Source organism: Episyrphus balteatus, chromosome 4 (genome assembly GCF_945859705.1).
Source record: "Episyrphus balteatus chromosome 4, idEpiBalt1.1, whole genome shotgun sequence".
NCBI lineage: Eukaryota > Metazoa > Arthropoda > Insecta > Diptera > Syrphidae > Episyrphus > Episyrphus balteatus.
Genome location: NC_079137.1, coordinates 28216093 through 28337789, shown reverse-complemented (window position 1 = coordinate 28337789; position 121697 = coordinate 28216093). Strand labels below are relative to the sequence as shown.

The 121697-nt window shown below is 32.0% G+C and overlaps 4 protein-coding genes and 1 long non-coding RNA gene across 11 annotated transcripts; 1 reads left to right on the top strand and 4 right to left on the bottom strand.

Annotated features, from left to right (window-relative positions):
• Positions 1-682: 682 nt before the first annotated feature.
• LOC129920140 (centrosomal protein of 131 kDa) lies at positions 683-26635 on the bottom strand. Of its 2 annotated transcripts, none has more exons than XM_056001353.1 (14): positions 26486-26635; positions 26216-26419; positions 25944-26152; positions 24784-25892; positions 24599-24719; positions 19127-19264; positions 18830-19067; positions 18574-18756; positions 18291-18508; positions 18009-18234; positions 1600-1811; positions 1352-1523; positions 1152-1273; positions 683-1041 (listed from the first exon to the last, which is right to left on the bottom strand). In XM_056001353.1, the coding sequence occupies exons 1-14, from the start codon at positions 26510-26512 to the stop codon at positions 909-911; spliced, it is 3312 nt and encodes a 1103-aa protein (XP_055857328.1). In that variant the 5' UTR covers positions 26513-26635; the 3' UTR covers positions 683-908. The 2 variants fall into 2 exon arrangements, with proteins under 2 accessions (XP_055857328.1, XP_055857329.1); XM_056001354.1 differs by having other exon boundaries at positions 24784-25883.
• An 11109-nt stretch (positions 26636-37744) lies between these two features.
• On the bottom strand, positions 37745-47545 carry LOC129920141 (uncharacterized). Of its 3 annotated transcripts, none has more exons than XM_056001356.1 (2): positions 47036-47545; positions 37745-39126 (listed from the first exon to the last, which is right to left on the bottom strand). In XM_056001356.1, exon 2 carries the CDS (start codon positions 39117-39119, stop codon positions 37908-37910), a length of 1212 nt encoding a protein of 403 aa, XP_055857331.1. In that variant the 5' UTR covers positions 39120-39126; positions 47036-47545; the 3' UTR covers positions 37745-37907. The 3 variants fall into 3 exon arrangements, with proteins under 3 accessions (XP_055857331.1, XP_055857330.1, XP_055857332.1); XM_056001355.1 differs by lacking the exon at positions 47036-47545 and adding an exon at positions 46842-46947; XM_056001357.1 differs by lacking the exon at positions 47036-47545 and adding an exon at positions 39251-39376.
• Positions 47546-52178: 4633 nt separating this feature from the next.
• On the bottom strand, positions 52179-53797 carry LOC129919484 (uncharacterized). Its single transcript, XR_008773078.1, has 3 exons — positions 53613-53797; positions 53321-53507; positions 52179-53149 (listed from the first exon to the last, which is right to left on the bottom strand). It is a non-coding gene; the product is annotated as an uncharacterized LOC129919484 (long non-coding RNA).
• A 13786-nt stretch (positions 53798-67583) lies between these two features.
• LOC129918572 (NADH dehydrogenase [ubiquinone] 1 alpha subcomplex subunit 6) lies at positions 67584-68269 on the bottom strand. Its single transcript, XM_055999181.1, has 3 exons — positions 68052-68269; positions 67834-67949; positions 67584-67773 (listed from the first exon to the last, which is right to left on the bottom strand). The coding sequence occupies exons 1-3, from the start codon at positions 68179-68181 to the stop codon at positions 67645-67647; spliced, it is 375 nt and encodes a 124-aa protein (XP_055855156.1). The 5' UTR covers positions 68182-68269; the 3' UTR covers positions 67584-67644.
• Positions 68270-74681: 6412 nt separating this feature from the next.
• LOC129919935 (WAS/WASL-interacting protein family member 2) lies at positions 74682-121443 on the top strand. 4 transcript variants are annotated; one of them, XM_056001048.1, is made up of 9 exons: positions 74682-75423; positions 103278-103475; positions 103549-103947; positions 106326-106522; positions 106592-106963; positions 109243-109376; positions 109445-109803; positions 113135-113390; positions 121083-121442. In XM_056001048.1, the coding sequence occupies exons 2-9, from the start codon at positions 103278-103280 to the stop codon at positions 121205-121207; spliced, it is 2040 nt and encodes a 679-aa protein (XP_055857023.1). In that variant the 5' UTR covers positions 74682-75423; the 3' UTR covers positions 121208-121442. The 4 variants fall into 4 exon arrangements, with proteins under 4 accessions (XP_055857023.1, XP_055857024.1, XP_055857022.1 ...); XM_056001049.1 differs by lacking the exon at positions 74682-75423 and adding an exon at positions 81031-81054 and having other exon boundaries at positions 121083-121443; XM_056001047.1 differs by lacking the exon at positions 74682-75423 and adding an exon at positions 100682-101291 and having other exon boundaries at positions 121083-121443.
• Positions 121444-121697: the final 254 nt, after the last annotated feature.

Sequence of the window (121697 nt, the reverse complement as noted above, 5' to 3'; positions counted from 1 at the left end):
AAAGTTTTAAACGCAAAAGCTATATCAAAATTTTGCTTTGTTGACGGGATATATTGAAAAAAACCAAAAAGGACGCTTTTACACCCCTACCTATCTTAAATTTGCACCCTCTCATTTAATAACTGCGCGGTTTTATTTCTTATTATAACCCATTGAACGATTCCTGCAATAAAAACCCTTGAACGTCTTAGTTCCTTACTGTCCTGTTATTTCGACATATTAATCAATAACCTATATAAGATTTGTATAAGCATTGAATAGTTATATTATTCAGCCCTGATTTTACAATTAGGGTCAGTTAGACTATCAGAAGCATATAAATGTCAATATTAAAAAAATTTTAATTCGTAAGAATAAACCTTAACTGGGGTTTATCTGGTTCTTGAAAAATTGGTTCTCAATGGTATAAGTATAACTTCTTTTTAAATATGAATTTATTTTAAAACTTCAAATGTTAGTAAAGCGTTTGAAGTCTTGATCCATTTCACTGCCTAACTTGGAGCTGGTTCTTTGGCTTCTTTGCCACTTACCTGATCCATTCATTTAAGTCATCACTGATTAGGCTATCAGTTCTCCGATATATTCTACACTACTCCACTTCTTATGATCTATTTAAAAGACTTCCCGCTTAACCACCCGCATCAACCGAAACAGAATGTGTATCTTAAATTAAAGCCCATCGTCAACTCTTTTTCTCAAAAAGATAAAGTTTTAATTTTTAATTATTTTTATTTGCAATTATTTTTTAATAAAAATCCGTGATTTTTTTAGCAGCAAAGTAAAACAAAGAAAAACAGAAAAATAAAATGAAAAATACTTAAATTAAAAATCTCTGACATTCGTGGAGGTCATAGTAACAATCCATTCTGCCAACACCAAGACCACCAGCAAGGGGAAAAGGAAATTTTTCATTTAACACAATAGTCCTTCCTTTGCTGGCGTATAATTGCCTCCAGCTTGATGCATCTTTCTCGCAGCGCACCGTTTTCCTTTTGTAGTAATTCAATTGTTGTGTCCTTCTTTTCGATGGCTTGTTGAACTCTGTTGAGAAAAAAAAAAAAAAACAAACCCAAGAATTATTTAATTCCAATTAATTAACGCAAATCCTTCTCGTTAACAAGCTTTAACGATGCCCTACACCAAAAGGTTACCTTTTGTGTATCTTTTGAATCTCATTATCTCGCTCCGATTTGATGCTGGCCACTTCAGTTGCAATTTCGGAACGAATATTGTCCCGTAGCTGTTCTCGTTCTGTAAGGAACTCATTACACATCTAGAAATGAACAACAGACCAGTCAAAATTGATTGAAATTTAAATCGTACAATTCGTATCCCCTACAAAAATACTAACCTTCTTGCTATGGTCTAGTTCAATGTGCAGTTGTTTTAGCTCTGCTTGGCTATTTCGAAGTTGAGCATCGGATTCCGCCAGGCGGGTTCTTGTCTCATTGAATTTTTCTCGTAAGGTCCTTTCTACTGATTCCGCTTGATGAATGTCCTTTTCGTACTTCTCCTTCAGACGACTGGAAAATTAAGTATTCAAATTATTGATAAATTGGGTTTAGTTTCCCTAAATTAATGCTTTTTTGTTATTCGTACTCCATTTTGGCTTCAAATTCTTCCTGGTTCTTGAGGGCTTCATTATCCATTCGTGTGACAATGGCGTCAATTTGGCGATCCCTTTCATTTCGATAATGCTGACGAATAGCGTTTTCACTCTCAACTTGACGCATTTTGGCATCATTTTCGTATTCCTTTTTCCAAATTTCAAAATCCGTCTCGTATTGCTTTTCAATGGAGTTGACTCGATTCTTTAAGTAATTTGGTAGAATGGGTAAGGGTTAAAATAATTTGCATTAATTTAAAATAACCTCTAATATGAAATTATTGGAAAATTTGATTCCTACATATTTATTATACAATGATGTGAAAACTAAAAATACTGGAAACAATATAAATAGTGGATTCCGACTTAGATTATTGTTAGGTATATTTCAATTGATATGAAGACCAAAATTTCAGAATTTTCGAATGTAGTGGGCTTAGAGCAAGCTACGATCTACAATCAGAGGCTCATCATAAGTGCATGTGTTAGTAAATCACTCATGCACAAAAAAAATATACTGCGATACAATACTAACAATAAAGATTACATTAAAAATAACATTAAAAATTACAAAAAATGAATCGAAAAACAATCACAACAGTGGTGCACTGGTCCGAAAACTAGTTTTCAATTCCATCTTACTTATGTTAAAGTCGATATAAGACGTGTTAAAGCTAAAAAGTTTACACATACGATTAAAGAGGTTCATGTATGCCATAAACTAATTTGTTCATTGAAAGTCAACGTGTAAAAGTTCAAATCTTTGGAAGTTGTGAGACCCTCCGCGATAATTAATCCCGGTACAGGCTAACAAGATTGGAGCATCAATGTGTCCATTAAAAACTTGATAGATAAATATTAGATCATTATTAACTCGCCTTTGATATAGAGTTTGAATCTGAAGAAGTTGGATCCTTTGTTCCTATGGAGGCAGGATATAAGGATCAGACCAAGGAAGTCCCTTTAGTGCGAATCGTATGAAATTATGTCGAATTGATTCAATACGACTTTTATGAATTTCATAAAATGGAGTCCATACTTGGGAAGCATATTCGAGATGGGGTCGAACGAAAAAATTATATAAGGAAACTGTAACATAGGCATAGGCGGATTTAGGGGGGGGCACGGGGGCACGTGCCCCCCCCAGAACTTAAAGTTCATACTTAAAGGAAATCAAACTATAAGAGTTTTAAAAATATATGAATAATAACAGAAAGAACTTGAGTAAAATTCTTGTCTATTTCTGGCTGAAAATGCGAATTTTGTTGATTGTTTCATCCCTTTCCCATGAAAAGCTCCACCTCACAAATAAATAAACGATTTTTCGATTTAAAAAAAAGTGAATTTTCAAAGTGATTTTGGTGAAAAATTTTGATATGGACATCGAATGACATTGAATGATATAAAAAAAATAATTGTACCTATATGCAACTCTATTTTTTCATACAGAGGGGTTAAAAAATTTGCACTTTTTTCGTTGTTTTTTTTCAACATTAGTGTTTTTAAAATAGCGGAACACGTCACAAAATTGCATAAACTATACATTATAGAACTGCAATATATGTAGAACAAACTTTGCATTTCAGAAGTTTGCCCAAGTTTGCACCCCGAAAATAAAGACCCCTTGAAAAAAAAACTCCTCAAAAGCGACCCTTACTTATAGATTTTTATAAATATTATTTTATTGAGAAAATTTCTCCAGGGATACCTCTAAAAATATGTAAAAATAATAGTGTTCCAAATTTCAAAAGAATCGGTGCAGTAGTTTTGAAGTTATGAGGAGCACCGGCGTTGAAAACATTAGTTGTGGGGATAACGATTTAAAGTTTTGAACTCTGGACTAAAAGACTAAAACGTTCCTAAGAGAAGTATTAAAATACTCAGAACTTGGTCAATTTGGCTCCAAGAGACCTACGATTTGAACACAATATTCTTGAGGTATAAAACAATTTAACCCCTTGTAGCCCCATGTGATATTTCTGTAACAAACCGAAAAAGATTGCATAAAAGCTCTACAAACTATTTTTTTTTCTTTTGAAGCTTCTAATATTATAATCTTTAAGTATTGCTTTATCGAAATAGTACTTCAAATTTCTAATAAATAGCACCAATAGTTTTTAATTGACAGTTAATGTTGAAAGTTGGGCTTTTTTTGAAAATAAGCAAATTTGTATAAAAACTACGAAATTCAGAAAAAAAATAGTTTTTGTTAGTAAACCCCACGGGGTTTTATTTTTGGATTTTAGGAAAGTGCCTAAAAATTAATATTAGATAGTTTTTTGCTTGAATTTTTGAATTTTTATATAAAAATAAATTATTTAAACTTTTTTTTACTCCCAAAATATCGAAATAACTAAGTAAATAATGACTTTATTGAATTTTTAAAAAAATACGTGTTTTATTAAAGATAAAGGCCAATCGATTGACTTATTAATTTTTAAATTTACGACCTTGGGTTACAAAAGGTTAATGCAAATAAAAAAAAAAACTGGGTTTCCCGGATTCAGTTTTTTTGTTATTCTTAGGAACTTTAATATTTATTAGAATGAAGTCTTTAGTATTTGACTAAAAACTACTAGGTCATTAACTAATGGTATAATTATGTCCATAATATTGCAAAATTTTATACAAAATCAATTAAAAAACGTAAACATTTTTTTTTTTCAAAATTTCATCTTTAAAACTTAATTTCTCAAAATCTATTTGGTGAAACAACTTAAGTCAAAAAATTAAACAAAGAATAGATTACTAACTTTAATATAGCACAGAATTGTACGTGCATTTTCTGATTTTTTATATTTTTTTTCTTCCGGCTAATCCAGGAGTAAGAGGGTTAGCACTTAAGTGGCTTTTACTGTAACAAGAAAATGAAAATTTTTCCTTCCGAATAACTTTTTGGTCATTTGGTACCTATTTGATGTGGGAAATGTGCCTAAATATTTTTGGCCAGGTTTTAGGCCACTGTGGGTCGTTAAAATTTTCTGCTTGTTAGTCAGTCGTATGGTACTTCACTTTATTTCTAACTGTTATTGCTGTTTTTTTTTGCCAATCCGTCCCTTGTGCCCCCCCCCCAGAAAAAAATCCTGGATCCGCCCCTGAACATAGGGGTCGTTAAATTCCTTTGCCCAACGTTTTATAAAACCGAGCATAGAGTTTGCATTATTTATAATGTAGTTGATGTGTTCAGTGAATTCTAAATTTGAGCTTAAGTGAACACCCAAGTCCCTGAAACGGTCAACCCGACAAAGTTGCAGTTGCAAAATGTAATAATCAAAAACACTCGGTATTCGTTTCCTAGAAAAAGTAATTGTCTGGCATTTAACTGGGTTAAGTGATAGACCAGTTTTTCCACACCAAACACTAAAACTATTAATATCGTTCTGTAAAAGAACGTGATCATGGTTAGATTTAATTATTTTGAATATCATCATGTCGTCAGCAAATATTAAAATTTACATCATTTATAGCGAGAATGAATAGAAAAGGGCCCAGGTGGCTTCCTTGAGGAACACCTGAGTGAGCATTGAAAGAATCTGAAGGACAGTTTCTAAATTTTACCTGATAGGATAAATTTAGAAACTTGTACAATTTTTCAAAATTTAAATTTATTGAAAACTTTAAATTTTCCTTTGTTTTATCTCAAATTTAAACTATATTTATTAAAAAAATGTTTAAATAAACTCAAAAGAATTTGATTTTACTCATAAAAAAAGTGATTAGAAATTAGTCCGTTTTAGCTGCAAAAATTTGAACAAAGCCGTATATTCAAAGTTCTTATTCGTATACATATGGTGAAAATTCACAAACGCATCACTGCAGAGATTATTTGCGATCATTCCTGTAGCACGTTCATAAACGCAAATAATAATAATAATAATAATAAGCATCACTTAAAATGTCAATTGTTCATTATTGCAAGGTTTGATAAACTGATGCGCAATTATAAAAAAAAAGCATCAAGAATTTTCTTGATAAGTTGTTCATGCCGACGCGATTTGGAGTAAAAATGGAGGAAAAGGACAGTGAAAAGTATTTAATCAAGTTCTAAATTAAATAATTTGATGAATTTCAGGGAATATTTTACCAGCCCACAAATTAAACCACTAATAGAAACCAGATTAAATTATGAAGGTGAGTTTATGGCAGGCAGAAAATCAAAGTCAGTATTATGGAGGAAAGTTCTTTGAGAGATAAAATGTGTGGCTCCAGATTTTATTCACAACAAAGAGTTATTATTAGTACATTTCCATCATTAATCAAAAATTGTTTTTAAACGTAAAACTTTTTGTCAATCAGCATCGCATCGTTATCAGCTGAGCAACGATCAGCATCGCAAAAAAGCAGTGATGCGTAATCACTACCAAAAAAAGTTTGTTTATTTACCCATGTATAACAGTTTAAGCAAATAAACGAGGTAGTTTTAACTCCATATTGAAATACAATAAAATAATGTGTCATATGGCCAGATTATATGAACTTGATAAACTTGATCCTTACATTCTCTTGCATGTTCGGTTTTAAAAAATCCAATTAAAAAATAGCAAGTATACGCCACAGTGCACGTTGACAACATTCAAATAATGTGAACTACAACTTTGGCCTAGATGTTATAACAAAATACACCCTATTCAAAATTAAATAAACACTTGCACTCTATAACTGAAGAAAATTATAAGATTATTTAATATACAAAAATAAATTCAATTGAAAGTATTACCAAAATCAAAAATAAATTCAATTTAAATATTACAGAAACAAAAATAAACAACACAAACAAAACTAATACAAATACAAATAAATATAAAAAGCATTATAGTTTTGGTTAGTAACCAAAAGTCCTTTTCAGGGATTTTTCGGCTATCGAATACACAATCTTAAAGCGACTGTGGCGCCTAGTCTCCAACATAGCGGATGTTTTTCCCGGTGTTACTTTTATACATAATTTATTCAATGGTTGTGTTTCGGGTGTGCCAAAAATAAAAAAACAAATTCGAAATACAAAATTTTCACATTTAGCCAGATTTTTTCTGAAGTCAAAAAGTACACACATTTAATTTGGCACTAAAAACGATTTTCCAAAAATTCATCAAAAATTCACATGTGCATGAAAAAAGTTTTTCAAGATCTCTTAAACGATGGCATCTATTTAAAAGGAGATTTTGTTCTCCTCTACAAAACTAATGTTCAAACTAGTGATGTATGTAAAAAATCATAGTAGATTTGTTTAAAACATAAAATCTTCCATGCCACTCAAAAGAATTTAAAACATTCAAACCCGCTTAAGAGAAACGGCAAAATGTCATAGTTGCTTTTTCCTTTAAGCGGGTTTTTTACTTTAACGAACCCCGTTTAAGTGAAAAAAGATTTTTGGGGATGACCAAAATGTTCGAGTTTTTATTTCGATCAGATTTCTCTTAAGCGGGTTTTACTGTAATCGGTACATAAAAACAAAGTTTCAAAAAATTCATCGACCATATAATGTCAATAAAAATTATTACTTATATGTTATAACTTATGAATTCTTCCCCAGTGCTTTTATTAAACTGGCATTATAAAAACTATACTACATATAGATCAATATTAGAACCGATAGAAAAGCTCGTTTTTCTCAAAAACGGTTCTTGCGTTTTTGACTAAAACAAAACTTTCTCCTCAACGACTATAAACTTATTTCAACGATGATTTTTACACTTCGCGTCACTTGAATAGAAACAACATTTTTTCTTTAGAAAATAGCGATTGGTGCTTTGGTGAGGTAACTTAGTAGATTTTTGGTTTTGCATTTTCAAAGAGGAACTTTTAACAAACAATGTTGTAAAAACAAAAAACCCAAAACAGAAACCGTATGGCTTCTAGTTGCGTTTTTTCGCATTACCTCACAAAAAACAGTGTTTTTTTTGCGTCACTTGAATAGAAACAAGCTCTTAAATTAGATAAAAATGATGAAAAATCATGGAAAACACTAATTATAGTAAAGCAATATTAAGCTTTGACATTATTTGCACATTATAACCAATTATGGGCTACGAGCTACCAATAGGCACCACAGAAAATGCATAAATAGAATTTAACATTGAAAATGCACTTCTACTGTACACAATCGTGGACCTAATTGGAGAAAGTGATAAAAGTGTTTAGTAACTTCTTACAAATTAAGAAAATGACATTTTCTACAATTTAAGGATTGAATAAGTGAAATAAACTTTCGTTTTTATCCGGAATGCATCTGTTTTGTTTTTATTGCGTTGTTTTTTCTTGAACTATCCTTGTGCAATCTCTAAGACGGTTGTTCTTCCACGTTCCTAAACTTGCCAAGAGCTTCTACCATTATTTCTTTGTAAAAGTTAGCATCTGTTTTTGAAGCGTGAAGCTTCAATTTTGCTATTGCACATCATTAAAACAAAGCGTATTACTATAACACATTTTAGTGCAATGTATTGGCGATGCGATTAAGGTTATTCTTTTATAAACCAATGAAATAGGGCTAATATTAACGTGGTCCATCTGAGTTGGTATGTTTTCCTTTAAAAAACCACTCTTTACCCCACTACTTTTCAGTTCGAATGCAACTATAAAATAGTTAACTTTTTTGTAATCTTAGTAGAACTTAAAATGTTGTTATTTTGCATTTTGAGGCTTTTTTAATGTTGTGCACCTTTTATAACTTCCAGGATGGAACACACCAACACGTTTCCATCGCACTATCACCACGTTTTTGACCGATTTTAGCGGCAAAGTGAAGAAAATTGCAGCTAGTTTTTAAGTTATTTTTTTCTCTGCTCGTGACTTGGGTCTCAAATGTCTTATTTTTTGATTTGATCACTAGTTTCCGATACTTAAAAAATTATCTCATCCAAATTTGGCAAATTTTCCAATATCTTTCTCGATTTTGCATAGTGCAGGTGCATTTCCAATGTTAGCTGCTATTTATGCATTTTCTGTGGTGCCTATTGGTAGCTCGTAGCCCATAATTGGTTATAATGTGCAAATAATGTCAAAGCTTAATATTGCTTTACTATAATTAGCGTTTTCCATGATTTTTCATCATTTTTATCTAATTTAAGAGCTTGTTTCTATTCAAGTGACGCAAAAAAAACACTGTTTTTTGTGAGGTAATGCGAAAAAACGCAACTAGAAGCCATACGGTTTCTGTTTTGGGTTTTTTGTTTTTACAACATTGTTTGTTAAAGGTTCCTCTTTGAAAATGCAAAACCAAAAATCTACTAAGTTACCTCACCAAAGCGCCAATCGCTATTTTCTAAAGAAAAAATGTTGTTTCTATTCAAGTGACGCGAAGTGTATACAGAAGCGCTTGAGTAGCTGTTATATTATTTTTTTTTTTATTCAATTGTATTTTTTTATATGCTTGTATTTCCCTCTTTTAGGAAAAATCTAGTTTTGGAAAACAGGCCAGTGATTTTTTTTTTTTGAAATTTAGTTGTAATATGTCAAATAATACCTGATTTCTTAAGAATGATATTCCATATTTTCTTATTATTATTTGTTTTTTGAAAAATATATTTTAAAATTGTTATTATTTAACGATTCAAAACAAAAAAAAATGTCTTAAATTCTTTCGTATAAAATGGCATACTTCTTTTGAACGTCTTAAACAGTTCAAAATGATTTTTATTTATTTACTTACCAATTTCTATCCCACCCATTGCAACTCAGTTTTTATATATGTGCCCATGATTATGAAAGTGGACTAGTCACTTTTTGCATTGCTTAAAGAAAAACTTAAATAATTATTTTCATATAACGATTTAATTATATTTCTTTTATGAAATCACTAGAGGAGCAATAAAGAAGTTTATTTACTGCAATTTCGCTTTCAAATAAACTTTACCCCTTAAATAATAATAATTTTTTGGCTAGATATTTGATGGCATTTTTAGGAGTGACTTAGTCCACTTTCATAATTAAGGGCATGTTGGCAATGCTGTACAAATTGTACCAGAAGAATCCTCCCGTTGAGCTTACAGCTCCAAAAAGTAAAAATGGCGGATTTGAACTTCCGCCTTTTACAACTTGATTTACTACCAGCCGCCATTGTGAAAAAATCACTTAAAATTAAATCTTAGCTTAAATCTTAAAAACTAACTTAAATATACTAAGATACCGATTAAACATAAAGAAAATAAAAAGAAGAAAAAACTATTGTAAGTAGTATAAAATAATACCTTTCTATGTAAATATATTAAATAATTTATTTTAATAAAAGGTTAAAACTTCTGCTTGAAGATTCAAACAAGTTTTTTCAGTCGGAACCAATACGTTCCAACATTTTTTAACAATAGTGCACCCCGATCAAAAAGGCCAAAACCACAGCAACTAAAGTATGCCGCCAAAAAAGACCCAAGATGCCTTCTTCAAATCCAACAAGACACGCAGATCACCAATACAAGATGAATTCAATTGCTGCTCATGCGACCAACCGGATTCCTTTGAAGACATGGTCCAATGCGACAGATGCAAATCGTGGAGCCATTTTACATGCGCCGGAGTCGATAGTTCGATACAAAATCAACCTTGGACATGCGCCACGTGCACGACAGGTAAGTCTACTCATTTACCTATTAGTACAAAAGTAGTTTTCGCGTCTGCTGGTCAGGATATTATCCCAATAGAAAATATTAGCCAAACCCCTGTCGTCAATATTGCTTTAAATACTACGTCTTCATCAAATATAAACGCCTTAACCTCCGATGACATAATTTCATTGGTGCGTGCTACGACAATCGATTCGAATCAAAACGTCACATCAAGCCTAATGCATGAAACGAATTCTGCAGTTTACACTACATCTGGGGTGGAACCTACAGCGAATGCAATTGGTCCTGCCTCTACATACGATGCGTTGACGTATACTGTAGATTCCGTCAATGCCTGTTTGCCCCATGCTTCTTTAAATGCCCCATATGATCAGTCTATATTCACTTCAGCCAATAGGGTATTTGTATCTTCTGCCTTTGGTGGAAAAACAACATATACTACAGACGTTAACCCATATCCTAACGAAACCCTTCCAATAAACAGTCGTCTAAGCTACGCAGCGTTTCCGTCATCGAATGTTGCTTTGAGTCTCGCAAGTACCATCAACCCAATATCATCATCAGTCCAAATTACATCTTCCTCTGCTATGAGTAGTACCCAACTTCCACAAAACCATATGCCTGCTTCCCATGCGACCATCAAAAAATCCAATGTTCACGGTAATACCTCAAAGAGTTTGTGGTCCGTTAGCACCAGAGGTTCTGCAAAGCTAAAAATTGAGTTGCAGATGTTGGAGGAGGAGAATCTTTTGAGGGCGAAGCGTGACCAAGAAGAACTGAAACTGAAAGAAACACGGGATAAGGAATACTTGCAGAGAAAATATAAACTCCTTCGTCAGCTAGCGGATAATACATCAGAATCTGAGGAGGATGACGCCTCTTCATCAATAACGAAAGTTAAAAGCTGGCTGAACAAAAATCCGAACGACAATCTCGCATCAACAACGATCAGCTATCCCCCAGCGAGCAATGCACAGATTCCACACATGCCAAAACATGTGCCTCCACCGCAACTTAAGAAGTCAACATTGCACCATCAATGCGCGTGGCAACCTGAGCAGCCCTCTCGACCACTAAATCAACCACACAACCATGCCTTTCCACCACCGCAGCAACAGCACTCGTTTGCCATTCTACCTTCGCAGCAACAGCAGTCATTTGCTCTTCCACCACCGCAGCAACAGCAGTCGTTTGCTCTTCCACCACCGCAGCAACAGCAGTCATTTGGCATTCACAACACCCATGCTCCTCTACCACCCCAACAACAGCATTCATTTGACATCTACAACTCATATCGCGGCAACTCTTCAACTCAACAGATGTCTGGCCTACCTCCGTTTGGACTGTCCAACCCTCATGGACTTTCCAAAGCCAATATAGCGTCTCGACACCTGATATCACGAGATCTACAAAGCTTCGCAGGAAGCCCAGACGAATGGCCATTGTTTATTTCGAATTTTTGTAGAAGTACCGAAATATGTGCCTTCACAGATGAAGAGAACCTTGTAAGACTACAAAAATCGTTGAAAGGAAAAGCTTTGGAAGCAGTTCGAAGTCTTCTTATTCAGCCGAGCTGCGTGCCTCGCGTTATATCTACACTCAAAATGCTATACAGAGACCCAGAACTGGTTGTTCATGCACTGACACAAAAAATACAATCAACACCAGCTCCCAAAAGTGAAAAATTGGAGACTCTTGTGAACTTTGCGCTTATTGTCCAAAATCTATGTGCAACCATTGAGGCTTCGGGTTTAGTAGCCCACCTTAACAACGCAACAATTCTGAATCACCTAGTACACAAACTGCCTCCGACTATCCGCCTTGATTGGGCGAGACATAAACGAGGAATACCAGATTGCAACCTGTCCCATTTTAGTATGTGGATATATGAGCTTGCTGAAGCTGCGAACAGCGTTCTTTTACCTGACATTCCGTCATTCACATCCGAATATAAACAACAAGGAAAAAAAGACGCTAAAAAAGGTTTTCTCAATGTCCACGATGATTATGCAAGCCCTGATGTCCTACAAGTAATAAAATCCAGATGTTGTATATGCCAAGGAGATTGCGAGTCGGTCGTCGACTGCAAAGAATTTTTGAAACTCAACCGTACATCTAAATGGGCAGCAGTAAGAGAGCACCAGTTATGTCGCCGGTGCTTACAAAAGCACAGTAATAAATATTGCGCTTCCACCACTGTATGTGGCAAAAACGGTTGTACATATAAGCACAATAAGCTTTTGCATAATGATGAACAACTGACATCTAAGGCTGGACAGATTCTACTCCATAGGCAAATGTACTGCAGCGCTCACAGCAACAACTCGGATCTCATCCTATTCCGTGTTGTGCCCGTAGTGCTTTACAGTAGAAGCAACAAAATTTACACCTTCGCCTTCCTAGACGATGGCTCCTCTCTATCTTTAATAGACGAAGATATTGCTAGAGAGCTGAAGTTGAAAGGAACTCCACGGCCTCTTTGCTTGCAATGGACTGGGAATACCCACAGGTACGAAGATAACTCAGAAATAATTTCTCTTCAAATATCTGGCACAGCACCAAAAGCAGAAAGATTTACCATTGCAGATGTACACACGGTCAAGAAGCTACAGCTGCCTGAACAATCTGTAGACTTTGTTCGTCTTCAGCAACAATATAAACATTTGAGTGGATTACCAATAGAATCATATGAGCGCGCGACACCACGATTGCTTATCGGCCTGAATAATTCCAAGTTGAGCCTTCCCTTGAGGTATAGAGAGGGAAATTCGAATCAACCAGTTGCGACTAAAACACGTCTTGGTTGGATGGTGCATGGCTGTTTTGGTGCAAAACCTGCCGACATGACATGCCCTTACGAATTTAATGGCTTTCATTGTTGTGAATGCGACGATTCTGAATTACAGCGTTTGGTGAAAGGGTTTATTTCAAGTGACACCTTTGGAGCTACGAACCTTGAAAAGACAATTCTATCAACTGAGGATCAACGTGCATTACAATTGCTAAATACTTACACCATTCGAAGAAAAGGGCGCTTCGAAACATGTCTTCTGTGGAAGACCGATGAAATACATATGCCCGATAGCCTTCCAATGGCCAAAAAGAGATTGTCCTGTCTTCACAAACGCATGAAAAGAGAACCACATTTAGCTGAAACACTTGACAATAAAATTAAAGAATACGTGTCCAAGGGCTATGCAAGAAAATTGTCTGCTACCGAATTATCTGTTGAAAACCAAAAAGCTTGGTATCTTCCGATCTTCCCGGTTTACAACCCAAACAAACCAGGAAAGGTGAGGATTGTGTGGGATGCGGCAGCTAAAGTTCAAGGCGTATCCTTAAATTCAATGCTACTCAAGGGTCCAGATCAACTAACCTCACTAACCTCGGTTATATATAAATTCAGAGAAAATCCCATTGCAATTTGCGCAGATATTATGGAAATGTTCCATCAGGTACAGATAAGGAACGAAGACCGCAGTTTTCAAAGATTTTTATGGAGCAAAAGCGATAAACAAGAGCCAGATGTATATGTGATGAACGTAATGACCTTTGGGGCGACATGCTCCCCTTGTTCTGCCCAGTTTATAAAAAATAAAAATGCTGACGAGTTCAGTCAAGCATTTCCTAGAGCTGCCCGTGCCATTAGGGAAAACCATTATGTCGATGACCTAATGGACAGCGTAGCTACCGAAGAAGAGGCAATTCAACTGGCCAAAGAGGTTCGATTTGTGCATAGTCAGGGTGGGTTTAAAATAAGGAATTGGATTTCCAATTCGACGTCGGTCCTCAAAGCACTGAACGCAGAACCCACAGATAGTAAAGATTTAAACATCGATGTGGAACTGACCACAGAAAAAGTTCTGGGAATGTGGTGGTGCACGTCAGTAGACTGCTTTACATATAAACTTAGTAAAAGCATAAATAATTCCGAACTGCTTTTCGGTGTCCGGCGTCCCACGAAACGTGATGTTCTTAGGATTCTTATGATGATTTTTGACCCTTTAGGCTTGATAGCCCATTTTCTTATGTACGTCAAGGTTCTATTACAAGATATTTGGCGCTCAAAAGTGGACTGGGACGAAGAAATCAAAGATTCTGAGTACACGAATTGGCTGAAGTGGGTCAAATTCTTGCCTTCAATGGAAACGCTCCAAATTCCTCGATGCTACATCACTCATAACCCAAAAAGCGACTTTGAAAGACAGCTACATGTTTTCGTAGACGCTAGTGAAAACGGATTTGCTGCAGTAGCATACCTGAGAAATGAGACCGTTGATGGAATTGAGTGTTCTCTTATCGGCGCTAAAACAAGAGTTGCTCCTCTGAAAAATCTTTCAATACCCAGACTTGAGTTGCAGGCTGCTGTTTTGGGTGCCCGATTTGCCCAGAGTATAGAGCAGTCGCATAATATGAGCTTTTCGAAAATTGTTTTTTGGTCAGATTCAAAAACTGTACTCAGTTGGATTCGATCGGATCACCGAAGGTATAAACAATTTGTGGCCGTCAGAGTAAGCGAATTATTAGATCTCACTGACATATCAAAATGGCGATGGGTCCCCACGAAGATGAATGTAGCTGATGAGGCAACAAAGTGGCAGAAGATCCCAGAATTCAAAACCACGAGTCGGTGGTTTACTGGACCCCAATTCCTTAAGCTACATCAGGAACATTGGCCACAGGAAACTCCCATTAATGAAAACGATACAGAAGAAGAACTTAAAACATGCTTCCTCAATATCCACACATCTAGAGAAAATATATTTCGTTATAATGAAAACTCTAACTGGATACGGTTGCTGAGAAGTACAGCTTTCGCACTCCGCTTTACTTATAATGCGCGTAGTAAGAAATTTAAATATGAGAGATCGGTCGGACCCCTTTCCCGAAAAGAACTTCAGTCTGCCGAGGTTGCACTTCTTAAAGAAGCTCAGTATAGTGTGTATGCTGAGGAAATCGCAGATTTACAAGCTAACCAACTGATAGAACGATCTAGCATATTATACAGTCTTTGTCCAGGTTTGGATGAAAATGGCGTCATGAGGGCAGTCGGAAGGATTCAGTATGCAGAAGGGGTCGATGAGAATATGAAACGCCCAATTATCCTTCCAAGAGATCATCGAGTGACCTTTCTAATTATTATGCAGGTACACTGTAAGTACCACCATCAACACCATGAGACGGTAGTCAACGAAGTTCGGCAAAAATTCCACATATTACAACTGAGAGCTGCTCTAGCCGCAGTAAGACGGGCCTGTCAGGTATGCAAGAACAATAGAGTTAAGCCACTTCATCCTATTATGGCCCAACTTCCACCAGCCCGGCTTGCTTCCTTTTGCCGTCCGTTTTCTTTCGTCGGAGTAGACTACTTTGGACCAATGAACGTAACCATTCACCGAAGAACAGAAAAAAGATGGGGTGTGCTTCTGACATGCCTCACAACTAGAGCGGTACATCTTGAGGTAGCACACTCACTGTCATCGGACTCGTGTATTTTGGCGATCCGAAACTTCATAGGCCGTCGTGGAACCCCAATCGAAATGTACAGCGATAACGGGACAAATTTCGTTGGGGCTGAGAGAGAGCTTCGGGAAGCACTTCAAAATATAAACCAAAACAAGCTCATAGAAACCTTTACTTCAACATCAACTAAGTGGAAGTTCATCCCTCCAGGATCGCCGCATATGGGAAGAAGTTGGGAAAGGCTAGTAAGATCTGTAAAAACTACACTTTACCAAGTTATGCCAGACCGGAATCCTTCCGACGAACTTCTCCGTAGTATGCTCATCGAGGTAGAAAATATCGTTAATTCACGACCATTAACATACATCCCTATCGATAGTGAAAACGAAGAGGCACTTACTCCTAATCATTTTCTGCTAGGCTCTTCGAGTGGTTCTAAACCACTAGCAATATTTGATGACGACATAAGGGTGCTAAAAAATAATTGGTTAATATCTCAGCAGTTCGCGGAACACTTTTGGAAACGATGGGTACGGGAGTATCTTCCCACAATAACTCGTCGTGCAAAATGGTTCGAGCCAGTAAAACAAATAGAAGTCGGTGACATAGTAGTCATCACAGATCCAAACAGCCCCAGGAATTGCTGGCCAAAAGGTCGAGTGGTACTGACCAAAACTTCCAAAGATAACCAAGTCCGCAGCGCCTTTGTCAAAACACAGTCGGGTGTGTACGAAAGACCTGTGATTAAACTAGCGGTCCTAGACCTTACGAATTCTCAAGATGTAAGTCCACGGAAGGATCTACCTGGGGGAAGTGTTGGCAATGCTGTACAAATTGTACCAGAAGAATCCTCCCGTTGAGCTTACAGCTCCAAAAAGTAAAAATGGCGGATTTGAACTTCCGCCTTTTACAACTTGATTTACTACCAGCCGCCATTGTGAAAAAATCACTTAAAATTAAATCTTAGCTTAAATCTTAAAAACTAACTTAAATATACTAAGATACCGATTAAACATAAAGAAAATAAAAAGAAGAAAAAACTATTGTAAGTAGTATAAAATAATACCTTTCTATGTAAATATATTAAATAATTTATTTTAATAAAAGGTTAAAACTTCTGCTTGAAGATTCAAACAAGTTTTTTCAGTCGGAACCAATACGTTCCAACAGGGCACATATATTTGTCCACTTACGAGACTGACAATCTCCCATGTATTTCAATATACAATTCAATTTTGATTTTGAGAATTATTTTTTTCAAAAACTGTGCCATAAAAAGGCTTTATTTAAATTTTTAATAAAAGACGAGGTTTTTGGCATTACAAAAAGGTATAGCATGTTATTGTACGTCTAACCATTGGTTTTTAATAATTTTTTTTCGAAATTAAGTTAATTTTTTTTTTAAATGCCCCTTCCGCCAAAACGAGGAATAAACAACCCCCCCCCCCCCCCTCCCATACGATTATTTTCTTGCCTTGACTACACGCTTTTGCTTTTTGGCACATTCCTCTTGAATTACCCTGTATATTATGGCTTGTCATACAGTTCGTGGAAATGTCAGGTCACTAACATACACCGAAAAAAAAAACAATATCAATTTAACATTTTTTAAATATCAAATTAACATTTTTTAAATATCAGCCAAAAATGCTCTATAAAATGTGTTTTATTTAAAAAATAATGTTAAAACAACATTTTTATTATCAGGATGATATTTAAATGTCACATTTTGGAAATTTTTTTTGATATTTTATAATCATCTTTTCATATCAATTTTTCATTCCCAATTATTGAAAAATATTAAATAAAAAATTCTTAATGTGTACTAATTTAAAGGCGCTTTGTGTTTTTTCGAAGTAAAATGTATGATTTACTGAGAAAATTTGATCGGCACTAAAATTTTACTTCACATAGTTTGGGAGAAAATAACAAAACAATTATATCAAATATAATAGAAAAAATAATATCACCATTATTTTGTAAAGAATATTCCCTTTCAGTAATGTTTTGAAAAAAGAAAGAAAATTCTTAAAATAATAAAAATGAAAAGGAAAGAAATAGGTTTCACTTCCACTTAAACTTAAAAAAATGTCAAAATGATATTTTAATTGTCAAAGTGAAATTTTCACTATCCCACCTGAAATTAAAAAATGTCAAAATGATATGATAAAATATCAAAATTGATATTTTAATTGTTGGACGACTTTTGTCACTGAAAAATGTTAATTTGATAGCTGTTATTATCAAATTTTTTTTCGGTGTAGGGATAAAACTTAAGAGATAAATATGGCAATGATAGTTCAGAAGAGTTACTCTCACTAAGATGAAGGTGCCAACTGCCAATTTTTTTAATAAGCTTAGTCCTACTTGATAATTTATCTTACCTGATATTTTTCTTCAATTTTGGACATTTTTTCAATCAATTCACTTGTGGCATTTTCTACTGCATCTTCCTTCTCACGCTGCATTTCAAGTTTTTTTCGTTGCATCTCATTTTCTTTATCCTTTAAATCAGCTTCATACCGTTCACGTTCAGATGCAAACTCTTCACATAGCTTTGCCTTTTGTTCATCAAAGTTTGTTCGTTCTTCTTGAAGCTGTCTCTCATATCTCAAAAAAATCACAAATTCAATACTCCGAATAGTATATTCTCAAACCTCTCTTACCTATCTCTTATTGCGGCACGTTCTTTCTCAATAATTGCTTCACGGTCTTGAGCACAAGTCTCTCGAATGGTATTTTCAATATGATCATGTTTGATTCGAGCTTCATCTACCGCATCTAATAGTTGCTGCTGATGTGCTCTCTTCAATTCCGTAATTTCTCGCTGATGGTCGCAAGTCATTTTGTTAATTTCCATTTCCAAGCCCTTGACTGTGAGTTCCTGCAATATCGCACAAAAAATCTCTATGAATCCCTCAAGCACAACCAATTCCCTTTGAAATGTACCTTAATCTTCTTTGTATTGTCCCGTACCCATCGCTCACGGCGAATTTTTTCCCCAGCAAGAGTTGTCTCTTTGACGCGAGCCACTTCAGTTTCCAATTTATGTTCCCATGCTTGATTTTGGCTCTCAAGTCGTCGAGTAAGTGCAGCAACTTTCTCACATAATGAACCTTTATCTTTGAGTAGCTGTTCGGGGAGAAGATGTTTTCATGTTATTGTTTTTTATTGATCAGTTTTCTTATCTAGAAAGTGTTTATACCTGTTCAATAAAACCCTGGTGACGTGCAACTATTCCTTCAAAATGTTTCTTTTGTTCACGCAAACGATTTGCTGTGTTCTGCTTCTCACTACGAATTCCCTTTTGTTTTTCGTTTCGAATTTTTATAATATGTTCCTTTGAAAGGAGCATAGCATTGGCAAGTTCATTGGCACGTAGACTTAGACCAATAACACGACGGGCTAATTGGTGATTTGGAAGCATCAAAAGATCTGAAAGCCTTTGTGGCAGAAATGTCGGTTAAATCTGAACAAATTATTATTTTTATTTCATGATTACTTGGGTACATCTTCAGCTATGTCTGGTTCTACAACGAATTCGATTTCCGAGCGATTTGATTCGGGGATGGACCTTCGGGTCTCTAGGAGAGTTTTGTCACAGCTGTTTTCCACATCATCAAGGTAACTTAAAATGTCTCTGTATTGAAATATTAATATTATGTATATTAAAATCACCATTTTTTTTTTTTTTGAGTTTTGTTTTTAATTGTAATTTAAAAAAATTTAGTTTGAAAAACTAAAAACGAAAATACTTTTGTCGCGCATCAAAAATAATAAAATAATTTAATTGAAATGTTTCACCCCGTTTCTGGCTTTTTTAATTAACCATTTTTATTAATACAAGATTAATTTATAATTTTTAATCAATGATTTAAGTTTATGTTAAGGTTTTTAAATCACATATTCAGTACTGTAATAATTTTAACGTATTTATTACTGGCACAGATATCAAAGTATTGTATTTTTAAAAGAAAATGGATCGTCATATCTTGTATAGAAAAATAAAGCTGGGAAGCGGGTTCGCAACTGCTTATATACAGGTACATGGTACACCTATATACAGGGTGTCCAAAACTAATTGTTCAAACAGATTATGGAGAAAGACCATCTTATGGACTCTCACAAAGCAGTTTTTTTACTGAATGCAGTTCTTGTGGTATTTTTAAAAACTCCAACTTTGAAACAGTAGGTATTTTACTTCGCTTGTACTTACTTGATTTTCGTTTCTTTATAATTCCTTCTCTTAAACAATGGTTATTTAAATAAATAATAAAAATGTACATTTGAAGCACGACAACCCATGAAGAAGAAAAATCCATTCTTGTTAGCTTGTAGTTCATTTGCAAGAATGGAAGTGACCTATAACTAACGCCGAGTACGAACACCTAAGCAGAGATGCAGGATGCAATTAGTACCCCTAAATAATGTTTTGGTGTTAAAGGCTAGAATTCGAACATTGATCTCTGACATTATAGTCACACTCAACATTGTGCACTAAACGGGGTGCATTGATAAAGAACTGAGGCAAATTAATATAAAAAAGCACTATTTATTATGTGGTTCCAATAAATGTGTATTATCTTTTTTTTGTTCTTAGTCAACCATGTGCTTTTGGCCCAAAACTAAGCAACCCACATAATTTAAAAAAAAAAATTGAAAAACTACACTTCAGATATTTGTGTCAGATCAACATGAATAAGGTGCATTACTTTTCAGGGATGGTCAGGTTGACTTGTTTGTGAGTTTTGTTGGAATAAGTGTTAAAAAATACCTTTAAATCATGTCGCTTATGTTGGTATACATATAAAAATTTAAACTTTTCTTATTAATTTTTTAAAATCTGCACCTTATTTTCAAACCAAGAAAATTAGGACTTGCGGACATGAGATTTTTTTAGATTTTTGAGGGTAGTTAAAGAATATTCAAACAAAGATTAAAATGAAAAAATTAGCCTATTAGCACTTATTCCTAAGATGAACAAGAATCTTCTTTAGTGCATATCCTAAATTTGCCCCTCCATCAAAAAATACCATTATTTCGTAGGTATATATATTTTTTGTAATGTATTGTTTTGATTTTTAATAATAATGGATTCTAAAATCTTCATGCAAAATTTGGTTCATCTACCATAACTTTTAAGGGTTTTTCGGCAGTAAGTTTGCAACTGTTATAATAATATGAGTTGACAGATGAAAAAAACAGGTATAACTTTTTCCAGAGACGTCAGATTGTCTTGATTTTAGATTTTTTGGAATCACCTTAAAAAATTCCTTGAAATCATGTATCATATGTGTATATAATACCATAGCCTATTTTTGCTAATTTTGAAAATCTCCATTTCGCGATTTGACCTTGAAATCGCGACAAGCGGACATGAGATTTTTCTAGACTTTTGAGATATGTTATAGAATGGCAAAAGGAAGATATTGAGCAAAAAAAAATTTCTACTAACATTCATTCCGAGGTTAAACCCTTATTTTACTGGATTATTAGTGAAATATAAATTTTCTCACAAAAAGTTAAATTTAGACTTCAAAGGTCCTCACTAAGGAATCGTTCATGTTCCGCGAATGTTTTTTTTTGTTTTTTTAATAAAATTTACATTTGTGTTGCTTTATTGGACCCCATGCATCTTATTTTCGCTTATGCTGTTTTATTGCCAAATATTTTAAGACTTTAATAAAAGAGATTGCCATAATTGAATAGTTTCTCTCAAAATGACGTTCAAAACCAAAAAAACACTATTCTTCGGCATGGGGTCATTAAAATGCTAATTTCCCAATATATAATGAAATAATCTTAAAATGTGTACTTTGAGTTGCCGGGGCCCCGGGGCAAGACTAAATTTTGAAGCTCCTTTGATATAAAAATAAGAACAAATAAAAAATGAAGTCTATGCCCCAAGATTATTCAAGTAATATTTTTCGAGGCCTAAAGATAATATGTAGGTATGTATGGATATAATTTTACTTTCAAAAAAAAACAAATATTTTTTGGGGCCCCTGAGGTTACTATTATATTGTCTGCAGTCGGGGCCTGGCGTGTGGGGGGCCCCAGGACACCCAGCACCCCGCTTACCCCAATGATGTGTACGCCCCTGAGATAAAGGTTCTATATGAATTCTTTAAGAAGTAATAAGCTAATATAAATCTTAGATTACCAAAATTGTGCCGAAATATTTCATGGCAGAAGTTCCATGTTTGACTTAAAAAAAACAATCGAATAAAAATTCCATTTAGGTATATCGGTGCAACTTCAAAATTTTATGTTATTTTTTTTTTTTTTATTAAAAGCTCCGCTCAGTGTTTCCAGAGATGGCTTTCTATTGCCAATCAGGCTCCTTGAACATTAGACACGCTCTTTAAAATTGTGATTTCCGATTTATCTCCGATTTATTTTGACTTGGCGATTTAAGGCTCCTTTAAAATTAAAGCATTTTACCAAAAAAAATGTCTACCAAAGATATGAAACGAGACAAGCAATTTTCCTACATTTTTCAATGAGCATGAAAACAAAAAGAATTAAACTCACAAAAATCAATAATCTCATACAAAATTAAAATTGTATACGTTTTTGGCAATTTTGGCTACTTGTCTCTAAAATATTCTGGCAACATTGGCTCGGCTACAAGTTTGTAGAACACAGTTTTTATTTAAAACATAGGAACCATTTTTACTTGCGATATAGGTACTATCAGGGTTCGGACTTTACTTCGATCGAAGTAGATTTACTTCGATTTTGGGAAAAAAATAAAATCTACTTCCCTACTTCTCTTTTTCAGGAACTACTTCTATTTCTTGATTGAAAAAATATGTTTCAAACAATAAATTTAGAGAAATTAGAGAATGGGATTTAACTTGAATTTTGAATCTGCTTGAGGCATTGAGAAATAAAGCTGCAATAAAATCTTAAAAGACGAATGGAGGTCAATTTATTATTCGAATTCAAGATATAAATAAAATGTATCAAAGTAATTTTGTCTGATTTTGAAGAATTCCTGATCAAAAATTTGTTAGATTATAGTGTTTTAACTCACAGCACCGTTGCAACCACTGATGAGAGAGGTTTTTTGGAAAAGAACATATTAAAAAAAGTTAAGAAAAATAATTTTGTTTAAAAATAATTTTTTTAAAATAAATTTTTGTAAATAAATGTTCTAAAAGCTTAATTTTGAAATCTACTTCCGAAATTTTGGACCTGCTTCACTTTTTTTTTTTTCAAAGTTGCTTCGAAATTTTGAAATAGAAGACCGAACCCTGGGTACTATATATCAAGTTATGCATTCGTACAAAAAAAAAAGTTGAGATAGCATTTTTCCATGACATTACGATGGTAGAGAATGCCAAAAAAGTGGGTCCCGGAAGTCCGTCTGTCTGTCCGTCTGTCATTATGTTGCTCATACACCACAGTGATCAATTTCAATATCTATTTATGTATCTCATATTTTTTGATCTTTAACACCCAATGAACTATGGATTGAAAGGCAAAAATAATTTTTAAATTCTCTTTTTTCATAAATTTTATTTATAAGTAAATAAATGATTGTTTCAAACACTCCTCAGATTTGCAGCAGTATTAAATAAAATTGCTTGAACATCTTAATTTAGCCATTTTTACTTGGTATAGGTACTTTATATCAAGTTATGCATTCGTACAAAAAAAAAAGTTGAGATAGCATTTTTCCATGACATTACGATGGTAGAGAATGCCAAAAAAGTGGGTCCCGGAAGTCCGTCTGTCTTTCCGTCTGTCATTATGTCAGTCTGTCAGTCTGTATGTCTGTAAACGAAGCTACAGCCTAAACGGATGGACCGATTGATGTCAATCTTGGTATGTAGCATTATTTGACGACTCTACAGAGGGGTTTTTGGAATTATTTTTTTTTTTTGACAAAAATAAGTCTACTTGTCATATAATGATTTTAGTAAAATTGAAATTGCTCAAAAACGGCTGCAACGATTTTTTTTTAAAAATTCAAATGTTATTTTAAAGACAAGGTCTATCTTCTAATAAAAAAAGTTTTTTTTCGAAAACCATTATTAACGGTAACTGCCATAGAACCGTTTTTTTTTTTTCAAATCCGATTATCTAGGAAAGCGCTTATTCGATTTCAACGATTTGTAAAGAAACATTTATATGATTTTAGTATAAGCCAAAAATAAAATTTTCAAAAAAATTATTTTTGGATTTTTAAAAAAATTTTAAAAATTTTTTTTTGAAAAATCAAATTTTTGAAAATATTACATTAATTTTTTTTGAAATTTTGTTTTTAGATGTTGGTGATTTCAAAAAAATGGAATACCAATTTTACTTTAAAACTTTTTTTCCAAAATATTAGATATTTATAAAAAAATTAGTTTTTTAAAAAACGGCTCTAACGATTTTGAAAATTTTTTTTCTAAAAAAGCATCTTAAAATATCAATCAAAACTTGTTTTGGAGGGCAATTTGATTTCAGATTTTATTTTATTTTTTTTTTTAAAACTAATTATATTTTTTTTTTACTTTTTTTTGTACCCATACATAGGTAGTAGGTACCTACATTTTCCAAATTTCTATATAAAAAGTCTTAAAAATTAAAACAACTTGAACTCTAAGAGCAAGTTCGTGCATCCCAGTCGTGCATTTTTTTTTTTGGTAAAATTGTGTGACCTTTGACCCCTTACAACAGACCCATCGGACGGAGGAAACTTGAAGACTTTTCACAGATTGAAAACCATCGCAATACCAACCTATATACACCAAAAATCAGCGTGTTACAATTTTTTTCAAAGGATCTATTTTTACTGGACTATACACCTTAACACATGGCAACCCTCACTTATTTTCATATATGTACGCATATTAAGCGGCAACCTTAGCATTTTTTTTTTTTTTGCAATCTGTAGCACACCTCAAAACTTTAACGTGTAACTCAAACATACCTATAAAATTGTATCTGAAGATTTGATTTATTTTCAGTAAGTATGTACCTGTATTTATCTGGAGACTTTGCATTATTGGATGATGTTGATTGTTCAGCTTCTTCATGGTCATGTTGAGAAATAGCATTTAATTTCAGATCGCTGTCAACTGACTTTTCCGCAAGGTTATCTGAACAAAATTAAACACGTAATAGTCAACTCGATAGTTGTTAAGAAAGAATCCTTAAAATTACCCTTTTTCTTGTCCTCTTCAATTTCCTTGATTACCGAAACAATTTCTTCATAAGTCGAATCATCTTGTGAGTTTTCATCTGATTTTGAACTCTGTGAACTGTCCTGCATTGAGGACTCTTCATCTCCATCAATACTATCTTTGGAAAACTTCTCAAGATCACTTCTGACCACCCGGTCTTCAGACACTTGCGCCGACATCCAGCTATCGACTTTATCCAATTGGAACTCATCTAGATTTGAATCTTCCCGATATGGTCCCACAACTCTTTTATTCTTCACGATTTGACTTGAAAGTCTCTTTTCGGTTCCTGGTGCAGATTTGGATCTCCGCTCCTTTGAAGCTGAGGATGGTCTATTATTTGAGCGTTTTTTTGTTGTCACAATCGGGCTGGCAGTAACTTTCAAGTAGTTGTTGATAACTGACTCACTTGAGGGTGCATCTGGAGTAGTAGTACTTGGTAGAACAAGATTGCGTTTTGTCTGCCTGTACATCTCAACCGTTGAGTTCTTACTATTTACATCTGAAAAATTATTCTGCTTCTCGAGACGAACATAATGACCAATTGACGGCAATGGTTCCATGTTATTAAGCTGACAGCGCTTTGGTTCTAGATCTTGAAGAATATTCTTAACTATAGAAGAACATTCAGAAGATTGTTCCCCAATGACGTGTTTATACTGACGAATCACATCGCTTTCACTTTCCTGATTTTGGGACTTTTCGGCAGATGTCGAACACGATGACTGGTCTGGATATTCACATTTTTTAGGTGAATCATGAATGCTGGCAGTGGACGAGCTTCTAGTGCTGCAGGAACAGTTATCCGAAGGACACTTTGGATATTCAAATGTTTCCGCTTGAACTTCGCTGCTTGCTCCAAAATGTACCGACTTTTTGGAACCGTAAAAGGATTGCTTATCGTTTTCACAATCACTGAAAAAGTCAACGTTTAATGCGTTATCAGAAGCTTTACTGAATGAAACTCTTCCAGGAAGATCGGGCTTCTTTGTGTGCCAAAAATCAGCTGCCTGACCCGGTTTCTCCTTACAAATATTGGTAAGCGAGGAAGAAGGGTTCATTCTCTGTTGAAGCTGTTGGCTGGAAGACCTTTATTTGGAATTTAGAACAAAAATGGACGTTGCCGCAAACTGAGTTTACCTTGTCGAAATCGTATCCCCTTCCTGGCTACTAATATCGAGTGAGTCCTTACGCGACCTGTTTAAATTGTTAATGCTGCAACTCTTTCTTGAAGTGCTGGCTTCCGAATGCTGGTCATCTGATTGGTCTCGGCACAACCAGGAACGTTTTATTGGCTCATCCAAGAGTATTTTTAAAAGATTCGATGAAGAAACTGATAAATAACGTTTCTAAGAGAATATAAAAATCAAATATTTGTCAAATCATTACGCAACTTCTATCCTTTTGCTTACATTTCGAACTAATTTTCCACTGCACTCCCCTTCAATGTAGTTCCCACCGAAGCACCTTGAATATTTTGCATCGGCCGATTGTGGTCGCTTCAAAAATGGAGACGTACGTCCTCGCCGAAATACCGAGGCCGAACCGGGACGTTGCAGAGCTGGCGTATATTTAACATTCAATGCTTTAGGCTTATGCCTTGAGACTAAATTTATCTACCAAATGGTCAGTATGGTTAGCAGGGAACTATATAATTTTTCACTAATGCTCTCTTGTCTCACCTGTGATCCTTTTAAACTCAAATCCATTCTAAAGAGCCGTTGAAGGGGTAAAAATGAAAAGCTTTTGTGTCATTAAGTTTGACAATTTTTGTTTTTTTTTTTTTTTTCTTTTACTTCCTAAGTTTTTGACTGACACGGATACTAGCAAATGGACTACTGAGGTGGCAAACATTTGGGAGGATTATGGAGGTGGTTCTTTTTCTCGAACTGGGACTTACTCAAATGTAACCATATTGATTCTATTTCGCTGTGCTGGTGTAAACAAGGGTTTTCACCTTGCCTACAGGTTGGCCACAACAGAGTGAATTTTAAGGGAGGACAGGTGTTTTCTTGTTGTTTGTGTCTTGCTTCAGCCCTTGACAATAAAGGTGTGCTGACTCAATAAAGAGATACTAAAAATGTATTCATGCGTGCTGTGCAAATGATTGTTGTTACTATTTTTTTTTTAGGGTTTGTTTTGATTGTGGTGTTAGGTCGAGAAATTCAAAAATGAATGAATTTGTTATTCCTTCGATTGTGCATTTAAAAGGGATAGTTCAGACAGTGAAATAAGGGGAAGATTTCATTTCAATGCTTCAACCCTGGGTTCCACATGTGGTATTTGACGGTTTGACCTCATGAAACATTAACATAAACCCCTCCGTTGTTAAATATTGCCTGTTTGAAGCCAACTGAATGAACTGTCGTTGCATTTGTTTTTTTTTTTTCTGGAGTTTTTAGGCCTGTTCCTTAATTAACAAAACAAAACTTATAAAAGAAATAAAAGTTCTTGAGTATGCTTTGATTTCAATGTAGCAATAAAACATACCTACATCTAACTTCTTAACTTAGAATTGGCATACAAGCAGTTCACCTATAACTAAGTAGATTTTAAAATCGTAGCAATTTCTTAATGATGAATTTTGATCCCATTACTCAAAATTAGTTTTATTCTTTTTTTTCAATTTCTCGAAAACGAAGCGTAGCCATCGCAAGCTGAGTTACCACTGGCATCACATTTTTACTTGCGATATAGGTACTATATATCAAGTTATGCATTCGTACAAAAAAAAAAAGTTGAGATAACATTTTTCCATGACATTACGATGGTAGACAATGCCAAAAAAGTGGGTCCCGGAAGTCCGTCTGTCTGTCTGTCTGTCTGTCAGTCTGTCAGTCTGTCAGTCTGTCTGTCTGTCTGTATAAGGAGCTACAGCCTAAACGGATGGACCGATTAATGTCAAACTTGGTATGTAGCGTTATTTGGCGACTCTCCAGAGGGGTTTTTGGAATTAATTTTTTTGGACCAAAAATAACGGTACTTGTCATATACCGATTTTAGTAAAATTGAAATATCTCAAAAACGGCTCCAACGATTTTGTTTAAAAAATTCAAATATTAGTTTTAAGCTGAGGTCTATATTTCAATGAAATTTTTTTTTTTCGAAAATCGTTATTAACGGTACCTGCCATAGAACCGTTTTTTTCAAATTCGAATATCTCCGAAACTTCTTATTCGATTTCAACGAAACTTTTTGTGAAGAAGCATTTATATAATTTAAATATAAACCAGAAATTAAATTTCCAAAAAAATTATTTTTGGATTTTAAAAAAAAATTTGAAAATTTTTTTTTGAAAAATCAAATTTTCGAAAACGGGACATTGAATTTTTTTGAAATTTTGTTTTTAGATGTTGATTAGTGATGTCTAGAAAATGGCATTACAATTTTATTTTAAAACTTTTTTTCCAAAAAATTATTTATAAAAAATTGTTTTTTTAAAAAACGGCTCTAACGATTTTGAAAATTTTTTTTCTAAAAATGCACGTTAATATATCAATCAAAACTGCATACTTGTTTTGGAGGGCAATTTAATTTCAGATTTTATTTTATTTTTTTTTTAAACGAATTTTATTTTTTTTTTTCCAAATTTCTATATAAAAAGTCTTAAAAATGTAAGCAACTTTAACTCCAAGAGCAAGTTCGTGCGACCCAGTCGTGCATTTTATTTTATTTCGACTCAGGGACCTATCTTTTTAAGATCGGACTCATCTTTTAAAGACCACAAATATACACTCAATGCAGGTTAAATTAAGTACCGAAAATACCTCGTTTTTTTATGACAATTGTAAATGAGTTTAAACCCAATTTGGCAAATTTTCAAAAAACAAAAGTTTTATAAACAATTAACAATCTCCAAGAAATCAAAAGGACTCAATTTTTGTCCAGACTGTTAGACTTAAATTCAGCAAAAGAGTAGGAACAGGTGAACTAAAAACATCATTTAATCAAGTGTTTTGTATGAACATCTCAAGGTTTACGGAAGATCTTACTAGACATTACCAGTGTGGCTTCAGAGCTTGAAAATCGAATATTGACCCGTTACTAGCACTACACCAAACTCTGGAGAAAACCTGAGAATACAAGAATACACACAATATTGGTATGGATTTCAAAGCCGCATATGACAGTATAAATGGAGGGGAGTGTATGAGTGTTACCGCATCCAAAATTATTTTTGAGTCCCCCAGGGCAAAAAAGAGTCCTTTTGAAAATAAATGTGGCCTTTTCAAAAAGTCAGCTTGTTTAAGTTAAGTCTTATTTGCCTTAACAAGATTGGCCACTGTTTGCAAAAGTACAAAAGTATTTTTTCCGTTAGCCTAACTGTTGCAAAAAAGCCACTTTTTGCAAAAAGTCAAAAAGTGAAAATTTTCCGACCACAAAATTAAAAATAATGATGCAGAAAGCTTATTTTTTATGACCCTGAAAGTAGCAGACAACGGACAAAAAAAAAAAAAAAATCATGTGTGCAATTCACACGTGGTAGAAGTGAAACCTTAAAAAATCATTTTTCTTGCTAAAAAAAAAAAAAAAAATAGAAAAAATCTACCTATTTTTATTCTATCACCTTCAAATCCATGTTTTTTATATGACAACCTAGATAAATTTTATATCATCTGAAAGCTTATTGTCTTAGCTGAAAATATATATATCGATCAGGTGTATGAGACATCTACATAAAGAGCTAGAATTTTTTGAACTCGATCAATTTCCATCAAAAAAAGCGAAAAAACACGTATTTTTATCTTCTCACACTATTAAATCCATTTTATTTCCTAACAACCTACACAAATGTTTACACCATCTGAAAGCTTATTGTCTTAGCTCAAAATATATATATTGATCAGGTGTATGAGACATCTACAAAAAGAGCTAGAATTTTTTAAACTCGATGAAATTTCATCCAAAAAGCAAAAAAAACATTTATTTTTATGTTCTCATGCTATTAAATCAATTTTTTTGTTTGACAACCTATAAAAAATTTTATACCATGTGAAAGCTTATTGTTTCACTTTGTATAATAATGTATAAACCTTATTTCAAAGATGTCTACAAGAGAAGTTAGAATTTTTTAAAGTCAACCATGTCGAATTTCCAGACTGAGATTACGGTACTTCCTACACTGGTAGCTGGTCATCGCCAACAGATCTCCACAGGTGTTTTTAGGTATTTTTCAATTTTTTCAATTTAAGATTGTGTAACTTGTAGAGCTTGTACCGTTATGTGTGATATATCAAATAAAAGGTTATGTTATCAGCATGCGTATTAAAGTTAAATCAAATTTGTATGTGCACTAGATCAAAAGATATAACGTGTGTTGGAAAAGAACATTTTTTTACCGTTATCTCCAAATTTTGAATATGAAATTAATTGAAATTTTGTACAATTATAATTTATTTAATTACCTATCTACAGTACAAATTTCATTAATCTATCTATTAAAACAAAAAAGTTATAACAAGTTGAAGTCGTGTCGCGTTTTCGTTTCATCTTGTTTCAAATCACTACGATACTAAAGAAGTTTTCACTTCAAATTCTTTGGCAGCGGATATCTAAGAAACAAGAATAAAAAATGGATTTCTGTAAATGGCGATTTGTTGTAATTTTGATTTTGAATATGTGCCATTTTTTTTTTTTTATTTCGGTAATGTGTAAAATTTTACAGTAAAAATAAAATTTTAGCAAGCTCTCCTGGGCTAACGAATTGACATTATTTAATGAAATTGAAACAGTATACTTACTTTTCAAAACTCTAATGTGCTATTTTTTAGTTTTTCGATTTTTTGCTTAGATCATTTGGCAGCTCATAACTTCCTCAAAAATGACTATTTTTGAGTAAATAAAAAATATACATAAAGTATTTTGAATAATCTACATGTGCTTTTTTTTAGATTTTCAAATTTTGAATTTTTTAATTTTAATTTAAAAAAAAAACTAATTTTTAAAAGTTTGGCCGCGGATATAAAAGACAATATTACTTAAAAAATTTTTTTTAAATTTGCATGTATTTGTTTTTTCAAAACCTACATGTGCTATTTTTTAGATTTTCAAATTTTGAATTTTTTAATTTTAAATTAAAAAAAAAACTTAATTTAAAAAATATTATAATATATATATAAAAATATACTAATCCAGTCAAATAAGGGTTTAACCTCGGAATGAATGCTAATAGAAACTTATTTTTTTCAATACCTTTGGTTTGGCATTAAATAACATACCTCAAAAGTCTAGAAAAATCTAATGTCCTCAAGTCGCGATTTTGAAGGTCATTAAGGTAATATTGGCTTTTATATCCGCGGCCAAACTTTTAAAAATTATTTTTTTTTTATTTAAAATTAAAAAATTCAAAATTTGAAAATCTAAAAATAGCACATGTAGGTTTTGAAAAAACAAATACATGCAAATTTAAAAAAAAAAAAATTAAGTAATATTGGCTTTTATATCCGCGGCCAAACTTTTAAGAATTAGTTGTTTTTTAATTTAAAATTAAAAAATTCAAAATTTGAAAATCTTAAAAATAGCACATGTAGGTTTTGAAAAAACAAATACATGCAAATTTTTAAAAAAAAATTTTAAGTAATATTGGCTTTTATATCCGCGGCTAAACTTTTAAAAATTAGTTTTTTTAAAATTTAAAATTCAAAAATTCTAAATTTGAAAATCTAAAAAATAGCACATGTAGATTATTCAAAATACTTTATGTATATTTTTTTATTTACTCAAAAATAGTCATTTTTGAGGAAGTTAGATATGAGCTGCCAAATGATCTAAGCAAAAAATCGAAAAACTAAAAAATAGCACATTTAGTTTTGAAAAGTAAGTATACTGTTTCAATTTCATTAAATAATGTCCATTCGTTAGCCCAGGAGAGCTTGCCAAAGTTTTATTTTTACTGTAAAATTTTACACATTACCGAAATAAAAAAAAAAATTGCACATATTCAAAATCAAAATTACAACAAATCGCCATTTACAGTAATCCATTTTTTATTCTTGTTTCTTAGATATCCGCTGCCAAAGATTTTTTTTGTCTGTTGTCTGCTACTTTCAGGGTCATTATTTTTTTGGTTTAAAAAAACAATTTTAGTAATTTTTTCCAAAAACAAATAGCGCTAGAAAGAAATAAAAAAAAATAATGAAAAAAAATTATATGATAAAAAATGTTTACTTTTGTAAATTTCCCACTTTTTCGCTTTTTAGGTCATTGTAGTTAAGGCTTTTATTTAATTTCATAAAACAAGAACTTAACAAAAACATTAGTAGTTCACACGATATTATGTCCGACTAAGGCCCAATTTATTCACTCTCCATTATTTTTAAAGGCTCCATTAAAAATTATAAAACTGTCAAATCGCATACAAATTTTAAAATTTCCCTTTTTTAATGGCGACTTTAAATTTAATGGAGTGTGAATAAATTGGACCTAAATACAGTAGTCCCTCGATAATGTGAATTACCGATAATGAGAATTTCTCTAAAATGTGAATCGCCAAAAATTATCATTGTCATCTCTATAATGTGAACTTCAAAAATTTGTATACTCTGTAATGTGAATTTCTTTTGTAAAAGCTTGCGTGTTTTTCTAGTTCGGGCACGCAATTGTCTTTACAGGCCTGGTTAATGGATAACAGTTGTTTGTCTAGACATATCTTAAGAAATATTGAATGCAGCTGCTTTTATGAAGAATTGATTCTACCGATTTTAATGATTTTTTGTTGATGTTTTGAAATGCATACCTACTTGTATTTTACTTATATTTATTTTTTCTGATATTTTTTTCAATAAATGCTTCAAAACATTATTTTGGGTTATATCTTATATTTATATTGGTTATAAAGATTGTTTTCATCAGTTTAATGAGAATTGGAAAGCGTTCCAGTAATGTGAATCCCCCTAAAATCCGGAAAACGCCTTGTTTTAATTAGTTCACATTATCAAGGTATTATTGTATGTACTTGTTTATTTGAACCAAATAATATTTCAAGACATTTTTTAGTGAGTATAATAATTATACGAAATCAAATTCAATTACATATGTATGTATGCATTTCATTTTCGTTTATTGTTATTTTAATAAACTCAGCATTCTTTGAGTTAAAATGATTGTGGAAAAAATGTATCCCTTTTCAAAAATATGTATCCCCGAATCCCATTGGGAAAAAAGAATCCCCGGAGACACTATTGTGTCCTTGCGCTATCGTACTATGTAGGGGGAAGTGGTCACCCTTCGTACAGTTTTTACTTATTTTTTTTTAGTTTTTTATTTACTCACTCCAGCTTCGAGAAAATGGACTTTATTTGTAATATGTATATTATTACACTTTACAAAAAAATTTGACACTTCTAAGCCAAAGGCTTAAATAGTTATAGCCATTTTACTGGGATTAGATTTTTGTACGAATCCTCCCCACCCGTGGGGTACCTTCGTACAGCACATGGGGTACATTCGTACAGGATATATAAAACGTTAATTTGACTATCTTTTGATTTGTCAAATGCCAAATATGAGTTTTAAAACATTTAATTACTTATTAATTTATTAATTAATTGAACTTGACTCAGAAAAAAACAAAAACAAATAAAAAACTTAATTTTTCGCGATTCGACGATTCTGAAACAAATTATTATTTACATATATAAAAATACCAACCTTAATTTACTATAGAATGCGAAAAACTTATTATAGAGGTTTAAATTTCATTTCAATAAAACTGTAACTCCGTGTTTTGATTGTTATCTGCTCAAGAAAATTTACTGGCAGGCATACGTATGCGTACGAATGTGCCCCATGTTTGACTGTACGAATGCTCCCCAAGCTGTACATAATGCAGAAAAATCGATTTTTGAAAAAATGTACTGAGATTTTGCAATATTTATAATTAAAACACAAATTTAACACTTTAATCAACAATTCTTCATTACTGTTTAGCCAAAAACATACTTAACTTAAACACAACATGACATCAAATGTACATAAAAAAATTACTCAGAGCACTAAAAAACACTAAAAGTCTTGTGGCGACCGAATCCGTTTTACTTAGGATTCAAAATTTATCTAGCAACTCGGCGCCTACTATGTCTATGCACACTACCCAACTAACAATTTTACTTCCACAAGGTTAGGATCTTTAATTTCTTGCAGCTTATATCTCTACAGGGCTTGTATTTAGTTTGTGAATCGAAAATTCAAACTTCCGAGGCTTAACTTACTTTAACCGCTTCATAGAAACCTAGTGCAAGTGGAATTTAAAAATTTCTACAAGCATTAATGAAAACATTTCATTTAAATTTCAATATGGCCACATAAAATTCTATTGTAGAAGCACAAGAAATAAAAGCCAATAACTGACTTCTTTTAAATGGCTTTGCAAAAGAAATTGTATTAGAACTGCTTACAAAATCTTTATGAATGCTATGTATTTTTTTATCCAATTCGAAAATTATTAGACTCAAAAATTACTTAGGTAGGTTTTTTAGTATGGTAGAAGTACCTACAACTTATACAATTGCCTTAAATGCATTTATTATTATAGTTCTATATTACCAAAATTATGTCAATAGTATATGAGTCGTGATATTCATTTAAAAAAAAATTACGTTGAATTTCAAATAAACCGCAGTTAAACGGTTTTGCCTTTTTAAACAAATATTCCACAAAATAAATGTGTTATAGTTACTCCATTCTAATATTTGAATAAAAAATTGTTGAATCATTGTTTTTGATTGAAAATTATGTTTAATATCACTTTCAAATATAACAACTTACATAATTGTATGTTTTGCATCTCTGTGTGAGAAAAAAAGAAGTTCAATTTCCGGCGCATGCGCGAAAAGCTTTTAGTTTTATATGTTTGCCTTAGCGAAGTTAGGGGATATTTATTTATATTTGTAGAAGTCCTTTAAGTACAAGCAAAACATTGTAAAAAGCATTTAATTTTATAAGTTTGCCTAAGCGAAGTTAGGCTCCCTAGTTTTATTTCTAGAAGTCCTGTGAAAGTGAGTACAAGCTAAATTTTTTAAACTGTCAGGCAAACTCATGAGAATAAGAAATATTTGGATAAGTGCCGTTATGGTGACCATTTTTGGTTTTTTTATTCATTGTTATAAAGAAATAAATGAAAAAGTGAATCTTTTCATATCGGTAATTGGTTTAAAATAGTGATATTAAAAATGTTTTAATGACCGATTTGAAGTTCATATTCAAGTAAGTGGAGAAGAAAGGAAAACAAGATTTTAATCTTCTCCACTTATTTAAATATAAAATAGTGATGGACATTTTAGATTTTTTATTTAAGTTCAAAACAAAGTTAATTCTCTAATTTTTAAGAAAAAGCCAAAAGCCCAAAAAAATTAAAGATTTTTTTTCTGCTTCGGAAAAAATGGGGCTTGACGGCATCCGGGTGAAACCTCTAAAGTCTAAAAAAACCGAATTTTTCAGATATTCCAGAAAAAATTGTTCTTGAGTAACAAGTTATTCTCTTTCATTTTCTCAATAATGACATGGTTTGACAATCAGTATATAATATTATTTAGTCTTTATTAAATAATTTTTTACAAGATAAAAAAAAAACAGAAAATAACCAAAAATAATAACTTTGAAAAAAAAAAAAACACAAATGGTCACCATATTCTTTAAGATAGTGCAACTCATCAGGAAGTTAAATCGAAGCCCTTAGGAAGCTCTGGTTTCAACTAGTCCAAATTTGAAACTCTTTTATTATATACCTGAGTAGCTCGATGGGTAAGGTACCGGACTATCAATCAGGATGTACGTGGTTCAAATCCAGCAAAATGCGTCAAGTAAGTAAGAAGTTTTTTTTAATATAATTGTGTTTGCAAATTTAATTTCAGAAGCAAAACTTGTCTAAATCGAAAACAAAGAAGAAAATATAATAGGTACAAAAAAAAAATAAATAAAATGAAAAAAATATTTTTTTTTCTTTATTCTATTTGGGATATACCTCGTTTAGACTTTCACAATCCTTCGACAAATCTACTCAGAGCTTCTAAATAAAAATAAAAGCCTGCAACAATAATACACATTTTCAAATTTCAAATGTTGGTTGTTTCTATAAGGCATTAAAGACATGTTATGAGTCTCTCCAATCAACTTGCATATGACTCTTCTAAGGCCTATCAAGCTTCTCGGGTGGGCCAGATGGGCTTCTCTATGGTCGTATACAAGCAATATTTCTAAAATCGAAACAGCTTCGTTAGACCCTTGTGGAAGTAAAATTGTTAGTTGGGTATTAAGCACGTGTTTGAATACCGTTTAGTTTTTGTTTTATGCTCACTGTACAAAGGGTGACCGTGTACGAAGGGTGACCACTTCCCCCTACGCTTTTGATATGTCTGTCAAATTGATACGCCTTATCAAGACAACGCTAGAGAATGATCGCTGGAAGATTGAAAGAACCGGAGTTATTAAAACATTTTTTTCGACATTTTGCGTTCACAATAAGATTATAAATTTTTTGAAAGAAAAGGTGCGGTAGATATGAAAATTATTGTATAATGATAATGACTCAAATAATGCAGAAAAAAAAATCCTTAAATTCGTTTATTTGTGAACGAAAGTGTAAAATAATGAAGTTAAAAATACCCTGAACGAAAAAAAAAACTAATATTTTATGAACAAGGGCCTATTTCCCGTCAAGTTTCATCAGCTACATCAACGACGTTAAACTTTAATATAATATGCGGTCTATATAAATATTTCTGAAATATTCCTGCCACAAACAATATTTCCCAACATTCAATTGATTGTTACTATTGGTTTTTACTTTTTTACGGTCATCGATTAAGTAATATAGCTGATGTAGTTGATGTAGCTCGACAAGAAACAGGCCCCAGATTGGAATAGAATTTTTTTTTTTTTAATTTCGAGTTTACAAAACAGCTTTATTTACAAACAAATAAAAAAAAATATTGGCTTTATACAAAAAGGTATAGCACGTCATTGTAAGTGTAGCTAACTGTTGATTTTTTTTTTGCTAGGTACCTATGCAAACGAAACACAATAGCCAACTGTTCATTATTGCATTCATCTTTTTGCCAAAGTCTATTCTATCGTTCCAAATAAAAAGAAAACCCACTCTAATTTAGTGAGCCTCACTGTCCCGTTCTCCGCTTTATAGATCATAGCGTCTACTCATTTTCAAACCTTAAACCTGAATTCAAAAATACATAAGTACCTAATTATTTACAAAGCAATGACAGTTGACGGTTCTTTAATTTCAAATGATGTTGCTATTTAATTTCATGCACCTATTCAAACAATCTATTGATAATCTCAACAAGAAACTTAATTAACCAAAACAATAAAACTTCATTAAATTATTATATCAGCTACGTCTAAAATGTAGGTACACATGAAATTGTTTATCTTTAATATTGACTTGTTCCATTAAGAAATTAAAAATAAATCACACAAATTAATAATAATATGCTTTAGACTCTACTCTTTTACTCTCACGATAATTGTTTCAATCACTTCTTTTGTGCTTTAAAATTCACCGCACTCTTCCATTTAATATTGTAATCTCATAATTAGCTTTTTTTGGCGGAAGTTTTAGGAAATGGGTGGCCCATGTTTTGATATGATACAAAAAATAAAACTTATCTATTCATCAATGAAAATAAAATTCTAATTCACTAATTCATTAAACAGAAATCATTGTCATGACATTTCTTCTTCTTCATAGTCATAACGCCATTAATAAATCAACTATGATTCGAAAATAAGCCAACTTTCAATGACCGAGACTGTTCCCGTCTAAATTCAAAATCAAAAATAGCCAAAAATAATATGTACTTCAGTGTTTGGCATTTATAATACATATGTCAAATAAGCTCATAAACATTTCAAAATACCTACCAATTTAAATAGCTATGCTTCAAATTTTGTTGATAACGCTCATATAATTTAATCTCAAACAAAACTATGCAAATAAAACATTTTTATTTACAATAACAACAACAAAAACTCTTGATACTGTATAACAAATGAAAAATACATTTTCAACAATAATACAAATAACAGTACATTTAAAATAAAAATAGGAATTATGTATGTTAGCAAATTAAATAATTGGCCTTTTTCTCGTTATTCAGTTGCTCTAACCGTTGGTATCACTTTGATATCTTCACTGTCAGCATGAATGTCAAACTTCATTTTATACATATCTTTCAATAACTCATCCTGCTCTGTTGGCTGAACTTCTTTGATGACCTTGACTGTATCTGGATATTTATTGGGTTCACTTGACAACTCTTTGGCGAATGAGGTGATTGGTTTCGGTTCAAAGTTGACATCGCTTTGAGAAGCAGCATTATTTTCTTGTGAGTTAGTTTCACCGTTGAATTCACCGTTGACATCGCCATTTGAGTGACCGTTAGTAACAACATTTTCATTTCCGTTGTGAACGCCATTTTCGGCGTTATTTTCAACTCCATTTTCTACACCATTTTGAACAGGTTTTGAAACTTCTACTGCACTTTCTGGAACCTCCTTAGCAACATTTTGGACCAATTCTTCTATCATCGCTTTGGCAGCTTCAACAACTTCTGTCGGTTTTTCTTCTTCAGCTGATCCATTCAATTGACTAGCTTCAACCTTTTCATGGTCATTTTCAGTTGGTTTTTCGTAATCAGCTTCGTTCTCTGTAACAGTTTCATTGTGTTTCAAATCTTCTTCAGTTTTCACTTCAGCTTCCTCTTTGACTTCAATTGGTTCGGTAAGTGTTTCAATAAGCTTCTTAGGCTCTTCTACAGGTGCAACACTTTTACTAACAACTTCCACAACTGAAGCCTTTTCAGTTTTATGATCGGCAACTACGGGAAGTTCCATTTGCTTTGTGGGTGATGTTGGTGATATCATGACATGTGTAAAGTAACCGCTCTTGCGACTTTCAAAGTCCAAATTATTCTGATTAGCCAATCGTTCGGCAATCTTTCGCTGTGCTTTGACGAATTCCGGTTCGTCATCTTGTGGCACGGGCTTGCCGTTTTCTTCTGGCAGTTTTGTTCGCCTCAAAACAACTTTGCTAACCTCATTTTCAGCACTAAGAGGGATTTTCATCAGTGTTGGCCTGACATATCCATTAGATGTGCTGTTAGGTGTACTCTTCAAAACTACCGAAGCTGCTTCTGGATTAGAAGGTGAGAAGGGGCATTGTGAATCAGTCTTTGTCTTTAACCGATTAATGGTAAAATTTGGCTTGCCATGGTTAAGCATAAGTTTTGTTGAAGGTGATGGTGACTTCTCGGCAGTATTAACACCAGCACGTAGTGACAATTTAGGCTTGATGTCAGACATTGTGTTTCTGCAATTAAAAAAAAGAGAAAAATTGGAATAAGTCTTTTCTCAAATCTGGGGTGTAAAAAGTTATAAATTCAAAAAAAAAAAAAAAAAATTTAACAAATTCAGTTGTTACTTAAAATTATTACCTATTGATTTAAGTTTTTGCAAGCCAAGTGAAAATACATTAATAATTAAACTAATTTGAAATTTAATATTGAAATAACACGAAGTGCGTAAAAACGCGGTTAATTAGTCTTACTTCACTATCGCAGAGCGGTACAATGAGCATGTGAATCAAACAGTTCGTTAGTCTTTTATTTTAAGCTTTTTTTTATCAGTTGAAGAAAGTTTTCCAACAGATAAAAAAAACCACAAATCATCAAATCGATTGATAGCAGAATTCTTTTCTTTGTAGGTTGCTAAAGTTTATTGATTGATAGTCAGACATTAAAATTGATGATTAATCAAATATGCAACTTTCTGATATAATCCTTCGCTATACGAGTTCAACATCAGTCATTTGACCAATCTACGTTTCAAAAACAATTGTACTTCAGGCTTGACCTCCAATTAAGAACTATTCACATTGGCATGGCGATCCCCGCGCATGAACTTGGCCTTATAAACCTCTAGGTAAAAAGATATAAAGTATCAAAAAAAAAAAGATCATCTGTTTACCGTTATCTCCAAATGCTTGCAATTTTGTACAAATTTAGTTCTGCTATCTATCTACCGTAAAGATTTCATTGATATACAATGTATCAAAATTAAGAAGTTATTAATAAAAAAAATATTGAAAACAGTAAAGAAAATTTGGGTAAAAAAAATTGTTTTCTCGTTTTTCAGTCAAATATCTTTTAGAAATTCAATTTTTCTTTTACGCTTGCTCATCAATTCCTATAAGCTCTGGATTGGATATTTAAAAATAAAAAACGCCCAAAAGAGCGCTAAAAAAGGAGGTTGTTTTTCAAGAATTCATATGTATTTCAAAATCTGTTGCTTTAAAAAAACCCGTATAAGATGTCTAATTTTTTCTTTTTATACCTTTCTAGTGGCATCTTTCAAATTGTCGAATTCCCTGTCTATAAGGTCTTTTTCATTTTTTGTTTAAGAAAACCGTTCATAACTTAGTTTTGAAATAATTTTCACTCGTACGTGGGATTGAGGTCACATAGGAGTTAAACTTATTTATAAAAAAGGTCACGAAGATAGAAATAATTTATTTTTTAAGTTTTATAGAATTTTTTCACTGCCTTGTATCAAATTTACCTATCGATTAAAAAAAAACTCTTCCACTCTCTCCCCGACTTGCCGTTAAGAAAATATTTTTTTTAATGTTGCTCATACATCACAGTGTTGCGATTTCAATGAAACTTTTTGTGAGGAAGCAATTATACAATTTAAATATAAACCAAAAAACAAATTTCCAAAAAAATAATTTGTGGATTTTTAAAAAAATTATTTATAAAAAATTAGTTTTTTTTTTAAACGGCTCCAACGATTTTAAAATTTTTTTTCTAAAAATGCATCTTAACATATCAATCAAAACTGCATATTTGTTTTGGGGGGCAATTTGATTTCAGATTTTATTTTATTTTTTTAGAAAAAGAATTTTTTTTTCAAAATTTCTATATAAAAAGTCTTAGAAATTTAAGCAACTTTAACTCTAAGAGCAAGTTCGTGCGACCCAGTCGTGCATTTTATTTTTTATTGTTTTGTGTTTTTTTTTATACATAATATGCATGCCATTCATTTAAAAATGACTTTGAATTTTCATCATCTTACCTGACATGAATTTATAATAAAATATACTTAAAACAATCCAAAATGGCAAAGATGCATTCCATTCCAACTATGTATTAAGTAAAACAATCTACAAAATTTTATTTAAATTATTCCAAACAAAACAAAATGAATTGCGAATGTGTCGCATTTCATTTTAAAAACAAAGCCATCTTGAACCGGTATTTAAACCCAAATTAAATGATTTATCTAGAATGTTTAAAATATAAATTTGCAATTCAAATTGCCTTTTTTAAGTAAGGAAGTAGAAAAAACGAAAGATCTTCATGCGGAATTATAGTCATGTTGGACTAGAAATAGAGATCTAGGTGAATGGGACACAAAAAACCATTGATTCACTGATACTACAAATTTTGATGAAACATAATACTATGGCAGTAGAGAGCACGAAAAAGTGGCACTGCTTTTATGGTGGCACTGTTAAGCAAAGTGCTTCAAGGCAGCAAAGTGGAGCTCTATACTTTTTCAGTGTAATTGAAAGTCGATTTTTTTAGGTAATATACTCGTAAAAATGAAAATACAACAAAATTTACAAAATCAAATCTAACAATGGGCGCCAGTAAATAAATGGTATTTACAGCTCTGATTATATCCTTGTTCCTTCTGAGTAAGTCAGAATAAATGAAACATTTATTCACCTTCTAAATGCACCCATCTGATAGGATATGTTGTCTTTTAATGCCATTTAACTGAGAAAAAGTCTTGTCATTAGCTAATTCAAGGTTTTTTAATTTAAAATAATAACAAGATTTATAGTTCAAAAAATAAATATCCCAATGCTGAGTTTGTCGAAGACAAATTCAACTATTTTATTTAAATAATGTCATCCACAATTATTGCTCATATTGTTAATTGGATTATGATGTAATTTACATTTATTTTTTATATTTTGTGTTAATATTTTTTTTGCGGATTCATATTTTTAATCTAATTATTAAACAATAAGTGCGTAAGGCCGTGTGTGAATTGCGTTAAATAGTTAACACCGTGTAAAATTTTTGACACTATTGAGGTGAATAAAAAATTTTCAGTTGTTAAAAATTTATTGGGCTCTGGGACCTGGTTAAATTTGAGTACAATTTTTTTTGCAGATGGTTTTGTTTTTTTTTTTTATTAAAAAGGAGTTTCATGGCAGAAAAAAGGCAGAAAAAATTTTAAACAATAAAGTAATTTTTTTTTTTATTTTTTTTGTTCACCTCAATAGTGTCAAAAATTAAACACGGCCTTAAGGCCGTGTGTGAATTGCGTTAAATAGTAAACAACGTGTAAAATTTTTGACACTATTGAGGTGAACAAAAAAATTTCAGTTGTATGGCTTATTGTTTAATATTTTTAATATTTGTCTTTGCCTCTTTTCTGCCATGAAACTCTTTATTAATAAAAAAAAAAAATAAACGTAATCACCTACAAAAAAAATTTAACTCAAATTTAACCAGGTCCCAGAGCCCAATAAATTTTTAACAGCTGAAAATTTTTTATTCACCTCAATAGTGTCAAAAATTTTACACGGTGTTAACTATTTAACGCAATTCACACACGGCCTTACGCACTTATTGTTTAATAATTAGATTAAAAATATGAATCCGCAAAAAAAATATTAACACAAAATATAAAAAATAAATGTAAATTACATCATAATCCAATTAACAATATGAGCAATAATTGTGGATGACATTATTTAAATAAAAAAGTTGGATTTGTCTTCGACAAACTCAGCATTGGGATATTTATTTTTTGAAATAGTGTCAAAAACTTTACACGGTGTTAACTATTTAACGCAATTCACACACGGCCTAAGAACAATATTTGTATGAGCAATTTTAATACAATTGCACCTTTAACAAAATCATATACGTGCATGTCATTCATAAAAACGAAAACAAAGACCTTGAAAGGCTAGAACAAGACCTTTAGGCAATGGAGAACCGAAGATTGGGAACGTAAAATGCGTGCTCTTAGTTGGGGGAGGTAAACTTTGCAATTTCTTAAAAAAAATTAAATGCACAGCTCGGTCGTATGAACTTATTTCTGAAATCCATTTAAAATAGCTATAAACAAAAGTGAAAACTTGGGCAAAATTCGCACCAGGCTGCAAATAAGTTCAGACCTTTTATTCATTATCAAAAATGGATTGCCAAAAATCCCCAACAATCAGATGTAATTGAAAAAAGTTATTCAAACTTAAATGTCGAACATATTAAATTACCATACTTAACCTGATACATTTAAACTTTTACAATTTTATGTACCTACTTAAAAATGATGTTATTAGTTTCTGAGACACCCTTTGTACTGTAGGATTCAAATAATTTCTGCTCTTTTTAATATGTTATAATAACATTTTGAATTTCAATTGACCAATTCTAAAAGTGAATTTATAATATTATGCACATTTCTAAAACTCATCAATGACTAGTGCTAATTCTAAAAGTATCATTTGAACATAAAATAATAAAGATTTTAATTATTCCTAAACATGCTTGAACAGAATAGAGTAGTGTACGCGCGATTGCATACGAATTAAGGATATTTGTATACACATATTCTGATTTGATTTACTCATCAAACGTTCTGGAACGATAAATACAAATAAAATGAAATTAATAATGTGGAAATTATTTTAATGCTAAATTCTAAAATGACTTTTACTGTGTTGCCGCTGTCATATGCATTTATTTCTCCAAAACTATATGAAGCATGATGATAGTGTTTTTGCTAATTAAATTATCTATTTGTTTTAACTTCTTGCAAATAAAGTCCTCTGGCTTTTAAGTTCAACGAATACAAAATACACAGAATTACATATATGAATTTTTGTATAAGCTTAAAAAAAAAACAATCAATTTTAATTAATTTTTCTTCAAAGTACAGCTAGCAAAGTACTTTCAAGCAAATTTTCTAATTTATTGTTTTAAGGGCCAATTTTTCAATAGTCAGTTATACAGTCAGTTAGTACTTATTTCTAAGGATAGAGAAAAAATCAATTTTTCAACAAGCAGATATAGCTTATTCCTAAGAATAAAACTATCTGCTTCTTTCAGAGACGAATAAAAATTATTCTAAGGAATAATCCAAACAAAAATATTGTGTCAGTTGTCAAAGCTGTTTTGAAAAATTTTTGAAAAAGTGCAGTGGAACACAAGAAAACAAAAACAATCATGAATAAAAATGACGTTTAATTTTAAATATTTTTGAATTTGACAATTTTTTTTGTTATTCTGTAGAATAAATTATTCTTGATTGAAAAATTTAATGTTTTTATCTGATTGTTTATGAGCCTAATAACTTTGTTCGTCGAACAGTTAACTGACTGTTTATTAGAAGATTGAAAAATTGGCTCTAAAAAAGAAATCCACTGGGCCCCGCTTTCCCCTAAAAACGATTTGGGGTAACGCAAAGTTAAGCATACCTACATATTTTGGGGTGAAATCACACTAATCATTGTGTTGAATATCTTCCTCAAGGCCTGAAGAAAATTCAAAAAGAGTGTAAAAATAAAACACCGTAATGTTGGCGTTGCTGAAAAAAATTAGTTTTCACAGTTTTCTCGAAATCTAAAAGAGAATTTAGCTTTTAGTTGTCTGTGTTCGGCTAAAAATAGGTATTATATAATAAAATCAAAAATATAAACGCAAATATTTTGAAAAAATTACCTTTATTAGTTTTTTTTTCAAAATTTAGGTTTGAAAATTTTTTTTAAAAGCTGTTCATTAAATTAAATTAAGAAGATTTATTTAAAAATCAGATAGCTTTATAAATTATATGCTTTAAAAAAGCTGTCGTTTAGTTTTGGAAGTGTTGTCGTTGTTCTTTTTATTAATTTTTGTTTTTTTTTTTTTGCAGGTGATTTGTCTAAGAAATTGTATAATTGGAATAAATATGGATCTTCAAGCCTGCTGTTTTTATCTTTTTAAACAATTTTCTTTTAACAAGTGTCATCTTGAAATCAGGGTTCTTTTTAATTTTATATTTTTTTTTTTTAATTTTGAGTGTGAAATAAAACTTGAAAAAACTATTTATTGAAATAACAGTTTTAAATAAAAAAAACTAAAGTTAAAATTTATTTATCTGACTGTTGAATTGCAAAAAGAAACTTTGTAAATGAAACTTTGCTTTTTGAATTTGTTTCTACATAAATACAAATTTTTTTAATTATTTCTCATAGCATAACTAAACTTTAAAATTTAATTTAAAAACAAAGCGAAATAACATATAATACGAACAAATTGCAATTCAATACTAAAAATGCCGAAATGGAATAAGATAAAGAATTATTTGACAAAGTTCTAATACTTTCTGAGAAAAAAATTTAGAACAAATCTATGCACATTGATCAAACTTCAAAACTAAGACATATAAATAAAAAAAAAAAAAAAAAAAACAGAATTGAGTGGAAGCGATTTGACCTGTTCCATTCGATTTCCTGAGTGAAACGAATCGAAAACGACATAAAAATAATAAAATAATTTTTCCAAACAAAAATTGCCAAAATTATTCGAGAATTTTAATGAAAAAAACACTGCCTTTCATAGAACTCCATACTTGTTTTGAAGGCCTTTTACGGAATTCCTTAATATTAAAAATAAGTATATACATATATTTTTGTTTGTTTTAAATACATTTCTTTAATTTCTGGGAGTCCTACATAATGTAGATAGCCGAGTTTTCGTGCAAATTAATAAAATTAAAGCTTGTTACTATAACGATTCACAGATTAAAAAGCTCTTTATGTATATGTGTACGATTATCTTCCATAATTTCAAATTGGCCCGAAGAATTTATCGCAGCTCACTTTTGCTGGAAGACAAAAGCCGAAATTATTCCAGGTACATTTTTGTTGTTGTGTTTTGGGTTTGTATTTTTATTGAATTTTTTTTGACTGAACTTCAAAGTCTTAACGCAAACCGACTTAAATTGGAAAGACTTCAGGTTTTACAGTTGAATGGTCCTTTAGTGGAATCACAATAAAAACTGATGAAAAACATAAAAGGATTTTGTTCTAAGAATATTGTCGATAGAGTGAAGAACTGAGGAGAATTTTGGAACTTGTTTTCAAAATTTTCCAATAAGTTGATTATTTGAAATTCCAATTTAAATTCGGTTGAAACTTAATACTAAACACGATTCACTTCAATAAAATTACCTATGTTTGATTTGTTTTGCTTGTAGGTACTGGTACCTATCTGACACATGACAGAACTCATATTTCTGCCTAAAGAAATTCTTTATTCGGAAATTTTTTTTTGCTGTATCATGAACAATTTCTCTTATCTTTATCAGCCTAAATTTTCAAGTGTACGTAATAAAATCAAACTAAAAAAATACAGTGTTGAATATTTACTTTAAACCTGCGGAGTTAAGTAATCCAATCAATATGAAAGACATTTCACATCTTAATTTTTTAAAAGACATTATGTCTATAGGAATCAAACCTTATACACGAAAAGGTTTGTTTGATAACGATTTGCGTAAGTTTAACAGTTTACTGTGTCAAGTATCTACATTGTTATTTATATCGGCTTTCGACCTGAATTTGTTACAAACTTGAACCACTTTTTTCCGCACAGAAATCTCAAGTGTTTAACATTTTTTTTTTCTTTTGAAAAAAAAAAAATGGCTTAAAGTTTCAATTTATAAACCAACAGTAACATACTAATCATTTTGTGATTACGATAATATTTCATGTTCATTCAATCCACGTCAACGAACAACCGGCAGTAAAAAAAGAAAACACTTGATGTAAAAAATCAATCACATGATTTAGAAATGAATAGCTGATTTGGTATTCTTCTCAGACTTTCTACGGATAAATAACCCTTAAACTTTTATAAATAAAAGCTTCTTGATGCTTCTCTACTTATCATATACAATTTTGCAATAATTAAAGTCAAAACCGCATAACTTAACCACAATGCGATAGAAGATACTTCGTACTTTGTTAACGGATACATTGCACTATAAATCTGCGGTCACGCGGTCACTTATTGCTGCACACGGTCGTCGCCGTCGATTCGTGACACTTATTTCCACATACTCTATTCAATACCAGACATCATTATGTAGGTATATAACAATTAATTAGGAAAACCTACTATTAAGGGTTAATTTTTATTACCAAGATTACTTACATTTAAGTGTTTTGTTTTATTTTTTTGTTAAGAGTTGTTCTGGATAAAATGTGAATTGCGCGCTACCCTCGTTCGTCGTGGTGACTTGGTGATTACTGCGAACGCACGTTCACGCCGACTACTATCGACTTGTTATAAAATTGCGAAAATCCCAAAAAAAAGAAAAAAAAAAATTACCGAATCGATTTGTTTATCTTTTCTTACCCCCCAAAGGCAGGGAGTGGTAGTGGGGGTGAATTGAGGGTGGTAGACTTTGTGATAAGGAAATAAATAAAAATATATCTTATCGATAAAGTGTGGAAAACAATACACAAATTATACCCGACCGATTGAAAACATACAAAAATGAACTATATCTAGTATATATTTGTTTAACACTTCACGATGTTTTAAAGACTATTGTACGTAGATAAATATGAGAGCTTTTTGTCTTTCCGAAGATTTTTGAGCACTCTTGCTATAAGAACCACATGCTAAGGCGGTCAGACCAAGAATGAGACACTGATGTCAGTTGAATTTGTTAGAAATCGACACCCACATTATACGAAACGAAGTGTATAGTGTACAAGTATAAGCGACTGGAATGGCTTAAAAGCTTGTTTTTATGAGTCTTCTCTTTAAGATGACGTCAAGTAAAGGAGGGAAGGGCATTTGCCTATGGCAAGTATAGAACTCACAGATGATTCATAAAAATCCCTCTGTTTTTCTATTAAGTGATCATATTGTTTTGCTGAGATTAGTCACACTGGCATTAAGCCACGACGCAATCTAAGGCAAGATGAATTTTAATTAATTAAATTCACACTAGAGGTCGTGTATTATAGAACTTTAAACGTACATAATGTACAAACGTGTGTATGTTTAGTATTTATTTTTGATTTTGTTTTTACAGGCATACCTTTGAATTCGAATTGATGATTTTTATTTCACCTGTTCTGTTATCGCTCACAACTACTAATATAGAGGAAGTTAAAGTAGGTTTAAGAATATTGTTCAATAGCTGGTATAAGTGTACGTGTTATCGACATATGGGAATTGAAATATGATCACGTATACTTTAGTGGCCTAATCAGAATGATAGATGTCATTGGTAGGAAGTTAATAATTTGTTTGTGAGACGGTACAGGTTTTCCTTTTATTTTCTAAGACTTGTTTTGTTTACTTCACATGGGACATGAACATTTTATAAGCTTAAGTGTTGGTAATGTAACGTAATTGGTCATGCGGTTAAGTTTTCACTTAGAAAATTCGAAAATTTTACTTGTTATTTTATAGGTTTTGGCTTTGAACTTGAAATAAAAAAACTATTGAAGTGTTCGTTTGAAAGAGAAAATTATGATTAGAAATATGGGAAGTTTATGGCTTAAATTTTTTGTATAAATAAACATGTTAAATAGAGCTAAGGTATAAATTTAGCATCTTACTGAAAGTCTGGTATTTAATTTGAGTAACTTAATCTTAAAAAAATGGGGTCATCTTGAAATCTGGCCGAACAGTTCTGATTGGAAGATATTTTTTTTTAATTTTAAGAGACTTTAAAATAAAGAAACATCTATTGAAATCGAAAGAGAGAGAGCCAACAATAACATTGTCAAGACATAAGTACATTATTATCTATCTTAAAAAACATTTTATTATTCAGAAAAATATTCGGAACTTATAACATAAAGCGAATAAATATTTAAATAAAATTAATGTATGTATATAAAAAAATGAGTTATTATAATGTCACGGGTGGGACAACTTTTTGTCACGGATGGGACACATGCACATGCCAATTTAATAGGAAGAGAAGAAGAGTTAAAACCTATGAGTTGAATCATTACAATACCAAAATTTTAAATCACTTTTCTTTGTGTTCGAATATTTGTCAGTGTACCTAAGGATTCCGATCTCAGACATCATATCACCATATTAATAATATTTAAAAACTCTATACTATGACGATCAACTTACTGTTTAAATAAATTAATGGCCCATAGTTTTTTTATAATATGTTTGCGGTTTAACTTTATAGGGTCACTGTGGTGTATGCGGAACTTTTTTTTATTGCGAATCATAATGTTTAATTTGAATAGTTCTACTCTTGACTAAAATTAGACAAGTTGACATTTTATGAGAATTCTCTGACCCTACGTTTAAAATTGTTTGATTAGTCTTGCGAAGTTTTGAGATTCAGCACCAAAGTGTTACCAAGTTTGGAGAATAAAAAGTTTTTGAGTAGGAAATAAAAAAAAATCATAAAATATCCTCGAGTTCATAAAAGTAAATATACAGCAGAACTACAAGATACAACTTCCATTTATTCAGCCAAGTATTGTCTGGTAGAAAATTTATCCGACTCTTATAAGAATTTTTATTGGTGTTAGTTTAAAAAACAATCATAAAATTTTGTGATTTGCATTGACGACGGACGCAGAATGTTACCTCCACAATTTCCCTATTGACCTTTTTAAGACGGAGAGAGGCAATGAGGATGAATTTATTAAAATTAGCGAAAATCTATTTTAAATAATGCTACACAAATAAAACTTGGAACGAAGTTTTCAGAATTCAGGTTTAGAAGGTTTAGAAGAAAATATTTTCAATAAAAGGATGTTTTTTTAGGGAAAGATGTTAAAAAATTTCTTTAAAAAGGGGTGAAAAAATAACATAACTACTTTGTAGTGTGTGCACCTGTAATTGCTGCTACAAAATAACTTACCAACCATTGGTAAATTTACAACAACAGTATACTTTCTTTGGGTGTGAAGAAAAGTATTTAAAGCAAAGTATAAGAAATGAATATTAACAAAAAAAAATATTCACTCTATTCAAATTTATCTTTTGGAAAGCTATAAATAAAATAATGTTGCTTATCTTCTTTTTATTTTGGTGACGGTTCCTTTCTAGATAAACATTGTTAAAGAGCATTTAAAATAAGATGAATAGCTAAGCCGAACGATTGTTTTGCTTTTTTTTTGTTTCCTGTTATGTATACATTTGAGTTTATTTTTGTTGGAGATGACTATACTAATAAAACTGTTTGAAATCTTTTAGTCCAGCAGTTTTAGTTTTTATATAGAACATTGAATTAAAAATGCATAAAAGTGTATTTCACCAAATAACTGGTTCACTATAGTCGATTGTAGGAAATTTGTGGCAAGGGCGCAAAATTTTAAACGATAAAGTAAATTTCTAAAGCCATTTTCGCAAGTTACTAAGCCGAAAAGCATACGAATTTTTAACTTAGTTACTTCCTAAATGGCTTTAGCAATTTACGTAATCGTTAAAAATTTTGGGCTTAAGGATTTTTAGAGTACCTTAAAATGCACAGCGGTGCCATATTGGTCGTTTTTGGCGTCAAAATTCATTTGCACGGCCATTTCTGGACGAAAAGTTATGAAATTTATTACACTGAATGATAATAGTATGGAGAATACGAATAAGCTGCCAACTTTTTACTATTCAAAATGGCGGCTCAAAAATGGCGGAAAGAATGGGCGTTTAAAATAGAATTTTAATTTTCAAAACAGTATATAAGCTAGAAATTGGACTAAATTTATGACAAAAAGGTATCAGCTCTTTAGATTTAGGATTCAAAGATTCATATTCTTAAAAAAAAATCAAAAATTTTAAAAACAAAGTCCAAAAAATGCCAAATTAGTAAAACACATTTTAAGACCCCTTATTACGCTATTTAATGGATTTTTTTTTTTAAATTAGCACAAATTTGAGATCTCTTCTGTTTATGTTTCATAAGAGAATTGAAAATATTGCGGTTATATGGTTGCCAACTATGTTTTTAAGTAAATATTAGAAAACATGATATAATGAAAAGTTTCAATGTTCAATAAAACTAAAAATTTATTTTTTCCGTAGACCAAAGTATACTTTTCTAATACATTTTAATGTTCTTAATTCAAATCTGAAGTCGAAAAAAATCTATGACGTCATGTTTTTGAGACATAAGTACTTTTTTGTTTGACACTCAAGCCTGGTACGCAGCTCGCGCTAAATTTTAGCTGAGATAAAATTCCCATACAAATTATCGATAACTTGTATGGGATCCATTTTATCTCGGCTAAAAATTTTCGATAATTTGTATGGGAGCTAAAATTTAGCGCGAGCAGCGTACCAGGCTTCAAGAAGTGTTGTGTCTTGTTTGTTTAATGGGTTATGGATATAAATATTCAAGCAATGGCCAAAGAATTGTATAAATTTACGACAATATTCAATCACTGTCATATGTAAACAGTAGAGTTTTGAAAGTAGTGTCAAGAAATATGCTGTTTCTTAAGAGTCAAAATAATGGAATTTATGAGACTGTCGTTATTTTGTTTAAATCATAAAAGAAAAGTATGCGCTTTTTAAATTAAATCTTAAATATAATTCTGGCAGGTGGGTTTTTTTAATTACAAATACCTACTTTTAGCCTGAAATTGTCAATTCAAAACGATAGCCCCATTGCACAGTGGTTCCGTAGTAGGCCATAGGCCGAAATATCGATGTCAATATAATGACGTCATTTTTCGTTATATTTGTTATAAAAAGCCTATTCTTTAAGATAGCATAACAGACATTTTGAGAAAATAACGGAACTTTTCATATCGACCATGAAAAGTTGTCGAAAAAAGTCTGATTTCTTTATTTTTGGTCCCGAATCAACTTAAACTTTTAAGTGTATTTTTCGGTTAAAATTATTTTTAAAGTTTTTTTTTTTGTTATGGAACTTAAAGTTAAAGGTATGTACTATATTTAAAGAGTTTACAATTCTATTTTATTTAAAATTTTCAATACAAAACAGACTAGAAAAGGACAGGTTCAAATTCCATACTTTTGTTTTTCTTCTCACTTTACCGAAACTTTTAACTATGTTGTCATCAATATAAATACATGATTCATATACATAAATTTTCTCTAGCACGTGTAGTTTCTTAAACAATTGATTCTGTCTGCGAATAAGTGCGACGGGCTACGACTGACTCTTTCACACTCATTGTTTCAATTTTACCCATATTTCTCATATTTAAAACTTTTTCAAAAAAATTTTTTTTTTTTAAGTTTTTATGTTTTCCTTAAGTTTTTGCACATATTTTTATAAAAATATATGATATTAAGCAAGCTTTAAATCTGAAATGTAACATAAAAGTTATGACCAGAGATAGGATGTTGTGGAATTTGCCTTTTTTTCTTGCTCAATCGTACGACACTATAAATTAAAAACAAACACGTTTCACGTCCCCCTCGTGCCAAAAATATGTATTTTATTTTGCCTTTTTTTTGCCTTTTCTTACATTTTTGCCTTTTTTTGCCTTTTCTCTTGTTATTGCCTTTTTTTGCCTTTTTATATGTTTTTTTTTTCAATCTTTTTAGCGTCTTTAAAGTAATACCTACACACAAAACACTCAAATACAAACAAAAAGACAACTTACTCAATATATCTATATTAAGGATCTACCAATGCAACTTGTTTGTCTGCTATTGCTACCATTTAATGCCTTCTATGTTCTATTGCGCGGCCGGCAACCGACACGTATCAGGGTTCAAAAGCTAACTTACTCAATTTACAATATTCGATTGGAGAAGTTCTCCAGATTTTGAAAATCAAGAGAGATTTGGAAGCCGAGAAAAGGGCAGTCGCAAAAGATGTTGTTGAGAAGTACAAATCAGTTTTTTTTTGCAATAAGGGACTCGAGAGAGTTGAACAAGTAGATTGAGTAATAAATGGGAACACAAATCAAGAGCTCCCGGCAAATGTTGAAGTGGGTGATGTCGAGTGCTTTAATTAATTAATTAATTTAATCTTTAGCTCCTTTAAAGCACTTATGACGACTTTTCACGAGTCGATTTTAGCCGCGCGATATGTCGCACGATTTGCAGCTTACGTTCACACGAGTTAAAAAAGCTTGGCCGCACGGCAAAAATCAAACCGTGAAAAGTCTCCAATAAGGGACAATCGCAGGCGCTTGTTACCTGAAAATTTAAAAAAAACTCATGATTGTTCAAAATTACTACAATTAATTTTTATATTACATGCTTTCAATCAATAAATGCCTTTTTATGCCTTTTTTAGAGTTTTATTTTGCCTTTTTTTAAGTTTTTAGGTCCACAACATCCTATCCCTAGTTATGACTGAAATTGAAAAAAAAAACCAAATAAATAATTTTAAAAAATAACTTATCATTTGTTTGTATGTAGATTCAAGGCTTCTTTTTACATTTTGTTATTAAATATATACATACAATATTTCTTTATAAAACAATTGTTTTTAAATTAATTCATTCATTCAAAATATATTCTTACACGTATTCAAGTATATTTTGTTGCTATCCTAACCATAATCCCCTATGGCCGCCCTTCTTAGAAACCGGTACCACTGTGCATTGTTGTTAGTTTACATGAATACAATCTCTCAAGCATTATTTAGTGTGAAAAAACAGCGTACCAGGCTTAATCGTTGATGGTTTTCAATAATAATTTCCGGGAAAACCTTTATACGTACATAGGTACAGAAAAAAGTTGAAATTGTCAATCAAAAAGTTCAAAATCATATTAACCTATACCCAATTTCTTAAAAAAAAAAAAAATTACTCACTTTTATGATAACCAAAACTATTTGAAGGCTAAAGTTAATGTTTTAGATAAGAAGCAATAATTAAATCATGTGTTTTATCGAACAGTAGTCAATCACAAACAGGTACTTACTTATTGTTCTTCAATGTGTTTTTAATATAAGCAAGTTAGGTACTTATACTTACACAGAATACACCAACAATCTTATCAGCATATTATATTTAATTGCATTAAATAAGGTTATCTCCACATAATTAATTACTTATACACGTATTCGACCATTTTGATTACCCATGTATTATAATGATAGGTATATAATAAAAATAATATAACCTACATACAATTTGAAATTCAATAAAATTAATTTGTAAGTAGGGATAGCGGATAGGTATGAAGTCCTTCAACGAGGAACTGTATTCAAATTGGCAAAGTTTATCAAAACGGGTTCAAATTTCAATTCTCTTCTCCTGTCACCAATTGGTCAGTAATTGACAATTGCTCAATTTTGTCATGTACCTATACCTACCTACTTATAAATTTTTGACGTGATAACGTCTTATAAATTGAGGAACATTGGCTGTATGCTCGAAAAAGGGTGGAACGTCAGCATGAGTTGCACTTCCCGTTATCAGTGAGGCATAGAACGCACCTTAATATTAAAGGCCAAGTCAAACTTTGGACAACTTAACATATCTAGATACATACATAGTCAGCAGCCCAGAGTTTTAAACTGTTTTAAGATTTGTCTTTTGCACAATAGATCCAAGGATTGATTTCCAACATTGCGGTCGCTTAACCATTTAAAACCCAAACTATGAATAACAACACTTTAACAGTAATAATTTTTTTCAGTGTTATCGTGTCAAACACATTACAACTAAGAAAAAAGTTATTTGCCAACATAATAAATAGCCAACATAATAAATAGCCAAACTAATGTGTTACTCTCATGTTACATTTAAGTCGTATACACTGTCTATGACCACAAAAAAAAAAACTGAGAAAATAATTTTTTTTATAATAATAAATGTACATATTACTACTTCTTTTAAGCTAAAAAACAAAACACTTTATGGATTTACGTTTTTTATATCTTTTTCAAAATGTTGACCATATAAATTAACGAATTTTTAAATGTATGTTACATGAGAGTAACTCTGGGTTCGAAAGGGTTAAATGTTTTTTACAAAAATCTTGGTAAAAATCATTTTAAATATTAATGAGAGGAATCGAGAAAACGGTTCTATGGCAGGTACCCTTAATATGTTTTAGTAAAATAGGTTTTTAATTTTAAAAGTACGATGATATTTGTCAATAAAGTTGGTACACGACAAAAATTTTAATCAAAATCCTTAGAGCCATTTCTGAGAAAATTAAGTTGTTTTTTTTTTTTTTGGTTGGCAGGTAGGTACAGTTGAATTTGGTCCTCCTTAAAATAAAATTTCAATTTCGTTTTAGGGAATGTCACAAAACTCATAACCACCAAGTTTGGAGAAAATCGTTCAGTATTTTAGACTGTTGTTCAAAATAGATAAAGATTGACAGATAGATAAAAGGACAAACAGGCAAAAAAGAATTGCGGAACCCACTTTTTTCGTATTCTCTATCATATCGCAATGTCATGTCTGATTGTTATCTAGAGTTCGATTTTGTTTACGAATACTAAACTTGCGCCGCATAGTAAATATAGTTATATCGCAAGTAAAAATGCACGAATGGGTCCCACTTGAGGGGTTGCTTAGATTATAGGATGATTTTTTTTTATTGTTATCTCAAGTTCTATTGTTTTAAGAATCCTAGTTTCCGAACAGTAGGTACTCACAGTTGTTTGTAAAAAAAAATTGTGATATGATTCAAAACCTTTAACACCTCTATTACGATTGTCAACTATCAATTGATGGTTGATAAATACTGAAATTTGGTGTTTTAAAATCTAATTTGGAGGAAAATTGATCGTTTTTTTAATTGGAATTTTTCAATTGCCTACATTTCAAATAATAACAGTTGGCATCATTCTTTGTTTTAAAATTTTTTGGAAATTAGATAATAAAAGAGATCGAAATTTATTTTGTATCAACTATCAATTGATAGTTGACAATCTTAATCCAACAAAGGATATCCTATATAACATAATTAGCAGTTCCCTATCTGCAAACAAGTTTCCTGATTCTTGACCATGCCACGGTGACCATATTTTTAAATTTCAAATAATGAACTAAAACAAAAAGTTAATCGAGTTTCTAACTATTGTTTTTTTATTTCAAAAAGTAACTCAATAGAAGAAAAAAAGAAGAAAATGCAACACAAGGATTTAGCCTTTGCTTTAGGCTATTTCCATTGTAGCGGGTTAAAGATGCAGGTACTTCAAATCTCAAATTCTTATGTAATTAGGTACCATTTACACAATAAATAATTAATTGGGTTCAGAATCTGAGTAAAGTAGGTATGGTATAAGTGGCTAACCTCTGTGGTATTATCCTAAATTAGTTAATAAAATCCATATTACAGAAGGAACACCCTCTTCTATTGAGTATTTTTCATTTGCTAAAACATTATTTTAAAGTAAAACAATCTTTCTGAAAATCCATTTTTTTAAATGTTGAAAGTTTTGTTTGAAACTTCCCGTCTAACTAGCTACTGTTATCTTCTAACTTTTTTCCCATAGTGCAATTTACATTTCATTTCATTGCCATTTCTTAACATTAAACTCATATGTTTATAAATGTTGGCTTCCTGTTTTTGAACTTATTTAATGAAGAACTTGTCAGAATTGCTTCATATCTCACCAGGAAAAAGATTTAAACCTGAAAATTACCATAAAAGCTCTGTATAAATCCTTTTTTAAGTAAAAGAACACATCGTAAGTTGAGACGAATAGTGTCACCACTCAAAAAGCACTATTTTTCAGGAAAAGCAAAATTAAAAAATCATTAGCATTGAAACAGAAAAATTTAGTAACAAAAGAGAATGGGCAAAGTTGTATGGAACGTGGACGTTACGCGGCCATTAATGAATTTGTTATTTTATGATGTTATTAAGTCTTACATATGTTTTGCAAAAGTTTTATCCTTGTGACGTACTTCAGAAACGGATAAAATGCATTTTTGCATTCAACACTTTATGCAGATTGTCTCTTTGTTGTAACTTTAATATGTATTTTAAGTGTCATTTTCCCTGACTCTGAGGACCTAAATCTTGAATATCCAACCACTAGAACGCAAACTATTAGCTTTTTTAAACAACAGTTTCAAGCCTATTTTTAGAGTTTTGTTGTTCAATTTTTTGTTAGTTTGAATCGTTTGAAAAACTGTCGAACAAAAACAAAAGTTGTTGGCTTAAAAATCTTGTAAAATAAAATAAAATAAAAAATAAAAATATAATTCATTTTTTCCTTCACACATTAAACGATGCATTAACAATACTGTAACGATGAATTACCGAACTACTTTTAAGATAAAAGTCTGAACACACTACCTGCTACAGTAAAGGTAGAAATGTGAACGGACCTTTAGTAATTAAGAAACTACCCTCTGAACGCATCCAAAGAAATTCCCTCGACTGCTGAATATCCCAAAATATCCCACTGGACTGGAAGTATGAAGCGCCCCCTCTTGGAAAGGAAGCTTCGAGAAGCAAAGACGAGAACCTTCGAAGACATTCTCGAATTCCGAATTTCAGGTATAAAAGGGCAGCGTGGACACCGACCGGACACAGTTTAATCTTGAATGTGAAAGAGTACAGTACAAAGTGAAATAAAGTGTTGGAAATTGTTAGTAGTAAATAAAGTGATTGAAAAGTGTGTTTGTTTGAGCGAATAATAAAAGTAAATTGATTTGAAATAAAGTGTGTTCTTATTTGAACGGAAAGATAAGTGGAAGTTAAAATAAACGAAATAAGTTTTATTGTGAACCCGGAATAAAACATTACATTGGTGTCAGAAAAGTGGAATAAAACTTATTTATTTGTGCGAATCAGATAATTTCGCGAATAAAATAAAAAGTGCGCGTGTGTTTTAACAATAAACAAAGTGTAAAACATTTTGAAATAAGTAAAAGTGCTCGCGTTTTGAAAAGTTAAAATGGGTAAGACATTGAATCAGTTAAGTTTGACTGAGCTGAAGGCGGAATTAACTAAACGAGGTCTTCCTACTGCTGGATCGAAAAATGACCTCATTATTCGCCTGCAGGATTATTTAACCCAGAAAAACGAAGATTTGGATACATTTCAATTCGAAGTTGAAATGGTAGAAGAACGAGTAAGTACTAGTTCCGATATGTCATCCATGATGGCTGTTCTCCTTGCAAAATTTGAAGAACAGAAAGATCAAATGGAACAGCAACGTAAAGAACAAAAGGATGAACAGAAAAATCTTCTTGAACAAATTGAGACACAACGCAATGAACAAAGAGAACAAATGGAACAACAACGAACAGAGCAAAAGAGTGAACAACAGAATCTTCTCGAAAAAATTGAGAAACAACGTACCGAGCAAAAGAGTGAACAACAGAATCTTCTCGTAAAAATGGAGAAACATCTAGAAGAACATCGCGATGAGCAAAAGAATCTTCTAGAAGAACAGAAAAATCTTTTAGAGGGAAAGCTTGGTGATTTCGAGAAGAAGTTCACTGCTCTTGACGAGCGTGTTGAAGAAAACAAAGAAAAGCTGTTGGCAATGGACACAAAGTTCGAAGAGAAATTCCAAGACATTACTAAAGAGTTGGACAAGGTTCGAAAAATTAAGGCCCGAGAAAGTTCTGGTGAGTATTCAAAGAAGAAGGAAATGCATCCACCAACCTTTGATGGACAAAGTTCTTGGTCGATCTACAAGAAACAGTTTGAGGCAGCTGCCACAACAAATGGCTGGGATGACGAAGACAAATGTATAGCGCTGACTCTTGCTCTTAGAGGTCCTGCTGCTGAGTTGTTACAAACTTTACCACCAGAAAAGAATGGTAACTTTAACGCTCTTGTCCAGGTCATTGAAAAACGCTTTGGAGATGGCCATATGCAGGAAGTCTTCCGCGTCCAACTCAATACAAGAGTCCAGAAAAGAGGAGAAACTCTGCAACAACTCCAAGCAGATATTGAAAGGTTAGCTCATCTGGCATATCCGACAGCAGGAGATGACATTATCAATCAGTTTGCGACAGAAGCCTTTGTACGTGCTGTATCTGATATAAATCTTCAGCGAGCAATTCGAACAGCTGGAAAACGTTCCCTTCCTGAAGCATTAGCGTTTGCACTCACTATGGAAGCAGCAGAACAGGCTTCTCAAGGCGTTCATCGGGTAAGAGAAGTTACAGTGGAGGAATGCTCTTGTCAAAAACTCGCATTCCAAAGAAACCAGCGAGACGGAGCTGCTCGATGCTGGAACTGTAACAAGACCGGACATCTCCAGCGGCAGTGCAGATTGCCACCAAGAAGAACTGCTTGCCAACACTGTGGAAAAAGGAATATTGCCCAACAACAGGTAAGCGATACAACTAACACTCATGCTCATCTTGAATTCCCATTCGGGAAACGAGTAAGAACCACCTTCGAGGGGCAGAAGCTGGTTTCTGGTATCGATGGCCCCAGAACCACAATTCAAGTCTCACAAACTAAACGAGACAACAAAAGTCTGACAGTAGAGGCAACCATAAACAATAACCAACACGTGGCTACAATTGACACCGGTGCCACCGCCTCTATTGTACGAAGAGACTTGGTAAAGATGACGTGGCTACATAACATCAACAGCTATCGTCTGAAGACCGCCACAGGAGAAGCAGCAAGAGTGTACGGAGAAGTTCGTCTTGAGATCCGTATAGCAGAACTAAAGTTTTTACATGTGTTTTTGGTGGCAGATATATGTGACGAGTGCATCATTGGAATCGACTTTATGAAGGAGCATGGAATCATTTTGGATATCGGTAATCAAGTCCTGAAATACAGAAATGTAGAGATTCCAATGGTCTATGGCAGCGAAAACTCAACAACAATTAGAACTGTCATCAAAGAAGACATGTGCCTGCCTCCTTCTTCAGAAGTTTTTGTGTGGACGAAGTTAAAGGGGAACTGTGGAAACCATCGATACCTCATGGTCGAACCAGAAGTTGAGCAGAGTTCCGAAAACATCATCATCGGGAAGACTCTTGTGGCACCAAAGAACAACATGGTACCTGTACGGATACTTAACATCAAACCGTACCCAATCAAGCTTAAGAAAGGAGAAGTTGTTGGGCAATGTGAATCTGTGTCCGCAATAACTAAGATCAACGAGATGGACACACAGATGACTATGAACTCTGAGAAACTAAAGACTCAAATTCTCAAATCAGACAACTTGAGTCAACATCAGCTTAATGTTGCTGGAAGGCTTCTTCATGAATATGCTGATATCTTCTCTTCACCCAGCGGGCAATACGGCCGAACACAACTGGTGCAGCATCGAATCGATACAGGAGACGCTAGGCCGATTCGTCAACCAGCAAGACGTCTCCCCTTGGCCAAACAAAGTGAAGTTGAAGAAATGATATCGACAATGAAGAAAGACGGGCTGATCGAAAATTCCAAAAGCCCTTGGGCATCACCGGTAGTTCTCGTCAAAAAGAAGGATGGAAGCACTCGATTTTGTGTCGACTACCGCAGGCTGAATGATGTGACGAAGAAAGACAGCTACCCACTGCCAAGAATCAGCGATACTCTAGATGCAATGGAAGGAGCACAATGGTTTTCGACTTTGGATTTGAAGAGTGGCTACTGGCAGGTAGAAATCCATCCAGAAGATCGAGAAAAGACGGCTTTCTCCACAGGAAATGGTCTGTGGCAGTTCAATGTCATGCCGTTTGGGCTATGTAATGCCCCAGCTACTTTTGAGCGCTTAATGGAGTGCGTTTTAAATGGATTAACCTGGAAATCTTGCCTAGTCTATTTGGATGATGTCATCGTTTACGGGAAAACATTTGATGACCATTGTGAAAACCTAAAGGCTGTATTCCAGAGGCTACGAGAAGCACATCTTAAGTTAAATCCAAAGAAATGTGCACTTTTCAAGACCGAGGTTAAATATTTGGGGCATATCATCTCATCCCAAGGAGTAATGACTGATCCAGAAAAAGTTGACACTGTGAAGAATTGGCCAACCCCTCAGGACAAGCATCAACTTCGGAGTTTCCTCGGTCTGGCAACGTACTATCGACGGTTCGTGAAGGATTTTGCGAGAATCGCCAAAAGCTTGCACCAGCTTACGGAGAAGGGTAAACCCTTTAAATGGTCAGGTGAGTGTGAGAAAAGCTTTCAGGAACTGAAGCTACGGTTATGTGAAGCTCCTGTGTTGGCCTATCCGACTCCAGGCAAACAATTCATCATTGACGCAGATGCAAGTAATGTTGGAGTTGGTGCTGTTTTATCGCAAATTCATGACGGAGAAGAAAAGGTCGTTGCCTATTTCAGCAAGGTACTCTCGAAACAAGAAAGAAACTATTGCGTGACCAGAAGGGAACTTCTAGCTCTGGTATTGGCAACAAAGCACTTCCATAAGTACATCTATGGACAGAAGTTCCTTCTTCGCACAGATCATGGTGCACTAAATTGGCTTTTGAACTTCAAAAATCCAGAGGGTCAAGTAGCAAGATGGATCGAGATACTCCAGACGTATCAATGTCAGATTCAACATCGAAGAGGAAAGCTACATTCAAATGCAGACGCATTATCTCGGCGCCCGTGCAAGCAAGACTGCAAGCATTGCACACGGCTAGAGGAAAAGGAAGTTGTCGCTGTAAGAAGAACGAGAGCTGATCCCATTTGCGGCTGGAGTAATGAAGAACTCAGGATGGCCCAACAGGAAGATTCGGACATCGAACCCATCCTTGCATGGAAGGAACATGAAGAGAAACCAGAATGGGCCGACATCTCCGACCGAAGCCCCAATCTCAAAGCATATTGGGCACAATGGGACTCACTTCATGTGCAAGAAGGGTTACTCAGGCGTAAGTGGGAATCCGCAGATGGTAAATCTTATGTAATGCAACTAATCGTACCTCAGTCAAAGGTTAATGATGTTCTCCGAGAGATGCACGAGGGAACTTCTGGAGGCCATTTAGGCATCAACAAGACGCTGGAAAAGGTACGCCAGCAATTCTACTGGTTACGTATGAGAGAAGACGTTGAAAAGTGGTGCCGAAAATGTGATACTTGTGCCGCTAGCAAAGGACCAGCTAGAAAAATGCAAAGCAAGATGCATCAGTACAATGTGGGCACACCTTTTGAGAGGATTGCAATAGACGTGGCAGGTCCTTTTCCCGAAACCAACAAAGGAAACCGGTATATCCTCGTAGTGATGGATTACTTCAGCAAGTGGCCTGAGGCATTTGCCATCCCAAACCAGGAAACCAAAACAGTTGTGGATAAGATTGTCTTTCATTGGGTGAGCAGGTTCGGAGTACCCATGGAACTTCATTCCGACCAAGGAAGGAACTTCGAATCTAAGATTTTTCAAGAGGTTTGCTCACTCCTTGGCATCAAGAAGACGCGAACAACACCGCTTCATCCACAATCTGATGGGATGGTTGAGCGATTTAACAGGACACTTAAAGAACACCTGTCAAAAGTAGTCAACGATAATCAACGAGACTGGGATCGACATATTCCATTATTCTTGATGGCTTATAGAAGTGCAACACATAGTTCCACTGGACATACACCATCGGAAGTCCTTTTTGGTTCTACAATACGGCTGCCAAGTGAGATAAAATTCGGATGTGTTCCAAATGAGCCACAGGAAATAGATGAGTATGTTGATAACCTGAAAGAAACACTGGCTGACATTCACCAACGGACAAGGACAAATATAAAAGCGTCTAGTGACAGGATGAAAACAAGATATGACGCGCGAGCGACAGCAACAGGGTTTCAAGAAGGAGAACTTGTGTGGTTTTACAATCCCCACCGACAAAAGGGACTATCACCGAAGCTACAACAAAACTGGGAAGGCCCTTACACAGTAACAACCAGAATCAACGACGTGGTTTACCGTATACAGAGAGGGGTAAGAGGCAAATTAAAGGTAGTTCATTGTGACCGTTTACATCGTTATAATGGTGAAAGAAGCAATGGAGTTGTTCGGGACGAACAATCCTAAGAGGGGGGCAATGTAACGATGAATTACCGAACTACTTTTAAGATAAAAGTCTGAACACACTACCTGCTACAGTAAAGGTAGAAATGTGAACGGACCTTTAGTAATTAAGAAACTACCCTCTGAACGCATCCAAAGAAATTCCCTCGACTGCTGAATATCCCAAAATATCCCACTGGACTGGAAGTATGAAGCGCCCCCTCTTGGAAAGGAAGCTTCGAGAAGCAAAGACGAGAACCTTCGAAGACATTCTCGAATTCCGAATTTCAGGTATAAAAGGGCAGCGTGGACACCGACCGGACACAGTTTAATCTTGAATGTGAAAGAGTACAGTACAAAGTGAAATAAAGTGTTGGAAATTGTTAGTAGTAAATAAAGTGATTGAAAAGTGTGTTTGTTTGAGCGAATAATAAAAGTAAATTGATTTGAAATAAAGTGTGTTCTTATTTGAACGGAAAGATAAGTGGAAGTTAAAATAAACGAAATAAGTTTTATTGTGAACCCGGAATAAAACATTACAATACTAATATTGCAATATCTTGCATTCTTAAAGCAATACAGCGAAACTTCCTATGTAAAAGTTTTTCCTAAGCTATATCTCTTTCATTTGATACCAATTTCATTAATGGCCGCTCAACGTCCAAAATGCCCATTCTCCTTTTCTACCCTCTAGCAGTGAGTTTTGAAGGTCATGTCATTTGGGACGAATGTACATAGATCTTGGCTTTGCCAACTGGAAAATCGATCTGATTCAAAATCGACACTTTTTGAATTGTCCATTTCCACAAAATCATTTATTAGAGATTTGTGGCTCTGTTATCGATACCCCACGCCGATATCATATCAATATCATTAATAGGACAAGACTTCATTATAAATTGTTTCCAACTTATGTAAAAGTTACAACCGCAAGTTATGTAAACTCATGTAGTAAAAGTGACCACGGTCGACAGGTCGGCAAAATATTTTTGATCGATTAATTCGTTTAAAAAACTAAATTATATTGTGGTCAGTCTGACAAATCAAAATGGGTTGGGGTCAAAATTCTGCCGGGGTCAAAATTCTTTTGTCAAAATTCTGCTTTCAAAATTCTGCTTTACAAAATTCTGCTTTCAAAATTCTGCTTTTCAAAATTCTGTTTTTCAAAATTCTGTTTTTCAAAATTCTGCTTTTCATAATTCTGCTTTTCAAAATTCTGCAAAAATTAAAAAAGGGTTTGGAAAATGTTAAAAAGCGCGCGCTTTTAAACATTTTCCAAACCCTTTTTTAATTTTTTGCAGAATTCTGTAAAATCATCTTTTTGAAAAATTATCTGCTTATTTGATTACTTACCTACATAATTTGTCATTTTTTAAATGCGAATTAATTTTTGTTTTATAAATGAATAAATTTGAAAATATTAAGAAAAGGTTTTTAATATTAAACATTTCCGAAAATAACTAAAAATTTATTAATTTATCAAATAAAGATGAATATTCAAAAATTTGAATAAGAAAAGGAATATACAACATCGGTTCCAATTAGTATACATATTTTATTTGAAAAAAAGTCAGTATATGCATTTCAAAAAATATTTGCGACACTTAAATAAAAAAACTTAGGAACCATAAAAATTTAGTACCAATGTTGAATTACATTAAAGAGGTGTATTTTTCTTTAGTCAGTGCATATGCTATAAAAAAAACAGAATTAGCAGAATTTTTTTTGTTCAAATATAATGCTGGCAGAATTTTGAAAAGCGGAATTTTAAAAAGCAGAATTTTGAAAAACAGAATAGAAAAAAAGCAGAATTTTGAAAAACAGAATTTTCGCTGAAAAAGCAGAATTTTGAAAAGCAGAATTTTGAAGCCAGAATTTTGACCCGATCCCATCAAAATTCTTAATAAATGAATGTTAGAAAAACGGAATTTAATGATCCTAAACTTGGTAAACGATTTTTATGAGCTTGTATTTTTATGCGGCAGAAGCAGTGGCGTATCCAGAAAAAAATTTGGAGGGGGCTAGAAAATGTTTCAAACATTTTTTAGAGGGGTACGAATAATATATTCACCTTTGATCGAGAGTGAAGCTCTGTGCTGCGGTACTGAAAGTGGTATAGTAGCATTTAACTGTTTTCAAAGTTCTTGTGTGACAAACACCATTTTCGATATAAACGCCCATGTTCCGTAATTCAACCGAAAGTGAATTGAAATCACTTTTAAATTTCACGTGAAATAAAATATCATATTCTTCATTTGGATCAATTTCAAAAACTTCGAAATTGCTTCGAACTGTCATAGCTGAAGGATCATCCTTTTTAATTTTGTTTCTGAAGTTAAATTATTACTGCTGGATGCCATTTTATCGGCAATTTTAATGGAAAAAAAGAAGAATTCAAAAGAAATAAAATGCACGACTGGGTCGCACGAACTTGCTCTTAGAGTTAAAGTTGCTTAAATTTTTAAGACTTTATATAGAAATTTGAAAAAAAAAAATAAAATTCGTTTTTTAAAAAAATAAAATAAAATCTAAAATTGAATTGCCCTCCAAAAAAAGTATGCAGTTTTGATTGATATATTAACATGCATTTTTAGAAAAAAAATTTTCAAAATCGTTAGAGCCGTTTTTAAAAAAAATAATTTTTTAGAAAAAAAGTTTTAAAATAAAATTGGTATGCCATTTTGTAGAAATCACTAATCAACATCTAAAAACAAAATTTCAAAAAAATTCAATGTCCCGTTTTCGAAAATTTGATTTTTCAAAAAAAAATTTTCAAATTTTTTTTAAAAATCCAAAAATTATTTTTTTGGAAATTTTATTTTTGGTTTATACTTAAATTATATACATGCTTCTTCACAAAAAGATTTCGGAGATAATCGGATTTGAAAAAAACCGTTCTATGGCAGGTACCGTTAATAATGATTTTCAAAAAAAAATTTTTTCATTGGAAGATAAACCTTAGCTTAAAACTAACATTTGAATTTTTTAAACAAAATCGTTGGAGCCGTTTTCGAGATATTTCAATTTTACTTAAATCGGTATATGACATGTACCGTTATTTTTGGTCCAAAAAAATTAATTCCAAAAACCCCTCTGGAGAGTCGCCAAATAACGCTACATACCAAGTTTGACATTAATCGGTCCATCCGTTTAGGCTGTAGCTCCTTATACAGACAGACAGACAGACAGACTGACAGACAGACAGACAGACAGACGGACTTCCGGGACCCACTTTTTTGGCATTGTCTACCATCGTAATGTCATGGAAAAATGTTATCTCAACTTTTTTTTTTTGTACGAATGCATAACTTGATATATAGTACCCATATCGCAAGTAAAAATTAGGAGACACAAATAAGTTATGATAATATTTTGTCCAAAAATTATAGATTCATTGAAAAAGGCACCAAATTTACAAACCGAAATAATGTGAATTGAATTCGATCAGAAAATTTAAATGAGTGAAAAATGCAGAAAGTGAAAGTCTAGAAACTAATTTTTCATTAAATTATTTTAGATGTTTAATTCGAAATATATATTTTTTCATAATATGTTGCTTTTTTAATCCGAATTCGAAGTCCAAAGTGGCATTTGCTGAAAGAAACCATTAGTTACATATGATGACCACTAAGATTTTGAGATATCAAATATTTCTATTTCCAATAGCTTTGAGAAGTATATAATTTTTGAAAGAAGTGTTTATTGAGATTGCATAAGAACTTTTGCAAAACTAAACGGTGATGTTATTCGACGTACGTATTATACTAAAAAGTGATCTGAAGAATTTCGAATTGGACTTAAACCCGAAAAAAAACCACCCAACCCCCAGCTACAGCTAAGGCTCTTACTCAAACAAACACAAATAGCCGTTTCAGAATTTGGAGGGGGCTCGAGCATCTGAGCTGCCTCTAAATCTATAAGATTTACGAACAAGTTTCAGTCAAGCATATATATTACAATGAAATTAGGTAAAAAATAACATGATCTGGAAGGCTTGGGGGGGGCTTGAGCCCCCTGAGCCCCCCCCTCAATACGCCACTGGGCAGAAGGTTAAGTAATTTTTACTAATACATCGTTTGAAAATGTCAAACCAAAACTTCTGTTTTTCGTGGAATGCATCAGCAGGGATGAGCAACTTTAAAAGGAATCAATTGATTTTGAGAAGCGATAATATAGCCATAATATACAATTGAGTTTTAATAAAAGATAAATCGTCACCATATTGAGAGAAGAGTCTAGGATCTACATTATAAGAATATTAACAATACGACTGGTACTAACATTAGAATTTTTGAAGACATCAGTAACAATTGCGTTCCTTTGGGTGGGAACATTAATCTACTAATTAGTACTTAAAGCTGCTTTTAACTACTTTTTCAATAGAGCAAAAGTAGTTCAACGTAGCTTTAAGTACTAAACAGTAGATAAATGTTCCCAAAGGAACCCAGCTAATATTTTGCTATTATGCCAAGTTGTTGTTTGAACAACGCAACTAACTAAACAAGGTTATATTCATAAACAAAAAATACCAAGACTGGAAATTTTCGTACGTCTTTCCCCCCGAAACCCTTTTGTGTACAGTGCTGTCTGTGAATATATGTGAAAGCCACCACGTTGGTAAATGACGTTAACACGCACACATTTATAGATTCACGACATTCACCACACATTTGACACGAACACAACGATAGGTTCACGACATTCACCACATCTCGCAGCTTGTAGGCAAACGTCAGTTGACCGCCGAGTTTCCAGTCTTGGTATTTTTTGTTTATGGTTATATTATTGACTGTGAATTAGCTTCCCTGGTCAGAAAAATGGTAACCATTTAAGCTTGGAAATCGCTAAAAGCAAATATACGAATTCATGATGAAAATAAATAAAACTATGTGCATGTTACTCTTTGATTATTCTAATTTCGTTACTCTCTGACATTAGCATTCATACAGAGAAAATCTTAATTATGTCCTGAAATGAATTTCGACAGAAAGTCTGTTGGTTTTGGTTCCTCGGATTCTTTCCAGTACCGCATGATGTGTCCCTTTTGTTTCCAAATGTTGATGGATTCTTTCAGTTCCATTTGACCCTGAACAAAAAATATAAACAATTAAAAACAAAAATCTAACAAAATTGTTTGCTCTTTTACTTTAATCACGAGCATATCAATAACACGAATGTCTGTAACACTGCGATGCTTGATGAATTGCTCTCGAAGCTTAGCACGGCATTCCTCAACAGATTTGGGAATGTCATAGTCCATAACTGGAAGCAAAAGCAGAATTGAAGGATCAATCGAATTGGATTTATATAACAATTTTGTTGGCAAGAGTACATAACCTATGAACAGCTGAGAAGAATACTTACCGATGTAGGGAATTTGGCGATACCATGCCTTGTACAAGTTGAGGGCACGTTTTCTTGCTTCCTCCCGATCAACGGATAGAATTGGGCGAACTTGTTGTACGGCTCGTTTTACAGCTTCGCGTCCAGCCATTGCAGAAAATTTAGTCGTCCTTTAAAATTGCAAAACAAAAAATCCACAAATTAAAGATATAAATTCACTGACAGCTGGTTGTCAGAAAAAATGACATTACGGAACTTAACGAAAAATTGAGTGAGTGCATCCAAAGACAGACTTGGTAGAAATAAGTAGGTTCATGTTCCTGAGATCCATGGTATAAAAAGACAAGGTATGATCATTAGAGCCGCCATCTTACAAAATGGGGTAATAAGGTTTTGACGTTTGGCATTTGGGAAAGTCAAAAGCAACAACAATTTCCAAGACAAATTTGTTTACAACAACAATTTCAATGGGCTGGGCTGTCAAAACCTTAAGTAGCCATCATTGTATATATATTTCCATAGTACTATCATGAAGTAAAACGATCTTAGGAACTCTAGTGGTGACTTGAAAAATCAGAATTTGTATGAAAAAAACACACTGAGCGCCACCTCAAAAAAGTGGCGACATGAACTAATACTAAATTCGACTTCATGATAGTACTATAGAAATATATATACAATGGTAGCCATAAGTTTTGACAGTTCTCGATACTGAGATTTTTCTAATGATCATACCTTCTCTTTTTATACCATGCCTGAGATCCATGATAGGCCGTAGGTGCGTTCTTTTTCTAACAATAGTTAACTATTGTTAACTATCGTTAACTTTTGTCGTTCCTAAAGCCTGGTACGCTGCTCGCGCTAAATTTTAGCTGAGATAAAATTCCCATACAAGTTATCGATAACTTGTATGGGATCCATTTTATCTCGGCTAAAAATTTTCGATAATTTGTATGGGAGCTAAAATTTAGCGCGAGCAGCGTACCAGGCTTAAACTACAAAATAGTTACGATTTGTAACTATTTGAAAGATGAACATCGTTCCTAAACTCATTTTGAAGTGTCTAATAGTTACAAATCGTAACTATTTCCAACTCACCTCCATGATATGAGTTGAACATTCATGAGATTGTTGATGTGTCAAAGTGGATGTTTTGTTTACAAAACGAACTCAAAGATTTTTTTTCTTTTGAAATAAGCGGAAAAAATGAAAATAAAAAGATATTTTTGTAATTTAATAATGCGATAAAATTTATTTTGATTAAAAAAAACATGATTTTTTGTTACAATTATGCAAAAAATTGTATTCTGAAAACAATTTTTTTTATGGTTTGACAGTTCAACAATTTCTTACAATAAATCGTTCCTAAATGATTTGTAAAAAACCCAACAATTTCTAACAATGACAAATCAACAATATTTTTTGACATAACAACCATAGTTGACTATTGTTAGAAAAAGAACGTAGCTCGTGGCTACACAGTAGCTGGGTTCCTTTGTGCCGGGCTAGTGCCTGGCTACACGGTGATTTTTCAATCTCCTAAAGGGTTAACTACATTGGCTCAAAAAGTGAAAAAGTACAAAAGTGAAAATTTTCAAACGCATTTTTGTATAGATTTTCGGACAAAAAATTTAAAAGAAATGATGCAGAAAGCTTATTTTTTGGTCTAAAAAACAATTTGTATACTCTTTTTCACAAAACAATTGCACTAGATAGAAAAAAAATATTTTCACTTTTGTACTTTTTGAAAAAGTGGTGAATGTAGTTAAGCCTTAAGCAGTAAATTTGTGGGCATGAAGGATGAAGAGTGAAGGGGGAAGATGACCACGAAGGGAACTGAATTTTCTGAGGGCAGTACAGTTCCATTGCTCAATTTTTCCTCTTTTTGACATTTGTTCCTAGAAAATGTAAAAGTGGAACGTGAGTGAGAGTGAAGATTTTCCTTTTTTTGACGTTTGTTCCTAGAAAATGTAAATTGGGACGTGATTGGGGCACAACACTGTGTAGCCACGGCTTTTGGGAATATTTATTTACTGGGCCCTATTTCATAGATGATACACATCACATACATTAGGGCCTGGCTACACAGTGTTGTGCCCAATCACGTTCCAATTCACATTTTCTAGGAACAAACGTCAAAAAGAGGAAAATCCTCACCCCTCTTGCCTACAACCTGACTGGTTAGGCGATTGAAAAATCACCGTGTAGCCCGGCACTTACATACATCATACATTAAAATTGTTTTCATATAAAATTGTTTTCCATACAAAATTTCGTTAACGAAATCTTGAACGAAAAATTTCGTTTATTGCTTTTCGTTTTTCGGTACGCAGCTCTAGCGAAAAATTGGAGAGTTTTCACTCATTTGTCACTTACCTTTGTATATAAATTTTGGAATTGATATACAAAGCACTTACTTTTTACTGTCCTGTGCATTTTTCTTGACTCCAAGAGCAGTGTTGATGGTTTTTTCACTTCTAATTCATTTATTTCTTGCTTTTAAAATTATTTTTTGTTGATTTTTCTTGATTTTAAATTAATTTTGAATTTTTTATTTTGACTTAAATGACTTTTGTTGTTATTAGGGGTATTCACGATCAGGTGCAACAAAAAGGTATAAAATTGCAAAATTTTGTTTTTCGACTACTACAACTACAACAGACAAATTTTGCATCATTGTATTTTATTCTTGCAATAGGGTTATAGGGTATAGCAAAAGTGTAAGAGTGTAAAAAAAGTTGTAGTCTGTGTATTTGGTTGTTTTATTTTAAGAAAATGTTACACTCGAAAGCTAAATTGTTACTTGGGTTGCACTTTTACAACGATACAAGACCATTTGCATCAAATCGTGAATACCCCTATTGTATTTTTTTTACGGAGTATGAGTATAGTATATTTGTAAAGTTCCTTCATGTTCAGCTTTTCGAGTTGGCATTCACATGAATATTTTTTCCGTTAAGTCTAGTACGCTGCTGAAGCGAAACGAAAAATGTTGAAGTCTCCAAAGTCAACAGCGAACTACATGTTAACAAAAACATACCATCAGAAGTATTTGGGCCTATTCTGCCAAATCTTTTATTCTGCTATGAATTTTCTGTTATGAATAGGTGTGTTTTTTATTACCACCGGTCTTAACTGGACAAAAAAAAACGCAGTCGGGGCTAAGGAATTTACATGTTAAATGCAACAACACTTTAGCCCCTTGGGCTTAGCTGTTAAGCCCGGAGAATTCTTTGGGCTTAACTTTTTCAACAGATTTAAATCTGTGCTACCAACTCAACTTGTTCGTAAATTGTTTAGAATTTGTTTAAAAACATCAAAACTGATGTTTGGAAGGACAATTATTATTTTAAATATTTATTTAATACAGTAGGTGGCCACATGATTATGACCGATGAAAATTTTCACAAATTTTTTACGCTAAAAACTAATTTTGTTTTATTTTTTCTGTACAGTAATTATTACTACTGCTTTCTACTATAACGCTAGAGTGTCACGTACTTCCTAAGTAAGAAAAATTAAAGAATAAACAGGCTTGGTAATTTTCCAGGGATGAATTCCACAAATAACGCTCTTTGGGGTTTTTAGCGAAATGCTGCAGAAAACCTCATACCAACTGGTGGAAAAGCTTAGAGGTGAGTGGATGAATCATTACAAGCACGGAACATAAGCTCATTCAGGTTAAAATAGAGTTCCCAAAAGAATACAGGCAGTTTTGCAACAAAAGGAAAACACACGAAATATTGAAAAATGGTGGTCTCCTCTATCGTCATCAATTTTTTTTTACTTTGTTTCCTTAAACAAAAAATTAGTATTGGCATAATGTACGGTTGTATAAAACATTATGCCAATACTAATTTTTTGTTTAAGGAAACAAAGTCAAAAAAATTGATGACGATAGAGGAGACCACCAGAATACAGGCAGTTTTGCAACAAAAGGAAAACACACGAAATATTGAAAAAATGGTGGTCTCCTCTATCGTCATCAATTTTTTTGACTTTGTTTCCTTAAACAAAAAATTAGTATTGGCATAATGTACGGTTGTATAAAACATTATGCCAATACTAATTTTTTGTTTAAGGAAACAAAGTCAAAAAAATTGATGACGATAGAGGAGACCACCATTTTTTCAATATTTCGTGTGTTTTCCTTTTGTTGCAAAACTGCCTGTATTCTTTTGGAAACTCTATTTTAACCTGAATGAGCTTATGTTCCGTGCTTGTAATGATTCAGCCACTCACCTTTAAGCTTTTCCACCAGTTGGCATGAGGTTTTCTGCAGCATTTCGCTAAAAAACCACAAAGAGCGTTATTTGTGGAATCCATCCCTGGAAAATTACCAAGCCTGTTTATTCTTTAATTTTTCTTACTTAGGAAGTACGTGACACTCTAGCGTTATAGTAGAAAGCAGTAATAATAATTACTGTACAGAAAAAATAAAATAAAATTAGTTTTTAGGGTAAAAAATTTGTGAAAAATTTCATCGGTCATAATCATGTGGCCACCTACTGTAGTTAATTAAACTTTTTTTTCAAAAACACACAAGAAACCCCAAAAGCGAAAAATATAACAACTTTATATTTTGTTTGTGTCAGCTGATTTCGGAACATTTAATATGCAGTGCTGCCAGTTTTTCTCGCTAAGCCCCGAGGCGTTTTTTTGTTCAGTTAAGCCCGGTGGTAATAAAAAACACACCTAATGATAAAAGATCTCAACCATAAAAGATCTTTTATAATTGGTATTCAGGAGTTCGAACTTTTATAAAATTCTGTTATGAAACTTCGAAAAGGAAAATCTGATATAAACAAAGCAAACAGAAGTCAAATCTTTTATCATCTGTCATTCCCAAAGACAAAAAAAAAACAAATCAAAATGTGGAAATTAAAATGAATTGCATTTTCTCGAAATTTACAGAGCAAAATAGTGTTTCTTTCTATAAAAGCCCCGTTCCATTGGAGGTGGTAGTTTACTAATGAGTAGATCTAGTACAACAATTAACACATGACCTTTTGTATTCTGAAGGATTCTGAAAGGGTACAAAACTTAAATAATATGGAAAAATTACCTAATAAAAAAGACGGATTTCTTAAGAAAAAAAATTTATCTCGGTTATTTGTGGAATATTCTCAACAATGTTATACCATTTTGAAAAGAGAATTGAACACACCAACTTTTTAGGTAACTTGCCGAAACATCGTAGTGCATTTTTTCTACACTAGGGTCCATTGAATTAGAGTCATGTAAAATTTGTTAGTATTTAGTTGGACAAAAAAGTATTATTTGCTTTAAAACTGATGCAGCTGATTTAAATATTTTGAATGCATTTGGTAGCAGGGTTGTTAAAAAAAAATGAGAAAAATTATGATTTAAAGCCACAGCACATAAAAACCCATCACAGGGTGACCATTTTTTCGACTTTTTTTCAAATGCCCATAACTCACAAACTATATGGCTGCGATTTTTTTATAATTTTTCTGATAACTGTCACCACCTACCCTATCTACCGTTTTCGTTTCGACGTTAACTTTTGGGACACCCTGTATAGTCATATACCTGGATCGAAATTTCAATTCAGATTCAATTCGATCTTTAAATCATTCATACAAACGGGGTATATAAGGCGATTTGAATCCAAGTTGAATCCGGGTTACACGCTCAGATCCAAATCGGGGAGCTGAATCAAATAGAAAACATGCATATATACCTATTTCCAAACTTATTGTATATACATTATCATGTTATTTTTTTTCTTTTGCCCTTTTGTGTTTTTTCTATTTTACTGTCAATAAACTTAAAAGAAAACTGTGTTTTCGATTCTATTTCAATTCGATTCCTCGATATGGTATTATCATAGAACTAGATGAAATTCGATCTTTAACTTGGACTTAAACCGGGCTACATTTAAGATTTAGTTTTGATTTTGATTTTTTTGTTTTCATGAATACCTCTATCCGACTCGGCGAATTGAAAACTCGAGATATAATTTATGGTGGAAATTGTGTGTGATTGTCTTCTTATTTGCAAATTCACTGTATGTATGTATTATGATATCTAGTTTTACTTGCGCTTTGTTTTTGATTAGATTTTTCTATTTTACTGTAAATATATTTAAAAGAAAAATTGTGTTTTCGGTTCTATTTCAATTCGATTCATCGATCTGGTATTATCATAGAACTAGATTGAAATTCGATCTTTAAATCGGACTTAAACCGACATTTGAAAATTTTACATCCAGATGTATTTTTTAAACTAGTGAATAATATGGCCGTTATACTACTTTCAAAAATAATGGCTTTAAGCCTTGTACGCAGCTGAAGCGAAACGAAATTTTATATACAAAATTTCGTTAACGAAATCTTGAACGAAATTGAATTTGTTTTGTATTTGCTTTAAAACTTATTTTCTGTTTTTTTTTTTAATAAATATTCCCAAAGAAAAGCATCGGCGAAATTTGATTGCTTGCAACATTTCTCATAAAACACCCTGTATTGTAAACACAAATCCATAATTTTTTAACGAAATCCGTTCTCAGCTGTTCGCCATCTTAAAAAATTTCCATTTCATTCCTTCGGCAACTTCTTTCTGTTGCAAAATTCAACAATTTTTTTCTCACTCTACCACACGCAATTTTGCACCAAAAAACACAGTCCTAAACGAAACAGCAAAGGTGTTCTGAGACAGTGCCATTTCAACATTCCAAGTATTTCATTTTTGGAAAAAAAAAGAGTTGAATTTTCACTTCGATTCGAATGTCAAATAAATCCGGAGAACGTCAAAAAAAACCATCTTTATTTTTCCTCTGCTTTTTTTACTAGTTCGTAGTTGTGTCTCCATGCATTTTTTTTGTGTGAAAAAAAAAATGCAAAATTTCCTCAAAACATTTTTTTGCACAAAAATGTATTCGCCTTCTTGTTAACAGTTAATTGTGCAATTCTCGAAGAAAATAATAAATATTTAGAATATCATTTAAACCATGAAAACCTCAAATAGCAATTCCACACCAAAAGTGATTTCAATAATTTAAGATAAAAAAAAAGAAAACAAAAAGAGCAAAAAACTCGCGTTGCAAACTTAACAAAGAATCAAGAAAATGTGAAATTTCTTTAGAAAAAAAAAATATATTTGTACATCAAATAAAGTCTGTGGAGTATTTTTTTCAAGTTGTTTCATTTGGTTCTTAATTAAATATTTATTCGAAATCTATTGAAATAGAAATCTAAAGTCAATTTTCAGTTCCTCAGTTTTTTTTTTTTTGTGTCACCGTTTTCTGTTTCTGTGCATGTTTTCTGAATTAAAATTCGTTGAATAAGCAGATTCAATCAAGATTATCTAAAAAGTGCGAATAATTTGAAGAAACTAAAAACAGCAGCAGCAAATAAAAGCAACATTCAAGGTGAGTGGTGTGTTACTCATTAATTGGGCGAATGAGCATTTAATTAAGATAGCTATACATCGCATAGGCGTAGCGACTGAATTTTATTCAAACCATTTAAACAGATCATAATCCACAGAAGGGGTATATATGTACATACAAACATTCCTGGTATGAAAATTGCATCAAAATATGAATTTTAATTTAATTTTATCTATGTAATCAAAGTTTATATTTTATATCCATGTTTTATAATTTAAACAAGAGAATGACTAATAACTAGGTAATTAATTAATTATTTACTGCCTAGACTCAGGAAGGCAATGATTGTCAGAAGCTGGAAACCATAAGTTTGTTAAAACAAGTTTTTTTGTTTTTAATACTTACCAAACTTTTAATACTTACCTGTTCAGATTAGCTAAAGGTCTCTGTTAAATTAAGTTGAATTGTATTCATGTTGTTTCAGAAATTTTAAATATTTAACAAAAAATAATATTAAAATTGTTGTTAATATTGAAGTTCAACATAAAATCCATTGGTTCTTGCAAGTTGTAAACAAGCTGACGAGATGTAAATTAAGATGTAAAAATTACAAAAGCTTTTGTTGGGTAAAGATTTATGTAACTTGTGAAAAGGACAACTTCACATAGATTTTCGCTTATCATTTGCAAAGAATAACTGATTCACTTTCGGATTTTCGTCAACCAGAAAGTCAAGGGCTGTGATAAAGAGCAAAGGAGTCAAGACACTTTCTTGGTCTACACCGAATTGATTGGGAACTCTTCAGTCACTCCCGTTGGCATCTTTGTTTTTACTTGCCGTGATCATCCGTGCGTTAATTTCCAGAAGCTCTCGCTGTCTCAGGGATACCCATATCAGATCTCGTGGTTGTCTATCGAATGCCTTTTCGAAATCAACTAGCTAAACATGCCAGTGTTTGTACCACACGATCTTAAAGAAGGCTGTAACGACTGCAAAATAGATTGGACAAAATGTTTTGTTTGTTGTAGCGATGGTGCCAAAGCTTTAACCAACAAATTGAACTAATTGCATAATTGAAACTCATAATGCCAAACTTTTTATGAACACATTGCTTCCTTCATAGACAAGTTCTTGCATCGAAAGTAATGCCTCCATTATTGAGAGAAGTGAACTTTATAAAAGGCAAGGCCTTATTTAAAATTGTAGGCTATGAAATGGGTTCACTCCACAATAATCTTTTTTAACCACACATGAGAGGTCAGTTTGCTGTCAAAGGGAAAAGGAAATGGTAACGGAGTTATGAATACTAGAGTTATGCGCGACAGAGTTACGCGCATCAAAGTTACGAAAAACCGAAGTTACGAAAAACCGAAGTTATGAAAGACCGAAGTTACGAAAAACCGAAGTTACGAAAAACCAAAGTTACGAACACCAAAGCTGTGAAACGATGTTCTTTGGTTGGTAACCATTGAGATGAACGATATACTGGAGGAACGTACCAAAAAGCTAGAGCGTATAGGTTGAGTCAAGTCAAGAAAAAATTGTATTGGACGGGGTGTCTATAATTCCCCTCCGTTTAAATAATGACTTAATTTGGAAAAAAAATTATTAAAATATCAAAATATCGTACTGTACTTTTTTGTAAGGCAAACGACTTGTTGTTGTATATTGTTTTTAAATAAATCAGTTTAATGGAACAGTTTTTGAAAAATTAATTTTCAAAAAAAAATATATGGCTTTTTTGTAAAAAAAGTAGTTTTTTTTTTTTTTATTTATCGAAAACGACAAGACGTTTTTGGATCCAGTTTTCAATTTTAGTTTAAAAACAAATAAGAACATTAAATTATGTAATTTAAATTAGCACTTAATTACATAAAATTTTGAAAGAAATAAGTTCAAAATTTATTTTTTCACTTTTTTTTTCAAAATTTTGATTTTGAAAACTAATTTTTTTTTTAAACTAGTCAATTAAACAGCTATATTTAAAAACAAATTAAAAGATACGAAAAGTACTTTACTTTTGGTGTAACCGTTGATTTTAAATAATTTTTTTCCAAATTAAGTAATTTTTTTGGAAAATCCCCCCTCCCGGCTAAACGGAGGGGCATAGACACCCCGTCCCATACAATTTATTTCTTGCCTTGACTCAACCTATACGCACTAGCTTTTTGGTACGTTCCTCCAGTATATCGTTATTCGCAATGGTTGCCAACCCAAGAACAACGTTTCATAGCTTTGGTGTTCGTAACTTTGGTTTTTCGTAACTTCGGTTTTCCAAATTAAGTCATTTTTTTTGGAAAATCCCCCCTCCCGGCTAAACGGAGGGGAATAGACACCCCCGTCCCATACAATTTTTTTCTTGCCTTGACTCAACTTATACGCTCTAGCTTTTTGGTACGTTCCTCCAGTATATCGTTCATCTCAATGGTTGCCAACCAAAGAACATCGTTTCACAGCTTTGGTGTTCGTAACTTTGGTTTTTCGTAACTTCGGTTTTTCGTAACTTCGGTCTTTCATAACTTCGGTTTTTCGTAACTTCCGTTTTTCCTAACTTTGACGCGCGTAACTGCATCGCGCAAAAATCTGGTATTCATAACTTGGTCGGTTTCCCAGGGAAAAGTATTGACACAAGTTTAAAATTAATATCTGAATCATTGGTGTTTTTACAAGATAAAAAATCTGAAAATTCGAACAATTTTCTGACCCTCCGTGGCTTCTAAAATAATCATTTCTCGCTGTTCTTTTTGACAACTTAAACATCCTAAATACGAGCCTCCAAGGAAGAAAAGAATACATTATAACTGCAAAATACAATATCAGAGGATTTTTTCGAAAACTTTGGTTATGGCCCAATCCTCTACAATCAAACAAATTTGATTCTTTTTCCTGCGTTCAAAAGCTTCTTGAAGAAAATTCATCGGAAGAATCAATATTTGTTAACTCATTTATTCCTATGGTACAGAGTTTATTAAATTAAAAGATAGAACTACTGAGTTACTTTCCAGAAATGGATTCTGAAAGTAAAAATGGAACTTAGATGGATTTCTTTTTTTAATAATTCGGTTGAACTTGATCACTACCGTTTTTAAAACTGAAAATAAACCATATTGATTTAGCTGCAATTAGCATGCTAAAAATGGGTTTAATTTAAAATACAATTTCTAGATTGAGAGAAGAGGAGAGTTTTCTGAGCTCGCAAACAAAGCTTTGCGGTTGTTAGTACCTAACTTTGGACATACTATGAAGAGAAAAAGACTTAACTTCGAAAACGATTTAATCGTTAAAGTATACAAGATCAATCCAAGATTTTAATATTTATTAAAAAAACATACAAACACATTTCGCATTGAGAATTTGTCTGTTTTTTTGTTTTTATTTAGGATTATTTATTTTTTTTTTATCATTATTTGGCTTGCAGCCGCGACACCCTAGGGGGTCACGACACACACTTTGAAAAACACTGCTTTAAGGAATCACGATTTTTTTCAATTATTATTCTTAAAATCTGTATGTCATTCTAAGTTGATAAACTTGAAACAAACCAGCACTTGTCATCAGACAACCGTATTATTTTTAGCTTTCGGGTATCCAAAATCCGTACAACAATCTTCATTGACACTTGTAAAAGAACTGATAAAAACCGAACAATTTATTTGCTAACATATTTCTTAATGAACAAGATTTATTATTGCTCAAATTCTTAAAATTTATATATATTTAGTTAGTTTATAACTAATAAAGATACCTAATAATAATAAAATATGTACTGTCGCAACCTGTGAAGAACTTTGTGGTCATCCTGTACCTAATAGTAGGTCTTGAACATCGTTAATAAACTTTGGTGAACGAATTTCCTGAGCATTCCTTCTTTTTTTAACGCCAATTTTGAAGATATGTATGTACCTAGCTACACCTTTGTTTATGTTGGCATGTCGTATTTTCTAAAAAAACCTGGCTTTCTTTCAACGTTTGTAGTGCAATTCGACGTGGTCTTTTTCCTAAAAGCGGAATTCAGAGTCGTCACTCAAGTAAAATTTTTTCTCTAGGACAAGTCTGAGATGAATTTTCTGAGTGTTTACACCAGTATTTACTTCAAAAATTTCCTCAGTTGGAATTCATATGCTAAAAAAGAGAAACCCTTAGGTTTTCTCAACGTAACGACTAGCTGAAGTGGGTCAAACGCAAGAGCAAATCCTCTTAAAATAGTATCTGGACGTATCGATGTAAGTAATGTCATAGAGCAAAGTCTCATCTCTAGAACGTAGAACGCGTATTGTAAAGAGAAACAGGTAGATACAGCTCTACTAAATACCTACCTTGTCAAGGTGCGAATGCTAAAAAAGCGGGATATTCAATGCAAAATTGGGGTTTATTCCTAAAAATGGTCAGAAGAAGCCTTTTCCCTGATAAAGTTTCGGTTCCCTATAGATTATCGAAATCTAGCATCATTGAGCATTGTTAGTTAAAAGATTGGGGACCGTCAAACCAATTACATACGTGCTGTTGTCATTTGTGTTCTTTCTGTTGTTTGTTCTTTTTCTGCTCTGTTTTTCTATGTTGTATTAATTAATATTAATATCTCATTTGTCAGTCCTGCAGTGTTTTTATTCCATTAGATTAATCTTTGGAGTGGATTAGATGTAAATGAAAAGGTAATCAGAAGAGGTACGCCACAAGACTTCACTTTTTTTATAAATTATTATAAGGATTCTCAAACAAATAAAGATCTAAACAAAAATGACCTTGCGAGGTTAAAGATGCTCAAAAATAAGTATCAGATAAAGTAGCTGGTGCATTAAACTTTTTAGATTTTCTATTGAGTTTTGTTTAAGTAGGAAAATTGTCCAATTAACCATAAGTTGATATCAAATGTCATTCAAATTGAATTTCCTAACTTAACACTATTTTCCTATTGTGTTATCCAACAAAACCAAACTTTTTTTTGCGGTTTTATATATTTTTTTTTTATTTAATTGTGAATTAAATACACCGTCATCAATAACCTCACACATCTATTTCCAAGATATTATTCTTAACTTATATTCTGATCCAGAAAAAGCTAATCAACAAATCTATCTTATGATTGTGTTTGTTTTATTTATTTTCTTTGTATTTGATTTCTTTGTTCTTGGTCTCTCGAAAGTTATATTATCTTTCCTGTTACACCTTTGTAGCATTCGTTAAAGTTCAGTCTAAACAAAAACAATTAGTTAAATAAATTAATTTCTTATACGTAAGTTGAATAGCTTTAATATAAATAAATTATTCTTGATATGTAGAACATATAGATATACTCGTACCTTCTCTGTATTATGACTTTATCTATGAAGATACTATGTTAAGCTATTATCAGTTGTTTATTATTTGTTTATACATTAAAATTAAAATCTAAGTGCTTCTATCAGTTTTAGTGCAAATTCTTTATTTTGACAAATTAAACGGCAGAAAATTTCATTGTGTCCTTTGTATAGAATTGTTCAGATTTTGCGGACTTTTCTGATGATGAAAATTTTAAGCGTTCTGTTAATTGAAGCAGTACTTTACTATCGCAATGTTGTGTCCTGATTTGTGTGAATCGCATATAACTTTTTAATTCTTTAAAAGAATATCATATCTGTTAAAAAGTTTTTAAAACATTTTTGATACCTTGACTTAAGACTAAAAGTAAAGGTATTTTTCTCCACAATATATAGCGTATTATGCTTTAATTTTCTCGGTACCTGGGAAGGAATCAACTAATTTGATTTGTGATAGTTGACAGCCACATTGCACTGTTTTGTGGGTTGTAGAGCATACAAAAATTTCACAATCAATTATCACAAATCACTTAATCTGATTCGGTCCCTGCTATTTTTTAATCTATAAATACCAAGATCTTAAGTTCTAGTTAAAGTGTAGTGAAATAAACATCAAATTTATAAAAACAAAATTGCAAAGACCCGCCATAATGTTTATGCGTTGAAGAGGAATTTTCAACAATATGAGAATAACCTCAATACAAAAACATGACGAATCATTTATTTGTCGCGACAGTCACTGCGTTTCAATTAAGATTGTGGTCAATTTTGTGCCATAAAACATGTGACATAAAGGAATAATTTATTATTCGAAACATTTGGTAATGTTTAATGAAGAATATATTATTCAACTTTTGCTAATTATCAACTTGACTACTTATCTATCATAATATTTATCACGTGTATGATTTAAATGTTATTAAAAATCAGTTAAGTAAATGATTCTTGATATCAGCAAGGTGTGTGTTCTTTAATTTTTAACGTATATTAATATTCTTATCAGGGCTGTGCAAACTTTTATTTAAAAACAAAAAAAAATAATTTTACACGGTATAAAAATTTTAAATTTTAGTTGAATTATAGGATATAGCTACGGTGACCATGAAGCCAAACCCGGGACGGATACAAAATTCATTGGATCGTTTTTAAAATATTGATTTCCAAAAAATTTCAATTTTTTTAAAGAGTTTTCATAATTTTTCCTTATTTTGATATCAAAAACGATTTTTTGGGAGCTTTTTTGTTGAAATCATTTAAGTCGTTTACGAAATCAAGATAATGTTTTATAATAATGTCTGTTAATAACTTTAAAAAAAATATTTTTTTAATCAAAATCGGGATGGCTGCTTTTTAACATTTTAATTTAATTTTAAATGATTTTGAAATTGTATGATCTTTAACACCACTATTAACATGTTCTTGAAAGTCTTGAAGCTATTCTGGGTTATTTACTCTTCCATATGTTGTTCTTTATTCAAATACATTTTTCCTGGTGTAGCAACCAGACAAACAGAAGCTGGAACTAAATAATTGACAAACATTAAAAAAAAAACTATAGCCTAGAAATTCTTATCTGTGCTAGAATATATGGAAAGTTTTCAATCGTTTGTCACCTCCATTTAATTGTCCAGGCAATTTTTCTTGCAGCAAAAGTTTTTTGACTTTGGAGACTTAGAAAAATTTTCGTTTTGCCTCAGCAGTGTACTAGGCTTAATGCTTTATCCGAAAAATTAGAAAAATTTTAATTTTCAACCACTGTTTTCTTGTTTTCTGTACAAAGTATTTAAAATATTGAATACAATAATCAGAGAATGTGCAAATACGGGACAATCACGGGACAGATTACAAAATACGGGACACTTATAGGTCCCGGGTTTCTTAAATAAAAACCCGGGATAAGCTGTAGAAATACGGGACAGTCCTGGGCAAACCGGGAAGGATGGTCACCGTAGATAGTATTTGTAATATTCCAAACGAATTTTAAATTCAACCAGATTTGAGAGTTGAGCAAAATTCGAATGACTAATAAAAAACTTTTTTATTCATTATTTACGAATAAATGATAAATTCATTTATTCGCATAATAAATTAAAATAAAGGAAGAAATATGCGAAATGTACTTTATTTAAATAATAGTACAGGAAAGATAGTAAAAAAACAGGCATATTGTGGAACGAAATATAGGACGGCTGAATTTTTCAAATCTGAAAGAGGGGTATTAGAAAAGCTTAAGTCCTGGTTTTCGGGACGCCACCCCCCTGGCGAAATCCGCCATTTTGGAAAACGCGAATCGCTCTATATCTCCAAAACTATTTGTCCTAGAGAAATGGTTTTTAGACCAAAGTTCTTGAAAATTTAATTATCTTTTTCTTTGTGATACATTATTTTTCTGAGCAGGCAATAATTTTGAGGTTATGTTGTTTTAATTTTTTTTTTTTGGTTTTATTTTATGTTTTTATCATTCCCGATAATAGTAACATAATTTTTTAAACAGTACAAGTTGTAGACCATCAAATTTCCAATAATTTGGCATATTTTTGAAAGTCATGCGATGTAGGAGTCGAAAGTTATTGATCTGAAAACTATAGTCTAAGTACAGGAAAGTTAGTAAAAAAAACAGGCATTTTGTGGAACGAAATATAGGGAGGCTGACTTTTTCAAATATGAAAGAAAGGTATTAGAAAAGCTTAAGTTCTGGTTCTCGGGACGCCAACCACGTGGCTAAATCCGCCATTTTGAAAAACGTGAATTGGTCTATATATACTAAACTATTGGCTTGACCGAATAAGTTACTTAACCAAAGTTGTATGTAATATAAATATCTTTTCTTGTGCATTTATTGTTTTTCTGCGAGGACAACACTTTTAAGGTTATGTTGTTTTATTTTTTCGGTTTTTAAAATTTTTCCCAGTCTTTATGATAGAAACATAATTTTTTCACATGATTAAAGTTGAAGAACATCAAATTTATATAACTTTTCAAACCAAAGATACGGAATTTTAAGAGCAATCCCTTTCAATATTTTTACAAAATATATACTAATATGTTTTTGCATATGGTATGAAAAAAAAGGCTAAATCGTTATTAAGGTGGGTTATGGTAAAACTTAGAATATTGTGCTACACATATTTTGTTTTAAGTCAAACATCCAACTTTTATGATGCTAAAAAATTATGTTTCCATCATAGGGACTGAGAAAAATTAAAAAAATCGAAAAAATAAAAAATAAAACAACATAACCTCAAAAGTGTTGTCCTCGCTGAAAGACAGTGCATGTACAAGAAAAGATATTTATATTACCTACAACTTTGGTTGAGTAACTTATTCGGTCAAGTCAATAATGTAGCAGATATAGACCAATTCACGTTTTTCAAAATGGCGGATTTAGCAACGTGGTTGGCGTCCCGAGAACCAGAACTTAAGCTTTTCTAATACCTTTCTTTCATATTTGAAAAAGTCAGCCTCCCTATATTTCGTTCCACAAAATGCCTGTTTTTTTTACTAACTTTCCTGTACTTAGACTATAGTTTTCAGATCAATAACTTTCGACTCCTACATCGCATGACTTTCAAATATATGCCAAATTATTGGAAATTTGATGGTCTACAACTTGTACTGTTTAAAAAATTATGTTACTATTATCGGGAATGATAAAAACATAAAATAAAACCGAAAAAAAATTTAAAACAACATAACCTCAAAACTATTGCCCGCTCAGAAAAATAGTGTATCACAAAGAAAAAGATAATTAAATTTCCAAGCACTTTGGTCTGATAACCATTTCTCTAGGACAAACATTTTGGGAGATATAGAGCGATTCGCGTTTTCCAAAATGGCGGATTTCGCCAGGGGGGTGGCGTCCCGAAAACCAGGACTTAAGCTTTTCTAATACCCCTCTTTCAGGTTTGAAAAATTCAGCCGTCCTATATTTCGTTCCACGAAAAAGTCTATCTTTCCTGTACTATAAGAAGATATTGACAACAGTCTTAATACTTATTTGTTTTCATAACAGCTCATTGTTCAAACATATTGCCAAAAAGTTTATTTGAAATTGGCTGGTTTATCATAGTGTCGTAGGAAAAAACTCCATTTACTGATGCAGAATTATACCTTGGAAGTACCAAGATCCTCAGAATGAATGCTTATGCAAAGTAAATAGTGTTCGGGAGCACACTACAGACTTTCTATCGGCCGATAGTAAAGTCGGCTTGGGTTGTTTGTGCGCACATTGAGCCGACTAAATAGTCGGGTTAAAAGTGATTGCGCACACAAGACCGATAGTTGCCTGACTTTTCTCATACGATTTGCTACGAAATAATGAATTATAAAGAAAACAGTCACATTGTGGCACTTTTTTTTATAAGAAATATGAACAACGTTTTAAATTAAGAACCTTTCTCATGGAAATAAAGCATTTGTTTGACGCTTGCGTCTCAACATATCCTAAATGACTGAACGGATTTGCTTGAAATTTCGCACCATTAGTAGGTCTGTTTAATGAATCTGATCCGTTCAGAAAAGAACATACAAAATCCAAAAAGTACAGGTTTGTGTGTTTCATGAAGGAAAACCTTGCAATAAACTGTTCTACAAACTGTCATTTTGTGTTCCATGAAGTTGTCCAGCACAGTTTAGTTCAAGTTGTTCTGCTCCTTCTTTTGAGGTAGAGCAAATAAGTGAGAAGTGTCAAGCAGCAGCTGATTAGTTTTATTATGAAAAAAATAAAATAAAATGAATTCAAAATGATGGAAATTTCTTTTGAATCTTCTTAATATGAAGAAAAAGGTGTGTTTTTTTGTTTATCTGTATAGATTTTGTGCAAAAAAACGACATCGAGATATTTGAAATCAAAACAATTTACGTGTTAAAAACAACAAAAACTTTATCTGTATAGATTTTTGAAAAATCCACATAATTATCCAGATTTTACTTTCTCTCGATAAAAACAGTAGTGCCAAGGTAGTTTAAATGGAGAAAATGGGGTTTGAAAAAAGATCTCATAGAAAAAAATATTAAAAAATTTGAAGAGGTTTGTGTATTTTCATACTAACAGGCAGCTGCTTGTGTAATCAATTTATATTGAGGAATTTGAATGAACAACAACAACTTGTGTGTGTTACCACCAAGTTCATAGGCTGGAGTCTACAGTCCACAGTTGGTAGAGCAGTGGACTGTAGACTCCAGCCTATGAACTTGGTGGTAACACACACAAGTTGTTGTTGTTCATTCAAATTGATTAAAAAATTTGTTTGACATGGTTGTATTGAAATGTTAATATTTCGAGATAAAAGTCTTTTCAGATAAAAGTCTCAAATGGATCCTGATAAAAAAAAAATTACCAAAGTTTTTTCGAAAAATTAGAAATAATTTTTCACACGCACACGTGTGCGAATTTGGCAGGACAAAAATGAAAAGTGGTCACAGAAAAGTGGGCTTATAAGGGTGAAAATAAATTTTTATGGAATTGTGAATACAGTATTCGAATTCCTCGGAAAATTCTACATCAATTTCATATATGATTCTCCATAAAATAGTGAGACCGAAAAAAGTTCTAGCGCCATAAAAAAGTATACACCAAATTCGCAAAAAAGAGGTGTGGGTGGGTTAAGAAATCGAAAAAAAAAAAAATCAATCACATTCAAACGCTTATAACACAAGAAAGGCGCAACCAATGTTAATGGTCATGGTCTTAAAATGTAGCTAAGAATATACAAATGATTTAATCCAACATGGATGCAATGGCCATATGAAAACCATTCATTTTTTGTGAAAAAAAAAATTTGAATTTATCATTTGAATTTATAATGGCCATACCACTAGGGAGTTAAAAAAAAAAAACCTGAGCGCGGTACATTTTTGACAGACAGCTGCCAAAGTTTATGTACAGTGGTGCCAAACATTTGAACGGATTTCAAAAATCCCGATGTCGTTTTTTTGCACAAAATCTATTTACATAGATAAACAAAAAAACACACGTAAAATTCATAGTGTGAATTAAATTAAAATTTAGATTTATTGAGACTTATTTTTGATTACAATTTAGTACTTATGTACATATGTTTGAAATACATTGGTATTAAAAAAAAAAAAAACCGACTTAGAATTGGGATAGTTTTAACATTTCAAAGTGTGAACAAATATTCTAATGAATTATAATTTATTTGAATGAAAAGTCAATAACAACAAAATGTATTTTAATTTTAAGTTTCAAAACTGACAGTCAACTCTATAAAACAGGAAGGTATATTTTTCTGATCTTTTTTTGTGCTATTCTGATCTGTTCTGTTCTAGTTTGTCTTCATTAAACAGACCTGGTGTTTATTACGGAAGTTATGAATTATGATACATTCTTAACAATGCATCCGTAAAAAGTCAAACTGAAGTTTTTTTTTATAATTCAATAACACATTTTTGTCTGCAAATCCATAAGAACGAAAAAAAAATCAGAATATTATGTACATCATAAATTTATATACCTACATAAATATGTGCTTTGCTTATTCTTTATGCCTTTGAAAGAAAAGCTCACAAAAGATTCCACTTCCACATATCAGTTAAATAGCAACAGTGACTTTCGTCATGCAATACAAACTTCATAAATATATGTGCAGCACTTTACTGGAATACTAATTACAAAGATGAGTGTATCTTTTTCTCCATGAGCACCGGCACAGCGCACGATGATTCATTAACGGATCTTACTTTTTGATATTTTGTTTTTGTAGTCGCTGTGCTTATTTAAAGCTAAATTTTCTAAGAAATTTGCCATGAATCAGTGCAAATCAAAGTGCATCAACTGCGAACTAAAAACACAAATATTTCTATTTTATTGCATAAGAAAATTACAGAGAATAACACAATTTTCAACTTCCAATACAACAATGTCTACCACAAAAAAATCTAAAGCCAAGAATCCTTCGGTGGCATTGAACTTTTTCTATAGACACCGAGACGCTGTTGATGTACAACTTGAGGGCAAATAACCTTAATCTAGGTCGCTAACAAACAAGCAACAAAAAGCAGAGGGGGTTGCATATAAAGTGAGCTTCATATTGCGTGGGGTTGAATAAATGAATAAAATACAAGAAATAGATGATTTCCGGCCTGTATACGTGTTCGACTCAGTGTTCTCTTAAAAAAAAAATATATTTATATTTTGGCAAGAGTTTCAATAAACGTGATGCTTATGCTTCCAATGCCAAAAGAGCATAAAGCTAAAGCATTAAAATATAGGTCATTCTTTTGCGAAAAATAGGAAGTCTTATACTCATGGCAAGGACTCTGCAATAAATGTACTAACGTGTTTTCATTAAGTGTTTTTTTTTCTCGGTCTTTTCTGATAAAACTTTTCTCGTTTATAAAAATGCCTTCTATGTTATGTTAAAAATGTGAAAGAAGACTTCCTCTCCGTTTTTGAATAAGATAAGTTTTCTGCGAGTGTCACAAGTTTTTGCCTGTGTAGTGGCGCATTAGAAATGAGTTTTTTTCTTTTTTTGTTGTTGTAAACAAAATTCTATGGTATTAAGTACCCGTTTATCTTTGTCTTTTGTTGAGGTTTCCCCCCAATTTCAGCGGACAAAAAGGAGAGAATATAAAGGGTATGGTCGGATGAAGACATAACTTTTTTTCACACGCTTTTAAATAGTTCATAAAGGATTAGATTTTTCTTCGAAACGTAACTTTAAGATGGCAATATGAGTAGTTGTTGGTAGGTTTAAAAGACATTTTGGTCAAATTTAAATTGAAGTTTCTATCAAATAAAATACATATCGTCGGCGTAAAGCAAAATTGTTCTAAATCCACTTTTTACCGAAAATTAGTTAATGATGCAGTTTTACTAATTTGAAAACCGTTTTTGTTAAAAAAATTTCATTCCACAGATAATATAATTTAATTGGACATAGAACAATAAATACAGGGAAGTAGCCTTTTGAAAATGACCCCGAGTATTCTTGATTGTTCTAAGTCCCATCATAGTTTATTCTAAGTCCACTTTTTATTTAAGGATAAAACGTACTTGTATAGGAATTGTTCTATCTCCAATTTTGGATTTTTAGTTTTAAAAAATATTTAAAAATAGTATGCACCTACTAATGAGGAAAAAACGTACTTGTATAGGAATTGTTCTATCTCCAATTTTGGGTTTTTAGTTTTAAAAAATATTTAAAAATAGTATGCACCTACTAATGAGGTAAACTTGTATATTTTATTCAAGAGATTTGTTTTTTTCAAAAACATAACTTGACTTGAATGGCATACGAGCAGAAAATTGTCGCTTTTTGAAACTAAAAATTTTACTTTTTGTGACTTAGAACAATTTTGCTTTACGGCGACGATATGTTTCTAGTGCAGTAAATCTAGGATTTCAAATTGAAAAAATTGGGCAAAGCTGAGACCTCGAACTCCTTGCACAACCCTAGTTATAGGCTGAATCCCTCAGTAACGCCCCTGAAAAGCTGTTTTACAATATTCTAATGAACTTCTGAGACCTTTCTCGTCCACTTAATGTTAAACTGTTATACGAAATATCTTTTATAAATTGACATGTCTCCAGTCAAAGTTATTCATCTTAAACATTTAAACAAAAACATAAGCGCTGGCGCCAGAATATAACATTACAGATTCAAACGATCTTATTTAAAGCGCTGATTAATTTGAAATGGTTTGAAAACATCTTTGTTCCACTTTTTGATGCAAAAAGTCAACACAAAAAACTCTGATTGTACAATTTATTCTCTAGTTCACATACAACAAAAAACAAAACAATGTGGCTATGGCGATGTCACAAACGCGTCGAGGTCCATAGTCTGACAGAAGACTATTTAAAAGTTTCAGTATGCAGCAGCAACAAAGCTTCTGAATGACTAATTCATCAGATTTAATTTATGGACTTTTTATTTGTTATTCTATCTACAATTCCTCCCTTCATGCTCAAGGTTCTCGTAGCGGCCTGTGCCTGTGTATCAAATTAAAATCAAATTAAGATTCTATACGGTTGATTAGTATCAGCAACAAAGAGAAGACAACGAGCGTATTGACAGCATTAGCTTAGTTAGTGAGCTGAAGGCAATTCAAATAATTCAATCATTCTATTCATAAACATACAGTCCTGCTACAAACATTTCGACTTCCGACTTTTTTTTTTAAATTTCTACAACTGAAATTTAATAAAAATACAAATGAAACAAATTAAATTTTAATAATTTATTCTATATTGTATTTTTATTAATTAAACAATTTTAACATAAACATAATTAAAGATAGAAAAATAATTCAATTCTTGTTTACATTCATTTTTATTTACATTCACATAAAAAGTTGTCAGTGTTCTTTAAACTTTAGAACCTTGAAAATACAAACACCTTTTTTTATTATTATTGATTACAATTTTTATTTGATGTTCACTTGAAAGTGGTTGGACAGCGAGTGCCCATTATGCCGATCATTTAAAGGTACTTTGCCAAAAATGACAAGTCAGCATAATGAACACTCAGCGCGTGAGACTAAACATTGAACTTTTATTAAATGATCTTATTTCGTCTGGTCTCACGCAGAAGTAGGAGTTGGGTGGAAATATGATATGGTAGGAAAGGTAAAAATGGGTGATAGAATACAAAAAAATACATAATTATACTTAAAAAGAACACTCAGTGGGAACTGGTAAGAAATCATTTCCCATCGTGTCAGCAACAATGCAATGTGATAATACTATTGGTCATATGGTTACTTAAAATGATACTAAAAAATGTTTACTTAACAGTCAGCTTTGTGAGTTGCACAAAATGTAAAATGCAAAATATTAAAAACGCGTTATACGTAGCAATTAATTTCGTTACTTAGTCGTAGAACACTTTCAAGCCGAGATAAAACAAAATTATATTCCTCGGATATTGCAATATCCAACGTCAACTGTTTAAATATAAGTACGCAGTTTTGCAGCCATACGCGTGTTAATGTCGATTTCAAAGGTCTGACAACTCTAATTTTGTGCTTTATACGGTTTTTGGGGGGTTAAATAACGTAAGTTTTCCAGTTAATGTGAATGGGCTAAATTTATACTATTTGAAATTATAAATATACAAGCTGATGCTCTATTATTTTTCCTAAATCTGAACACCCCAATCTTGAGGATGTAACCAATAGAACTATACAGGGTGTCCCAAAAGTAATGGATCAAACGAAGTATGCTGATAGGCCAACTTTAGGGCTCTCAGAATTTGGTAACTTTTTCATCCCAAATCCTTACGGTTTTTGATTTAATGCAGTTTTTGTGAAATTTCGATAAATCCCGACTTTGCAACAGTATTTTGCTTCCTCCGCTCATAATTGATTTTTGTTTTTTACAATTCTTTCACTAAAACATTGCCTTATAATAAGAAATAATTAATTAATCAAAATATTTTTTATTTCATTCGCCATTTTGCTGCAAATGAATTAACAGTTCCATGTTTTATGAAAACTCAATTCCTCACTTTTATTTCAGAGCAACACCCTGAACAAATTTTTTATGGTGTGACCCTGGTTTATTATTTTGAAAACTTGCCGTGTTATTGCAGATTTCAAAAATGTATAAAAGTTTCCAAAGATGAAATTAGAACGAAAGATATTACAATTTGAATGCAAAAAAACAGAGGTTTTCAGAGCAAAATAACAAACAAAAATCGAGGCTTTTATTCAAAAAGAAATAAACAAACAACAGTCGAGAAAATTTGTTTATTATTCTGTTATTTTTCTCTGACAGAACCTGTTTTGTTGCTTTTAAATTGTAATATCTTTAGTTCTAACTTCAACTTTGGAAACTTTTATACATTTTTTAAATCTGCAATAACACGGCAAGTTTAAAAGTAATAAACCAGTGTCACACCATACAAATTTTTTTCGGGATGATGCTCTGAAATAAAACTACGAAATTGAGTTTTTATTAAACATGGAACTGTTAATTAATTTGCAGCAAAATGGCGTATGAAATATTTTGAATAATTAATTATTTCTTATTATTAGGTAATGCTTTAGTGAAAGAATTGTAAAAAACAAAAATCAATTATGAGCGGAGGAAGCAAAATACTGTTGCCAAGTCGGGATTTTTCGAAATTTCACAAAAACTGCATTAAATCGAAAACCGTAAGGATTTGGGATGAACAAGTTACCAAATTCTGAGAGCCCTAAAGTTGGCCTATCAGCGTATTTCGTTTGATCCATTACTTATGGTACCCCTGTATATAAGCCGTTTATACGATTATGTTTTAGAAGCTTTTTTTGTTTAGATTTTTGTTTGTTTATTTGAATTGAAAAGCCTGATATGGTTAGTTAAAAAAGCTTATATCGTGAGTTCTATTAACCCCATAGCTGAGATTGAGGTGTCCAGATTTAGGAAAAATATTTATAATTTCAAATAGTATAAATTTAGCCAATTCACATTAACTGAAAAACTTACGTTATTTAACCCCCGAAAAACCGTATAAAGCACAAAATTAGAGTTGTCAGACCTTTGAAATCGACATTAACACGCGTATGGCTGCAAACTCCCAAAATTATCCAAACAAATCAAAAGTTCGTCAGATATATGAAAAAATGTCATTTTGTCCCAACCTTGCGATACAAACCCGCACTTTGACCAACTATAAAATTTTATTTAATCAACTCACGGAATTGTTTTGTATATTATTTCTTAGATAATTTTATTGTTAATAAGTCTTACCTTTGTCATTTTTTGTTAAAATGAATAACAATGGAGCTATTCAATAAAAACGATACCAATCTCTTTTCCAAGATGGCGGCTGTTCCCAACCTCCAATTATCCCAACAAATTGACTTTTCTGATAAGGACAACCACCCGAACACATTTCATGAAAAAAATTTTGTCCCGCGAAAAATGCGATTTCATGCCCATATATTGACTAATTTCCCTGAGATATTATGTGCCCCGAATTTATTTTTACCATTTTATTCAAGAAATAAACATCAAGCGCTGAATTTATAAGGCCTTAAAACATACAACTTGTAGAGGAGTTAACTTGACCCACTATTATTCTGAACGTCTCATATGTTGGTCGAGAATCAACTATGTATTTGTTTCGATTTGATTTGTTTATTTTTTAATTCCTCCCATCTCAATATGGACTCTTGTCTATGGCTTATTACATCATATCATGACTTAAGTGAGCGGTTGGAACGAAAAAAAAAAATCTTAAATTCTCCCCTATCCGTCCCTGTATTTTTTTTTTATTGTTGATTGCGGTACAGTGTACACAAAAGTGACTAATTGACATTGCTCTTGCCCTGTTATTTATTTGCATAGCTGTTAGCTCATAATAGTGTACCATGTGAATTGCACATGCGCATAAAGCTTATACAAACCCCACCTTTCATCATCAATGACATAAAATAAAAAAAAATAAGAAATAGTAACTAGTGATTAATAAAAAAAAAAAGAGGAATAGGTACAATTTTAAGAATTTGTCGTTTTGAGTTAAATTTCCTTTTATCAATTCGGATCCATAGTTGACACAAATTGTCAACAAGAATGACAAATCAATCCCACTACAATTACATACATACGTTCGAAAAACGATTAATTTTCAACAAAAAAAAAAAAATTTAGATTCTTATCTTGAATAAAGTGTGCCCCAGCCTGCACTCAATGTGTGTTTATTTTTTATTTGACTGAACGTTTATGCTTATATAAAATAAAACATTACAGCAAGACCTACCCAATCCGGAAGTTAAGTTTAGACTTTTTATGTTTGGGTTGTCGACTCAATCACGTAGCAAACAATAAAGGAAGTTAACTTTGAAGGAAAGTCTATTTAATTGCTACTGACTATGATTTCATATCACGTTCTGTAAAGTGTGCCTTTGTGATTTTGTTTTCATAAATTTTGTGCACATTTAGTTGTGAGTTTTAGAAATGATCTATTTACATGAAAAGAAAAGAAGTAAAAAAGAGCAAGTTTGAGAAGTCCCTAAGCCGAACATATCCTTTTTCTTCCAATATATTTGGGTGATAACATACAATAAATAAAAAGGATCATATCTTTCAGTTATGGTTGCGGGTCGTCTTGCTCTCTTTGAATTTTTTTTTAAATTCGTTTAATTTTTTTTTTAATTTTTGAAATCTTTAAAAATTGAAGATAAAATCATTTTGCTTAGAACGAAAATAAAATCCAAAAAAATTCAATTTAATTGAAAAAAAAAAATTATACAATTTAATTTTCTAAGGAAGAAGCAAAAATCCAGGGAAATTTTGATTCGCAATAGTTCTTAAAAAAAAGAAAAAAAAAAAACATTAAATTGATCAAACCTCAGTGGACTTACTGACCACTCTAAAGCCGTGACTCACGAATTATTTAAATTCAAACATAAAATTTAATGGCAATTGAGTAAGAATTCCCCTCTCTTAATCAAATTCCATGAAGTGATTATGATGATTTTGTGTGTATTCTTTCAATTTTTGTTTGTTGACGTATAATTTTGTTTACAAAAATTTAAATATTCAGTACCGAATGTAAATTTTACAGGAAAAGAATAACATTTATTTAGTGATTCATTGAGCAACCAAGATATTTACATACAAATATTGAAACATTTATTGATCACTTTTAGTCCAAGGAAGATAAGAAATTTAGTACAGAAAAGCAGAAAAACTAATTCATGAGTTTTAAATATTTTTATATTTTTGGGTCCAAAGTCCTCAAAATTCCCTTTTTGATTTTGTGTTTACTGTTTACTATAGTTAACAGTTCATAGAATAATTCATACCATTTGAAAACGAACCCATTACAAATCTAGTTTTTAAAAATATAGAAGGTTGAGAATCTTCTTTCTTCGGATTCGGAAAAAATAGAACTCAAGATAACAGTTTTACATGAGTAATGTCATGCAAAACTGTTATCTTGAGTGATGATGGAGAAAGCCAAAAAAGTGGCTCCGGCAATTCTGTCTGTCTGTCTGTGTGTACCTCGAGCTACAGCCTAAACTAATCAAGCGATTTTCTTCAAACTTGGTAGTTAAGAGTTTTGGGTGATTCCCTAGAGCCTAGAGGACAAATTAAAAAAAAATTTTTAGGACCAAAACTAACGGTACCTGTCATATAACGAAAATAGAAAAGTTAATTTTTATCGAAAACGGCTCTAACGATTTTGATTAAAATTTGTGTGTGAAGTGTGACACATAAAAGCTTCATTCTAAAAAATAAGAAAAAATATTATTTGTACCGTTATTAACGGTACCTGCCATAGAACGGTTTTTTTATTTAATTTCTCGCAAATGACAAAGATTTCAACCCAAATTGTTATACAGAAACGGTGAAACAATCATTAAATAAAAAATTTTAAAATTTTTCAAAAAACACAATTTTGGATTTTTAAAAAAATATTTCAATTTTTTTTTCGTCATTTTATTTACTATGTACCTATATACAAATAAATAACATAAAAAGTCGTTTTTCAAATCAAAATCAACATCTCAAATAAAATTGAGCTCCAAAACAAGTACCTATGCCATTGCATTTCTGTGTCATGTTGTTTCCTCAGAACTTTCGACTGGGTGAACCGATTTTGATGATTTTTTTTGTACTTGAAAGCTGGTAATGGTAGTGGGGTTCCATTTATTTTTTTTTTAATAAAAAGAAGTATACATACATATATGTATATGTATTAATATGCATTCTAGGAAAAAATATATTCAAAATCGTTTGAGCCGTATTTTTAAACTATTTTTTTATAAATAACTAGCTGACCCGGCGGACTTCGTTCAACCTTTTCTAAATTTCTTGTGCCAAAGTGTTTCTTATGAGACTCCTCCGAAACGGCTAAACCGATTTTTATGAAATGAAAAATCGGCAAACACATATTTTCCATACATTTAAATGGTTAGGTTGGTCCAACCAAAAACATTTTTTTTATTAAAATGATTTTTTTTTGAAATTTTGTGTCTTTGGTTTTATACCGCGTGCCCGCAGCAAATTTTGGGAGTGCAAATATAACCAAAATGTGAGTATGCAGTTTTAAAGCCTTATGCGTATAACGAATTTAAAAGTCTAGCAGCTTTAAATCGCGGTCTGTTATGGTTTTCGGGGGGGTTGAATAACGTGAGTAGGCTAAATTAACACAAATTCACAACCTGAATATGTATTATGACTGATTGTTTGTCATCTCCCCAAAGCCTGAATAATTCAATCTTGAAGATTTTATGTATGTATGTTAATTTATTTTAATCACCTAGATTGGAAAACTCCGAATTAAAGCTGCTAAGCTGCCAAACTTTTGAATTCGTTAATTAAGCCCATAAGGCAGTAAAACTGCATACTCACATTTCTGTTATACCTCCACTCCCAAAATTTGCTCTCGGCTCTTAGACTATATTGTTTTTGCAAAAGCTACCAAGCTGTACAAAATCATGTTGTCTTCAGTCGGGCTATACCCTTCTCCGTTTTCCACAAAATGTGATTTATTTGACATCACAATGATCAAACATTCATATTTTTCGACAGAAAAAAAAAAAAAAAAAACATATAAAAAATGTTTCACAATAATAAAACTCTTTGCTATTAAAAAAACATTGGTTGGTCTTAGAATGTTTAAATTTCAGAGTTACATATATGTATTTTTCAATAGTGAATTATAAAAAATTAAAAAAAAAAATGTTTTCTCAGAAATAAAAAAAAAAGTTTATGGTGGACCAACCTTACCATTTATGTGTATGAAAAAATAGATGTTGGCCGATTCTGAGACCTACCCGATATGTGTACATAATTTCATATAAATCGGTCCAGCCGTTTCGGAGGAGTTTGATAACAAACACTGCGACACGAGATTTTTATATATTAGATTGTTTGAATAAAATACATAAAGTAGTGACCACATTAGTGGAAATTAGTCCAAAGTATTTGTCTGAATTTGTTTATTGGTTAAGAAAAATTTATTAAGTTTTCCAAAATTGATTCGAACAAAAGCTACAGTTATTGTTTCAGATTAAATGGAAATATATTCGCATTAGTATTAAATTAAAGGATTTGTTTTTCTTTGCATAGAGTGGTACCTGTTTGTGGAATAAAAAGAAGAAATATTGTCGAGTTTTACGTAGGAAACATATTGACATATTGCAGACTGTCATGTTGGCGTATGTTAAAAATAATATGGCTTTTTAGATAGATCTTCCAAAAATGATAAAATAATCCAAGGCACATTGTAAACGTTTCAAAGACTTTTCTTAACTCTAATAAAATTTATGTTATGTTTTTCACTGTACAGCATCGGACTTAATATTTCACAGATCGTATAGGCAAGGATTTCAGAAAACATTGGTTGAAATCTGTATATGGTTTTTTGAGTAGGTATTTATCACGTATATGTATATACATTTGCTAACTTTTGGTAGGTAAAATTTTTCTTTAAAAGTGCGATACCACTTTAAAGACTTTACTGTCCTTAAAAATGTGACCACCACTGTATGAACATAAAATTGGTACAGTACATAACGCTTATAAGAAACTCCAAAATTGCACAATATTTGTTTCTTATAACCGAGTGTTTCTTATATTCTTAGAATACATATAAGAAACAAGTTTCTTATACGGATATAAGAAACAAGTTTCTTATACAAATATACCTACCCAGTAGTACCACAAACTTATCCTCGCCTAAATATTCAATCCAATTATATAACTACATAGAATGTAGCTATTTTATATTTTTTTCACAGATTTCTTTTCTATTTTCTCCCGATTTAATTTATTCAAGGATTATGTATCAATTTAGTTTTAAGTGAAATATTAGCTGTGTTCCTTTGGCCTGAAGTATCTACTGCTAAGTAGTTCTGGTTGTATTCAACACCATTTCTTAAATAGAAAAAATGTCTTTGAATGGATTCAGATGCACTAAAAAGTACTTTGCTGAGCCCAAAGGAACACAGCCATTATTTCGCAACATTTTTAGCAAAGGCAAACACAGCAGGGATATAAAAAACACAACAAATAACAAATTGAACACTGAACTGAAATTATCTTCAAATAATGTCAAACTCAAACAGTGTCGCCATGAAAATATTTGGAAAAATCTGCAAAAATGACGAAAAAAAATTTTAAAATTTGGGAGACTCCCATTGAAAAAGTTTTCGAACTGATTTCAACTAAAAAAATTACTTCGAGAGTAATTTTCCTCGCTTGAATTGATAAATTTGTATCATTAGTTTCTTCCCTGGAAGTGTGGCTTGATTGTATTGTTTGGCTTTTTCCAATATAAAATCAAAAATGTACTGGACGTTATGAAAAACTTAAACAGGAAAAACTGTAGGTAGTTTTTGGCAAAATAAATGATGTTTTAGTTCGTCCTTGGCTTTAATTTAATTGACATTTTACTGGAGTTTTTGGAATGTTATCCTTTTTTGTCTTTTAAAGGTTAAGTTTCAGCTGCAGATAAAATCTGCACTGCAGATTTATAGTTCTCAAAAGTCTGGGAATGGGTTAAAAATCTGCAAAATGCAGATAAATCTATTGGCAACACTGCTCAAATGACATTTGCACAGGTTGCTTTAAATTTTTCTTAAGGGTTCATGTTTTTTTAGTTTCGTGATTTTTTTGAAAGTTTCTTAAATCCAACCAACTTTATGTGTGAGCAAGAAAGTTCGTGGTTTGAAAAATGTTTCTTTTATCAGTGTTTTTCTTATAAACGTGTTTCTTATAAACACATAATTCAACATTAAAATATATGGTAAAGTACACGGTGCTTTTGTTCGAGTTTCTTATAAGCGTGTTTCTTATAAGCGATAAATACTGTATGGCATTTTGTAACAATTTATTTTTAACAACTTAAACCAAATTTTCAAAAAAAAATCAATGTCACGTTTTCGAAATTCGTTTTTTAGTACAGTCAAATAATCCGAAAAAAGGGGTCAACCTCGGAATGAATGCTAATGCAATTTTTTTTTTTTTTTTTTGCTCAATACCTTGATTTCGGCATTTTATAACTAACTCAAAATTCTAGAAAAATCGCAATTTTCAAGTTCAAACCGAAAAATGGAGATACATGATACATGATTTCAAGGTATTTTTTAATGTTGATTTCAAAACACCTTAATTCAATGCAATCTGACGTCTCTGACCTCCGATCAAACTGACGACCGATAGAAAGTCTGCAGTATGCAGGGGCTCTAAGAGCAGAAATTTAAAGTATTGGTAGGGTAAAAAAAGATGGAAGTAAAAAGTCGTTTACTTCTCTGTTAAAAAGCAAAGGAAAAAAAGACTTCTTATTGCACTTGAAGACAATTTTCACTAAAAAATGCGGTGCTGTCTTCTAGCGCTTATATTTTAAAATAACCAATATATTGTAAAAAAAATTCCTTGTTTTGCATTCAATGTCATATCTTATCGAAATTCTTCAAGTAATTTTATTTTTGCTCGTTCTAAAATTATACAACAATATGAATAAAGCACTTGTTCATTAAAAATAAAAAAGACTTTATCAACCAATACACAAAGAAAAGGCTTCACAAAATATACTTCAACCTAAGATGACACAATATTGCAGCAGCAGTGTCCAGTTGCTATATACAAGAAGCATGACTCGTCGCACACAAAAGAAATCTACCACACTATGGATGGTCAATCTGTAGTTAATGCCATATGTCACCCAGCTTGTTTACACTCTTAACACGTTTATAGTTTAAAAACCAAAAAAAGAAATCGAAAGTAAAAATGTTGGTATTTTGTATTTTGTTTCTTTCTGACGGCCTTCCGTCTATCAGTTTACGTTACCGCAGTGGCAGAGTTGCCAAAAGTGCGATAAGTCATTATGTACATATTTAAAAGTAAAATGTTACAATTTTGAACTTAAAAGAATTCTAATAGCTTTTTTATTTTCGAAGTTTTCGAAAGGTGGTCGAAAGCTCACACCGGCTACAGGCAAATTTATATCAATTTCATAGATTTGGGTTCAGAAAGCCCAAAAGTCACATTAACCGTGTTTTCGTGGCACTTCGAAGTCCAGTTAGTAAAAAAAAAATTACAAAAAGTACTTTAAAATCATATTGACTTTAAAGCGTTTGCTCTATTTTGAAGAATTTTCTCAAAAGCACGACTTTTGGTCTCTGAGATGCATATTTAATTTTTGATATATAATTATATAAGAATGCTGCATGAGGTTCGAGCCTCATCACTAACAAAACAAAAATTTAAACCCACATCTTTTGAAAATTTCGCGATTTTAAAACAAAACACATATTTTGTATGTATACTGAATCCAACCCAATAATTTCATTGTAATATGTTTGTGATGGCAACCCTTACTCATATTGATAGCCCATCATCAGCGCATTGTGTTCATCTTCCATCGACGTTACTAACTTGCTGTTGCGATTTGAATGCAAATTGCAAAAAATATAAATAGAAAACAAACTCCGCCAGTCCATTCATGAATAACTTTGTGATTTAGCTAAAGTTTTAATAGATATTCAACTAGTACCAACGCCAACGTATGATGAATTTAAAGCAACCGTCAAATCGATAGCAAACAAAATGATTTTATTTGTGAAGTTTTATTTAATATTTTCTCCACACAACTGATGATAAAATAGAACGAAAATTACGTAAAAACACGAAGAATAACAGATTTTGTTATAATAAAACTTAACCTCTTATGTAGTTAAACGATGTTGTTGTGGATCTATTGATGCGTGGTATTCTATCATGGTGTTTATTTTTAGAAGCAAATAAAAACAAGTTTTTCTTAAAATTTGAATTTCATTTGTAGCATTTACTTAATTTATCTATGTTTCCAATTTGAATATTCTTTCAGGAGTGTAGGCAGATTAATAACCCTTAAATAGCAGCAAAATGTAAGTAGGTAGCTCTTGTCTATCTTTCCGGCGGATATTGTTAAGTTAAGCGAGTTTCCCTTTAAAACATAAATTATTGAAAAGCGTTGCTCTCCTCAATAAATGTGTGAAAGGACAACATTTTTATCAGATATATGAATATTAAGCAGGTTTATCTCTTCTTTCGATTCAGTATAAAAAAACATATTTACAAAATGACAAATCACAAGTCAAGTAGTTTTTGCGATCCATCTGTTGTCGTTGCTCTTTTGGTTGAGTCATACAACGAGACGAAGCTTCGAAAAGGAGTTTCATGTATTCAGCAAGCCACAATTGGAAAACCGCAGTTTAGTCATACAACTATGCCATGGCCTGGGGTTACTTTTTAACGCGCCGATCTACAACAACTGTGGCCCTTGTGCCCGCTATCGATACTGCACCCCAAGCACAAAACTGATCTCCTCTGCGCTGCGTTGGGTGCAAGTCGTTGGCAAACTGTAATGATGATGTCTGTTCGATCAAAATACCCACTCAGGCCGGTGCGATCAGATTTGATTTAGCAGTCGAACGGTAGAGTAGTTTATACAATTTGTCCAATCGATCGGAAGTGGATGTTTGCAGTGAACTAGTTCTCATTTCGAATTAATTGTTACGAACATTTGCTTTGGTTTCAAGTGTCTGATAGTATTTTGTGTTTGTATTTTATACATACATATGTGCACTGTTGTATTTTGAAATTTAAATTTAATGCAAAATTAAATTAAGTAAAAGAATCAAATGGGAGCACCGAAAACGAAAAAGGTTACGATTATTTAAAATACTTTCAATTTTTATATCATCCGGTTTGTGAAAGCAAAATGTCATAAAACTATAACAAAAAACCCGCATTCTGTATAAATTGTTTTAATAGGTGTTAATAATTTTTAAGAACGTGTATAATACAATCCCCAGCTATACATGTTAGCCTTACGAACAACAAATGCTGTGATGCATTAAGTTTTTATGCATATTTATCAATGAGCTCGATTAACTATTTTGAAGATGTTGAAATGACAATTTTTGAAAATATATAAATTGTGCAAAATTAAACAATCTTAATTAACACAAAATTATCTGATCTTGATTTGATTTATGAAGAATATAAAAATGCCTTAATCATGGATGATACTTGATTCTTTTAAATAAACGAACATTGATTATAGATAGCAAATGTTTTCGGACTTCAAAATATCTTTTTCGTTTGTTTTGTGCAAAATGCTGCGAAGTTTTCGTACAAGTTTCTTAACCTTTGCTAGATTCATCTAAAATCATATTTTTTAAGAAAAACAAATATTTTAAATCTTTTTAACTTTTGTTAAGAAAATCATCGATAAAAAGCGCGTTTCTATACTATCGAATTGCTATGCTTAATACGAATTTATCCAATTTGTTATTATATGTAGGTACTGTTTGCAATGGGACTCTTATGTAGTTTTCGATTGGTTTCCCTCAAAGATTCACTACTGCCCATAATTTCGTAGAGGCCCTAACTACAAAATTTTCGATTTTGATTTTTTCACATATTTTGAGTAAAGGCATTGTCTCTAATTTATTCTCATTTATTTTTTTAGCCTTGGTCTTCAAATACGTCAGAAAATTCAAAATGAACTTTTGATTTTTTTCATTTTTATATGAAATTTGCGATATTACATTTACTGTTTCCCTCTATAACTCAGAACTGAGAAAAGTGTAGTTAGGGCCTTTACGAGATTATGGGCAGACTAGTTCTTTAATCCAATAAAACAGTTTAAATCGCTTCCACTCAATCCTGATTTTTTTTTTGTGTCGGTGGATACTCAAATATAGAATTATTTAATGTAATCATTTTTTGAAGATATGTACGTTTTGTATTCAGTTCTTATTTCGTACAATTAAACCATTTCATGTTTCAACTCTTATATGAGGCTATGAGAAAAATAGTGCCCAAATAGTAAGCCATAAAATACGAGAGATTTAAGAAACAGGGTTTTTTAAAACCTTTTTAGAGTGCCATATAGTTTTGAGTGTAGCTAGCTGCATAATTCTATTTCTTGTATTAAAATAGATATATTAAGAGACCCATTTTTATGAAAAATTCAATTTTTGAAAAAAAGTGGGTTACGCCACTATTGTTCTCATAGCCTTATATAGTAAGTACACTTCTCTTATGCAAACAGAAATTTAACTGAAAATATAGACTTTTATATCATTTTATATTATATTAAAATAATGTGTACTATCTTACAATCAGCCTCAAAAGAATAAGTCAATAAACACATCTGAAACTCAACGAAGTAAAATTTAATTTATCTTTCTCCATCATTACTATAAATCTTGTAACTAACCCGCCATGCAAACAAATCTTCACATTAACAAAAATGAAGGTCAAAATGACAATTTTTAATTTGGTCACTTTGGTCATAAAGCCTACCGCATCGCACGATGAATTTTTACGTCTTGTATTGAAATATACTGCCAAATAACGAGACGGAATTAAGAACAAACATTTATCTGTATTTGTATGACATACATTGAATGTATCTATTAAAACAGTTTTTGGTAGAGTTAACGTTTCTGTTCGACCCACACTCGTCATTAACTCTTTTAACTTGTTGGTTTTGTGTGGGTTGTCTATTTGGGCAAGACAACACTGGCACTGACACTGAAAAATTATAAGAGTTGGTTATTGTAATTTATTGATATTAATCTCGTAGTAGCTAAAATGAGAGCAAGAATAAACAAAATTAAAATATATTTTCTCTCTTACAGATGGCAATCCCACCACCACCGGGACCACCTCCCCCGCCAGGTCCGCCTCCTCCACCAGCGATGGGTGGGTTAAAACTAGGCAGCTCTGCAGGCGGTGCTGGAGATATGAGATCGGCCCTTTTACAATCTATTCAGAAAGGTACCAAATTAAAGAAAGCCGTTACAGTTGATAAAAGTGGACCTGCTTTATCAGGAAAAGTATATTTAAACAAAATAGCCAAAGTGCAACCGATAGTATAACATACGTTTTTAATTTAATGTGTGTACATAGGTTCGTGACGATTCCAAACCAGTACCCACATCAACGGCCTCCCCAAAATGGACTCCCAATAGCAATGTTGTGGCTAATGGAGGACCTAAATTGGGGGGTCTCTTTGAAGGTTTGTCATCAATGCCAAAATTAAAACCTGTAAATGGAGCACGAAGTTCGCCGTCTTCCACGCGATCAAACACAGCACAACAGCAGCAATCTGAAACAATCACATCTGCAACAACGAACAGCAGAAGCTCACCCCCCTCAAATAGTCCACTGGATTTCAACGCTGAACTGACAAAGCATCTAACGCTAAAAAAACAAAAGCAACAGACAAACGTTACTGAAGCAAATTTAAGGACTAATCGTGGACCACCTCCACAACCTCCAGCAGCACCACCCAAGAATCTTTCATCAGTGAGTATCCTTTTATAAGATTAAATACTGTTTTCAATGTCAATCACTTTTTCAATATAATTGCTCAGCGGGTGCAAGACTATTTTTAAGTGGTGTATTCACCGTACACGAAGTATCAGGTAGGGGGTGTTTTCTTTCATCTGCTTATCCATTGAAATTATTTTTTTTTCTACATGCGAGCCTTCTTTTTATGGTAGAATTTGGGTATTTTAAATGCGAGATATTATACTATTAATAGAATTCACTTCTTACAATGAAGTATGTATTTTTTAATGCTGTGGATTGCGTAGAGGTGTGAACCTTTGCGTAGTGGGAATTAGTATTTAAAAAAGAAAAAGCAGGCGGGAGGTAAATTTGTTTAAAAATAAATTTGTTTACTTTATTGCAGATTGATTGAATGTTTTTTATTTCAATAGGAATAATAGTACTTCTATTTAAAAATTAAAACAACTACGTTTTTTTTAATCTTCTTATATTTTTGGTGTACAAAGTACAATTTAACAAAGTTCTGATACAGCGGAAGACTTAAAGTCCGATTGATCGCATCGCAATGACGGCACTGAAATGTTTGGGATAGATTAAGAAATAAAATGCACGACTGGGGTCGCACGTACTTGCTCTTATGCTTAAAGTAAATGCTAAAGCTTTTTATTCAAGAAACTTAGGGAAAATTTAAAATTTGGTATTTTCAAGAAATTTGAAAAAAATAAGAAACAAAATCTGTTTTATAATTAATTAAACACTATTTTAAATGATCTTTTACAAAAAAAAAACAAGTGTGCCATTTTATTTCTTGCATAAAAAGGAATTTTTAGAAAAAAATTTCGAAAATCGTTAGAGCCGTTTTTTTAAAAAAATAATTTTTTATATATAAATATTTTCTAACATTTTTCAAAAAAAAAGTTGGTATGCCATTTTGAAGAAATAATTAATTTACACATTTAAATAAAATTTCAAATTTTTTCAAAAACCTGTTTTCAAAAAATTGAATTTTCAAACAAAAATTTTGAAATATTTTTTAAAAATCCAAAAATGAGAGGTACCGTTAGTTTAGGTCCTAAAAAATATTTCAATTTATCCTCTAGGGAATCACCCAAAACTGTTAACTACCAAGTTTGAACAAAATCACTCCAGTAGTTTAGGCTGCAGCTCGAGGTACATACAGACAGACAGAATTGCCGGACCCACTTTTTTGGCATTCTCCATCATCGTAATGTCATTTAAAATTGTTATCTCGAGTTCGATTTTTTTTACGAATCCTAAACTTGTCCTATAGTACCTATATCGCAAGTAAAAAGTGTCGTATTAAGATGAAAGAAAAAGGAAAATAGGTATAATACGAGACAAATTAGCAAAAATATTTTGTTTGATAAATTATAGTAAAATTAAGCAAACATGTTTGTAAAGCTATGGCGCTTGGGGGAATTCAAACATGAGTGCGTGGGTCAGATTTGCATCAACAGTACTCTTAATATAGTCCTCCACTGTTACTTGTAAGAAATTGATTTTTTTTTTCAATGTTAGGTTTAGAGCAGAGGGATGATCCCACATACCAGTTGGCTAGTAACTAACTGCCACGCGCGCGGTGTCCCTGGAACTAAGCATTCATATCCTTTCTGTTTCCAATTTAATAATAACATAATAATAATAAATTTTTTCGTATGCGACACAATGAAGTAGCAAGACGCAAGACCTAGTGGCTAACAACTCTCAACCATTCTTGTGTGCGTGTGGTTAATTTGAAAGAATGGAACTGGCCTACAATTTACCGTTAAGTCCTAAGTGCAGAGATGCACTTTTTTATCTCATTACCTCATCATAAGCTAAAATTTAAGCTAACATTTTAATTCTCTTCACGTTAAAATAGCTCAAGTGGGCAAAAGCCTTCCGAGCTTAGTGACATTTAATGACTAATTTCCAGCATTGTTGAATCGTCAAAATATATAGAATATATCTGGATCTATGAATTTATATATGTTTCAGTTCCCCACAGTTATGTTACTAATAGACTATAGTTTTTAAAACTTTTTTTTTAATGAAATGTATTTGATAGATTTCGTATGAGCGCATCAACCACCCGCTTAAATAACTGAAATTGAATACAATAATTTCATAACACCACTGAAACAAGAGATGTTGTATAAAGTATACCACAAGTGTATCTATCTACTTGATACCAGATGCTTCTCTCATAGAAAAAAAAAACCACAAGAGCAAACAACAAACATCAAGATATTAAAATTTATTTTACATAGCAGTGCAGCGCATCGCAATCAATTTCAATTAATTCCGCTTGCTCTCGATTTTCTGCTAATTTTCTTTCTTTTTTTTCTTACTTTTTATTTTCAACCCCTTGTATATGAACAAAAACAAAATAGAGTACCTCTGACTCGCTGCTGGAGAAGAGTAATTTAAATTCACTGAGATCGAGTCCGAAAATTGGAGGAACAGCAGCAATAGGGGGCAGCAATGCTAAGTCTTCATCACCTACGCTATCGGAAGGCAGTAGCAGTAGTGGAAGTAATACAATTAACACTGGCATCAGCACAGTGAAGAAAAACGCTGCTAACTTAAAGTAAGTTTTTAACGTTAATTCAATTCCGACATTTTATACTAATTGTGTTTTTTTTTTTCCTTATTAAAGTTTATCATTAGGCTCCAATTCAAGTTATGTACATAGTATGAGTAGTCAAACAAAAACTTCGTCATCGTCGTCGTTGTCATCGACAATTTCTTCTACTGTTACTACAGTGACAACACAGCGCGTTACTGGTTTAGCGCCAAACAAATCAGCTCTTTTTGGAGCAGTCAGTGAAAGTAAATCCCCAGTACCGGGATCACCTGGATTAAGTGGAAGTGCAGCACCTGCTTCTTCAACGTCATCATCGAACAGATTCGGACCAAGTCATGGAAAACCAAACTTTGCACCAAAACCCCCCGGTATTCAGAATCAAATGGCAGCAGCAAATGGACAAAAGTCAACTGTTGCCCGTCACCATAGTATGAAATCCCCCAGGTATGTACAATTTTAAAATATTAGTCTTATGTTTTTTGCTGTTACATGCATCAAAATGTAACTATTGACCATACATTTAATAGATAAATTAATAGTAGAAATTGAAACCATCTTCAAAAAATCAAACTTTTAATTAGTTTAAGAGCCAATCTTTCAATAGCCAGATAAACCCAAGTTAAGGCTTATTCCTATGAATAAAAGTATTCTTTATATTGACCTTTATTCTTCTGATACTGACGATTGAATAATCGGGACTTAATAACAAAATTAATTTTTAAATTTGTTTGCTAATTAATGTGCCTTTACCTTCTTCGAGGATGTGTGCTGACAGTAGTTTACGTTTAGAAACTTCTTCATGTTTGCTCAACTCTGATTTTGATAAACGAATGTACAATTTTACACTTATAATTTTCCCAAATTGACAAAGGAGAATGGGCAAGTTTGTATGGAACGTGGACGTTACGCGGCCAGGAATTAATTTGTTATTTTTTGATGTAACTAAGTCGTACATATATTGTGCAGAAGTTTTATCCTTATGATGTACTTCACAAAGGTTTAAAATGCATTTTTGCATTTAACACTTTTTATAGATTGTCGCAATGTTGTAGCTTTAATGGGTATTTCAAGTGCAAAATATGATACTCTGTCATTTTACCTGAGTATGAAGACCTTTATCTTGAATATCCAACCACTAGAATCCAAACTATAAGGTTTTTAAAACAACAATTTCAAGCCTTTTTTGATAATGTTATAGTTCAATTTTCAGTTTGTTTTAATCGTTTGAAAACTCTCGAACAAAATCTAGAAGTGGTTGGCTTAAAAACCTAATATTATGAGTTCTATTGGCCGGATTTTCAAGAATAATGTCTTCAGGCTTAGGGAAAATGACAGAGTATCATTTTTTGTATTTAAAATCAAAATATAATTCGATTTGTCCTTTACACATTGAACGATGCATTAACAATACTAATATTGCAATATCTTGCATTCTTTACGCAATACAGCCAAACTTCCATAGTAAAAGTTTTTCCTAAATTACTGTTCTTTTATTTCATACCAATTTCATTAATGGCCGCTCAACGTCCAAAATGCCCATTCTCCTTTAACTCGTTCTAGATTGTCTATAAATATTCTATTTTTTTTTATGATTTGGGATATATAGCTGCTATAAGCTTACTAATTTGAATCGCTCCATAATCTTTCAGAAAGTCATATTGACTTAAAATAATACGTTTTAAGTTTTGATCGTAGAAAATTTTAAATTTATTTCAATAAAACAGATATAAGGGGGTTTTTAGCATTCTATTTATGTTTTATTTAGTAGCTAATCTATAAAATCAATTACCTACAACTTAAGAGGAAGGTAATAATGCCTTTATATTAGCTTAAGTTTTTTTTTTTTCTTCATCGAACTTGCGTTAAAAAGACTAAACATTTCGTTTGTCTTTTAAACATTTTTTTATCAGCCTTGTATTTGTATTCAATTTAGTTACTTAAATTTAAAGTTGAAAATGCTTCAGGTAACACCCTGTATAATAACTACAAATCACAAACGACTGTTGTGCAGTAGATACTGCGCTTGACTTTTAACCTAGAAGTGTGGGTAGCAATTCTTTTTATTTAAATCTAGCCTCCATTGAAAGAAGTGTGAGATGATAAACGATTCAGGAAATATGAAAAGAGTATGTTTTGTAATTATACATGTATGCTACTTGTACTCGTGCAAGTACTGTTCAAAAACAATATATGTACATACACTACTTTTTGATTATCTTGATTTTTTTTTTTTGCTTTATGAAATCGCCAAAATAAGCTTTCAAAATATTTTCTCTTTAAAATCAGATAGGTATACAAAAAATTTTAAGAATTTTCACAATTTAAATAGGTTCAATTAATTTAGCTTAATATGAATTATGAATCAGCATTTTATATATTTGAATCAGTAGTTTACTAGTTTTATTTTAAGAGGTGCGTTTTTGTTAAATGTTTCAAGTACATATATTTTGTGACTTCTGTATTTATTAACTTGTATCATGAAATTAAATAACTATATCAATATAAAAGTAAATTATCAAAATGTACTCACGATAAAAAGAAGTCAATTTATTGGGAATAGACACGCTTTCCTTTACTCCTAAAGCTAGGTCAAGACAAACTATTTTGTTGTTAATTAAACCAATCTATATTTAATGCCAACTTCCGTATTGAACATTAAATCTTTTTTTTTCAATTATTTGATACATAAGATTTTATAACTAATCAATTAACGAATTTTTCAGATCCCCACCCATTGCACCGGCTGGTGGGCCTGTCTTCCCGACTTCACAAGCATTCGCAACAATGCGAACACCCCTCACATTATGTCAATCACAGGAAACAATAAGTATCCGGCAAGCGCCAAATCCCCCAATTGGTAAGTAGATTAACTATTTTCTAAAATTTGTTATCATTTCATTAATCAATTTATTGTTTCATTTTTAGGCCGCCCAACAGTCGCCCCACCAAAACCACCTACAGTCAAAGCACCTCCACCTCCCACACCTGCTAGAAGTATATCAAATACAAACCTTAATAATCTTACACTGAGTTCGGCACAAAGCAACTCGAATTTAAACTCAAGTCTTACGCCAAATGTATCCTCTTTGAGAGAACATTTCAAAACGAGTCAAAATAATTTATCTACAACCGGAACAACATCGTCAAATAATTCACCGCCATCGAAGACAAGTTCACCAATTATAAGCAGAACACCAGCCAGCCAAATTAATGGTGCCCCTCCTCTTCCTCCACATAGGACATGTCCAGCACCACCTCCTCCACAGCGACAGACATCATTTAATGTAAGTAGCTTTCTCTTATCAATTGATTGATGAACACACATACATATTTATAAAAAAAAGTCTTCGAGGCACAAGTTCTTCCTTTTTCAGTGCTTTTTGTCGACAAATTTCAGTTTGTATTATACCCCGTTTTTAACATGATAACTTTTAGATTTCGTTTTCTCCTGCACTGACCACCGACCTAGTTTTTTTTCTTAGATGAGAAAATGAATACTGTTTAAGAGAATTTTCTTGATGTATTTAAGCAAGTGTTGCCGTTGAAAAAAAAAATTAACTTATGATGTAGTATGAATTTTAAACTATGACATAGTACAAATTATATGTATATGTAATTTAATTCAACAAACATTGTTTATGTTTCAAGTAGAAGTCAGACAAAAACTATTTTATGATATTAGACGAGTTTTACAATGTAAATACCGTGTCAAATCCTCCCTTATGTAGATGGCTTAATGTCCATCCATTATCAAAATGCAAACTCTACAGAAAATATTCAAAGCTATTAATTTTACAAGAATCACATTATTTGGGATTACCTTTCTGCAAACCATTAGGTCATTTTCTACGTAAAGTTAAATATGGGGACATACAAATACACATCTACAAAACTTCCTTTACAAATTCAAATCAGAAAACCAATATCAACATGAATTTAACAGTTGTTAATTTAAATTATAACTGCTTTACACATATGATGATACTATAGGTAAACCCCTTTTTAACTTCATTGCATTGTGTTCATAGATTGAATAATTCGCGGTATTAAAAGAATTTTTGTTGAGCAAATTCCAATGTATGACATCAAAAGTATTTTTTCAAACCTATTGCTTATATGTATGTACATCATTTGATTAATTTGCAAGCGGCAACACTGTTGAGTACTTTTAACTTTAACAACACTTTTCAGTTTCGCTACTATTTCGCAATACTCTAGCATTTTCTCTTGAGAGAAAATTCTATTGATTTTATCAGAAGAGTTTCTGACATCTGATTTCATGTTTACGTGTGTTCTAGTTTAAAGGGATGAAATCTTGTACTCGTATTACCAGGTCGGTCGTTGTCGCATCACGGTGATTCTTTGGTTACGTGATAATAATCTCAATATTTATGTCTCTAAAAGTGTGAACTTATAATTCAAATTTAATTTAGTCGTGTATCCTTGAGAAATTGTGAATTCAAATTAAAGATAGACAGAGAAAAATGAGATCCAAAAAGGTAAACAAAATTCAATGCGTAAATACTTTCTAAGGGTTAAAAGCATTATAATGTATATATACGGGAAAAAAAAAAAACTAAAATGCAAAGTGTATTTTTGTTTAAGGACAAACCCTTAAGGGTTCAAGGTCTTTGCAAAAAGCTAATTTTAAAGCTTTTCCCTTTATTGCTGTCGTAATATTATGATATGATACTAGGAGAACAAAAAATTGAAAATGGCGCGATTTTATAATAGTATCTACTTTCTTATTCAGTTTAAAAAAAAAAGTAAACAAATATGTAGTTGAAGTGCTGATATATTTTTGGTTTGAAATTTCGTTTTATTTAGTTATAGGACTAAAGTATCAAAAAAAACTTTAACTACAAAATAGATAGAGCGAAGACAATTCTCTTATTTCATTGCGGCCTTTTCAAGGTTTGATACGAAAAAGCAACTTAAAACATATAAAGTGCCTTCGTGACAGTTTAACCTTGGTAGACAAAGTGATAACTTTTTAAAATATATTGCCTGTGCCCTTCCTAAGTGATGAAATTAGATCATCAAGGTCATCACATTCTATTGAATATTAGTATGGAAATGACTTATGTAAATGGTAATTTCATTTTTATTCACTTAAAGATTTTGCGTATGGTCAGTGGTTTGGTCAAGTAATAAACCTGGTGCCGAATTACGGCATCCGCTCGTTAACGTATGTGGGCTGTGTCCCTATATTTTTCTACTAATTAAATAGAGAAAAAAATAGTCAAAACGTTAACGTATGATCGTAATCGTGTGCCGTGATTCGATCCCTGATTTGTTCGTTTTGTTTTCAAATACAATGTTTTGCAACAGCATAATTTTATCCTGAAATATTCAACTGAGAGGAAATTAAAAGCGGATAGGGTTGGTATTCATACATATATATATGTATATGTGAACAAGTAATTTAAGCAAACAAACAATCAAATAATTTTTCATGGAATTTTTTCACCATTGCAGAAATATAACCGTTATTCATTTTTTTGCTTTACCGTTTTAATTGTTTTAATAAAAAATTAATAAAAAGTTTTTTCGATAGTGAGAAGGATTCTCAAGTATTTATTTTTAAATAAGGGTACTCTGCAGAGATGGATTTTTTAAAATCTAATTTTCAAATCATGCCCCAAATATCGATTTAAAAATTCTAGCAGCTTTAATTCGAGGCATTATATGGTTTTCAAGATCTTAATGACTCAAGTTTTCCAATTAATTATAAAAGTATGCTAAATTCACTTCAATTCACATTAAAAATATATGAACTTACATATATGCGTTATCGTTTTCCCCCTTATCCCCCAGATGCCAGAAGACCTTAATCTTGATGATAAAATTAACGGAATCCAAGATATAAGTTTTTCAAACGAAACATATGGATTCTTCTTCCGGAGTTTATTATAAATCGAAAAGACAAACAAAAATTGTAGCGAAGAATCTCCAAACCAAATCCGCGTAGAAAGATAAGCTTTCTTACATCCACATCTATGGGGTGGATGTAAGAGTAAGGCTAGGCGCACACATGCGATTTTGATAGCGCGATTATTCAGTCGCAAATTAAATGACAAGAATTTCAATGAATGTAGACACAATTTTCAAATTTTTAATCGCGGGTAGCATGTGTGTGAACAGGCATTGAAATTCTTGTGATCCTTTTTTGAATAATCGTGCGACTAAAATCGCATGTGTGCGCCTAGCCTAAGATGATTAGTTCATGTATTTAAAATGTGAATTCAGCCAACATATTAATTGAAAGCTAACGTCTCTAAAACCATGAAAATTATATAATGCCCAGACAAAAACTTTCACACTTTAGAATTCGCTATCAGAGTTCATAAATCTATTAAACTGCGTATTCAAATTTTCGTAATATCCCCATTTCCCACTCGCTGTTAGCTTATAGACTAGTTGACAAAATAATTTTTTTTTTTTAACTAGAGGTCACTCCGAAGGATTCCGCGATGTCGAGTAGTCGCTACGCACTTGGCAAGATATTCCAATATGAAAATAACAAGAACCCGATGTTAATATATTTTTTAATAAAAATCACAGCAATAACAAGATTATTTCTATTAAAAAATATTTGATTAACTTGTATTTCAGGCTGGCGCACCACCTGTGCCTCCACAAAGACACTCATCAATGCGTCCTCCCTCAATAACATCTGCTACAGCAGCTAACACCTCGAATAACAACAGTTATGGTCATAACAACAGCTCAGCAGTCAGTCGCTTAGTAACAGATTTGGAATCAAAATTCGGTAAACGATTTCACAATGTCACCGAGTTTCCGACTCCACCTCCATTTTTGAATATCCAAAAAATGTATCCTAGTCGTAATGCAGTTAAAGCAACTAACGGTATGTAGAAAAAAAAAGGAAATACAACATAAGAAAATTAAGAAATGTAAAAAAAGGGAACATTAAAATTAACGTTTATCGAAACTAAAGAAGTAACACAGTTCATTTCAGTAGAATGTTTTTTTTTTCTTTCTTTCTTTTTTTTTTTAACTTTATATAAGCTTACGATCATCGTTATTCGTTATTATTCACTTGTTATTTAAAAATATACATATATAAATATTTTAAATATTAATTATTATTATTTTTATTTTTTATTAGAACTAGTTAGATAAAAATAAATGATTTATTTTTAGCTATCATTATTTGCAAGAACTAATACATAATGTATAAAACTGTATAATTATTTTTAATGAATATTTTTTATTTTTAAGAATTTTTGCCTGTTTTAAAAAAAATGAACTTTCTTATAAACTATATATATGAATTCATAAATATATTTAAATTTAAAAGAATATTTTGCATTTGCTATTTGTTCATTTCTTTATTTTATTCATTTTCTTGTTAACATTTAACAAAGCATGCTTTATATAAAATAAATAATAAAACAAATAAAAAAGTGTTATGAATAATTGAATTTTTAAAATACCATAACAATTATAAATGAAAAATTCTATTCACACAAAAGAAAGAATTACAAATAAAAATAAACATGAACACATACTTATCAATGTTTTATTGTTTTCATGATCCTTATCGTAAGAAATTTTGTTGCGTAAGTGTTTGCTCTTATTTGTTGGAACGGCATGGATTATTTTATATTTTTTTAAGTCTTCTTCATTTGTGTCTTTGTTTTTTTTTTTTGTACAATTTTGAATAAACCTAGGCACACCACACAGTCTTTAAAATGTTTCACATTCCTATCAAGTAGGTATCATGTAGATAATAACACTGGTTTACAGCCAAAATGGACACTCAATCCCAGTATTTTTTTCTTACGTACTTTGACCTCAAGGATTCGGAAATCACTTAAAAAAAAATTACGATGGATACGTTTTCGAGATATGATTTTTCAAAGTTTTTTGTCGTTATTTTTTCCAGCCTACTTAGTATTCGGGCTATATCTTGAGTAATAAACGACTAATCTGAACAGAAAAGCCAAGGATACACATCGATAGGAAATTCAATTATCTACAAAAAATTACTTAATAAAAATTTTCAAATTCGGTAATTGTCAAGTAATTGTTGTTTTTTCCAGCCTACTTAGTATTCGGGCTATATCTTGAGTAATAAACGACTAATCTGAACAGAAAATCCAAGGATACACATCGATAGGAAATTCATTTATCTACAAAAAATTTCAAATTCGGCTTGCTTTTCAAGTTATAGACAAAAACTCAAAAAGTAACAGAAAAAGTCGAAAATACTGATCGTTATATATCTTTATAATTTATCCATAGATTTTAAAGAGAATTATCTTTTTATCTCTGCCAGAAAGTGTACTATACACAAAAAATTTAAAACTATGAGGATTCGAAATATTTTGATTTTTTCTTTCAGTAATAAAGTTTTTTTTGCAGAAACTTTCTTTAAAAACTCGATTTTTTAAAAATGTTTTAATACATTGTACTTAAACATCTGGAGTGACCCAAAAAAGTTGTTCTAGCGTTTGTTGCTTATTTACTTAGCTTTCAGTCGCCGGTTTTTAATTTAAATTATAACTGCTTTACACATATGATGATACTAGAGGTAAACCCCTTTTTAACTTCATTGCATTGTGTTCATAGATTGAATAGTTCGCGGTATTAAAAGAATTTTTTTGAGCAAATTCCAATGTATGACATCAAAAGTATTTTTTCAAACCTATTGCTTATATGTATGTACATCATTTGATTAATTTGCAAGCGGCAACACTGTTGTTCTAGCGTTTGTTGCTTATTTACTTAGCTTTCAGTCGCCGGCTTTTCTGTTCAGATTAGTCGTTTATTACTTAAGATATAGCCCGAATACTAAGTAGGCTGGAAAGAACAACAACAAACAACTTTGAAAAATTATATCTCGAGAACCTATCCATAAATATTTTTTCAGATAAGATTTTCGAGTTTTCTATCTATCAAATCTATACGAAAAGTATAACGGCACTTGGTGTCCAAAAATTTTTTATTTTTTTGTAAACTAGTGTAATTAATCTTTACAACCGATAAACAAATTAAAATCAGTACAAAGTTTAACTAATTGTAAGCATAACATGCGTACACTAAGGGGAAATCGGTGGAAACAGCTCTCCATTCTTTGGTTAGCACCATTGAATATTCCCTACACTACAAAGAGTACACTTTTGTCGCTTTTTTAGACATAGAGGGTGCGTTTAATAATGTCAGGAACTCGGCAATCATGAATGCTCTAGACAATCTCAAAATAGAAGACCCGCTTAAGAACATGATACACATCATGCTTAGCTTATCAGTTCAGAAATGGGAAACTTCAAAACCCGTAGAGCAGCCAACAGAGGGACCCCTCAGGGAGGAGTCTTATCACCTCTCCTATGCTGCCCATAATCTCGTTAAGGCCCTAACTACATGTTTCTTACTTCTGAGTTATAGAGGAAAACAGTAACTCTAATATCGCAATTTGCACATAAAAATGAAAAAAATCAAAACTACATTTTGAATTTTCTGACGTATTTGAAGACCTAGACTAAAAAAATAAATGAGGATAAATCAGAGACAATGGGCAGGTTCAGAAATGTTAGGGACTAAATATTTAGGTAATTTCTCGGTCTCTGATTGGTCAGCTGTCAAAAAAAATCCTTCCAATTTTAGGCTATTGATTATGTCATTTAGAAAGGAACTAAGACGTTCACGGGTTTTTATTGCAGGAATCGATCAATGGGTTATAAGAGAAGATAAAACCGCGGAGTGCTATTAAATGAGAGGGTGGAAACTGAAGATAGGGGTGTAAGAGCCCCTTTTTGGGTATTTCAATATATCTCGTAAACCGAGCAAAATTTTAATATATTGCTCTCAAAACTTTTTGTAAAGAATTGAATTTCCTATTAGAATTATGTTTTTTAAAAATTGAAAAAAAAAATTTCCATACCAAAATAGTCGAAACAATCATAAAAAAAATATCAAAAAAAATCGATTTTTTGAGTTTTTTTGCTTTTTTAGTTGTAAATTTTTTTTGGGTTGAGATAGACATAAACATTGCTCCAAAGAAAAAAAGAAGATTAAATTTCCTTCAAAATGCTGTACTCACTAAATTTTTTCATTGAAAATTAACCTAAGTATGGCCATTTTAATCTATCTTTTTTTCGCATTTTTAATTTTACTCAAGTAAAACAGAAACATTTGAGGGGAAAGTACGATAACTTAAGCACCAAGAACTGATAATGAGATTTTGTAGAGGGGTTAAATACAATCATTGTTTACTATGGAAGGGGGGGTCCATGTCCCCCTGTTTTGGCGGGAGGGGCAATTTTCTAAAAAATATACTTAAAATAAAAAAAAATTATCAAAAAACAACGGCAACACTTACAGTTTTGATTGATACTTTTTTCAAAAGCTAGAATTATAAACTTAATATTAATTTTAAAATGAAGTTATTTTAATCAATTGTTTTTGAAATAAAGGAGTGATTCCGATAATAAAAGTATTTTGTCTATTTTCAATTTTCTCAAAAAGTAGAAGGCATAGGAACATTATGATTTTCATGATTTGATAAGAAATCAATTAAGGCAGTTTACTTTGTAGATCAATTTCGTATTGAAGTCCACAGTCTTTGTGAAAATTGTACTCAATGTGCTTTTTTAACTTTTTTTTCACAAGTTTTGACTTTGAAATCGGGTATTTCAAAAACAATTGATTAAAATAACTTCATTTTAAAATTAATATTAAGTTTATAATTCTAGCTTTTGAAAAAAGTATCAATCAAAACTGTAAGTGTTGCCGTTGTTTTTTAATATTTTTTTTTATTTTAAGTATTTTTTTTAGAAAATTGCCCCTCCCGCCAAAACGGGGGGACATGGACCCCCATTTCCATGGTAAACAATGATTGTATTTAACCCCTCTACAAAATCTCATTATCAGTTCTCGGTGCTTAAGTTATCGTACTTTCCCCTCAAATGTTTCTGTTTTACTTGAGTAAAATTAAAAATGCGAAAAAAAGATAGATTAAAATGGCCATACTTAGGTTAATTTTCAATGAAAAAATTTAGTGAGTACAGCATTTTGAAGGAAATTTAATCTTCTTTTTTTCTTTGGAGCAATGTTTATGTCTATCTCAACCCAAAAAAAATGTACAACTAAAAAAGCAAAAAAACTCAAAAAATCGATTTTTTTCATATTTTTTTTATGATTGTTTCGATTATTTTGGTATGGAAATTTTTTTTTTCAATTTTTAAAAAACATTATTCTAATAGGAAATTCAATTTTCTACAAAAAGTTTTCAGAGCAATATATGAAAATTTTGCTCGGTTTACGAGATATATTGAAAAAACCCAAAAGGGGGCTTTTACACCCCTATCTTCAGTTTCCACCCTCTCATTTAATAGCACTCCGCGGTTTTATCTTCTCTTATAACCCATTGAACGATTCCTGCAATAAAAACCCGTGAACGTCTTAGTTCCTTATTGCCCTGTTTTTTTCGACATAATCAATAGCCTATTTAGGTAATTTTATTGGAAAGCTGACTGGAAAGTTAGGCAAGAAAATTTTCCCTAATAATTTAGGAAAGTTTTTTTTGTCAACATGACAGCAGATTGTTTTTAATTAAAGAATTAATTAAGCAAAATTCAATTTATTTGTGTGAAAAACAACTAAAAAGTGCATTATCGGTTATAAATAATTTTATTTATTCATTACAGTTAAGTGAAATTTGGTGTCTTCCCCATGCGAACGGTAAAATTCTTAAATAAATTTCGAAATTTGACAATAGCATCATATCCAAACTAATTTAGTCAATTTACTCAAATTTCCGTTCATAAAATGACATTGCCTAAATATCTAGTCCCTAATATTTCCTGAACGTGCCCAATGTACTAACTCCAAATATACAAAAAAATCAAAATTGAAAATTTTGTATATAGATTTTTTAAGGTTATAGCAATGGTTATAGCCTACGCGGATGATGTGGCAATTGCCGTTTCGGGCAAATACCCACAGACACTTGCAGAACTGCTACAAACAGCTTTAAACAAGCTAATTCACTGAGCTAGAGGATGTGGATTGGATATTAATCCCCACAAAACGGAACTTGTCCTCTTCACGAGGAAATACAAGATTCCAGACTTCAAACTCCCTACAATTAAAGATGTAACACTTACTCTATCCGATCAAGCTAAATATCTAGGACTCATTTTTGATAAAAAAAACTGACCTGGAAGCTCAATATTGAAAAAAAGGGTTAAGAAAGCCAATGTGGCACTCTTTTCATGCAAAAATGCCATTGGTGGCAAATGGGGCTTTTCTCCTAACATTGCACACTGGCTATACATATCGGTCATAAGATTAATACTTACATACGGAATGGTAGTTTGGTGGACCACACTGGAAAAAGCGATTAACTTAAACAAGCTTATCAAAGACCAAAGGTCAGCTAGTATGTGTATAAGCGGTGCGCTAAGGTCAACCCCTTCTGACGCCCTCAACATACTACTAAATCTCACACCCTAGACATTTTCAGCAAACAAGTAGCAGCAAGCTCAGCTACTCGTCTAAAAGCAACCCTTCAGTGGACCAGTAATCATATTGGCCACACTAACATTCTAAACAACTTCGGATTCATTCCGGATCGTTTAGACTATACCACACCTCAATTGGTGTTCGATAATAATTTCCAGAACTGAATGGGATAATCTTAGCACTCTGGACAATGACTCTTAACACTTCTATACTGACGGTTCAAAAACGAACGAAGGTGTAGGAAGTGGTATATTCTCGGAAAAACTGAATCTGTCTTTTCTTCCGCCTACCAGACCAATGTAGCGTTGTCCAAGCAGAAATTCTGGCGATTAAGGAGTTTCTCTCTTGGCTCAGAGAAAACGTAATATCCAACACGGAAATTCGGATCTTCTCGGACAGCCAAGCAGCTATTAAATCTCTTGCCTCTGTCACTACAAATTCAATCACGGTTCTCGACTGTCAAACAACTGTAAGGGAGATGTCTGAGCAGTTTAACATTAACTTCGTATGGGTGCCGGGACATAGAGACATTCCAGGCAATTGCAGGGCAGACGAACTTGCCAAACAAGGAACAATCACTCCTCTACAACCAGAAAGGAACAACATAGGAACACCTATCGCTACATGCAAACTTATGCTAAAGCAGGACGCTTTAAAGAAAACCAACCTCAGATGGACTCAGAGTAATACTTGCCGAGCTACTAAACAATTATGGCCTTGTATAGACTTGAAACGTTCAAAGGGTTTGTTGAATTTAAACAAAATGCATATTAGCTCCACCATAGGTGTTCTTTCAAGCACTGTCTAATAGGTAGACACGCAAAAAGAATGGGCGTGTTCTCTAACGATTCCTGCAGAAGTTGCATGGATGAAGAAGAAGAGGAAACTGTTCAACATCTACTGTGCACCTGCCCTGCTCTCTCTAGTAGAAGAAAACTCCATCTATGAATACACTAGCGATCTAGTGAAAACGGACGTTAAAAGTCTATCTTCATTCATAAGAAGCTCCAAGTGGTTCGGCTAGTGAGTTCCAACATGCTAGTCTTTTGTGGTATCACAATGGATCTATAAGGGTCTAAGTGTGTCGGGTAATTTGCTTGACCACTGCTACCTAACCTAACCTTAACTAATTGTATACTAAAAAAATACTTAATAATAATAGGTATGTATGAAATGTGTAATTTTCGCAATTTGAAGGAAAGATAAATTAGAAAAAAACATAAATGGTCCAGGGAAAAGATAACTCAAATCGGCTCCCAAAAAAACAAAAATTTGACAAATTATTATCGAATTCGTATGCAATTATTATTTCAAAATACAGATATTTGACCTCTTGTATTTTAATTCTCGTATTTTTTAGATAGGACTAAAATTAACGCTACCTCACATTATATCCAATATTGGAAAGTTTAGATATGAAATCGTAATGTCGCAAATCAGGTCGTATTAAAAAAAAAATGAACTGGTGAATAAACCAATTTATAGGTTCTTGGTGTGTTGAACTCGAATTCGAAGTCATTTATGTTCTATTAGCTCACTTTTTAAATTATTACCTTAAGAAAATGCAAAAAAATCTGTTTTTGAAGTTATACTGCGATGTGCGGTAATTTGTTTCAACATTGTTTGTAACGGTTTCTAAAAGAATCGTGTTTTATGTATTCGAAACCACAAGGCCAAGGGCGCTTTGGGTGGAACTCATCGCGGGAAAATTCTTCCAATCGCTTGTAGGTATACAGAGAAAAATATGGCAGTTAGAATCAAGAGATGATCTATCGTGACAGCTTATAGCTGTAACCATAACCATGAAGCCACGGGATTGGTTAAATCAATTAAATCTTACTGTTTATTCTAAAGTGAATTTCGAAAGCCAAGTCTATTCAATGTTTTCCTTTTGTTTTCATTTTCATTTATAGCTTGAACTTTGCATTTTTGTATTATTATTATCTGCAAGTTACATAGTTTTTTCTCTTAAATCTTCTCTATTTTTGAAGATATACACACCGAAAATATCTCTTTATTTTGTTCCAAAAAACCAAAATACTTCTTCTTAATAAATTTTACAAATATGTAGCACCTCAAATACCATCAGCACCATCGGAACCACCGCCATCACGGAAGCAAAGAGCACCAGCGCCCCCTATACAAGCGAAAATAAATGCTTACGCACAACAACAAATGGAGAATCAACAATGGTAAACAAAGTTGATAAAATAATTGAGTATATACTTTTTATAACCATCAACGTAGCAATAATTTTAATAGATTAAACACAATGTAGTTAACAGATTAGTTAATTTAATTTGTTAACGTTAACATAAATTGGTTTGAGGTTAATAGTTTACTGATTTTATAAGAGCATTTTAAAGTTAAACCAAAAAAATTAAACAGTATTGCACAAATACAAACACAAATATTATTATATTATGAACATAATTAAATAATCTTACAATAATTAAATTGTTGTATTATACAAAAAAAAAAAAAAAAAAAAAAATGGGCGCACATAGAAATTTATTTATTTTCTTTCTAAAAAGCACTTCAGAATGAAGTTCCTAAAACTGTATTTGAAAATAATTATAATTATTAAGTTTTATATCAAAAAATATAATCTAATTAATACATTCAATTTACAGATATAACATATTATATTAATATTTTTTAAGTGCCTCCCTCGGTTTGATATTTT

Bases quoted from the DNA above. Each gene is read 5' to 3' on its own strand.
- LOC129920140 (XM_056001353.1), bottom strand. From the start codon at position 26,512: ATGGATTTGAGTTTAAAAGGATCACAG. The intron at 19,068-19,126 runs GTAATCATGAAA...TCTGCCACAAAG, and splicing joins ATAGCTGAAGATGTACCCAA to GCTTTCAGATCTTTTGATGC. The intron at 1,274-1,351 runs GTTAGTATTTTT...GTTCATTTCTAG, and splicing joins AACTAGACCATAGCAAGAAG to ATGTGTAATGAGTTCCTTAC.
- LOC129918572 (XM_055999181.1), bottom strand. From the start codon at position 68,181: ATGGCTGGACGCGAAGCTGTAAAACGAGCCGTACAACAAGTTCGCCCA. The intron at 67,950-68,051 runs GTAAGTATTCTT...TTTTGCTTCCAG, and splicing joins TCGCCAAATTCCCTACATCG to TTATGGACTATGACATTCCC. The intron at 67,774-67,833 runs GTAAAAGAGCAA...TTTTTTGTTCAG, and splicing joins TTGATATGCTCGTGATTAAA to GGTCAAATGGAACTGAAAGA.
- LOC129919935 (XM_056001047.1), top strand. From the start codon at position 101,268: ATGGGAGCACCGAAAACGAAAAAG. The intron at 101,292-103,277 runs GTTACGATTATT...TCTCTCTTACAG, and splicing joins GAGCACCGAAAACGAAAAAG to ATGGCAATCCCACCACCACC. The intron at 109,377-109,444 runs GTAAGTAGATTA...TTTCATTTTTAG, and splicing joins AGCGCCAAATCCCCCAATTG to GCCGCCCAACAGTCGCCCCA.